Below are 144,179 nucleotides of genomic sequence, written 5' to 3' on the forward strand. Positions count from 1 at the left end.
AATTTCGGAATGCCCAACCGAATTGTCGAATTTCCGAAGTGCTTTGGATTTCTAAAAATTGACAAAACAGGAGAGGGTTGGGGTAGGGTTAGGGTTAGTGGTAGGGGTAGGTTTGAGGTAAGGTAAGGGTTAGTGGTTGGGTTAGAGTTATGGGTAGGGTTAGTGGTTGGAGTAGGGTTAGGGGTAGGGTAACCTTAACCTTACATCTAACCCTACTCCTAACGCAACCCTACCTCTACCCTTAACCCTACCCCTAACTTAACTCTAACCCTACACTTACCCGAAGTCCCGAATTTCGGAATGCCGAACCCAATATTTTTCCCATGCAAATCCCTAGTATCAGTCTTGTTATATGAGGTATTCTGATTACCACAAATATGAAAGAATCGCTCTCCCCCCCCACTCCTAGTCTTATTGTTTGGTAATTGCTGGTACTTTAGCAATAAGAGCATATAAGTAGTTGTATTCTGCAATATTACAGCCTTAACCAGTCACCCTTCACACCTTGACATGTCAAGTATTGAATCTATTTATGACGTTGTTTAAGGCCAATCTCATCCCCAGTCTTTGCCAAATCGTATCTTGTGGCAAAAGCAGCCACTTTTAAACTATGTTTTCTTAAATGTGTGTGTACCGCTTTAAGAACCAAGCGTATGTATGTGTAATGTGTTTCAGGTGAACAATAGCGTTCGTATGCTGGTGGCATGAAAACCGCCAGCATTCATGCAATAGTTTCACGAACAGTGAATTTAAACACTGTTCGTGAAACAAACAAACTACCAAAGGGAGACCACACACAGGAGGTTGTGTGGCTCCCATTAAGGATTGCAACATTGTTGCAATCGATAATTAGAAGGATTCAGGGTGGCCGTCGTTCAGCTACCGACCACGTGGCGGTCGGCAATCTTGGATCCTTTGTTAGCCCAGCAGTATTTGGTCGTCGAGCGCCTGGAACTAAAATCGGCTACTCAACGGCACGAATACCACTGAACTTCCAAGCCGGTCGGGAGCCCCGGTCCTTCGGTAATGTGTTTCCCTAAGGTCAATTGGTAGTTTGAATGTAACGTAGAAATAATGTGTGTTTCGTGCGGCTTATTATATGTGTGTTTTCGTTTGGTTATTTAGGCTGGGATCTGAGCGGTACTTTCACGAAATGTGCGCTCAGACCCCAGCTATCTACCGAACGTCCATTCGTTTAAATCTAACGAATATTATAAAAGTTATGTATTTTCATCTAAAATATTGGTTCTGCTGTACGGAGGGATAATCCACTTAACTGTATATTCTAGTGGGAGTATCCCTCTCGTACAGCAGTGCATGATGGGAGAAATGTCCAGGTTGTTCAGTTCCCCATGTAGTCCCCTACTGTACAACCCCTGTAATGTCAGTAGGGAAACCCCTTGCATGGGGAATCCCATAAATACTGTGACCTGTGATTAACAGCTCAGTTGACTCCCAGCCTATGTGTCGTCTAGTTCTTGGGAAGGAAGGATTTTTACAACGCTACCGGGATTATTGTATGCTGTATTTATTTGCCTGGATTATTTTATGCTCTTCCTGTTACCCAGCCGAGATACTTTGGATTATACTACCTCTCCGCTTCATATCTCTAGTTACGTCTTGTCCCATTATATTTCTTTGGCTTGCAGCATTCCTTCCCCCATGAAGGCCATCCTCTAGAAAGTACCATCTATTAGAAACTGATTCTGGTTAAAACGCAAGACATGCTCCAACAATCTTACTAAACCATGCTCTACAAAGCTAGTATTTTAGTTGTAACCCTTCTTCCATAGTCAAGTTTTAAAATCAAACTCCAGCTAACAGTTTCATCCATCCCGTTCTCGGTGTCCAGTCAAAGTCCACCTACCGGCTGCTCTATCCTTGAATGGAAACTTTTTGGAAAAGCAGGTTCGTGAGCAAAACTCCAGAGGACAGTTTAAAGCTTGAAGAACTGATTTCTTGTGGAACATCATACATTATATTTTAAGAAACATGTAGAAGTGACCTTTCAATAAAACATTCAGTGATTAAGGAAAAACCAAGAAGGAGTATGTTGAGTCAATGGATAGAAAGACTGATATATGGAAAGAAAGTGTGTTAATTCCACTACATAACACATTATCTCAGGAAAAGACTTCTCAAAGCAGCCGGTAACAAGCATTTAACACATATCTAGTTTTTTTTTCCTTCTGCTTTATCTTAAAAAAGCCTCCCTTTGCGGCAGGCTATATTAATCAATATTTTACAGAGTTGGAGTATGAGTCCGGTTCATTAGCTCCATCATTTCGTATAATCTATGACAGGTGCTGTCCGTGATGTTGAGCTACTGCCTGTTCATCTACAATAGATGGGGCCAAATGTCACACAGCAGAAATCTCAGCAAGTATCAAACAAACTTAAATGTGATTCACTGACGCTGCTCGCTGTGAATGTACGTGCAACTCTACAGATGTACCTCATCAATATTGCACAGATAAAGACATGTGAGATAGATTGAGAATGTTTAAAGAGACACTCTAGACAGCGGAGAGGTATACATACTCCTAAACATCATTCTCATTTTATGTTATGTTCTCAGAAACGTATATTTATCAGACACTGTAAAAAACACTTTCATCATCGCACAGCACTCCTCGTCTTGCCTTTTGTAGATCAGAAACTACTTTCACATTTTCTAGATTAGGAAATGTACAAATACTTGTCTGTTTTCCTCTGCTTCACATATCCAAAGGCTTAAGGATATAAAGCAGGACATGCATCCTGACTGCTAACTGCAGTGTTTTATATTCATATTTCTTTTGGAATGAGAATCAGGGGAATATGGGATATTGCAGAACTAGTAGAAGGACCAGGGTTGACTGAGAGGTAGTAGCCATTTCCTGGTCCCTGAGCCAATTCCTGCTCTTTGGACAGATTGCTGCAGATGCTGAAAGTCCTGTAGCTTTGCTGCAAACAGAGTTTCATAACACATTCATCATTGGCATTTCTGTAAGAATTCTTTTTGATGTAATATTTAAAGCATTATCTTGATTAATAGCTGCTCCAGGCAAGTGAAGTTAAAAGCAGTCTTTTATTCAAAATTCCAATGACATTGCAAATGTAATTATGTAAGTTAATACATGCTTCAGTATAGAATATATGAAAAAAAATCACATCGATGACATTTGGCACTTCACCCGTCTTTTAAGTTTTATATCTGCCAAGAGTACTTTTTCATAACTTAATTAATGAGAAATATGAATAACTGATGTGAGGAATTGCAGATTTTATATCATAATAGTAAAGCTCAGAAAAAAATAATAATATTCAGCTTTGTCCTAATATCACAAGGACACACCAATAGAAAATATATATATTTTAACAGTTTAGTAAATATACCCCCATAAAACCAAGCATGCAATTAATTGGGCTCTTAAAACAGCTTGCAAAACCTACAGATCTCTTGTCTCTCTTGTCTGCAGCCTTTGTAAGCCATCCCCTTCTAATTCTGCCCTATCCAATCACAGACTGCCCAATGCAGGTCAATGAGAAGTCTTTGTAAGCCCTCCCCTTCTATCCCCGCCCAGACTTTATCTGTCTGTCCTATCACAGACTTCCCAATCAGCTCAATGACATGTATTTGCAAGGCAGGTGCTCTGGACAATTGCTGCCTCCTCGGTTTATCTCCAATGAGCTGAACAAACCAGGAAGTAACAGGACTGGTGTCTGATTGACAGCCAGGCGGTGTGTAACAATTTATTGCAGAGTAAATTTCTAGTGAACTTTGCACTTTAAAAAAAAAAGAAAAAAGTGGACACATTCTTCACCAGTACTTTTGGTGTTTCGGCTTGTTCCTTAACAAATTCTTTAACATTCTTCGTTTAGTGAATAACTAAAAAATGCGCCCCATGTTGTTAATAAACAAAGCTATTGTGCTGCTTATTGTAAAACCTCTGCCAAACTGTGACTGTGTTCTCCAGGATCCTATTAGATTTTATTAAACGTGTTGATAAACCGGTGCAGATGGAGCTAAGGGCGTTCCTTGGCATTTCCCCTTTTATATATCCAAATACCACTAATATACCTGCCATAAGCTACACAAATCTATATTGTGTACACTACCTTATTGTCTGCAACCTGATCCAATCACCATAACACAAAGAGTAAAATGATTAAATAAACTACCTGTCTGTTTTTGTAAGGTACCTGGTGGCATTTCCGGTAATGCAACTTGTAACATTGAAATCTGTTTTCATTTATTGATTAGTTTACTGCTTATTACAATTAATGATGAATATTATTACAGACAGGAGATGTATAGAGACAGACAGATATGTAATTAGACATTCTGGTATGGAATGATTAGAGGCTCCTGTCAATGGGGTTTAGTTTTAACCAAAACGCTAAGTAAAACAGCCCATGAGGTTACAATCTAAAGGGAAAATAAGCCAAACGAGACAAAATTTGACACAGGAGACAAATAATACAAAGGTATGAATTTTTTTTTTATATGTGGCCAATTAAAAGCTTGTGAAATCATTAACTGATAAATATGTATTTATCTATAAAATATATTACCAGGATGGATACATTGAGATTTCTCTTGTTTTCAAGTATGTCCTGATTCCACGAAACATTGCATTGTTACAATACGGTACAATATTAAAAATAATTATTAATACACAACAGATGCATTATGTAACATAGACCAGGTAAGAAATATAGAATCAACCATGACACGTGCATTCTGTTTTGAGATATGTAGAGAGGGATCTCTTAAAGGATTTTAGGCTTGGGGAAGATTTGAAGGTGTGCGGGAGGTCGTTCCATAATTGCGATGCTCTGTAGGAGAAGGAGGATCGGGCTGCTTTCTTTTTGTATTGAGGTAGACTAAATAAAGTGCTGGTACTGGTTCAGAGGTTATAGGAAGTGGGAACAGCCGAGGAGAGCATTGTGTTCAGGTAGGGCAGGAGCTTCCCAGAAAAGCTCTTAAACACAAGGATGGAAAGATGAAGGGTGCGTCTGGGTTCCAGCGACAGCCAGTTTAGTTCTTTTAGCGTTTCACAATGGTGGGTCCTGTAATTACATTGTAGCACAAATCGGCAGAATGTGTTATACAATGTATTGAGTTTATTAAGGTGGGTAATCAATGATTGGCATCAGCATTTGTTGCACAATCTGTTTCCTTACTGTGGGACCTAGGCAGGATTTGTTTCTGTACGGGGCACCTAGTTTTGGATAAAGCTTTGATTAGAGTTTTTCAATGTAAAGTCCAAAAGATTGGGGTCTAGAACATACCTAGATATTTGAAAGAGTGGACCGCGGTCAGTGTGCTATTTGATTTTGTTCTGATACATAGTTAGGAATTTTGTAATTTGTGTAATTTAGGCACCTTTCCAACTACAGGAGTTTAAGCATGTGTGGGATAGGCATAAGGTTATCCTAACTATAGAATAAGGCCAGGGACTAATGAAAGTATTTAGAAAATCGGGCAGACTAGATGGGCCGAATGGTTCTTATCTGCTGTCACATTCTATGTTTCTATGTTAAATACCATTGTGACAGTTTTGTCAGTGTTTAGGAATAGTTTGTTTTTTGTGATAATTTGATGACTTCAGGGCTGCCAGAAGAACACTCAGGGCTTCCAATGCACACCAGCAGACACAAATGAGCATGCACAAATATGCACATCCAAACATATGTGCACATATACATAGTGCACATACACATATACACAAAGCCACACAATCCCACATATACAAATGCACATGAATATACCCACTACCACACACATACACGCTGACACAGACATACATGCATACGCAGAGACACACAAAGATAAACAATGCCATACAAAGATATGCAATGCTACACACATACAGGCTGACAAGACATACACATACAGATACACACAAAGATAAATAATGACATACAAAGATATGCAATGCTACACACATAAACGCTGACACAGACATACACAAAGATAAATAATGCCATGCAAAGACATGCAATGCTACCCACATATATACTGTAGTGGAGTTCAGCCGGAGTAACTCCGCTAGGTATCCTCCCCTGTGCCACCAGATACCCAGAGTGCTCGTAGACACTTCACCCAAACACCAGCCGAGACGAGATGAAAGGTGAGCAAAAAATGGTTTATTGTCACATCATGCACACATTTATACTGTTGACAATGTATATTCACTCTCGGGTGGTGATTATCACTACAAATACTTCCCTCCCTGGTACCATTAAATCTTGGACAGATATCATCAGCCTCCTGCTGAGATATAGCCAGTTAGGGCACCAGGGAAACACAGCCATAAAAATCCCTTTACCAACCATGTACCCCCACAGCCAATATATCACTGGATGGCACATCCCTGCAGCTACCCACAGTCCAAATAGCACTATGACAGATTGTATGGAATTTGAACGACACGGCCATGGTTCTAATCCAGGAAACAGTTCCATGCAGCTAGCCTTGTTTCTTCATGGTTCCACCATGTCTTAAAAATGCTGTTTGGAAAAGTGGGTGGCTCTGGCAGTTGGCACTCGGGTACACTGTGCCTGATAAGTGAAGTTGGAAGCCCGGGTAAGGCTACACAATACTTTTATTTGTGGAAAATGTAGTTTTTGTCACATATACTGACACAAACTGCCATATGCACATAAAGCTTAGCGCACAAACACATAGATCAGGCTCTGTATTGATCAACATTCTTTTTCCCTGTCTTGGTCCTGGAGGAGGTAGGCTTCCTTGGGGTCCGATGTGGCTGCAAGCACCACTGCTGTTTCCATGCCCTCTCGCCCGGCTTCCTCTTCACACTGGGAGGAAGTGCCTGATACCTGATGAGTAATCGGGGGCTGTCAATACAGTTTTTGAAGGAACCCATTCCACATTAAATCCAGATTGCAGTCGGGCTAGGGAACAATAGTATATCTCTCCAGCCAGAGAGCATGCACTAGTGGGCCCCATACTGGGGTACTAGCTGGGATCCCTGATGATAGCCCTTGGTGACTTCATACAAGAGACATGCTCTATATGACACCACAGAGGATGGCAGATAGAATTTGTGCAGGATAAAACTGTCATGAAGGACACAGGTAAAAAAAACATTGTGAAGACAAAGGGCAGTATTGCACATAAAGAAAGGCAACTCCTTTTATAAATGACCCTATTGTTGCACCTGAGACCATAAAGAGACAGCAGCTAGAAACACTAATAGACAAATTGCCGTTTTATCATGGGGTGTCAACACACAAGGGAAGTAAGAGGATTGTACAATGTTACAACTGTTTTAGTTAACTGAAGGTATTAAACATTATCAGGCATGTTAGTTATCAATGCATAGAAAGTGTCACATAAACATGCATAGCAGAATAATGCATAATATTATACGGGTGTTTCATCATAGCTGTGAAGTTGCAGCTTTTCAGCCCTGGATAAAAGTCTTGGGTATGTCTGTGTGTGACCCACCACAATTCACTGTTTAGTGAATAAATCCTCTGGGTATTTTTGTCAACATAATTAACTAAGTAACTAATTAAACAGGTGTATTTAAACAACACTTGGAGTAGTAAGACTTTAATTCTTCCACGTAGCCGAGGCAGTGAACTAAACTAGGTTTCTGTTCATTTTGGCACAAATCAATGGCATTTTGTTCAACTATTATGAGTCAAACACCATCTGTTCCTACTGGTACTTAGAAGGTTGAAACCCAAATTAATCTATGACATTGCACAACATTATGAATATATTAAAAATACATAAAATTAGGGATAGATAAAGAGGATGCTTCTATAAAAAAGTGTGATTTCCATTAGCCAAATTCCCAATATCTTTTACACTAATTTCTCCTCCAAAAAAAATGAGTTGTAATGTTAATGTTCCTTCAGTGTAAAATATAATGTGGTTTTGGTTATGCCCCTCCAGTGTGTTCTCTGAGTATTCTACAGACAGCAGTCATTTTGTACCTGTTTATTTCAGTGACAGCGGTGTGATCAGCATGGCCACGGACCCTCGCTCATTGACAATACAGATACTGAAGAAACGAAAGATTGTCTAATATCTCTTTAAACCAGTGGTAGCCAGGAGACTGATGGATCTTTGCCAAAGGCCCAGAATTCTCAGGTTTCCGTTCTCTCTCCAAAATGTTTTTGTTTCTTGTGCCATGATTTGGAGGATACCCAGGTGAGGCACTAGATTTCTCATTCCTTTCATTCCACCAATAAAAAAAACAATGGAAACACAATAAATGCAAAACAAACAGGTATAGGATGACACATCGAAGACATAAAAAATTGATTATTCTAGCTATTTGCAGGTCATACATGGAAATACCCAGGACCTCCATGAAAACGAGAGACATCACAATGTCCTTCCTGGCCAAATCTGTAACAAACAAATAAATACTGTAAGCTAAAGAACAATACTGAACAGAAATCTGCAGACTATCAAATATTAATATACACTACAATATCTCCCAAAGTACGTTTTCATGATGTTCCCCTCTAGATATTCTGACAACAGCTTTTGGTATTGTTAAAGTGACACCATAGCCACTTCATCTAATAGAAGTAGTTATGGTGATTGTGTACTCTCCCTGACAGTCCTGACTCCAGTCTTCAATCGTTTCCACAATACAGGTTTGAAAGCAGGATTAATGCAGAGAAAATGTAAAATGTACATCAGGCTATGATTTTACAGAGGAAATTAGTTGCTCAGAAGCTATTACACTGAATTCAGAGAGTTGAATGGAACTAATCCATTAAAAATAATGTTTCCCAAGCCCCATTTCCACTCAAACGTCAGTTTATTTATAGAATGCGGAACACTGGAACCTTAAATGAACCTGTAGCATTATTTAGGCTGTAATGGATGGTCTTATGTAGCTAAATCAGAAATCTCTCTCTATATCTAAAACCAAAAGTTTTGTAGAAAATATAAAATAAAGTAGATTTTGGAGAAAAAATAAAATAAAGTACAGTTAATAAAGTTACAAATTCTTCAGCTGTAGTCACAACTCAATTATTTCAAGCTAAGAAATATTTCAATCTGATTTACAACACATACGCTATTCAGGAAATATCATGCTTTTCACAATCACAGTTATTCATTAAACTTTGTGTTTTACAAATTAGGAACTTACACAGGGTTATTCATTTACGGAAGGCTTCCCCAAACTCCGGCCCTCCAGATGTTGCTGAACTACAACTCCCGTGATTCTATGAATGAAATAGATAGGCGAAGAATCATGGAAGTTGTAGTTCAGCAATATTTGGAGGGACGGCATTTTGGGAAGCCTGACATATGGGGTTGATCATTAAATGACTAAATTCTGACCTATGGTAATTCTCTTATTTACTAAAGCCAAACACGGTCAGAATTCTGTTTTCATGTAGCTATCACTCAGATACATTCAGTGTCCAGGTTGAAATTGGTGCGTGTACATTCAAATCCGTATAGGATTCAGAGGATTTAGAAAGCACAGATTTTAAACTGAATAGGGATGCAAGAGGACAATATATTAAAGTTCTGTTTGCAAGCTATTGCTGCTTAGTCAGTAGAAAAGGACCATCCCATCTAAGGATGGGATCTAATAAATAAGGGGTGGGACATAGTCCCCCTGTGTCCCGACATATGGACACTGGGTAGGGGACTTTTAAATAAGTAATAGAGGAGGAGAATACAGTCCAGCCACCTGTGAGAAAATTAAAAGACGGGGACCCTTATGTCTCCTCCACATGCACCTATGATCAGCAGGTGGGTGCTAATATAATAATCGGGGAGAGAGCCTAGGGTCCTCCTGGCCAACACCCATTGTGGGGTTTTGGGGGCCCTAATAACAATAATCAGGGCTGAGTACCTAGTGTCGCCTCCCTGGCCACAACCCATTGGTGGTGAGTGGGGGTCCTACTACTTATAATAATCAAGAGAGAGGACCTATTGGCCTATCTAGCACCTCTTGAAGGGACTGACACAGGGCCCTCGGGCTATGGGAGACCAAGGGCCCCTTTCTGGTGCATAGTTTTTTCCCCTGTGTTTGCTGGTGACATCACACGCAGCATCCCCCACGTTTGTTTTCAATAATGCAAGTCCATACAAGTAGCCTCAAAATATGTGTTTGTAGGCGATTTGTGGGGTTCAGTGTGTGGGATACTACTTGTGATGTGTTCCTGTATATTAACACGTTGTTAGCATTGATGGGAGAAATGGTTGCGGAGGTGGGTGGAGGGGGGCATGTGGCCCAGGTGGGTGCATGGGTGCTAGGGGAGATGGGTGCTGAGGTGAAGCGGGACATGGGGCTGAGGTGGGCATATGAGATAAAGTGGGTGCTAGGGGAGATGGCGGCTGAGGTGAGTGAAGGTGCTGAGGGAGATGGGGGCTGAGGTGAAGTGGGGCATGGGAGATGAAGTAGGTGCTGGGGTGAGTGAAGAGGGAGATGGGTGCTGAGGTGGGTGGAAAGGGGCATGAGGCTAAGGTGGGTGCAAAAGGTGGAAGAAGGCATGGGAGATGAAGTGGGCGCTGGAGAGATGGGTGCTGAGGTGTGTGCTGAGGTAGAGGGGGGCATTGGACTGAGGTGTGTGCTGAGGTGGAGGGAGCATGGGGCTGAGGTGTGCGCTGAGGTGGAGGGGGCATGGGGATGAGGGAGATGGGTGCTGAGGTGGAGGGGGTATTGGGCTGAGGGAGATGGGTGCTGAGGTGGAGGGGGCATGGGGCTGAGGAAGATAGGTGCTGAGGTGGAGGGGGCATTGGGCTGAGGAAGATGGGTGCTGTGGTGGATGGGGCATTGGGCTGAGGAAGATGGGTGCTGAGGTGGAGGGGGCATTGGGCTGAGGGAGATAGGTGCTGAGGTGGAGGGGGCATGGGGCTGAGGAAGATGGGTGCTGAGGTGAAGGGGGCATTGGGCTGAGGAAGATGGGTGCTGAGGTGGAGGGGGCATTGGGCTGAGGGAGATGGGTGTTGTGGTGGAGGGGGCATTGGGCTGAGGAAGATGGATGCTGAGGTGGAGGAAGCATGGGGCTGAGGGAGATGGGTGCTGAGGTGGAGGGGGCATTGGGCTGAGGAAGATGGGTGCTGAGGTGGAGGAGGCATGGGGCTGTGGGAGATGGATGCTGAGGTGGAGGGGACATTGGGCTGAGGAAGATGGGTGTTGAGGTGGAGGGGGCATTGGGCTGAGGAAGATGGATGCTGAGGTGGAGGGGGCTTTGGGCTGAGGAAGATGGATGCTTGAGGTGGAGCGGACATTGGGCTGAGGAAGATGGATGCTGAGGTGGAGGGGGCATTGGGCTGAGGAAGATGGGTGCTGAGGTGGAGGGGGCATTGGGATGAGGATGGTGGATGCTGAGGTGGAGGGGGCATTGGGCTGAGGATAGATGGGTGCTGAGGTGGAGGGAGCATGGGGTTGAGGGAGATGGATGCTGAGGTGGAGGGGGCATGGGGCTGAGGAAGATATATGCTGAGGTGCAGGGGGCATTGGGCTGAGGAAGATGGGTTCTGAGGTGAATGGGGCATTGGGCTGAGGGAGGTGGGTGCTGAGGTGGAGGGGCATTGGGCTGAGGGAGATGGGTGCTGAGGTGGAGGGGGCATTGGGCTGAGGAAGAGGGATGCTGAGGTGGAGGGGGCATTGGGCTGAGGGAGATGGGAGCTGAGATGGAGGGGGCATTGGGCTGAGGAAGATGGGTGCTGAGGTGGAGGGGGAATTAGGCTGAGGAAGATGGATGCTGAGGTGAAGGGGGCATTTGGCTGAGGAAGATGGATGCTGAGGTGGAGGGGGCATTGGGCTGAGGAAGATGGGTGCTGAGGTGGAGTGGGCATTGGGCTGAGGGAGATGGGTGCTGAGGTGGAGGGGGCATGGGGCTGATGACGATGGGAGCTGAGGTGGAGGGGGCATTGGGCTGAGGAAGATGGATGCTGAGGTGGAGGGGGCATTGGGCTGAGGAAGACGGGTGCTGAGGTGGAGGGGGCATTGGGCTGAGGAAGATGGGTGCTGAGGTGGAGGGGGCATTGGGCTGAGGAAGATGGATGCTGAGGTGGAGGTGGCATTGGGCTGAGGAAGATGGGTGCTGAGGTGGAGGGGGCATTGGGCTGAGGAAGATGGATGCTGAGGTGGAGGGGGCATTGGGCTGAGGAAGATGGGTGCTGAGGTGGAGGGGGCATTGGGCTGAGGAAGATGGGTGCTCAGGTGGAGGGTGCATTGGGCTGAGGGAGGTGGGTGCTGAGGTGGAGGGGCATTGGGCTGAGGAAGATGGGTGCTAAGGTTGAGGGGGCATGGGCTGAGGAAGATGGATGCTGAGGTGGAGGGGGCATGGGGCTGAAGAAAATGGATGCTGAGGTGGAGGGGGCATTGGGCTGAGGAAGATGGATGCTGAGGTGGAGGGAGCATTGGGCTGAGGAAGATAGATGCTGAGGTGGAGGGGGCATTGGGCTGAGGAAGATGGATGCTGAGGTGGAGGGGGAATGGGGCTGAGGAAGATGGATGCTGAGGTGGAGGGGGCATTGGGCTGAGGAAGATGGATGCTGAGGTGGAGGGGGCATGGGGCTGAGGAAGATGGATGCTGAGGTGGAGGGGGCATTGGACTGAGGAAGATGGCTGCTGAGGTAGAGGGGGCATTGGACTGATGAAGATGGGTGCTGAGGTGGATGGGGCTTTGGGCTGAGGAAGATGGGTGCTGAGGTGGAGCGGACATTGGGCTGAGGAAGATGGGTGCTGAGGTGGAGGTGACATTGGGCTGAGGAAGATGGATGCTGAGGTGGAGGGGGCATTTGGCTGAGGAATATGGGTGCTGAGGTGGAGGGGGCATTGGGCTGAGGAAGATGGGTGCTGAGGTGGAGGGGGCATTGGGCTGAGGAAGATGGATGCTGAGGTGGAGGGGGCATTGGACTGATGAAGATGGGTGCTGAGGTGGATGGGGCATTGGGCTGAGGAAGATGGGTGCTGAGGTGGAGGGGGCATTGGGCTGAGGAAGATGGGTGCTGAGGTGGAGCGGGCTTTGGGCTGAGGAAGATGGGTGCTGAGGTGGAGGTGGCATTGGGCTGAGGAAGATGGATGCTGAGGTGGAGGGGGCATTTGGCTGAGGAAGATGGGTGCTGAGGTGGAGGGGGCATTGGGCTGAGGAAGATGGATGCTGAGGTGGATGGGGCATTGGGCTGAGGAAGATGGGTGCTGAGGTGGAGGGGGCATTGGGCTGAGGAAGATGGGTGCTGAGGTGGAGGGGGCATTGGGCTGAGGAAGATGGATGCTGAGGTGGAGGGGGCATTGGGCTGAGGGAGATGGGTGCTGAGGTGGAGGGGGCATTGGGCTGAGGAAGATGGATGCTGAGGTGGAGGGGGCATTGGGCTGAGGAAGATGGATGCTGAGGTGGACGGGGCATTGGGCTGAGGAAGATGGATGCTGAGGTGGAGGGGGCATTGGGCTTAGGAAGATGGATGCTGAGGTGGAGAAATTGCATGGTTTATTTACATACCTGTTGACTCTGCCAGGCAGCTCACTGTGTAGATTCTGCAGCAGGAGAGGGGAGAATGGGCAGGAAGTGATGTCACTTCCCCTGCCCTGGGCCACGCCTCCTCCCCTCACACTGAGCTCCGCGCAGAGAGGATAGAGAAGAGCTGGCAAGACCAGGATTGCTGCCAGGTCTCAGAAGGTGAGGGGACACATATCATGTTAAATAGTGCCTATTGGTGACTAAGTGGCTACTAAGAAAGACTGAACATACCCCACTTGCAATACCTTGGGTTGTCTACTTTTGCAAATGGTATGCCATCATGGGGGTAATTCTCATTCCTGGGCTACCATACGGTCTCAAAGGTAACATTACTAATCTGGCAAATTTCAATGTGAAAAAAAACCGGAAAAATTGAATGTGCTATATCTGACCCTGTAACTTTCCAAAACACAGTAAAATCTGTTCATGGGGGTTGCTGTGGTACTCGTGAGACATCGCTGAATACAAATATGTGCTTTATTGCAGTAAAAGCAAACAGTACTATGACATTTACAGCTAAAATGTCAGGTGGAACCACACATGTCTCAAAAAATCTTACTTTCTCACAGTTTTTTTATTTTATTCATAATAAATTATGTTTCATATATGAATAGTTCATGAGAAATTAAAGCCATCTTTTGTTTTGATCAGAACGTGTACTACTGACTTTGTCCTGAAGGGGTTAATAAATAACACTAGCACATTCTTTGTTTGGACATTCAGTAGTTTACATCATGAATAGTTAGGCAGATCAATGTAATGATTTTAGAACATACTATCATTTCCTGCTGTATCCATCAGCCCACACATTTACTGGATGTCAAAGTAGACAAATTCAATGTTTTCTCATAAAAATTAAAAAAATGTGATAATGGCATGATGAAGCCCAGAGATTAATAAACCTTCCCATAAAGACTAGCTCCATACAAAGCATGTAATGATTCCTATTATATATTAATGGTTTAATAAGACTCTAACTTATTATTTATGAAGGAGTGAAATTAAAATGGCCTTTCTATTTGTCTTACATCAGTATCGCCTCTCTGTCTGTGTATGTAAGCTCTCTGTCTGTATATGTAAGCTCTCTGTCTATATATGTAAGCTCTCTGTCTGTGTATGTAAGCTCTCTGTCTGTATATGTAAGCTCTCTGTCTATATATGTAAGCTCTCTGTCTGTGTATGTAAGCTCTCTGTCTGTATATGTAAGCTCTCTGTCTGTGCATGTAAGCTCTCTGTCTGTATATGTAAGCTCTGTGTCTATTTATGTAAGCTCTCTGTCTGTGTATGTAAGCTCTCTGTCTATATATGTAAGCTCTCTGTCTGTGTATGTAAGCTCTCTGTCTGTATATGTAAGCTCTCTGTCTGTGTATGTAAGCTCTCTGTCTGTGTATATAAGCTCTCTGTCTATATATGTTAGCTCTCTGTCTGTGTATGTAAGCACTCTGTCTATATATGTAAGCTCTATGTCTGTATATGTAAGCTCTCTGTCTGTATATGTAAGCTCTCTGTCTGTGTATGTAAGCTCTCTGTCTGTATATGTAAGCTCTATGTCTGTATATGTAAGCTCTCTGTCTGTATATGTAAGCTCTCTGTCTGTGTATGTAAGCACTCTGTCTATATATGTAAGCTCTCTGTCTGTGTATGTCAGATCTCTTTCTTTATATGTAAGCACTCTGTCTGTGTATGTAAGCTCTCTGTCTATATAGGGAAGCTCTCTGTCTGTGTATGTAAGCTCTCTGTCTTTGTATGAAAGCTCTCTGTCTATATATGTTAGCTCTCTGTCTGTGTATGTAAGCTCTCTGTCTGTGTATGTAAGCTCTCTGTCTGTATATGTAAGCTCTCTGTCTATGTATGTAAGCTCTCTGTCTATATATGTAAGCTCTCTGTCTGTGCATGTAAGATCTCTGTCTATATATGTAAGCTCTCTGTCTGTGTATGTAAGCTCTCTGTCTGTGTATGTAAGCTCTCTGTCTATATATGTAAGATCTCTGTCTATATATGTGAGCTCTCTGTCTGTATATGTAAGCTCTGTGTCTATTTATGTAAGCTCTCTGTCTGTGTATGTAGGCTCTCTGTCTATATATGTAAGCTCTCTGTCTGTGTATGTAAGCTCTCTGTCTGTATATGTAAGCTCTCTGTCTGTGCATGTAAGCTCTCTGTCTGTATATGTAAGCTCTGTGTCTATTTATGTAAGCTCTCTGTCTATATATGTAAGCTCTCTGTCTGTGTATGTAAGCACTCTGTCTATATATGTAAGCTCTATGTCTGTATATGTAAGCTCTCTGTCTGTATATGTAAGCTCTCTGTCTGTGTATGTAAGCTCTCTGTCTATATATGTAAGCTCTATGTCTGTATATGTAAGCTCTCTGTCTGTATATGTAAGCTCTCTGTCTGTATAGTATGTATGCTCTCTGTCTGTGTATGTAAGCACTCTGTCTATATATGTAAGCTCTCTGTCTGTGTATGTCAGATCTCTTTCTTTATATGTAAGCACTCTGTCTGTGTATGTATGCTCTCTGTCTATATAGGGAAGCTCTCTGTCTGTGTATGTAAGTTCTCTGTCTGTGTAAGCAAGCTCTCTGTCTATATATGTAAGCTCTCTGTCTGTGCATGTAAGCTCTCTGTCTATATATGTAAGATCTCTGTCTATATATGTGAGCTCTCTGTCTGTATATGTAAGCTCTCTGTCTATATATGTAAGCTCTCTGTCTGTGCATGTAAGATCTCTGTCTATATATGTAAGCTCTATGCCTATATATGTAAGTTCTCTGTCTGTGTATGTAAGCTCTCTGTCTGTGTATGTGAGCTCTCTGTCTATATATGTAAGCTCCCTGTCTGTGTATGTAAGCTCTCTGTCTATATATGTAAGCTCTCTGTCTGTGTATGCAAGCTCTCTGTCTATATTTGTAAGCTCTCTGTCTATATATGTAAGCTCTCTGTCTGTGTAAGCAAGCTCTCTGTCTATATATGTAAGCTCTCTGTCTGTGTATGTAAGCTCTCTGTCTATATATGTAAGCTCTTTTTCTGTGTATGTAAGCTCTCTGTCTATATATGTAAGCTCTCTGTCTGTGTATGTAAGCTCTCTGTCTATATATGTAAGCTATCTGTCTGTGTATGTAAGCTCTCTGTCTGTATATGTAAGCTCTCTGTCTGTGTATGTAAGCACTCTGTCTATATATGTAAGCTCTATGTCTGTATATGTAAGCTCTCTGTCTGTATATGTAAGCTCTCTGTCTGTGTATGTAAACTCTCTGTCTGTGTCTGAAAGCTCTCTGTCTGTGTATGTAAGCTCTCTGTCTTTGTATGTAAGCTCTTTGTCTGTGTATGTAAGCTCTCTGTGTGTTTTTTTGCCATCTGTAGTTTTATCTGCCTGCTGCCTGTGTAAATGTTTGCCATCTCTCTACCTACATGTCTGCATTCTCATCTGTCTGTGGCTTCATGTATCTGTCTTTAGTGACATCTGTCATCACTATCCACTATTCTCAAACAGTTGGGCAAAAAACATCAGTTCTTATGAAACACATAGGAAGAAAAATATAAGCTATGACTGTGCCACACAATTTCAGCCATGTTTGCAATGCCAATTCTGAATTGCCAAAATGAAATTATTGTATGTCTGGTGTTACAAATTGCTATTTGTAACTGGCCCTTTAAATGAGAAATTGCCCTGCTTCCCTGGATTGTGGAGAAGCCTGTTTGCCAGCCTCCTTCCTCATGACTATGGCCCTGGGAGATTGGGCCCTTTAAAAACAGTATTCGGCCCTAACAGAGTGCATGTCACTCATTCTGGCCCTTTAAATACAGTGGGGTCATTTGGTACTTGCCCTGTGTGAGCGGTGATACCCCAGATAGCTATGCCTATTCATATAATGAAAGACTATGGGAAAGACTTTAGCTCCATGGCAATTGAACTGTGTGAATAGGATCTGCGCGCTATTCGGTAGTTTTGTGCGCTCAGATCCCAGCTATCTGGGGATATGTGAAATGTCTGTGTGTTATGTGAAAAGGTGACTTTATGTATATTAAAGTGTTTTACTGTCTTTGTGTCCCCATGTGCTCAATGGAGTCTGTCTCTGTCCTGGGAGGTAATTAGATTACTTATCCATTGTCTCCAGGAGAGAGGGCTCTGTAAAATCGGTCTGAGCAGGAAAACCATGCTGGCAGGGGTTTTAAAAGATACTTTACTAACTTTTGAACCACTGGTCTGATTCATGCCATTTTTTAAAATGTTGTTCCCCTGAATGGATTGATTGTGGATATGTATTTTTATGTGAATGTGATGTATGGTTTTAGAGTTATGAAAGTTGGGTAGAAAGTATGTTTTAACTGTATGTATAATTGAGTTTCCTCTCAGGATAAGGGGAGGGAATATGTGGGATGTAACTGATGTGTGAGTGGTTGTTTTATACCTCCCTCTAGGCGGACCTGTATTTGTAACAACTGCAATAAAAACCAGGCTGGGTGTGCCAGCACCTCAGACCTCTTCTTGACCCTCAATACGTAGCCTTGTCTCGTTATTGGAGGGAACTGCTATATCACACTGGGGATTGCTATGTTCTACATACTCCCCTGAGCGTTAATCACTTAGTTCTTTTAAGAGCTTGTTACGGATACGCTCTCCTGGAGGAGAGATCTTCCCCACATGGTCCTGGAGGACAATAGCCGATCCAGGGTGGAAAGAAGACGGTGAGGCTCCAGTTAAGCTTCGGCGGTTGTGGAGTCTGCGGTGGCTGTGGTATCCGGTGCGGTGCTTGTGGTCCTCGGCGCAAGCTAGGAAGCGTCCATCAACAGAGGGTACTCGGTCGGAGTACACGGAGCTCCGTTACATCTGGATTAAAAAAAATAGGAAGTGAGAGAACTTTGGAATGACAGATTCATTGTTTTCATTTTTACATCAAAGTATGAAAGCAAAAAGTCAGTGGGGGCGATTGACCACCCACTTCCCCCTAAGGAGAACAAAGCTTTCCACAGTCTGTATAATCAGTTAATGTCCTTCAAAACAAAAACTACACCCTAGTAGCATCAGGAATCATTTATTGGAAAAAAAATCCAAAAGATTAGAGGATGGGACTGGGAAGTGGGTGATCAGTTACCTACTGACTTTTCCAGCCCTGCCTTGCTGAGTTTGTGGTTTCTATTACATCTTCAGATGAAGTTGGTAGAAGATGATGATAGTGCCCTGTTTTTTCCCTCACACTATAAGACGCTCAATAACGCTACAGACTGGATGTGGAAATGTTTCTTTGTGGGTGGTAGGGGAGAGTGGGTTGTCAATTGCCCATACCCTCTAATTTTTTTTCATGAGAAAATGAAGTGACCGTCCTTTATTGAGGAAAAAGGCACCCCACGACTCAGTCAGGCAGTGCAAAACCCCAGTGAAAAAAGAGGAAGCAGCAGCAGGAGTAATTTAATTTTTTATTTATTTATTTTTATAAAGTTGGTGAATATGGGGGTGATTACCATTTTCACATTGTACGATACTATTATTTTCTAAAAAAAGTTAAAGATCTGCCACACTCCATTAAGAAGGGTTTCGCGTATGCAGTAAACTGCAGCTACACACTGTATATTACTGAGGGAGGAAACTTACAATTTCCAAAGTGCAAGCAGTGGCACAGAACGAGACTGCAAATCAAATAATTCATCTCTTACTAGAAGTAAAAAAAAAAAATTCTATTTTTTATTTTTTAACTCCCCACATGATGAGGAGTGTGACTGTTCATATGCAACCTGTTTCTGTCGAATACTGGCACTATCCTCACCATCGCCCCTGTTCTACCTCCGGATGGTGGTGGCAGTAGGAAAGGAGGTATTACTGGCAGTACATTGTGTTTCTTCCCTCAGTAATACAGACTCGGGCATTAGGGAGATGACCCTTTATTCACTCCCGGCTCACTTTCTTGCCACACAACTTGCACTTTGCACTTTTTGTTGGTACAATACAGTACCTCATTGAAGATGCAGGTTGATTTGCATTGATGAATGACCAAAATGCCTGACAAGTGCAATATTCTATTTGCCACTCAAAGTGTTCTCTCTTGCCCCTGGCAGTAGTATCTGCTAGACAAGCATCAAGCTATATCAAGCTATCACCCAGCTATATCTCTCCTCCCCGGACCTCTCCCCTGCCGTCCTGCAACGTGTCACTGCTTGCCTTTCTTCCATCTCTGACTGGATGTCATCCCGCTTTCTGAAACTCAATCTCTCAAAAACTGAGCTCCTTGTCTTTCCTCCTCCTAATACTGATCCTCCTCTTTCGCTCTCCCTCCAAGTTTGTGGTACCAACATCAGTCCATCCTTGCAAGCGCGCTGTCTTGGCGTCATACTTGACTCTGGTCTCACCTTTGAGCCTCACATCCAGCATGTTGCCAAATCCTGTAGATTCCATCTTAAAAACATAGCCCGCATCCGCCCCTTTCTTGCACCAGATACTACCAAGGAGCTTGTCCATGCTCTAGTAATTTCCCGCATGGATTATTGTAACCCTCTCCTGATTGGTCTTCCCAAAAGCCGTACTGCACCCCTACAGTCCGTAATGAACGCTGCTGCTAGACTGATTTTCCTCTCTAGTCGTTTCTCTCACACCTCACCCCTCTGCCAGTCCTTACATTGGCTTCCTGTATGCTATAGGAGTCAATTCAAGGTACTAACTCACACCTATAAAGCACTGAACAACTCTAGCCCCTCTTATATCTCCTCACAGATCCATAGGTATGTCCCTTCTCGGTCTCTCCGTTCTGCCCATGACCACCTCCTGTCCGTTGTCCGCACTCGTACGGCCAACTCGCGCTTGCAGGACTTCTCACGGGTGGCTCCCTTCCTATGGAATAGCCTGCCTACCGCCATCAGACTCTCCCCTAGTCTTGCATCTTTTAAGAAGTGCCTTAAAACCCATCTCTTTAGGAAAGCTTATGGCCTCCAAGACTAACCCTTACCTCACATACCTGTCTCTTGCCCTCTCCTAAGGGCAGCCCACCTTATTTGATTGCAAATTCCTGTCCTAATGTGTTTTACACCCCACCTCCTATAGAATGTAAGCTCGATCGAGCAGGGTCCTCTTCAACCTATTGTTCCTGTAAGTTTATTTGTAATTGTCCTATTTATAGTTAAATCCCCCTCTCATAATATTGTAAAGCGCTACGAAATCTGTTGGCGCTATATAAATGGCAATAATAAATAAATAAAGTAAGCTGAAGCTAGTCTCACACTAGAATCAATGGCCCTTACAGTGTTGTGCAGGGGAACATAGGTTTTACTTACCTGAAGCTGTCACTCACATCTGCCACCACGACCATCTGGTAAATTATCTTCAGCTTCTATCTTAATCTGCCTGGAGCCCACACCAGTGCTGTACAATGATGTTTATGGAGGCTCCTGAAAGAGCAATGCCTTTTTTCTCACAGCCATCACTAGTGATGGATGAAACAAATGGCAAAACTTGACTGTGGTAACTCTGCCTTTTTGTCAAGTTTTGTCACGTATAGGAAAAATACATAGAACAATATGGTTCCTCTTTTGTCTTCTGATATGTTATGATGAACTGGACACTCATTCAGAACGGCAGAGTAGGCACCTGCTTACTCTACATCGCAGGTGCCTAATTTGCCATTATACAACAGACTGGGGACGATGAGGCAGGCGGCTAGGGAGCACTGATGCGTTTCCACTTCCTCTTTGCTCCCTTGCGTGCCCTCTGTATTGATGCTGGGAGTTGGATTATGACATCACTCCTCCCCCGGCATCACTACAGAGGGCACAAGAGGGCCCAGAGAGAAATTGAGAGATCCATTCCCCACTGTGTGTATCTGTGTGTGACTCTGTGTGTCTGTGTAAAAAGAATGATCTTGCCACAACACTAAATTAATCAAATTAAGATGTATTCTTATTTTTATATAATGTGGACCCAACAACATTTCAACACCTACAGTTTCTTTGTAAAGCTGAGGATCCAACTAACACCACAATGTTAATTATCCTCTTAATTACATCAATTAATGCACAAGGGATCACCATTCTTGGGGCAGGTAAACAAGTAGAGAAATGTAACAGTTTAGATGACATAATAGAAAGAAATATTGTTTGCTAGAGAAAATGTGATTGAAACATATATTGCCTTATGTTCAAAATGAGGTATTCAAAAAGAATCATTATACAAAAAATAGTATTAGCCCCAACCTTTCTGATGAGGAGCGTCTGGCACCCCAGGTTTTGGAGTCGAACAAGTAATTTACCATCAAAACCAGGGCTATTGAGATTCTGAATACTAAGGATTATGTTTCAGAGATTTTGAAACAGCTTGATGACACGGTAACATGTTCTATGGTGTCGATATGTTTAACCCCTTAAGGACCAAACTTCTGGAATAAAAGGGAATCATGACATGTCACACATGTCATGTGTCCTTAAGGGGTTAAATCTTGCAACATATTGCCAACATTGTGTCTTATGATGGCTCATGGCTCATGATGAAGGTTTCATAGAGTCTAACCTTGCTTCTTTTTTTGGTCAATAAAAATCCTGTTGTACCTACTATGAACACATTTCCCAAAATCCATAAATCCCTCACAAATCCTGCTGACAGACCCATCTGTAATGAACTCACTATTAACATATTTTATTTTTCCAGTTAACTGAACAAAATACTTTTCCCATTGGTTTGACCGAACCCTGACCACCCCCCTGGCTCGTTAACCTCAAAAGAAACACTTAACCTCTTAAGGACACAGTTTCAGAAATAAAAGGGAATCATGATAGAATATTTCCATCATGTGTCCTTAAGGGGTTACCTCCATTGCTTTCTCTGGATGGCCACCATTTGTATAACCAAAAACAAGTGCTTCAGGAAATGGCGGCCATTTTGTTTGATGAACGCAGGCAGCAGTACTTTCTCATAGAGTAAGAGGAACTCTAGTTCGGATACTTGACCTTGCCAACCCCGGCGAAAATCATAGCGCTGTCTACTCTACTCCCAGACAAGCCAGGAGAGTGCTATTCCGTGAACAGACACTCCCAAATGAAGAGAACATTTGCTCACTATGAGCCAGAGGGAACCTTCTTTTGTTTTCGTATGGGAACTCCTGAAAAGTCGGTCAAAACTTTACACCGGTGGCGATTGGGCTGGAATACATGCATCTGAGCACTATTTGGACAACTTGGGCACTCAGATCCAGGCTATCCAAAAAAATAATACCTGTAGGGTTTCCTATTGAAATTATATGTATTTTGAGGTGTTTTGTGTCGTATTTTGTACCTCCAGTGCCTGGGAGATAATTAGTTTAAGCAAAAGCAAACTCTCTTATCTCCAAGATACAGAGACGCCTGGGCAGGCTTATTGTTGTAATGAATGAAGACAACATGCTGGGGGTCTGTCTATATAAACTGGCAACTTGGCTGTAATACAACTGTTCATCAAGTCTCAACTGATGTTTGGGTATGCAAGAGTTATAATCACTGCATCACTACGGGACTTGAGAGAATCTACAGCGGAGGTACACCATCTTTGCGGGGGCTGTTTCTGTTTTCTCCCCCTTGTCAATTTTTCTTGATAAAGTATTTTTCTTCATGCCTTCTTAGGGTTAGGTCTTATTTTAAAAACACTAGTGATTATTTGATGAAAGTCACCGATATGAATATTGACAACAATGATATCTTGGTCAGTTTTGACATCTGCAGTATATATACCTCGATTCCAAACACAGAAGGTACACAGGCAATGTCCAATGCTTTCGATTCTATGTCCCTTGACAGTGCTCAAAAGGAATTCCTTTTGGAACTCTTACGTATAGTGTTGGAGAGGAATTACTTTTGTTTTGATAAAAAAATTTAATTTATCAAACCGGGGGAATGCGATTGGCTCAAGCGTGGTACTCACTTTAACAATATTTACATTGACTTTTTGCCCTTAAACAGATTATGAAAGATAGTGATATCTGCAACCAGCGATTTACTAATATGAGTAATATATTTTGAAGAGAGGTTACTCAAAGACTACTTGATTTTTACTTTTTTCTTTTATTTGTTCTATCCTATGGAATTATAATGCATTGTTTTATCTATTATTTTTTTCATGTAAGGAGTTAATTTTCTCTACTCATTTACCTACCCCAAGTTGTGTGGTTCCTTGTGCATTAATTAATGTAATTAAGGGGATATTTAAGTATTGAGGTGTTAGTTGGAATCTTAGCTTAACAAAGACACTGTATGTGTTGAAACGTTGCTTCGTCCACTTTTGGGTGGAAAAAAATCTTCATTTGATTAATTTAGTGTTGCGGTTCCATCATTCTTTTTACTTTGTGAAGGTGATTTGGGGATTAATCTAGAAAATAAAGATTATAGGTCGCGCCAAAAAATACTGAAAAGATATAATACAACCAAAAATAGATAGCTGAGATAAAATAATGGTGAAAATAACACCGCAATGTGCTATAAACTAGTAGGGACACAGTATGTACTTACATATATCAATAAAGATAAGATAGAAATAAGTCCTAATAACAAATGAGCATGTAGAGGGCCAGGTTCACTTGTAGGGACTTGAGTGTAGTGGTGATCTATGCAGATTGAAGAGCTGAAAAGTGGTCAGGTTTTCTTGTTCCAGATGGAGATATGTAGATAAAAAGGGAAATTCCAATAGTTCAGACTGCGAGTTAAAATTACGTAAAAATAAAAACTTCACAGCAGAAAGGTATTGGACTCACCTATTGGAGAGCTGGAACTAGCTCAGGTATAACTCGCATTCAGTGTCGTCAATCCCCCACTGGTAGGATATAGGTGTTGGTGAACAGAAGAGGTCCTCAGTGTGGAAAGAAAGCTAAAACAAATACAGTGCTCACTGTATTTATATTACAGCAGATAAAAATAAAAACGTGGAATACTCACATTTAAGTGAGCAGAATGTGCTGCTCACTTTAATAGCGTAGGGGGTATAATCCCCACCTGGGATTCTTGAGCGAGTGAGTGATTCGATGTAATAAATGACCAGGTTCAAATAAATAAAAATATAGAAAAATATAGAATAAAATAAAATAAAATGAAACTTTAAAAAGTAGGGATAAAAATAAAAGGTAACAAAATGTATCCCTGCCCTTGTTGGTGGGTCCAACTGATGGAACTCATCAACACTGGCAGAGATTCACCTAGTTTGGACACTCCAGAGGTGTCCTGGGGCTTAACCCCTAAATAGAGAATAGTGAAAGAATTTACTTAGACCATCTGGATACCAAATCCGGAGGTCTATAGTAAGTACTGGAGTAGGAAAGATGGGATTACCAAATCAATTAATGATAGGACCGTAAAGAGTCTTTAGCAAAATAGGTGGTCAAATACCCGAATTGGGTAAAAAATCTCGCCACAATGGCTCATCTCAAACTATCTTGGTCAATGGGGTACTTTATAGATTTGTCTTAAGAAAGCTACAGATATTAGACTTTAATCATGGAAGGTCAATGCTGATAGCTACAGACAGCAGATAAGCTTAGCTCCAAGTTGCTAAGTAAAGTATTGACTAGAAACACTGGTCTTAAGGCTGGGAGCAGACTTAGTTGTAACGCTCTATAGGCCACAGCTAGCGTCTGTGGAATTATCTAAATAGAGCCAACAGGATTAAAAAGTAGTCTTGCAAATAATCAACAGTTCAAAACTGCAAACATACCCACACATATGAGGGCTAGATAACTGGAATGAGACCTACTTGTAATGTCTAAGGCTCTCAGTATATCTTACCCATATTATGTGAGAAAAACCGGGGGGGAAATTGAAACAGCTTGCAGGACTGTAGTACTAAGTCTAAGAGAATATAGTTAACTGCTCCCAGGCAACATGTCCAGTGTGATGAGGTGAAAAATAAAGAAAGTGAAAATTAGAGTGATCTAATGTGTAGAACCATACTTAGATTGTTGGTTACCTACACATAGTGACAGTGCCCTAGTGAAAAAATAAGTGAAAGGAAAGAGAAACTCGACGCGCGTTTCGGTGCTTTCTGTAATGCACCTTCGTCAGGGGCTGGAGGGAGACTGACCTCAAGTCTCCTTTTAAATGTGTGCTAGTAGCTGCTAATACCTGTTGGACCAATCAGAATCAGGCATGTGACTACATTTGGGCGCCAAAACAAAACAAACAAACAAAAAAATAAATAAATAAAAAATCGGCCAATCAGAGAGCTTGCCGTCTGACATCAGCGGCTGAGTGGTTTTAACTGTTGTGGTGCCGAAATTTATCCTTAGTAAATGGATAGCTTCTGGCTTTTGGGGCTACTACTGTGATATTTAGCAGCATACATTAAAGTGAAATAATGCCATGATCTTCCTGGGAGACCATAAGCATATATGGTCTTTGAAGTGGTATTGTGATTTCTGAGGCATTTCTAGTATTCATGCCTGTACTGGTGAAGTTAGTGATTTGCATGCTGCTTAGTGATGCTATGAATTCCTCACATTGTTGCAGCTATAGTTTGTGTAACTTAGTTTTGGGATAGGGTTACATTTTATTGATACTGTAGCAATATACCATTTCTGCGGCAAGAAAACCTTGCCGGCGAAATCAAGAATGCTGATTTGTGGTCAAATACAGTTTGCACATAATTAAATCAAACCCGTATCAATTATTTAAACTGACTTATTATATGAATAGACAATGTCAATTGACTCAGTCATAATGTCAGGTTTAGAGCTGGATGAATTTCGGCAGTAATGAACTAAGTCACAGACTTCCGTCCATAGACACATATCAGGAATCAGACGATACCGTTCTAACAGAATACCAGGCAAAGGGGTCTTTGCGATACTTACTAGAAAACGGTGTTAGCTGTGTCTTTGATTATTAGAATAGTTATATGCTGGAAAGCATGTGACTATTAACTAAGCTCTGAAGTCGGGAAAGCAGTGTGTAGTTGATAGATTATCGCATTGCAGCTAATAAATTGTAATTGCCTAAAAGACACAGATATCTATCCCTATTATAAGAGGAAAGATCAAGGACATTAAGTGTATTATGTACCGCTAAGTGACATACCGTCACTTCTTAAAGGACCAGACTTCCATATTAATGGCTGTGTGTCCAGGCAGTTTTTACAATGATTGTGTTGCAATTACTATTTTTAAACTTAGCTCTGAACGTAATGTTTATTAAAGTCTGATTACTGGGACAATCTGACTTCATAATCATAACATCTAAGAACTGATGTGTGTAGTCTGATTATTAAATGTAATAGGTTAGAGGGACAGATACAGCAGTTACTAACTATGACACAACTTAATTTAATTTTGCTGAAGACTATTTACATATAAAGGATTACATTTCCATTAAGGTTCTAATGAGCATACACGCCATTCTCATTATTGTATATATGTAAATATGTAAATAGTCTTCAGCAAAATTAAATTAAGTCTGGTCCTTTAAGAAGTGATGGTATGTCAGACTTAAATTAACGCATCCTGCGTTCCACCACCGGTTCCGTGCGCGTCACTTCCGGTTCCTGTTTTCGGGTTGTACCAATGGCCATCCCCCGTCTGCTTATGCGCGTCACTTCCGGTTTTTGATCCTGGGACACACTTATGACGTCACTGGAACGCATAGTATCGGATCTATGCGTTCCACTACAGACAGATCCGTTTTGAGTACTGTGCCAAGGCTAAACACATATCTATCTGTTTTGTATAATTAAAAAATAGGTATATCACCACAATGAACAATTTATATATCCAACAAATAAAAAGTACATGAATATGCACACTTCATAAAACAGTCTTAAAGAGAAGTGTATATTAAACACAATTGGTAAATATAAAAACAATCAAATAACACCCACATATAGTGTTTATATTTAAAGTGCCAACTCCTTTAGTAGATAAAATTATAGATACATTGTAGATAAAATAGATAAAATAGATACAATTATGGGTGAAGGCACATAATTATCCAAATATAAAAGTGAAAAACAGAACATAAAAGAGGAACTAAAACCCAAGCATAAGAATTAGATAAAATGACAAATCTCAAAGTCTGAATTGAGACCATGGGGAATTAAGGTATTAAAATTAAAAATACATTTCATTTCTTCAGAACCTATTTTTTTATTATAATCTCCACCTCTCCAATCCTTTTTTTACTATTTTTAATGGCCAAAAGAAGAGGTGTTCTGGATTAAGATTATGATGGCTTTTGAAATGATTAGAAACGCTATGGGTTTCCAAACCTTTTTTGATGTTTCGGACATGCTCAGATATGCGGACGTTTACATTTCTAATAGTCCTGCCTATATACAATAAATCACAGGGACATTTCAATAAATAGATGACTCCTTTCGAAAAACAAGTTAGTTGGTCTTTTAAAATAAAATCAATCTTCGTATGTTCGTTAAGGTTCTTTATGTGGCTTTTAGGATTTTTTGTTGTTCTACATGCTAAACATCCCAAAGAAACCTTTGCTTTGGTTTAAAAAATGTGATGTGTTTTTGGATAGGCCCTCACTACTGTGAACTAGAGATCTTTTTAAGTTAGCTGCACCTCTATAAATAATTTTTGGTCTCGTTGGTAACAAGTTTTTTAGAATGGGACATTTTTGTAGCATATACCAATGTTTATTAATGACTCTATTAATTTTTTTATTGTTCCCGTTAAAGTTGCATATGAAATGGGCTTAATTATTGTTTAGATTTTTCTGGTGTTGTTTATAGATTAATAATTGTTCTCTAGGGGTCTCTTGAATTTCTTTCATGGCTTTCATTAGTTTAATCTCTTCATAGCCCTTTTCTAGAAGTTTAATCCTGTTCGTTCGTGCAATTTCATCAAATTCGTAGGAACTGACCCCTTGGGGCATTCTCTAGCCAAGGTTTGTGGTGACAACTCTTTTTATCTATATATCCGTTAGCGTCTACTGGCTTGAAAAAAAATTTTGTTTTAATTCGCTGGTCTTCAATAAAAATTTGAAGATTTAAAAAATTAATACTAGAAGAGCTGTGTATAGTGGTAAGAACAATTCCCCATTCATTAGATGACAAAGAGGCTAAAAACATATCTAAAAGATCGCATGAACCATTCCAAATAAAAAAATTATCATCTATATATCGTCGATAGGACACCAAATTCGGCACCCAGGGATGCTCTGAAAAAACATACATCTCCTCCCAGTACGCCATAAACAGATTGGCATAACTGGGTGTGAAATTGGTGCCCATCGCTGTACCCCTAATCTGGAGATAACAGTACCTTGGAACCAAAATAAATTATTGGTTAGAATTAGGTAGATGCCTTCTAATATGAAATCTCTTTGTTCAATATCAAAATGGGCTTTAGTTAAAAAATGTTTCACTGCTTCAAGACCTATTTCATGCGGAATTATGCTGTACAGTGATGTAACATCACTTGTCACTAATAAGTGGTTATCTTTCCATTCAGTAGTACTCAGGAGTTGTAGTATATGCATAGTGTCTTTCAAGTACGCTGGATTTTTCAATACTATCGGTTGTAGCAGTAGATCAATGTACTCGGAGACTCTACAAGAGATGGAATCTATCCCAGATGTGATTGGGCGTCCTGGGGGATTTTTTTGATCTTTATGGACTTTGGGGAGATAGTAAAACACTGGAATTTTGGGATGGGGGGTTGATAAGTATTCTCCTTCTTTTTTTGTTAATATTCCTTTGTCTATACCTTTTTGTATGTATTTTTCAAATATATCTTTCACTTTGCAAGTTGGGTCAGATTTGAGTTTTTTTATAGGTTCTATCGTCAGAGAGAATTCTCTCAGATTCTTTTTGGTATTGTATTTTAGAGAGGATTACTATCCCCCCTCCCTTGTCCGCTGGTTTGATAACTAAGTCTTCGTTTTTTTTAATTTTTTTTTAAGTATTTCGTTCTTTCACTGACATGCTATCCTGATATTTATTTAATTTTTTTATTTTATTTATTCCCGCCATAACTGTGGTTTCAAAAGCTCTCATTTCATTTGAAATCATATTCTTGGGAACAAATGTGGACCTTTCTTTTAAATCTGTATGTATAAAATTAGATTCATTTTCCTGATCTTGTCCTATTTGCATCCTATTTTCTCCATTATGGAAGAACTTTTTTAAGCATAGTTTCCTTAAAAATTTGTTTATGTCGATAAATAGCTCAAATTTGTTTAATTCCTGTGTGGGTGCGAATTTTAAACCTTTTTTAGTATTTTTAATTCCTCTTTTGTTAAAATGTGATCTGTGAGGTTAAAAATCCCATCTGAATTTATTTCTTCCCCCTTTTTTCTTTGTTTCTTATCTCTTCCTCTTCTGTTTCGTAATCTATTGATCTCTGGCGTTTGCCTGGGGATTCCCATGATGGGGGTTTCGCTTGCCATTTTCTTTTATATTCTGAATTTTAATTGGGAAGATTTATTTCCATTTACAATAAAGTCTCCTTATTGGATCAACATATTGGAGTATTGCTATTTCCTACTGGTGCCTGCCTATCATTCAAGGAGGAATACCAAGAAGGATGGGGACATCCTATTAAGAGTCCCACCGCGCTGCACATAACAGCCATATGTCATATTGGCTCTAGGCTTGTGAGTAGTATTGCTCTGCTGCTGTTTATTGCATCTTATTTTTACATTTTACACTATGATGCTTTGTTTTCTCTTTTAGAACCTACAGATGTGTGCTCCACCTATTGTATGTATTATTAGTGTCAGTTCCTTGACTCTGGTGATCGGTTTGCTGTTTCCTGTTCTCCAGTTTGCTCTTGACTCCGGCTTGTGTTTTCGTTTATTCTGACTTCTGGCTTCCTCTGACCCTTGGCTTCCCACGACTATTCTCCTGGTTTATCCACTCCTGTACTGTGGAATTATCCTGCACAGCCCCCGTGCACCAACTCACAGGCCAGGTGAATTCTTGCCTGACCACCTTGGCCTGTGTTTTCTTGTAAGGGTGAGCATACATCTCTGCCTGCTGGACTCCCAACCCATGTAAGCCCTGACAGGAGGGAGGGGGAAAAAATCAATTGAAAATAATAAAAATAAAAAAATGAAATAAAAAATGGGAATGAAAATAAAAATAAAAAATAAGTGAAAAACATGGATAAAAATGTGAAATTCATAAAAAAATAATAATAATAGTAAATATAAAAATAAAGAAATAAGTAAAAAAAAAGTGAAATGTGAAATTTATGTGGCGCATCATAGATAGATAAAAGAAAATATAAGATTAATAAAAATGTAAAAATACAATATAAGGCATAAAATGTAGAAAAAATATATATATGCAATATAAAAATATAAAAAAGGGAAATATGAAATACATATAAGGACTTGCTGAGGGTAGAGAGCCAGTATGAAAAACGATTATTATAAAAAATAAAGTCTTATAAAAAAATTTAAAAGATTAAATTTGAGATTGAGGCCATCTGGAGAAAGGGTTTTAAGTTTGAACACCCACTCCATTTCCCTCTTTCCCGGGATTTTTCTCACATCTCCACCTCTCCAGGGAGTGTTGCATTGTTCTATTCCCATACATTTGAGTAGCCTAGGATCTTTATTGTGTTTGATGAAAGGTTTTGATACAGAGTGGTTCTCATACCCCTTAATAATATTCCGACAATGTTCCGCTAATCTTATTTTTAAACATATTTTAGTCATACCTACATATTGTAGGCTACAAGGGCACTCCAACATGTAAATAATATTTTTTGAGTTACATCCAATAAAATCTTTAATTGAATATGACTTGCCAGTATTGGTCGAGAAGAATTGAGTGGTCTTAGATTTGATTGACAGATCTGTGGTTCTGCACACGATACACTTGTTACATTTGAAAAAACCTTTTGGCTTAGATAGAAAACTTGTGTTTTTTATGTATTTTTTTCTAGTAGAATTTCTCGTGAGGATGCTTTTAAAGCTAGGAGCTCCTCTAAATATAATATTGGGTCTATCTGGGATATGGTCTTTCAGAAGATCATCTTGCTCGAGAATGTGCTAATGCTTATTTTTTTTTTAATATAATTTTGTTTTTATTATTAAAGTCCAAAATAATAGGTAGTATGGGGGGGGGTCTTTTTTATTTGCACTTCCTTTATGTTCTAATAGAGCTTTTCTCTCTTTATTTTTGACTATATCTAAAGTGGCGTCTAATTTTGTTGCAGGATAGTTATTTTCAATGAATTTGTTTTTAAGTGAGGTAGATTGGGTTATAAAATCACTAGTTTGGGAACAATTGCGGTGGAGGTGGAGAAATTGGCTTTTGGAATGCCCTTTAACCACGGTCTGTAGTGACAGCTGGTTTGATCAATTATTGTATTTGTGCACACTTTTTTAAAAAATGTTTTGTTCTGAATGGACCCATTTTGGATAAAAATATTGAGATCTAAAAAATTAATTGATGTCTTGCTAAATTCTGAAGTCAAAATAATACCTTTATTGTTATTTTTAGGATAATTTAAAAACTGTTTAAGACTTGATTCCGAACCCTGCCAGATAAAAAAACAGATCATCTATATAGCAGAAGTAGGAAACCAGGTTTGCCCGCCAACCATGATCCCCCCAAGTGGCCGAAGATTCCAACTCGGCCATAAAGAGGTTAGCATAGCTGGGGGCACACCTAGTTCCCATAGCTGTCCCCTTTCTTTGAATAAAAATATAATCTAAAAAACAGAAGTAATTATTGGTTAAAATTATCTTAATCCCCTCTATAATAAAATTAATTTGACACTCTGAAATTATATTCTCTTCTTTTAAAATTTTCTCAACTGCTTCACACCCCAAATCGTGGGGTGTGATAGTATAAAGAGATTGCACGTCGCATGTGACCAAGACATAGTCTTGACACCAGATAAAATAATTTAAAATTCTTAACAGGGACATATAATCTTTTAGATAGGACCTCATTCGTTTTAGTGAAGGTTGTAATAAAATGTCCAAATACTCTGAAAGATTTGCTAAAACTGAGTCAATGTCAGCTACTATAGGCCTGCCTGGGGGAATCTTGTCGTTTTTGTGCAATTTTGGTAGAAAATATTGGACTGGAATTTTAGGATAAGGGGTATTCAAATAATAAAATTCTTGTTTATTCAGGATCCCAGAATCTAAATCTTTTGTGAGAAATTCCAACAAAACATTTTTTATCTTTAAGGTAGGATCATGGGATAATTTCTCATACACTTCTGGGTCTTCGAGTTGCCGATTTGCCTCCTTAATGTACATGTCTTTCAGGAGAATAACTTGACCACCGCCTTTTTTGGCAGGTTTTATTATGATATCCTCATCTTTCTGTAGTTCTTTTAAAGCTTTCCAGTCATTTTGTGAAAGGTTTTGGTGGTCATATTTGTTGTGTTTTATGTTTTCAAAATCTTTGAGGACAAGTTTTTCGAAGACCTCAATAGGGCCTGATTTAAAATAGGAAGGATAAAATTTGGAAGAGGTTTTTAATTGCGTGTGTGTAATGAAGGTATTGGGAGTATTCTCTAAATTAGGATGTAGCTTTTTTGATTCAGAATCTGTAGAGATTGTTTTATTGTGCATATAGAACCTTTTAATGGTAGCATTCCTAACAAACTTATTAATATCTAAAAATGCTTGAAAAGGTTTAAAAGGGTTGGTAGGAGCAAATTTGAGTCCTTTACTTAAAACCGAGATTTGAGCAGAGGTTAAAGCTTTTTTTGTGACAAATTAAAAATACCCAATTCCAAGGGCTTTTCATCCTTGTTAGTTGTTATCTCTCTAATCTTTCCCTTTCGTAGTCTTCTACCACTTCTCCTTTCTCTATACTCAGACTTCTTTTTCTTATTCTGGGTAGGTATGGAGTTTGTATATGAGAGGAGTTTTGTGTGCGGATGTCTAAAAAATGATCCTCGTTCTCAATTTCTGAGTCAATAGATAGTATTTGGTACCGATTCCCATGAGTATAATTAGTTGGAGACTTGGGGGGGTCTTGATGTCTTTGTCCAAAACAATGTCTTTGTGGTTTGGGAGTGATGTTTCTGGATATTCGGGTTTTAAGTGCAGGTAAATTATAAGTGGGTTTTAAAGTGACATTATAGAGGGAAAAGTTTTGATAGTCAGGGGATTGTATGTGATGTTTTCTTATTGAGTCCGAAGGTTTTCTGTAGTTGTGAGGTGATTTATACCTTTTGGGTGATGGGTGGTGCCTTCTATAGTTGTTGTGGTGTGTTGATGATTTTTGATATCTGTGTTGTGGATAGTAGTTGGCCTGTCGGTGGTGATCTGAAGGGGATGAAGGGTGATAATGACGGTTAAATGTATTCTGATGGTGAGAGTTGGTGTGGTGCCTAATGTTGGTGTGTTCATAATCTGAGTGCTTCTGTCTGTATGTAGGGATTTCGGATGTGTATTTTTTCTGTAGGTGATATCTTTTGACTTGATTATTGTTGTAATCTTGTTTGTCTCTTATATATTTTTTAATTTTGATATGTCTGGTATCTGTTTCCACTTTTTCTATTTTACTCTGAATGAGAATTGAGTTTTGTTTATAGACCTGAGTTTCAGTAAAGGGTAAGAGTTTGACCTTAAGTTAGTTTATTTCTTTATTTCAATTATTTTTAACATCTAAAAGCGAAAGCTTTTTACTCTTTTTTTATAATTAGGGTTCCATGAGTCCTAAAGTGTGCAATTCTAGTTTACTGAACCATTCGTTCATGAATTCCTCATCGTCCTGATCTGAGGTGATTGGGGATTAGCCTTTACTATAGGATATACTATACAGGAAGGGTGCTGATTCTTAGACATGTGCAAACTGTTTCGTTCCGAATGTAAATTCAGATGAATTTTGGCAATGCAGATATTCGGATGCTTCTGAATGCCGAAGTGCCAAATTTTCGAACTGCAAAACTGAATTGCCGAATTGCTGAACCGAACCGAACCAAATTGCTGAACAGCCGAATTTCGGAAGTGCCGAAGTGCTTCGGATTTCTGAAAAGTGGCAAAACAGGAGAAGGAGGGAAAATTATGGGAATAATGACAGGAATCTAACCCTATCAATAACCCCCCCTGACCCTACCCCAACCGCTAACCCAAACCCTACCCCTAACTCTAACCCTAGATGTGTAAGTGGTTGTGGTGGTTAGGGTAAGGGGTTTGGTGTATGGCTAGGGTTAGGGGTAGCGGTTAGGGGATAGGGGTAAGGTTAGGGGTATGGGTAGGGTTAGGGGAAGGGTTAGAGTTAGGGATCGGGTTAGGGTTAGGTGTAGGGTTAGGGTTAGGAGTAGGGGTAGGGTTAGGGGTAGGGTTAGGTGGGAGGGTTAGGGATAGGGTTATGGTGAGGGTTAGGGGTAGGGGTAGGGTTAGGGTTAGTGTTAGGAGTAGGGTTATTGGTAGGGTTAGGGTTAGGGATTTGATGAAGTCCCAAAATGCCAAAGTCTCGAATTGCCGAAATCCAGAATTGCAAACTTTCAGAAGTGCCGATTTGCCGAAGTGCCACATTTCAGAGGTGTGTGTTTCTGTGTATGAGTGTGTCTGTCAGTGTGTGTGTATGCAAGTGAGTGTGTCTTTCTGTCAGTGAGTGTGTCTGTCAGTGTTTAAAATCAGTGAGATTGTGTGTCTGTCATTGAGAGTGTGTGTCAGTGTTTCTATTAGTGAGAGTTTCTGTCAGTGAGTGTGTCTGTCAGTGTGTATGTTTTGACCGAGTGATATTGTGTGCTTGTCATTTTTTATTATTATTATTATTATTATTATTATTATTAATATTGGTATTTATATAGCTTATTCTGCAGGTGCTTTAAAATAGGAAATTTAACAATAAATGAGACAATTGCAAAATGTTGCAGGATCAATAGGTAGACAACAGGGTCAGGACTACTGCACGCTCAGGGGGTTCATCGGTGGCCCTAAGTGCAGGGTATTACTGCTTTATTACTGAACACAGGCCCAGTCACAGTGGTAGTATCGGCCGGGTTAGGAGGAAGCGACAGCCTGTCACTCCCTCCAAGTTTAGTGAAGAAAGTGCAGTGCAAGAGGGAGAGAAGTGCAGTGCGAGAGGGAGAGAAGGTAGCCTCACACGCAGATTCAGCATGAGGGGAGAGGAGAACAATAGTGAGCTGCTTCATACCCCTCACTCACACCAGCCAACAGCAGGACCAGGAACCCAACCAAGACACCCCCCAGGACACAAAAGGTAGGCTAACAGGAAGGTGGTTGCATATATAAAAAGAAATTACATGTATGTGTTTATGTGTATGTCAGATTGGGTGTGTGTAGGTGTTTGTATGTGTCAGTGTGTGTATCTGTAAACGAAAAAAGAGAGGACCACAGGCACTCCAAAATGAAGCCGTATGCAGATTTATTAGGACAAAATGCAACGCCAATCAATGTTTCGACCAACAAAGGTCTTTTTCAAGCTTGAAAAAGACCTTTGTTGGTCGAAACGTTGCTTGGCGTTGCATTTTGTCCTAATAAATCTGCATACGGCTACAATTTGGAGTGCCTGTGGTCCTCTCTTTTTTCGTATATTATCCTGGGATTGCTGGTCCTGATCCGGAGCACCCTTAGCCGTTGGGATTGAGTGCGGTTCTCACTATCTACTCTGCGCAATAGTGTGTGTATCTGTGTCAACATCTGTGTGTCAAGGTGTGCATCTGTGTGTGTGTGTGTGTGTATATATATATATATATATATATATGTCATTGTGTGTATCTGTGTGTCTGTGTCTTTGCACCTTTGTGACAGGATGTGCCCTCTATATGAGTGTGCTTCTGTGTGCATTTGTGTTTGTGTGTGTTTATGTCAATGCATCTCTGTGTGTGCATGTGTCAGCATTTATTTGTGTCAGGGTGCATGTATTTGTTTGTATATGTTGGTTTATGCATGTGTCAGTATGTGTGTGTATGTGTCAGTGTGTATATGAATTTGTGTGTATGTGTCAGAGTGTATATTTTTGTGTGTATGTGCCAGTGTGTATATATATATATATATATATATATATATATATATATATATATATATATATATAAAACATATCATTTCATTAGTGTAGTTTTAAATTAATTACATAAATAACAATAATATATACATTTTATATATATATATATATATATATATATATATATATATATTTATATATATATATATTTGTGTTTGGATATATATATATATATAGGAAACATATATAATACAATAAAAATGAAATAAATACAAAAATAATTAATAAATATATGAAATTGGCATATAGGTAATTTCAATCTAACTGTATTTTGATATTAATATTGATATATTGGTATTGGTACCGAAATTCACTTACAATGAAATTATATATATATAAAATGGCATAAAAGTGGGTTGCACTCACAGTCTGTCAAAAATCCATGCTTTATTAGAAATGTAGTTAAAACGAGATTACCACTTTTATGCTATTTTATATCTACAATCTATATATATATATATATATATATATATATATATATATATAAATCTTTTAAAATGATATATATAGGCATTAGGCTGCTAGAGTAGGACCTTCCAAGAATGGGGTACATTGACATTGTGGCAGGCTTTTGCAATGTATGATCATATAATGTAACTAAACCCCCATTATTGTTTGCCTAGGTGAGATGTTTGCTGAATCACGTATCTTGTCCATATAATTTTATTTAGAAGCCCTATATTTAACCCTGTAACTTTAAAGCTGTACATGAGGGTACTGTTGCCCTTCTGGAGACTTTGCTGAACACAAACATTAGTATTTTAAAACAGTGAAACTTATCACAACAATATTATCAGTGAAAGTCCAATTTTGGGTGGAAAAAGCAAAAAACTAATATGTACGCTAACTGTGGCTACTAACTGTAACGGACCCTTACAAGTTCCTGGTGTCTGTTAGAATAATCAAGGGAATTGCAGTTTATATCCTCTGTTCGTTCCATTTCCTCCGTTCGTATGGGTTTGCACGAATCTACTGTGTAAAGTATAGGTGGCCGTCATTTCGGGACTTTGCACGTGTTCGCGGCCATCTTGCGCACGAACAGCGGTGTTTGCCAGCCATCGTCTGGAATTAAAATCGGCTACACAAACAGGCGAACACCGCTGAGACCTCCATAGCACCGGGGATTCGTGCCAAAGCCCTGCTGTTCGGTAGAAAGACTTAACAAACTATGGGGATTCTAGCGACCACCGAGATTCGACTGGATGGCACGAATTTCATATCTTTTCACCATACGAACGGAGACCGACCGCAAGGCCAAAACTTATGGAACTATTTTCGGCTAGTTGGTCTGTGCGGTCGGTCAAAACTTTGGAACCTTATAACTCCCGAACCATTTGTCCGAATAGACTGATTTTTGGATATGTTGGTCCCCTGGACGAGGGCTATCTGATACCGGACTTAAGGCTGTACCCCCTGTTTTGGGGTTACATCCAGAACTTAGATAAATTACTGTACATTGTTGGGGAAAATATTATATATATATATATATATATATATATATATATATATATATATATCAGTTTAATATGTGCTTGATTAAGTCTGTGTGTATGGGAGGTCAGGAATTGTCTTCAAAGGAGTCTCTATCTAGGAAATCACACCTTAGGTTAGAGGAAAAGGGATGGCTGGGAAAGTTAACACTTAAATAAAATAACAGGATAGATAACACTTTGGGCCTTGGGAAAGTAAATCACATTTTACATATCAATTGAGCTGAGGAGTTTGCTATTTACAACATGGGAACCAATTCCTTTAAAAATAGAAGATACTGACATCACATTAGATTAGGTTTGGTAAGACACACATGCTGCACACAACATCTCACAGCACATACACAATGTAGCCGATATTATTAGATAGATGGAATGTGTGAGTGTTATGAATGTATTGTAACTCGGTAATACTATAACTCTGTAACATTCTTCTTCTTTAATATTTAACTGGGCAGATTCTAAGTAAAGATTTCTCTCTGGTAAGAACTATGGTGTTGGCTGTTTATTTGTAATATCGGATAGAATACCTTAGTAGTGCTAGTCATATATTTATCTGGACAAGGGGATAAAGATATATGTTAGTTCTTGGAAGAGGTGACACGGATATTACATTCACTATTAATACACAACGCAGAGTGGATTTCTCTCAAATGGATACCAATTGGAAGTATTGGTGGTGAGAGAAGGATTATACAACATACATGTTAATTATGTTAAATGGTTATCTGAGGGGAGGGGACGTGGGGGTTGTACCATGTATATGATTGGTGATTTTATGCCTCCCCCTCGGTGTGTTCTTTTTGCATGTAACTGTAATATAAAGCAGGCTGGGTGTTCCAGTCCTCAGTTCTTCTTGACCCTTCAAAACGTAGCCTTGTCTCGTTCTTGGAAGGGGATTATTTGGGAATATTACTCTGCTCTTTTTACAGCTGAACCTGACTCTCCCTCTGGATATCGTGAATGGGATTATACCAGCTTTACTTTTATGCAGCAGCTTGCCAGGGAAAAGGACGTCTCCAACGGCTGATACCCTTTCACTACCTGGGTAGCCGTTACACTAACAAAGATTGGACATACCACTTTTTGAATACCCTGGGTTAACTACTTTTTTCAAATGTTCTGTTATGATGGGGGTAATTCTCATTCCTGGGTTGCCATATGATCTCAAAGGCAACATTATCTGCCAAGTTTCAATGTGCAAAAGCAGAAATGGGCAAGTCTTATATTTGACTGTAACTTTCCAAAACATCATGATACCTGGACATGGGGGGTACTGTTGTACTCATAAGACATTAACAAACACAAATATGAGTATTTTAGAGCAGTAAAATTTATAATGCTGCTGATATCATCAGTGAAAGGACAGTTTATTTTTCTGAAAAATGCTAAAAAAAAAAGCAAATATAATCGCTAACTTGGGCCAGGGTTTGTGACTCAGTGGCTACTACTAAAAAAGACTGGACATTTTGAATTAGCTGGGTTGTCTACTTTTTCAAATGGTGTGCCATTATGATGGTAATGATACTTTTCCTTCCTCGGCTGACATACAGTCTCAAAGGCAATATAGGCCCAGCAAACTAATCTGGCAAATGTCAATCTGTACAAACTGAAAACGTTAACCCTGTAACTTTCCAAAACCCCATAAAACCTGTACATCGTGGATACTGTTGTACTTGTGAAACATTGTTGAACACAAATATGTGTGTTTTGTTGCAGTAAAAGCCAACAGTATTATAACATTCACAGTTACAATGTCACGCAGAACTGAAAAATAACAAAATTTCTTAATTTCTCAAAATGTTTTTAAAAAGATTTTATTCATATTAAATTTTGTTTCATATATGAATATTTTATGTGAATGCTGTATTTCTCCTGAACAAATTGATATATAATAAGTGTAGGTGCACTTAATATGAAAGAGGTAAATTATGGTGGAACAGACATATAGCGCAAATTCCAGTTCTTGTTTTTTATTAGGGTGGTCCCCATTCGGGAGACTAACGAGTTCCTTCATATGAGCTCCCCAAAACAGGGAGCAGGCAATATACATGAATAGTCACACATACATGGGGAAATACGGCAATAACATAAAGACACCTTATGGATAGGTAGAGGTCCCGCCACACTGCTCCCCCCTTCACCGCTAGCTGGCATCCCCGATCTGATCCCAACAGATTGGCTAGGGGATGTTGGGGAAGTGGGTCACTTGTCCAAGACTGTCTGTTTGGACAGCCTGTTGACATTCGCGTTCTGCTTACCTGGTCTATAATGGATAGTGTAATCATAATGTTGCAGGGCCAGGCTCTACCGTAACAGCCAGGCATTGTCCCCAGAGACCCGGTTAAGCCACACCAACGGTTGTGATCTGTGAGCAGGGTGAATTGTTGTCCGTAGAGATTAGGTTGTAGTTTCTTGAGTGCCCACACCACCACCAGGCACTCCTTCTCAATGGCGGCGTAACTTACCTCCCTGGGCAACAACTTCCTGCTGAGGTAAACCACGGGTGTTCTCCGCCATTATCCCCGACCGGATTCAACACAACTCCTAACCCAAACATGGAGGCATCTGTGTGGACGAGAAAGCATTTTTTGGGACTAGGAGCAGCTAGGACAGGGGCATTTACTAAGGCATCCTTCAGGGTTTAGAATGCCTGCACACATTCTAAGGTCCAGGTTACCTACCTGGGCAAGGTCTTTTTGGTCAGGACAGTGAGGGGCTTAGCTAGGGCACTGTAGTTGGGGACAGTCATACCAAGAAAGGCCAACACCTGGGTCTCAGTGGAGGGGGGGGGGGGGCAACTAGCTACTGCTTCAACCTTGTCAGACTCAGGCTTTTGTGACGCACACACCACCCGTTGTCCTAGGTATTGTACCTCCACCATCCCCAGGTGGCACTTGCTGGGCTTTAGAGTCAACCCTGCCACCCTATCCGTACCAGATGCTTTTCCCAAGTGTCGCTGTATATGGAGATACAACCCCTACCTGTACCAGATGCTTTTCCCAAGTGTCGCTGTATATGGAGATGTCGTCCAGGTATGCATAAGCATAGGCCTGGAGGCCATCCAGCAGCCGGTCCACCATCCTCTGGAAGATGGCTGGGGCATTTTTTTATCCCAAACGGCATTACCCTAAACATTACCCCCAAAGGTACGAAGGTGGACTTGGGGACAGCATCTGCTGCCAAGGGGAACTGCCAGTACCCCTTACACAGGTCAATGGTAGTGAGGTACTGGCACCGGGCCATCCTATTCAGAAGCTCGTCTATACATACATGGGGTACGCAATGGAGACCGTCTTATCATGGAGCTCCTGTAGTCCACACATAACTGGGTAGTCCCATCTCGCTTCAGGACCAGGACAACCGGGGAGGCCCAAGGACTCGTGGATGATTTGATGACCCCTAGCCGGAGCATGTCCTGGATCTCCTGCTGCAGAAAATCCCCCCGCACAGCCTCTGCTACCCGGTATTTGACTTGCCGCAAAGGTTGTTGGTCGGGGGTCTCCACTCTGTGGAGAATATTGCTACCCTTTCACACAGCATCTGCTGTGCCTGTCTGCGTTCCCTCTCAGTCTCGGTCCCCTAAGTGGATCTCCTCAATAGACCCTACCTGAGCTCCCTCCTCCAGGAGGTCCTGCAGGGGAAGATTATCATAATCTTCCAAGGCTGAGCACATATAGTGGCTACATCTTCTGTCAAGTTTGTGGTAGGGTTTAAGCTTGTTAACATGCAACAGGTGCCGGATGTAACGAAAATATACCCCAACACGCAGGATTGAGCTAAACAGAAGACAACACAGAGGGGCGATACGTCTACCAGACCTTAGAGTGGCTGGACTTGACGTATATAGGAGAAGTACAGAGTCAGGAACGATCCAAGATCAAGGGCACAAAGAGACAGCGTAAACTAGGACTAGCCGGGGTCTGGTACACAGAAAACAGCAAGCCGGCAAACAGAACAGATAAGGATAAAGAGATAACGTAGTCAGAAAACAAAGCCAAGGTCAAGTACGAAGGAACACAACTGAACACAACAAGCGCTAAAGGGAACTGAAACAGAAACCACGATAGGGCAAGGAACTAAGGGAAAAAGGTGAGTATAAATAACTAAACACCTATTTTGATTAGCCCCTGTCATATCCACGCCCCCAAAAGCTAAGTGTATGGGGAGTGTGGTATGACAGGGACCAATGGGAGGCCTTTTCCAATTTAGGCTCCCACTGTCCCTTTAAGAGCGTGCCCGAGACCCGCGGTATGCTCTTAGAGTCAGGCGGGACACGTGACCGCTTCTCCAGCCGTTGGATGAGTCGCGCGCGGCTCGTGCAGCAGCAGGACCGCGCGCGTCTCGAACAGAGGACCCCGGCCAGCCCCTGGAAAGGGTAAGTACCGCTACACCAGATTCCAGTATCCGAGCACGGGCCGATCACATAGGTAGTGTCACATTTCTGCTCTAGCACCTGATATGGGCCCTGCCAGGCCGCCTGCAGCCTGTCATGTCGGACAGGCTTCAGCGACAAAACTTTCTGCCCGACTTGAAAGTTACGGCTCCTGGCTCCCCAATCATATCATGTGCGCTGGCACCTCTGGGCCGCCTGAAGGTTCTCCCGCACTAGATGGGTAAGCTCCTCCCTAAACTCCAGCACATAAGGGATGATGGGGGTCCCTTCCTCTTCTCAAGCCCCCTCCCAGTGCTCCCAGACTAGGTATAGGGGCCCCCTTACTCTTCGCCCGAATATCAGCTTGAACGGGAAAACCCAGTAGATTCCTGGGGTACCTCCCGATTAGTGAACAGGAGGTGCGGCAGGAATCTTTCTCAATCTTTGCAAATCACTGCAGTACGGAGCATTTGCTTCAACGTACCATTGAAGAGCTCCCATCCGGGAGAACACTCACATCAGGGCTTCAGCCACAGTCTCCCTGAATATTGCTCAGGGTACCAAGTCACGTAGTCCACTATGGCCAGAATATATTTCTTCCCAGAGGGGCTAAGCTTAGTGAGGGGGCCTTCAATATCTTCAATATCCGGTAGGGAATAGAGCGGGGCCTTGTGCCGATCGCCCCGCTTCTACACTCTCTGCCAGACATCACAGGTATGGCAATACTGCCTCAGATCCTTAGAGATGTCTGCCACAAAAAAGCTTTGAGTGAGCCGATGCGCTGTATACCTCCTTCCCAAAAGCCCTGCTATGGGATATCATGACCTTTCTTGGTGGTAGTAGGAGCTGTACCTGGCTTCCTTTTCTCTGCCATGCGGTATAACAATGCCCGCTGCCAGAGGAACCGCTCCCCCCTACCTCCCTAATGGCTGTCCTGTTCCTATAGGTCTGGAGGGTAGGGTCAGATACTACTTTACTCTCGAATTTAGCCAGGGTGTCCCAGGGCATGGGGGTCGGAGCAGGTGTAGGATCCCGGAGATAAGGGGGCATGTAACTAGTATGGGTGGCCTGATTATAGGGATGGTTATGGGGCTTAGAGGAAGGGGTGCTCTCCTACGGGGCCATCTACAGGACCGTGGAGGACGGGGAGGGGCATGTGTGCCTACCTGAGCCTCAGAGTGTGAACCATCCAGGGTGGTGCGGGCTTACTGCCGGGTTGTCACAGGGTATTATTATTATTATTATTGCCATTTATATAGCGCCAACAGATTCCATAGCGCTTTACAATATTATGAGTGGGGGATTTAACAATAAATAGGACAATTACAAATAAAGTTACGGGAACAATAGGTTGAAGAGGACCCTGCTCAATCGAGCTTACATTCCATAGGAGGTGGGGTGTAAAACACATTAGGACAGGAATTTGCAGTCAAATAAGGTGGGCTGCCCTTTAGGAGAGAGCAAGAGACAGGTATATGAGGTAGCGGTTACTCTAGGAGGCCATAAGCTTTCCTAAAGAGATGGGTTTTAAGGCACTTCTTAAAAGATGCAATACTAGGGGAGAGTCTGATGGAGGTAGGCAGGCTATTCCATAGGAAGGGACCCACCTGCGAGAAGTCCTGCAAGCGTGAGTTGGCTGTACGGGTGCGGACAATGGACATGAGGTGGTCACGGGCAGAGCAGAGAGACCGAGAAGGGACATACCTATGGATCTGTGAGGGGATATAAGAGGGGCTAGAGTTGTTCAATGCTTTATAGGTGTGAATTAGTACCTTGAATTGACTCCTATAGCATACAAGAAGCCAATGTAAGGACTGGCAGAGGGGTGAGGTGTGAGAGAAACGACTAGAGAGGAAAATCAGTCTGGCAGTAGTGTTCATTACGGACTGTAGTGGTGCAGTACGGCTTTTGGGAATCAGGTGTCTTCTGGGGGGTTCAGGTAGTCAGCTTGGTAGTAGTGAGCCGCTACTCTTGGGGACTGAGCGACGATAGGGCGAACCCACTAAGGTCTGATTTGAGGACAGTCCTTTTTGTAGTGGTCGGGTTGATGGCAGTAGTAGCAGTTGGAGCCAGCCTGTGGGGGTACCCCCGGGTGGGTCCCCGCCGGTGGTGAGTTTCTTGGTGGGGCATAGGTCGGCACTGTAGGGCCCAGGGGAAGTTGGTAGGTGACAGGGGCAGCAGGGTGCTGGGTCTTTGGCTGTCTGTCTCTCACCCACTCCTGCACTTCGGTAGGGAGCCCATTTAAAAATGCTCACACATGAAGAGCTGTAGGATTTCTTCAGGGGACTTGGCCTGCTGGGAATCCATCCAGCTCTAGGTGGCTCTGATGATGCAAGAGGCCCACTCGGCATGGGAGTCCTTCTTGCCCTTTTTGGTTTTCCTGAACTTTCGGTGGTATGTCTCGGGGGTGATGGCATACCTGGCCAGGAGGATCCTTTTCACGAATGGGTACTTCCAGAGCTGGTCTTGGGGTACTGCCCAGTAGAGCTTCTGCCACCTTCCCTTCCCCATCAGCCTTCTGGCCAAGATGGTGGTCCAGTTGGTAGGGGCAATGTTCTGCAGGTGGCATTGGCGTTCAAAGTCCTGCAGGAAGTCGTCATTGCCTTCTTCTGCTTCCTGGAATTCCTTAAAAGCATCGTAGGGTAGTTTGGGTCAGTCGACCTCTCTTCCGCCCTCGGTGCGTGGGGGTCGCCCCATTCCTGTGTGCCAAGACAAAAACTTGTGCCTCTGAGAAAATTCTGTTTAGTGTCTCTTCTGAAGAGGGGTCTTTGTAGAGTTCCAGGCGCCAAGCCACATCCTTGCAGAGAGACTCACTTTCACTCTCTGTCTGCAGGACAGCCGCCTCAATGCGTAGCTGGTCATCATCCATGAGGGTGGCAATCAGCTCAGCCTTATTGTGGTTGCCGGCCTTTTCTCCCCTGGCTGTCACCAGTTCACAAAAGGTTTGCCTCTTCAGGGCCATATAGTCCCTGGTCCAGCTGCTGCCACAGGTCCGATTTAGATGCTGCTATCAGTTGTAGCAGTCTGGGGGTAACCTGAATGGTAATCTTCAGTAAGTCACTTCAGTCACTTAATAGAATCCCATTCCTCCCCCCCCCAGTAACTGGACGACACACAGTTCCAGGGGTACAACAACAATTTTATTGGCCACACTCGGCTTTATACTTTTTCCTCATGCAAGGGGTGGACACCACAGAAGGACATTGTCTACTCCCAGGATCCTCCCCTTCCCAGGGGTCCCAGCGTGGGACAGGAACTCTGGTCCCTTTGTCCCTTGTTCCCACCACCCAAACACAGGTCTTCCCACTTCCGGTGACAAGGGGTCGACAAAGTGTGGGAAAGGGAGGGGTCTCCCTTCCTCTCTTTGTCTCCCAGGCACAGAATTCCCACCTTTCAAGGTCTTCTTCCGAAGAGCCTCTCTACCTGGGAGTCCCACTGCTGGAAAGACTCCCACCTCCTGGGCTCCGAGTCACAGAAAGCCCGTCAAAACCTGCCATTGTCCCCAAAGGATGTCCACACCAACCTCAGGGACCTCCGCAACAGTACCTGTTGTGAACAGTCCCCGTTCACAGGGTACCTGTGTGAACGCAGGCAAGGTAACCTACTCATTTCAGGATACAAAGGTTCCCTTGTGGTTTTGGCAGCAGGTTGAAGTGTGAACGTTCTAAATCAACATTCTAAATGAGGTATTAGGGTGGTCCCCATTTGGAAGACAAACGTGTTCCGTTCATATGAGCTCCCCAAACAGAGTGCAGGCAAAACACACGAATAGTCACAAATACATAGGGAAATAACATAAAGACAATTCACGGACAGGTAGCAGTCTCTCCACCATACCTCATTCCTCGACCCTCTGTCTTCCTGTATCCTGTATCAGAAAGATTGAGTAACCAAAAATAGGAGACATCAAAGAGATAGGCAAGCAGTGACATGTTGTAGGAAAGTGGGGGAGAGCAGGACCGTCTTTCCGCATGGGCACCCTGGGCAGTTGCTGGGGCCCCACAGGCATGGGGGGGCCCACAGCATTGCCCATGTGCCCAGGCCAACAGGGGAGATCCTTTTGATCTCCCCTGCCAGCCCATGGAGAGCCAGCCCTGTTTTCTTGCAGTGAGTCAGCACAGGCCGGTGAGGAGATCAAAGATCTCCCTCAACGGCCCAATGGCCCTTTGATCAGGGAAAGAGAGGGAGAGAGGACCTGTGAGGCAGATCGCTCCTCCCGCAAATGGGCTGTGTGGCGTGTTCTCATGTGTGGAGCATCACCATGGCAATGCTCAACACAGCATTCTGCGCGCAGGAGGACATTAGACAGCCTGCAGCCAGACGAGCTGCAAGCTATTTAGAACTCACCACCACTAGACCACCGGACCACCAGGTGCCAGATTATGCTATTGCACATAGTTAATTGTAGGGGCTTTGGGTATTAGTTAGGGTCACCTAATAGGTGTCACCTAATAGGTATTTTCCTGTAGAGAAGTGGAGCACAAAAGGTAGACCTCCAGATGATTTAAAACTATAACTTCCATGATACTTTGTTATTCTAAAAGCATTCTAAAGGCATGCAAAGCATCATGGGAGTTGTTGTTTTACAACATCTGGGGATCTACCATTTGGGCACCCCTGCTGTAGAGGATCTTGAGTAACCTTTTGTTGTGTTGTGAATGGATTAATTCCAGGATGAGAATTATTTAGGAAAGATAAGGAACAGCAATTGTTTGAACTTGTTTAGCAGAAATTGGTAATATTGTTCCAGCAGGAAAATGAACAGTTATAGTCTTAGAGGCTGTTTAAGAATTAGCAGTTCAGATAACTTATCTTGAGACTGCAGGCTGTAGAGTAGTTAACAGTCAGGTCCAAATCAGGGTTGGAGAAATCAGCAGTCAGGTAGGAATAGCAGAGGTTTGGTACACTTAATTTCCAAGGAGGGAGCTCAGACGGCAACTTTGTTTTGCTTCGTAATAAATCAACTGAGTTATTAGGGCTTCCCTATAATGTGGCTGCGTCTGACATCAGATGCATGGACGGAGTAAATCGGCTAAACCCGAAGTGTATCTGAGGGAGTTTGCCGATCGTTAAGTATGACACCTTTATTACTTTTCTCAGATGGTTCTTTCTCCCTTTTTTATTTTTGCTCCTTGGCTTTCTAACTGATCCTTGCTCATAGTCTCCTTTACCCTTTTTTGTCCCTTTTATTAAGTGCTACTGTAGGAAATTGGCATTCCGTGAAATCTTTGTTTGTCACATATCAGTTTTCTTAACAATCGAATCAAGTATCTTGCAGTTTAACTTATGTTTATTCAAACATAACAATTATCATCCATCTGGTAATAACATGTCATTAACAGTCTTTGTCCAATACAGAGCAATGTTCCAGTTGTTATCCATTTTTGATGTTAAAGGTATTGGCCACGAATTCTAAACTACAATTAGTTTTATGGGTTTAAAATTCAGTTACAGGGGGGCGGGGCTTAACCGCGGGTCGGAGCGGACGCCATTACTTGCGGCTCCCGAGAAAAACGGCGCAATCCACTTAAAATCGGGGGCAGATCCGACCATCCGACCGGCAGACTGGCACCAGCACGACCTAAAGAGCCGGTACATGCCGTTTTTCCTGCAACCCGGGCTGCAACGGCGGAAAAAAAGGCTTGCGGCCTACCACCTACCCCAGGGCCTCAACCTCGAGGAGTGGCAGCACCCGTTCCAGTTCCTGGACGCTCAGACAAAGTCAGCCACAACCATCACGCCGGGGTACTTGCCTGAAATGGGAAGGAGATCACAAAGACCCCCACAGGGGACGCCAGGAGACTCCAGGGACATCGGCTCCATGCTTCAGAAGCAGGCCCAAAGTAAGATGGCGACGCCAGAAGCAGGTACAGCCACCAACACTCCCCAAAGTCCCACACAGGAGGAAACACAGCCTCAACTTGAACAACAGAGCTGTGCACAATTAGCTCCACCTTACCCTGACCTCTCCAACTTAGCCACCAAGGAAGACATTAGGGCACTACTAGCGGACTTCAGACAGACCTGGACAGCAGATATAGCTGTGCTACAGACAGATCTGCAGATGGTGACAGACAGAGTCCGCGCCACAGAAGACAACATCATAGACGTAAAACAAACGGTGTCCACTATGAGCGAATCGCTCCAAGAAGTGCAGAAAGCCCAACAAACACTTTCCCTACAACTTACTATGCTAGATGACCGCTCCAGACAAAACAACCTGAAGATCAGGGGGGTGCCCGAGACCATCTCAAAGGAGGAATTGCCCCACTATCTGAGGCGCCTGGTGACTTCACTAGTAACACCAACACAAGCCAAAAAAGTAACAATCGACAATATATTCCGCCTACCCAAATCATCCAGGGCCCCATCGCAGGCTGTCAGCGACATCCTTATCCACTGCACATCCGCCCAAGACAAGCGGACACTCCTAGCGGCACTACGAGACCGCACGCCCTACCAGTTCGAGGGCTCAGACCTGTCATTTTATCAAGATTTATCACGACACACCCTACATGGAGGCGCACAATGACCCCAGTGACAAGCCGACTTAGAAATGCCGGAATAATGTACCAATGGGCGTCACCAAGACTACTCAGAGTGCTCCACAACGGGAACACACACACCTTATCTTCGACAGAAGAAGCCCCAGCTCTCTTCAGGACACTGGGACTAGCCGCACCGCCTGACGACCCAGCAAACACCCACACTTGGGACCCGGCGACGGTAGTCCCCTTCACCCCGAGACGCAGACAGGAACCACGGAATGGGACCTGAAAGACTGCCAGACAAGGCCCACACAAACAACCAAAGGCCGCACCCGCACTACCTTAGCCCCAACACTTCTGTTAAGAGTTAATACTTCTGTTCGAACTGCCTACCTAGGCCAGCCCCATACCAGGGTGGTCATGTTTTACCCCTCCCCCCCGCCTCCCCCATGGTTAGGGGAACAACACAAGCCTACCTACTCGCACTCAGCCACATAGGCCCCCAACGAGCCATGCACCTGATCTCCAGCCACCACAGTCTTACAATGCTGGTACATTTTTGTTTCATAAACTATACCAAGCCCATAGGCAGTGCTGTACTCTACTCTACGGTACCATACACTGTGCCACTAAACTACCCTTAAGTATGGCTCACTACACACAAACCACACTCCTGTAACCTTAAGAGCGACCAGCTCTTGTTATAGTTCGCTCAACAAGTAATGCCACACACATAACGCCCACACGACCGATAGCCCCTTACAGTATAACAAAAGGATGGGCTGATAAGCTACGATCCGGCCACACTTATATAAAAATAAAAAAAAAACGTGCATTGCTTCTCATGTTACTAAAAAGCTATAACCCACTTGAAGATCCACTTGTGATTAACTACTGTTCTGTTAGTATGCTAAACCTGTTAATAAAATTGTAGACAGTTAAAAAAAATATAAAAGGAGGCAGACACTCATAGGAGAGGTTGTGTTATGTTAGCATGCTCCCAAACTGTATGAAAAATGTACATCCCCTTCATTCTATTCTGTATCCCATTTAACATGTGCCTCAATAAAAGAAAGATTGACAAAAAAAAATTCAGTTACAGAGGGGAGTATACATAAGATTGCCTTACTTTAAAATAAGTGGCTATCTTAGAAAAAGGGGAGTTACTTAGCATCATTTGAAATCTATGATTAAAGTCATACGTTATATTTGGCGGCAAGATATGTAAGACAAAGAACTTCTATATACATGATGTAATGAATAATTGCCTGTAGAAATGTGAGTCTTCAAAGGAATTTAGGATTTCAAGGCTAGGTCAAAGGTTACTATAAACAAGCCCTTCAACATCACTCTTAAAGTGAACCAGATGTGGTCTCCATTCCTATACAATGAAAGTCTGTAATACTCTATAGGCCTAGGTATGGCTTCTCAATTTTAGTGTTCTGGAAGCAATCTGAATAAAACTTATAATATTTATATCAACACGTTAAATACATTTAAAGTACATAAAAAATATTTTTCAGCTACTATGGTGGCTGGGCTCTCTCCCACTCTGTTGCCCCTGTGGTCTAACAATGACAGGGACCATAATGTCACAGAGAAGTGATCACATAATTTACTGGACATGGTCTTGAGTTCAACCATGAGAGTCCTTCTCCTCTCTACCAATGCTGAGGAAGTTTTTGACCTGGTGGACTGGCAGTTTATGTTACCAATGTTGCAAATCATGGGTTTTGGCTGGCACTCTTGGGTGTCCACCTTGAATACAGTCCCGAACTTACAGATCAACCCTGTCGCCCTCTTTCCACATCTGAAATGGCACGCAGCAGGGATATTCCCTGTCCTTATTCATATGTGCCCTCTCTCGGGAACCTTTTCTGGAGGCAGTGATGGGGTACTAAAGGGTTTGAGTGCGTAGGTGTCTGGCATATGCAGATAACTTGCTCTTTTTGCAGACAGACTTCTGATCTCCTTGGTAGCATTCTCGACATACAGAAAATGTTCCAATTTGAAGCTCAATATGGATAAGTCAGAGGTCCACCCAGCCACCCTTGAGTCCACTGAAAACTAACATTTACGTTCCCACTTTGCTTATATGGTGTGTGTGAGTCAGCTTAAATAATTATTTATTACAGTTGGACATGTTGAGATGGGATAGCTTTTGTGTGGTTCGGCAGAATCAATGTTGGTAAGATGAATTTGCTCTCTCGACTGCTATTCCTTTTTCAAATTATCTATAATACCGAAGGACTTTGTTCAGTCAATAGAGGCTATATTAGTGAGATTTGTCTGGAAGTCAGGGATGCCCAGAATTAAGCAGACTCAGTTGTCCCTGCCAAAAAGGTTGGGTGGGATCAGGCTCCTGTCATTTCAGATGTATAATCGAGCCTCTGGTCTCCTCTGGTTGGTGGGCTGGCGCACACACACACACACATATTGTGGATCAATCTTGCATGGACACAGTTAGGAAGCCATTTTCCCTCTTTGGTGTGGTTTACAGACCTCCTAAAGGATAAACAGGTTCAGGAGCATCCTTTTGATAGTGCTACAGTGCTCGTTGAGGCTGAAATATCCGCTCACATTGATACCATCGCTAACCCCCATTACCCACACTTTGGCTGTGGCAGGAGGGCCTACACCTACAGGCATATGTGGCTTTATTGGATTGGATTGGTGCTCAATGATGCTCAGTCAGTGCCCTAAAATCACTGCAGGAATTAATCCTGCGTAGGGTTGTGACTGGCCTGGAATGATTTAGGTATTATCAGGTCCAAATTTACTATACGTTCCTTCAAGCTAAGCATCTTGTGCACAAGAAACTAACTCCATTTGAAGAACTATGCACATTCAGAAAGCACATGCTCTGTGTGATCTTGATTCTCCAGTCTATGTTGGTCACAATAATACTGAGAGCACTGGCGAGGTATATAGCAACTTGAGGAGAGAGCGTGGGTGTCACACTTACTGATAGACAATGGTAGAAGATTCAGACTTTAGCTCATGCGGATGCACTCAGTACAAAACTTCAAGAACTAAATTATAAACTGATCACGTGCTGGTACAACATGCCAGCAAGGCTTAATCGCATGTGCTGGAAGTTTAGAATTGAGGATGATGTGGATCTGCACATTTAGTGGTCTTGTACCAAGTTAACCCCATTCTGGAAACGGGTTCATAACACAATCTCTAAAATTATTGATACTGATCTACCAATGCAGCCTTTCCCAATGCTTCTGCATCATATGAAACTACCACTGTTTACTAGTGATGTCGCACACATAAACTTTTCGGTTCGCGAACGGCGAAAGCGAACTTCCTCAAACGTTCGCGAACCGGCGATCCGGGCGAACCGCCATAGACTTCAATGGGCAGGCGAATTTTAAAACTTTCTGGCCACAATAGTGATGGAAAAGTTGTTTCAAGGGGACTAACACCTGGACTGTGGCATGCCGGAGGGGGATCCATGGCAAACTCCCATGGAAAATTACACAGTTGTTGCAGAGTCTGGTTTTAATCCATAAAGGGCATAAATCACCTAACATTCCTAAATCACAATGGATATGGATTGACACCTGACATATGACAAATTGACACCTTGACATATGGATTGACACCTGTCCTCAGAGACCCTGATACACACTGACACAGAACAGAATAGGGACTGTTCCCCCTACATAGGGTCACTTGGCAGTTATGGATTGACACCTGTCCTAAGGATCCCTGATACAAACTGACACAGAGCAGAATAGGGACTGTTCCCCCTACATAGGGTCACTTGGCAGATATGGATTGACACCTGTCCTCAGGGACCCTGATACACACTGACAGAGCAGAATAGGGACTGTTCCCCCTACATAGGGTCACTTGGCAGATATGTATTGACACCTGTCCTCAGGGACCCTGATACACACTGACACAGAGCAGAATAGGGACTTTTCCCCCTACATAGGGTCAGTGGGCAGATATGGATTGACACCTGTCCTCAGAGACCCTGATACACACTGACACAAAGCAGAATAGGGACTGTTCCCCCTACATAGGGTCACTTGGCAGATATGTATTGACACCTGTCCTCAGGGACCCTGATACACACTGACACAGAGCAGAATAGGGACTGTTCCCCCTGCATAGGGTCACATGGCAGATATGGATTGACACCTGTCCTCAAGGACACTGATACACACTGACACAGAGCAGAATAGGGACTGTTCCCCCTACATAGGGTCACTTGGCAGATATGTATTGACACCTGTCCTCAGGGACCCTGATACACACTGACATAGAGCAGAATAGGGACTGTTCCTCCTACATAGGGTCACCATTTTTAGCCCAAGGCAGCTCATCTCATCAGGCCTTTTTTAGTCTAATGTCAGTCCCACTGTCAGTCCCTTCGGGATCCATCCCTCATTCATCTTAATAAAGGTGAGGTAATCTAGACTTTTTTGACCTAGGCGACTTCTCTTCTCAGTGACAATACCTCCTGCTGCACTGAAGGTCCTTTCTGACAGGACACTTGAAGCGGGGCAGGCCAGAAGTTCTATCGCAAATTGGGATAGCTCAGGCCACAGGTCAAGCCTGCACACCCAGACACTGAATATAGTAGCCTAGCTATACATTTCCCTATCAAATGAGCAGCAGCTACACTTTCCCTCCTCTATCTAAGAATGCAGCTTCAGAATGAATCTAAAATGGATGCTGTACAGGAGGTGGGAGGGTCTGGAAGGGAGGGTCTGCTGCTGATTGGCTGGAATGTGTCTCCTGACTGTGAGGCACAGGGTCAAAGTTTAGTCAATGATGACGAATAGGGGGCGGATCGAACCGCGCATGTGTTCGCCCGCCGTGGCGAACGCGAACACGCTATGTTCGCCGTGAACTATTCACCAGCGAACAGTTCGGTGCATCACTACTGTTTACATACAAGAAATTCTTGATTAGACGTGTAGAAAGAGGCTAATTTGCTGATTCCAACCAGATTGTGAAGCACAGTTGTGCATTCAATACATCAATGGATGGATTTGGTGGATAAAATATATGACATGGAGTCCCTAAGTGCATCACTATGTGGGACATCCGAGGAATGCAGGCAGCTATGGACACCTTGGCGGGATTATATGTCATGTCAGATCTCTGGACCAGGTAGTTAGTGGGTTGTATACCATTTGGTGTTACCTCGGATGGATTTTCTTACTTTGACCTGGGTTGTGACAGGGTCCAAGAGGTGTGGCACAATTTTTCCCCCCTTTTTTTTCTCCCCTTATATTCAATCCTCTTTCTCACTCTTTTTCTCTTCCTATCCTCTTTTTCATACATGGGGAGGTGGGTTTCACAATGTTTAGGAGTTGGTATGGCTGAGGCTGGTACAGCCAAGCACATATGACTGAGCGAGAGGGGTACTTCACGGGATTATGAGATTTCTCCACAACTAGTAGACTGGTTAATATTCCTTCCCTCTGGTTACTGTTATAACTACATTGATGTATCTCTCGATGTACTGATGTATTTCTTTACATCGGACCTGATAGTTATTGTTGGCTATGTGCATGTTGTGTAGTCTACATGTCAGAGATTGTTTACTTTCTATATTGTGTTATAACAAAAAACTAATTACAAAATCAAATTGACATAAAAGATCTCAAACACAGCATATATCTGGAAAGCCTAGGCATGTTAATTAGGATAACGGTAACCCCTGTCTATACATCCCACGGACAATACTTTATTTCAGACTATTTCACTGTCTCGTCTTTCCTCTGCCTATATCTCCTCTAACTTTCCATTGATACATGCCTCTCATGACTTAATCTTAGAATCAGATAAACATGAAATTGAAAACTGCTCTTTACACGTTGTGATGCCTGACTACAGATAGATGTTTTTCTATTACTTTATATTTTATTGACACATTTATAAGATATCCAGGTAAATAGATTTGAATATGACATTTTGTCCATGAGATGTTTTTCTTTGTATTACAGACATATTTAGACACTTGTAGCTCTAAGTGTCATTAATAGAACACTCCAGACCCATAAAGTACTCCAGCTTGGTGAAGTGCTTTTTACATGAAAAGTGTCTTCTCTTTTTTCATTTTACAAAAAGCGCAAATTTCAAAATATAGTAAATTGGTAATTTTATATAGTAAGCTTGTTAGGTCGAGCAGAGATAATAGTGGGAGAAATATATGTTCAAAGGGTTTCTCCAAAAACAAAAAAAAAAACAGGTTTTGGTTTTAGTAATCACTTCTGTGCTGGTTGACCACCACAAAAGCTCATTTTTTTTTTATTTTTTTTTATTTTTTTTAAAGGCTTAATCTTACCACCCTTCTATCACAAAAGCCAAGTTTTCCCTCAGTCTAAACCTCTGTGGCTGATATCACCCCCCCTAGCCAGAGGGGAGGGCTGTCATGGAGGACAGGAAGAGGGGAGGGGCATCACAGATGGGGTGGGCCATGCCACCTTCGGCTATCGAAAGACAAACATGTGTCAGCCGTGAACTTTGTCCTGGAGGTGTAGCAACTAAGGTGTTAATCTCTGTATGTGCAGCGTTTCAAAGTAAAATGTTGTACAGACAGACTCAAGGCACCATGATCACTTCAAATTACTAACATAATATATAGTATTATTAATTACATCAACTAAAGAACTTATCACAGAAACTCCTGCAGGATAGAGATTCACAAAATATAAATGAATCCCGGTCCCTACTGGGCCAATATATGACACACTCGCCTGCATAATTGTTGATTTTCTTGACTGATACCTGAATACCTGCTTACATTTGAGGTCCTAGTGGTTTATATTTGTCTCAACGCACTTCTAGTTCTATGACTCACCATGTTTCCCTATCTTACTGTACCTTAGCCATTTCATGTTATATACTATTGCTGTGTCTGCCTAATGCAAAATATCTATGTATTCTTATGCAATGCACTAAAAAAAAAAAAAAATCAAAAAAGACATACCACAAGCTGGTTAGGAAACCAATCAGTCCTATGGAGCAGTTTCTTGAGAAAATAATCTGCTACAAATGATGAGGCTGGTATTTTCATTTTGAATTTCAACAGTTTTGTTCTTTGCTTTCTCTTTGTTAACATGCATCCCACGCTCCTTCTTTTATGAAAATCTCCTGCAGTTTCCTGGGATAAAATGATGCTTCAGTGAGCATATCAACTGTTTATTTTCATGAAGTACAGCAAACCTATCACACAAACAGCAAACCTATCACACAAACAGCAACCCTATCACACAAATAGCAAACACCACACAAACAACAAACTTAGCACAAAAACAGCAAACCTATCACACAATCAGCAAACCTATCACACAAACAGCAAACCTATCACACAAATAGCAAACACCACACAAACAGCAAACTTAGCACAAAAACAGCAAACCTATCACACAAACAGCAAAACTATCACACAAACAGCAAACTTAACATACAAACAGCAAACCTATCACACATGACAGGTGTATAGTCACCATTTGGGCAGTCGGAATCCAGGACAATCACCCATATACCTAACCCAATAACGCACAAACACTAGGGAATATGGGAAAATGTGTCCACAGCTTTATTAACCAATCTTAAGTAATAAACATTTTAATAATGATAATAACAATAATAATAATAACTTAACAAATAAACATGGGTCATTGCCCCCCATACTCCGCCCTTGCATCCAAATCCTTCTGTTAACATATAAAAGGTAATGACCCCCAGCTTCTAATCTTCTGTTCATCGCCGCAGATTACATCCTAGGCACTCACATACCGTAAGTTGACCTACCCGTTCCGCCTGGCAACAGTCCCACGGCGTCGGTAACGGGCCAGGTCCACACTATTTAAAGTCACATTCCCGGTCCGTGCATACTAATCACTGGTAAATAAATAAATGTTTTCTGCACCCCTACGGACCGGGCTCACATTAGGCATACTCGGTTCAAACAAAAACTAAGGGTATGTTAGGATACAACACACTGTTCCTTGCGGTTTACACAGTACACACGGAATCTAGGTGTCCCATGGGTATGCACGTACAAGCTACCCTCGTTCATACAAAACTCCTGTTGCCCGACGGGCAGTAGCAGACACCCTTACAACTAGTCATCAACTTCGCACATATTCACTAAATACAAATAAACTAAAGGTCACATAACTGTTAGAATTTCCCCCATACCTTTTGGAGCAGGCATACCAAACACCATCACACACTCTTAGCGGCTGAAACAATTTCCACGCCGGAAACTACATTCCCCATAATTCCTCCATAAAAACGCCCAATCACATTCCCCCTTTCATTTTCATTTAAATTTCACGCCGGCAAGCGCAATTATGTGCACCAACTACTGTACCACATGGGGCTTAGCGCCAATCACGCCGGTCACGTGATTCCATTTTTCCAACTACATAAACCTCAATTTAGTTAGGTATACATACCACAGTTTCATATTGGCCACTCAATTAACTTAATCCAATTATGTCATGTTACAATTTCCTCACACGTGATCTAAATCACTGATCAAAATCACTACCACACTTTTTCATCACTTTACTAAATACTTTTCTGTACAAACCTACTGTGCCACCTACAGGTCATTCTACATAACAGCATAAGGGTTGTCATACATACATAATCCCTACAGGTCATATAAATAATTCAAATATCACTCATATTTTATCATATGCAAATCCTGACAATAAACTCATACTTTACATACGTCAGGGAAACATTCTCTTAAAAAACACTCCAGACGGGCTACATGGCACGACAAATCATTTTAGTCATTATTTAATTAGGTCATACAGGCTTATTCCAACTACACCATGAATGTTACATCACATGCCAGGAATTTGGGAAACATTGATTATTGGGTTAAATGGAATATGATTGTCTATGCGTATAAAGTAGAACATGATCAAATCACTTTCCTGAACATATGGCATACATGCAACAGCATATTACAGGTCTCTACAACAATGACCCTAAAACAATTATCATGATAAAGTTACGAACATATATAGGAAATAAATAGCCAATCATTACATAAAATACCACCTAACATAACGATATTTGAACTCTCGGATATCCTACAAACATCACCCCCACGGATCTCTCCGGGGAAAACAGATAAACATTAATAAGAATGATTATGCATTGTATTTATTTTCATACGGTTTCCATCTATTTAGTTGCAGGTATCTACTGCCACCTAAACGGATTGTCTAGAAATCTTTAATTATACTTCCAGGTACGTACACCTGCTCACAGTATATCCAAATATGATCCCAAAAAAAACGGTACGTGGCCTCTGAAAACTGGGCATTATTCTAGGGCCAAAGGGAATCACAGCACCACGACCACGATGGCCCCTGCAGGGTGGCCTTCCTCTGCCTGTCATTTTTTTTTGGATTAGTGGTACTATGCGTGCAAGCTAATTCGAGACCAGATATGAGTGGCACTGTGCAGTAGCAGAGGATGGCAGAGTACACGCTGTAGGCCTGACACACCCGCATGAAGACAACTAACTGCTATTCAATCAGTGAAAAAAGTTTTTTTCTTTGTAAAGGCACGCTATAGAGACACCAGATATGAGTGGCAAAGTACACTTGCAGAGGTTGGCAGAGCACACGCTGAAGGCCTGACACTCAGACGCTTGCAGAAAACTAACTGAAATTAGCTTACAGTGAAAAACTTTTTTTCTTTGTAAAGGCACGCTATAAATACACCAGATATGAGTGGCAAAGTGCACTTGCTGAGGTTGGCAGAGTGCACGCTGAAGGCCTGACACCCAGACGCTTGCAGACAACTAACTGCTATTTAGCTTACAGTGAAAAACTTGTTTTGTTTTTAAAGGCACACTATAGTCACACCAGATATGAGTGGCAAATGCACTTGCTCAGGTTGGCAGAGTACACGCTGAAGGCCTGACACCCAGACGCTTGCAGACAACTATCTGCTAACACTATAGTCACACCAGATATGAGTCGCAAATGCACTTGCTGAGGTTGGCAGAGTACACGCTGAAGGTCTGACACCCAGACACTTGCAGACAACTATCTGCTATTTGCTTACAGTGAAAAACTTTTTTTTTGTTTTTAAAGGCACGCTATAGTCACACCAGATATTAATGGTGGCACTGGGCAAGTGGGCAAAGTATCCACTGTGAGCCTGACAAAGAAGCTGGCAGACTACTAACTGATATTAACTTACAGTGAAAAACTTTTTTTGTTTTTAAGGGCACGCTATAGTCACACCAGATATGAGTGGCAAAGTGCACTTGCTGAGGTTGTCAGAGTACACGCGGAAGGCCTGACACCCAGACGCTTGCAGACAACTAACTGCTATTAGCTAACAGTGAAAAACTTTTTTTGTTGTTAAAGGCACACTATAGTCACACCAGATATTAGTGGTGGCACTGGGCAAGTGGGCAAAGTATCCACTGTGAGCCTGACAAAGAAGCTGGCAGACTACTAACTGATATTAGCTTACAGTGAAAAACTTTTTTTGTTTTAAAAGGCACACTATAGTCACACCAGATATGAGTGGCAAATGCACTTGCTGAGGTTGGCAGAGTACACGCTGAAGGCCTGACACAAAGACGCTTGCAGACAACTAACTGCTATTAGCTTACAGTGAAAAACTTTTTTTGTTGTTAAAGGCACACTATAGTCACACCAGATATGAGTGGCAAATGTACTAGCTGAGGTTGGCAGAGTACACGCTGAAGGCCTGACACCCAGACGCTTGCAGACAACTAACTGCTATTAGCTTACAGTGAAAAACTTTTTTTGTTTTTAAAGGCACGCTATAGTCCCACCAGATATTAGTGGTGGCACTGGGCAAGTGGGCAAAGTATCCACTGTGAGCCTGACAAAGAAGCTGGCAGACTACTAACTGATATTAGCTTACAGTGAAAAACTTTTTTTGTTTTTAAGGGCACGCTATAGTCACACCAGATATGAGTGGCAAAGTGCACTTGCTGAGGTTGTCAGAGTACACGCGGAAGGCCTGACACCCAGACGCTTGCAGACAACTAACTGCTATTAGCTTACAGTGAAAAACTTTTTTTGTTTTTAAAGGCACGCTATAGTCACACCAGATATTAGTGGTGGCACTGGGCAAGTGGGCAAAGTATCCACTGTGAGCCTGACAAAGAAGCTGGCAGACTACTAACTGATATTAGCTTACAGTGAAAAACTGTTTTTGTTTTTAAAGGCACACTATAGTCACACCAGATATGAGTGGCAAATGCACTTGCTGAGGTTGGCAGAGTACACGCTGAAGGCCTGACACCCAGACGCTTGCAGACAACTAACTGCTATTAGCTAACAGTGAAAAACTTTTTTTGTTGTTAAAGGCACACTATAGTCACACCAGATATTAGTGGTGGCACTGGGCAAGTGGGCAAAGTATCCACTGTGAGCCTGACAAAGAAGCTGGCAGACTACTAACTGATATTAGCTTACAGTGAAAAACTTTTTTTGTTTTAAAAGGCACACTATAGTCACACCAGATATGAGTGGCAAATGCACTTGCTGAGGTTGGCAGAGTACACGCTGAAGGCCTGACACCCAGACGCTTGCAGACAACTAACTGCTATTAGCTTACAGTGAAAAACTTTTTTTGTTTTAAAAGGCACACTATAGTCACACCAGATATGAGTGACAAATGCACTTGCTGAGGTTGGCAGAGTACACGCTGAAGGCCTGACACCCAGACGCTTGCAGACAACTAACTGCTATTAGCTAACAGTGAAAAACTTTTTTTGTTGTTAAAGGCACACTATAGTCACACCAGATATTAGTGGTGGCACTGGGCAAGTGGGCAAAGTATCCACTGTGAGCCTGACAAAGAAGCTGGCAGACTACTAACTGATATTAGCTTACAGTGAAAAACTTTTTTTGTTTTAAAAGGCACACTATAGTCACACCAGATATGAGTGGCAAATGCACTTGCTGAGGTTGGCAGAGTACACGCTGAAGGCCTGACACCCAGACGCTTGCAGACAACTAACTGCTATTAGCTTACAGTGAAAAACTTTTTTTGTTGTTAAAGGCACACTATAGTCACACCAGATATGAGTGGCAAATGCACTTGCTGAGGTTGGCAGAGTACACGCTGAAGGCCTGACACCCAGACGCTTGCAGACAACTAACTGCTATTAGCTTACAGTGAAAAACTTTTTTTGTTTTTAAAGGCACGCTATAGTCCCACCAGATATTAGTGGTGGCACTGGGCAAGTGGGCAAAGTATCCACTGTGAGCCTGACAAAGAAGCTGGCAGACTACTAACTGATATTAGCTTACAGTGAAAAACTTTTTTTGTTTTTAAGGGCACGCTATAGTCACACCAGATATGAGTGGCAAAGTGCACTTGCTGAGGTTGTCAAAGTACACGCGGAAGGCCTGACACCCAGACGCTTGCAGACAACTAACTGCTATTAGCTTACAGTGAAAAACTTTTTTTGTTTTTAAAGGCACGCTATAGTCACACCAGATATTAGTGGTGGCACTGGGCAAGTGGGCAAAGTATCCACTGTGAGCCTGACAAAGAAGCTGGCAGACTACTAACTGATATTAGCTTACAGTGAAAAACTGTTTTTGTTTTTAAAGGCACACTATAGTCACACCAGATATGAGTGGCAAATGCACTTGCTGAGGTTGGCAGAGTACACGCTGAAGGCCTGACACCCAGACGCTTGCAGACAACTAACTGCTATTAGCTAACAGTGAAAAACTTTTTTTGTTGTTAAAGGCACACTATAGTCACACCAGATATTAGTGGTGGCACTGGGCAAGTGGGCAAAGTATCCACTGTGAGCCTGACAAAGAAGCTGGCAGACTACTAACTGATATTAGCTTACAGTGAAAAACTTTTTTTGTTTTTAAAGGCACACTATAGTCACACCAGATATGAGTGGCAAATGCACTTGCTGAGGTTGGCAGAGTACACGCTGAAGGCCTAACACCCAGACGCTTGCAGACAACTAACTGCTATTAGCTTACAGTGAAAAACTTTTTTTGTTGTTAAAGGCACACTATAGTCACACCAGATATGAGTGGCAAATGCACTTGCTGAGGTTGGCAGAGTACACGCTGAAGGCCTGACACCCAGACGCTTGCAGACAACTAACTGCTATTAGCTTACAGTGAAAAACGTTTTTTGTTTTTAAAGGCACGCTATAGTCACACCAGATATTAGTGGTGGCACTGGGCAAGTGGGCAAAGTATCCACTGTGAGCCTGACAAAGAAGCTGGCAGACTACTAACTGATATTAGCTTACAGTGAAAAACTTTTTTGTTTTTAAGGGCACGCTATAGTCACACCAGATATGAGTGGCAAAGTGCACTTGCTGAGGTTGTCAGAGTACACGCGGAAGGCCTGACACCCAGACGCTTGCAGACAACTAACTGCTATTAGCTTACAGTGAAAAACTTTTTTTGTTTTTAAAGGCACACTATAGTCACACCAGATATTAGTGGTGGCACTGGGCAAGTGGGCAAAGTATCCACTGTGAGCCTGACAAAGAAGCTGGCAGACTACTAACTGATATTAGCTTACAGTGAAAAACTTTTTTTGTTGTTAAAGGCACACTATAGTCACACCAGATATGAGTGGCAAATGCACTTGCTGAGGTTGGCAGAGTACACGCTGAAGGCCTGACACCCAGACGCTTGCAGACAACTAACTGCTATTAGCTTACAGTGAAAAACTTTTTTTGTTTTAAAAGGCACACTATAGTCACACCAGATATGAGTGACAAATGCACTTGCTGAGGTTGGCAGAGTACACGCTGAAGGCCTGACACCCAGACGCTTGCCGACAACTAACTGCTATTAGTTTACAGTGAAAAACGTTTTTGTTTTTAAAGGCACACTATAGTCACACCAGATATGAGTGGCAAATGCACTTGCTGAGGTTGGCAGAGTACACGCTGAAGGCCTGACACCCAGACGCTTGCAGACAACTAACTGCTATTCAATCTACAACAGTGAAAAAAGGTTTTTGTTTTTAAATGTCAAGCTTAAGCTATTGTGACACCAGATATGAGTGGTGGCACAGGGCAAGTGGGCACAGTATCCACTGTGAGCCTGACACAGAAGCTGGCAGTCAGGCAACTGCAATTTCATTACACAGAAAAAAAAAAGAAAAAAAAAAGCAGACTGATGTTCTAGCCCTAAAAAGGGCTTTTTGGGGTGCTGTTCTTACAGCAGAGATAAGATGAGTCCTTCGGGACTGTAGTGGACACTGAATACCCTAGCCTAGCTATCAATTTCCCTATCGAATGAGCAGCAGCTACACTTCCCCTCCTCTATCTAAGAATGCAGCTTCAGAATGAATCTAAAATGGATGCTGTACAGGAGGTGGGAGGGTCTGGAAGGGAGGGTCTGCTGCTAATTTGCTGGAATGTGTCTGCTGACCGTGAGGCACAGGGTCAAAGTTTGCTCAATGACGATGAATACGGGGTGGATCGAACCGCGCATGTGTTCGCCTGCCGTGGCGAACGCGAACACGCTATGTTCGCCAGGAACTATTCTCCAGCGAACAGTTCGGTACATCACTAATACTATATGTTGCAATTATATCCCTATATATACCTCCTTTGGCTGGCATGAAATTCTAGTATCCCTTGTATATACTTTATTTGATAGGGGTCTCTAATAGTATTTATTATTTTGCCATTTAGACTCTACAGATATATATATTTCCAGGTTATGCAGCTAGTCTCAATCATATACTGAGACTGTTTGCATATTTCACTGTTTTTGTCATTTGTTTACTTTGAGTTAAGCCCCTTCTGATATATCTGGAGTCTCATATCGGTACATAAGTCCCTGTGTGGCACCTGTTACTACCCCTTTTGTCAGCTTTGGGTTAGCCTGTACAGGTGAATACACAGAGACATAGAACCGTGTGTTCTTTGCTTTTTTCCATATCTAAAGTACTCAAATGTACAGAGGGAAGAGCAGTCCTGTGGAATAATAATAATAATAATAATAATAATAATAATATCCCTTAATAAAACCCACTTGCATTTGGCAGAGCAGACCATCTTGCTCTGGAGTGTTGATCTCCTATTTGTGTGATTGTTCTTTCCCAGTGTAACGGCTCCCCTGAGTATCAAAGGGGTGTATGCCGTTAGGGACGTCCTTTTCCTTTGGAAGGAGCTGTGCTGCAGTATTTTCCATATGTCCTCTCAGCCGATCAGGTATTCAAATTACATGATTAGTTGTGAAGCAGGTTCCCTACAAGCACGAGACAAGGCTATGTGTTGTGGATTAAGCACTGGCCTTTTATGAAACATTTCCCAACAAGGGTGACACCCAGATGGACCTTGTTGGGCACAGGGACATACGGTGAACAACAAACATAGAGTCAGACAATGAGACACTTCCATACATTACACACATTCCCTCCCCTCTGCTTGGGAGATAATTTAGTTAATTACTGTATCAACTCAATTATCTCCAAATAAAAAAGAAGGTAAATTTTATGCATTTATAGAAACACCCCAAAATTACACCAGAACCCCATAAAACATACATTGCCTGACAGCCCTTATCTGGACGAGCAACATATTTAAAAATCATCCAAATCGGTTCAGGGGTTCAGAAGTTGGTGGAAGTCCTATTTCTACCCGGACACACACAAGGCTCCTGCCCAGAATAGGTCCACGAATTCAGCTGGTACGGCCGGCCTCTTTCGTACAGTAGAAAATGTCGAACAATAGTTCAAATAAACGTTCGTGCGTACGATGGCCGTGTGCCGCTTCATTCGTAAATATGTTTAAATACCGTATTTATCGGCGTATAACACGCACCCGCGTATAACACGCACCTCATTTTCAGAAGGCATTCCAGGAAATTTCCCTGCCTCCCATAGTATTCCCCCCCTCATCCCATAGTGTTCCCCCCCTTTCCATAGTATTCTCCATACCCCTCCCATAATATTCTCCCCCCTCCCATAGTGTTCCCCCCTTTCCATAGTATTCTCCCCCCCTTTCCATAGTATTCTTCCCCCCCATAGTATTCGCCACCCCCTCCCATAGTGTTCCCCCCCTCATCCCATAGTGTTCCCCCCCTCATCCCATAGTGTCCCCCCCTTTCCATAGTATTCTCCCCCCCCCCCTCCCATAATGTCCCCTAGTGCACTTTCCCTCTTGTCCCATAATTACTTACCTGTCTTGAAGCGTGGGCCGGCTTCACAGCGCGCACCGCGGTACTGGAACTTCAATTTCAGGTTCCGGTTTCCGGCGGGACTGAAAGGAAGTGGGCACACAATAGCACACAATAACACCGGCCCACGCTTCAAGACAGGTAAGTAAATATGGGATATCGGCGTATAACACGCACCCATCATTTTCCCCCTATTTTCAGGGAGAAAAAGTGCGTGTTATACGCCGATAAATACGGTATGTTGTTTTTACAGAATGCCACCTCCTTCAGATAAATTAAGACGAATCTTAGTGGCCCTGGAAGTCTCAGCAGTGTTCAGGTCATTAAGTGTCCGAAAATAGTTCCAGACACTCAACGACCAAACTCCGCTTGAAGCGTTCGACAAAGCAAGATGGCCGCCGCCACTTGTTCATGCATACGAATCAACGGCCACCCAGTGAACCACTTAGAACGATAGAGTTGCGGTTTGGAAAAGTGTCAAATAGGTCAATTGACAGCACACGACTGTCTTGGGTGGTCGAAACGTTCTGTAAAACGGTCGGTAAACGAGCTAGATGAGTGAAGTTTGTTCGTTTTAATTTGTATACCGTTTTAAGTGAATGGCAGTGTAAGTAAAAGAATAGCAACAAAATTATACAACTTATACATCCAACGAACAGGGCATCTGTTACACCCAGTATTGGTTATTTTATGAGATAATCATATTGGTTCTGCTTCATTGTTGATATAAAATTGTGAGACAAACCTACATTGGGAAATGTAGTAAAGAACCTTAACGATATGTTTGCTTTGTTTCTTTTGGGTGCCTGGGAGAAAACAGATGAATAGGCCTCTTCTGAATGCTACGCATTTTATATGAATATGTATATAGTTTGTTATTTTGTTCAATTTGTTTTGGAATATAGCACAAGTTATGCTATAATTAAGACTCCGATAATATTGTTTGTTTGAAGAGGTACCATCCTCTATCATATTTGGCTGATCAATGAGTTTTTTTATGTATAAGAACACTAATACAAGCTCTTGTGCGATAACTATGCTTGTATTGATGGCCAAAGATGACTGGTAAAGCTAATTACATCTAATGATGAAAGGTTGTGAAGTAATAGAAAAATTTAAAATGTTTTGATGAAGAGAATGGAGAATAGCATTCAGATGTCAGGTGTATGGCAACTTGCTTTATAGCTAAAAAAAAGACAATCATTAATGCTAATTACACGTTGCTGAGGGATATCCATTCTGTCGTGACCACATGATATTGAGAGGAGAATCTTCCTGAGATCTTTTGAAGTGTGAAGCTCAGACTGGGCAGACGGGATGGGATCCCACACTTCAGAACTAGGAAAATGATAAAAAGTCATGTTATCAAGGCATAGGGCAGGTGTTAGTGTATCTGAGTCTGTGGCAGGGCTGGACTGGGTATGAAAACCAGCCCTGGAAAAAAATACATACCAGCCCCATAGCATTGCGGAGTCATCAGAATTCAGCTTAACAGCCCATTAAAATGCGGATGCATATAACGCCGTAACAGCGTTAAAGGGACACTATAGTCACCCAGACCATTTCAGCTCAATTAAGTGGCCTGGGTGCAATGTCCCTCAGGTTTTAACCCTTCACATGTAAACATAGCAGTTTCAGAGAAACTGCTACATTTACATTTGCGGTTAATCCAGCCTCTAGTGGCTGTCTTCCTGGAAAGACACTAGAGGCGCATCTGCGACGCTGGAGGCACATTTCACCTCCATGACGCAGAGTGTCCATAGGAAAGCATTGAGAAATGCTTTCCTATGGACACTTTGAATGCGAGCGCGGCCATGCGCATTCAGCTCCAGCGACGTCGGACGGGGGAGCTGACATCAGACAGGGAGGAGAGGTCACCAGCGCCGAGGGAGCCTGGCGCTGGATTAAGGTAAGTAACTGAAGGGATTTTAACCCCTTCAGCGCCACGGGAGGGGGACCCTGAGGGTGTGGGCACCCTCAGAGCACTAAAGTGTCAGGGAAACCGCTTTGTTTTCCTGACACTATAGTGATCCTTTAAGAGTTTAAGGGGTTATTTTGGCCTGGGGAAGCCCAATGGTTATACACCTATGCTCTAAACCAGGAATTGACATTCTTTTCCACTCCAGATGTTGTTGACTACACCTCCCATGATGCTTTGCAAGCCTTAATGGATATGTAGTCAAAAAACAAAGGGAGTGTTGAAGGTTACCTACCCCTGCACTAAACCAAAAATATATAATACAGTTCCTACCCCATAACTATAATATTTAATGCTATAATATTTAATGCTCTCATCCAACCCCCTTCCCTCCACAGTTCCTAATAAATATATTACAAATATAATTCCCTCACCCCTGTAGCCCCCTCTATTTACATTTCCTTCTACACACACACATATATATATATATATATATATATATATATATATATATATATATATATACACACATACATACACACATACATACATACATACATACATACATATATATATAAATAAAATATTAATTGGGCCACGAATATAAATTTGAAAAATCTAATTATTGCCTCATCTCAAATTCCCAAGTCAGATCTTTCCCGTCCCCCTCTCCCCATCTAATACACTGCTGACCCCCTCCCCCTAATATACTGCTGTCACCCCCTTCCTCTAATATACTGCTGTCACCCCCCTCCTCTAATATACTGCTGACCCCTCCCTCCCCTAATACACAGTTGACCCCCTCCCCCAATACACAGTTGGCCCCCCTCCCCCAATACATTACTGCCCCCCTCCCCCCTCTCCAATACATTACTGCCCCCCTCCCCCTCTCCAATACATTACTGCCCCCCTCCCCCCCTCTCCAATACATTACTGCCCCCCCTCTCCAATACATTACTGCCCCCCTCCCCCCTCTCCAATACATTACTGCCCCCCTCCCCCCTCTCCAATACATTACTGCCCCCCTCCCCCCTCTCCAATACATTACTGCCCTCCCCTCCCCATTACATTACTGCCCCCCTTCTTCCCCTCCCCAATACATTACTGCCCTCCCCTTCCCCAATACATTACTGCCCTCCCCTTCCCCAATACATTACTGCCCTCCCCTTCCCCAATACATTACTGCCCCCCTCCCCTAAATACATTACTGCCCCCCTCCCCTAAATACATTACTGCCCCCCCTCCCCTAAATACATTACTCCCCTCCCCAATACATTACTGTCCCCCCTCCCCAATACATTACTGCCCCCTCTCCCCTCCCCAATACATTACTGCCCCCTCCCCAATACATTACTGCCCCCCTCCCCAATACATTTCTGCCCTCCCCTTCCCCAATACATTACTGCCCCCTCCCCTAAATACATTACTGCCCCCCTCCCCAATACATTACTGTCCCCCCCTCCCCTCCCCAATACATTACTGCCCCCTCTCCCCTCCCCAATACATTACTGCCCCCCTCCCCAATACATTACTGACCCCTCTCCCCTCCCCAATACATTACTGCCCCCCTCCCCAATACATTAATGACCCCCCTCCCCCATACATCAATGACCCCCCTCCCCTCCCCCATACATTAATGATCCCCCCTCCTCTCCCCCATACATTAATGACCCCCCTCCCCTCCCCCATACATTAATGATCCCCCTCCTCTCCCCCATACATTAATGACCCCCCTCCTCTCCCCCATACATTAATGACCCCCCTCCTCTCCCCCATACATTAATGACCCCCTCCCCTCCCGCATACATTAATGACCCCCTCCCCTCCCCCATACATTAATGATCCCCCCTCCCCATACATTAATGATCCCCCCTCCCCATACATTAATGACCCCCCTCCCCTCCCCAATACATTAATGACCACCCCCCTCCCTAATACATTAATGACCACCCCCATCCCCTCCCCAATACATGAATGACCCCCCAATACATTAATGACCCCTTCCTCTCCCCCATACATTACTGACCCCCCTTCCCCTCCCCAATACATTAATGACAACCCCCCCACCCCTCCCCAATATATTAATGACAACCCCCCCTCCCCTCCCCAATATATTAATGACCACCCCACCCTCCCCTCCTCAATATATTAATGACCACCCCCCCAATACATTAATGACCATCCCACCCTCCCCTCCTCAATATATTAATGACCACCCCCCCTCCCCAATACATTAATGACCACCCCCCCTCCCCAATACATTAATGACAACCCCCCCTCCCCTCCCCAATATATTAATGACCACCCCCTCCCCTCTCCAATACATTAATTAATTAATTAATTAGGTCCCCCAAACCCCTTTATTCTTACCTTTACAAGTTCCAACAGCTCAGGGAAAAAAGGCCGCGATGCAGTTTCAGTAGAGCCGCCGCCGCGCAGCCGCCGGATGTGACGTCATGCCGTCATTTGCCGCTCACATCCGGCGGCTGACAGGAAGCAGCAGCGGCCGGCTCAGGTGTGGCTGCGGCCGCGCGGCCGCATAGGGTAACAGAAATCTTAAAGCGGCCCAGGGCAGCCCAATGTTAAAGCGGCCCCAGGGCAGCCCAATGTTAAAGCGGCCCCAGGGCAGCCCAATGTTAAAGCGGCCCCAGGGCAGCCCAATGTTAAAGCGGCCCCAGGGCAGCCCAATGTTAAAGCTGCCCCAGGGCTGGCAGCCTACCGGGAAATTTCCCGGTATCCCGGTAGGCCAGTCCGGCCCTGGTCTGTGGTCCTGTACATCTTAACAATTCCTTCAAATTCTGTGAATTTCAGTAGCTCTTCCTCGTAGGATACCTGATAAGTCTTTGTTGGCACACCTCAATCACTTTTTTTCTCCTATGGCTGCAATCCTGTGGAGCTTATACTTCAAGGGATTTTCAATTTGTGATAATATCTAAAATCAAAATAACTTAAGTGTGTAACATGTGGAATACATTTTTATGAGAACGGGCCTTAGACATTTTTTACGTTTTGAATAATTAACTGGAAATTCAATTCTTCCTGTGTCTCTGGTTTTGTACTTTGTATTGGAATTTGTGAATTTGCGACATACTTCACATTGGCTTTATTTTATTTGTTACTATTATCGGTAAGTTGTTTGCTATATTGTAACCTGTATATCTCTTTAACATTTCCTGAACAATTAGCCTCAATATAAAGATTTTCAATCATGATATATGACCTTTCTTGGAAATGTATTTGATTATTGTTTTCTTACAGCTGAAATATGAAATAAACTAATATTAATATTTGACATGTTTTGACAAATGTGAGAAAAATTGTAGGTAGATGTGTATTTAATTTTACAAATTAGTTTTCATTCCTACTAATAATTTCATGTCAAGCTAAATATGGAAATCATTGAATTTACTTACTGGCAGAAGACCAAGGTAACGCCAGATGCAGCTAAGGTGCTTGTCCATGCCACTGTCCTCTCTCTCATTGACTGCTGCAATCCGCTTCTCAGTGGTCTTACGTGCTCCCAACTTGCCCCAGTCTATAATGAATGCGGCAGCGAGGCTCATCTTCCTGTCTGCCTACACGTCCCACGCCTCACCCCTCTGTCAGCCCCTGCATTGGCTTCCTGTAAGATATAGGGCTCAATATACAATTCTGGTTCTTGCTTTCAATTCTCTACATAATGCTACTCTCACCTATCTATCCTACCTTATACACAAGTATGTCCCGTCTAGGCCCCCACACTCTGCCGAAGACCTATAACCATACTCCCACCTCTGACGCTCGCATTCAAGACTTCTCTAGGGCTGCACAGTTCCTGTGGAACTCCCTTCCCTTTTCCGTCAGATGCTCACCCAGTCTCCACTCCTTCAAGAAAATCATTGAACACTCACATTTTCACAAAAGCATATCAATTAAACTGTTAATGGCTCCTGACTGATTCATCTCATGCAACTGTTATTAACCACCCCCCCCACCAAAAAAAAAAACAACCAACAACACACTAAGTCTTCATTGAATACTATTCTACTAATCTACTTCCCTAATACTTCCCTTACCTTTTGTGTCACTTCACCCTACTCCCTCTAGCATGTAAGCTCATTGAGCAGGGCCCTCAACTCCTCTGTTCATGTGCAACTTGTCTGGTCACAATTACGTTTGTTATTCCACCCATTGTAAAATGCCATGGAATTTGTTGGTGCTGTATAAAAATAATAATAATGGAGGGTCCAACACAATGAGAAGTCAATGTATTGTTCCTACGATTTGGAGATTTGATTTGTTCCTAATTGCAATTCTGAGATTTTCTTTTTTATTATTTTTGTTTAAAAAAAAAAAAAAAAAACATTATGTCGCCCCACACTTCTTACCTTTGGTCAGGGACTGGCTGTAGGCTGACCCTCTTGTCCTCTTGCAAGCTGAGCGCTCAGTCACAGCGTTACCATAATAATGCGTGACAACACTCCACACTGCCTGCTCGCAGGAGAAACTCACAGTCTCGCAGGTCCCTCTCTCCCCTAACGAAGTGCCCAAGGGCTGGTGAAGGGAGTGAGAACTTTAATCTTCCCACCGACCTGAGAAGGCAGACAGCAAGACTGGCTCTGCATGGGCCGGCAGGGGAGATGAAAGGATCTCCCCTGTTGGCCTGCTCCCATGCGCAATGTGGTGGGGCCCCTATGTTTGTGGCGCTCAAGCAAATGCTTGCCCATGGTACAAGCAATACTAAAGACAACATGCCAGTCTTTTGAAGTGTGGACATTGCAGTCAGAGCACATTTTCATTTTTTTTGCATGTTTACATTGTAAAAAAACATTATGTTCGCATGATACAACGTATTAAATCCAATTATATTTATAGACATGCTCTGCTTATAGAAAGAACAGATGTCTTATTCAACACCCATCAGGCACCTGTCACAACAATCTATAATAAAATACAAAAAGATCTTGCTAAGCATTGCAGATAAAAATAAATAATATACTGTGTGCATCCTGCTTAATTACCTGCACACATTTATAAAGGCTGTTCAGTGAATCAAAAAAAGAGAAATGATAAGTGGTTTGCAAATCTCTCAGGTGTTCTGAAGTTTATTGGAACCCAAACTGCAAATCCTCAGCCAAAATTCTCCAATTCAGCAATATGGTTATTTTACAGTAAATTTTGCAATCCATTTTACATGTCAATATAATTGATTGTGAGTAAATAACCCTCTCAGGATCAAACCATCGAGCTGTGACTATGACACAGGTAGAGAATTTTTCCTAATCAGTCATTTTATTAAACTATTTTTGCAATAAAGAGGACACAGGCACTAAGCACTATATATATATGGTGGCTGTGATGAAGTGCCCTTCGCCACTTTGTCCTGGAGAGGCCTGCTTACCTGCCTCCTCCCCTGCGACTATGGCCCCATGGAGATTGTACCCTCTTAAACCAGTATTTGGGCTTATGGACTTTTATTGGACTGTGTATGGTCCTTTAAGAACCGTCTGCTGGCACATTGTGACTTTGGTGAACAATGACCCTTTAAGACTATGGCCCCTGAAAGATATTGCCTGTTAAAGACTATTTTAGCAGATTGAATTTAAAAAGACTCTTGCTGCCCCTTTAAATTGTATTGAAGCAGTTCTGCAGCTTTAAATTGGCACTTCGGATGCAGCCGAAGTGCCGAAGTAACCGCCATTCGACAAACGAACACGTGGCGGTGGCCATCTTTGTTCATTCGAACGAGGTCAGCGGTATGTGTAGCCAAATCCATGGAACTGAAATCGGCTACACATTTCAAAGACCGCTGACCCTTACCTTCTCCTACACTCCGTTTTCAGCTGCAAGTCCTGTTCGTCAGTTTGAACTCACTGCTATACTAAGCTAAATGCACGAACGGCCCCGTTGGTGCATTCGAATCGGACTTTTTCATTTTTCATTTTTCTGTAAAATAGACCGACCGCACAGCCCAAATCTATGGAACTGTTTTGGGCAGGAAAATGTGCTTGCGGTTGGTCATAAAGGACTCCCAGCTGACTTTTTATCTACTGGATAGATTTGTCTGATTTGTGAGAGTGTTTATGTTTAAAGTGTGCGGATTCTGAAAATGTAATGTTTATTACATATTGGACGTATATTTTTAAAGTTATAGTACATGTATAAAAACTGTATCTTTCCTGCTTGTGATAATTATGTTAACCCATTGTGTACGATAATTATATCACAGGCAGAGGGGAGGATTTTGTGTATAATTGCTGGGAGTGTTCTGTAATGTACGTGTGTTATTGATTGTTCTGTAAAACCCTGTGGGTGGTCCTATGTAGGGAAAACCTGCATAAAAGAAGGCCCTTTGGTGCCAAGTGAAACAGATCCTGTTTGACCCTCAATACGTAGCCATGTCTCGTTATTGGAGGGAGCTGCTATAATCACACTGGGGATTGCTATGCTCTGCATACTCCCCTGAACTTGAATCACTTAGCTCTTTTAAGAGCTTGTTCCTGATACGCTCTCCTGGAGGAGAGGTCTTCCCCACAAGGTCCTGGAGGACAGAAGCTGATCCAGGGTGGACGGAAGACAGCGAGGCTCCAGTTAAGCTACGGCGGTTGTGGAGTCTGCAGTGGTTGTGGTGTCCAGTGCGGTGCTTGTGGTCCTCGGAGCAAGCTAGGAAGCATCCATTAACGGAAGGTTTCATTACAGTGGCAATAGAGGGTTAAAAGGTCAGTTAAAATATAGGTAAAGTTGTGTGTAAGTTCATGACCGCTGATCAGTTGTTGGGCAGAGTGGGGACAGTAGCTGGGCAGATTAAGTGACACAGCTGTTGCTGGGGACAAGAGCTGGCTGTGGATTTTTTGCTGGCAGTGAGCCAGAAAAAGAGCAGGAAGCCAGGTAAGAATAAATTGTGACAGCACAAGGCAAACCCTGGCAGACACATACAGGCAGACACACACACACACATACAGACAGACACACATACACACACAGACAGGCACACACACATACATACATACATACAAAGACATACATACAAACACACATACAGACCCACGTACATACATACAGACACACATACATACAAACACACACACACACAAAATGTTTAAGTCACCCTCCTGTTTCTTACCTTTTAGGTGCAGGAGGGTGACTGGGGTCCAGTGGTGGCTCAGGTGGATGGTAGTAAGAGTTCCCACTCTGACTCCCTCTGCTTCCTCCCGCGTGGGCTCTCAGTAATAGCTGGGAGGAGTGACATGCAGTCACTTCCTCCCAGCTTGTGATGTAATCACAGGGGGCCCGGTCAGCGCTGGGTGCTTTAACAGCGCGACTGGGCCCCCTTACAATCCACATCCATCGGGTGGCCCTGACAGCATCGGCCACCCGATGGACCCCTTGGATGGGGGCCCCGGCGGTTTGCCGCGCGGGCCGGGGGCTGCAGAAGATGATGGTGGCGGATACCCGGTCACAGGGGTCCACAGGGCGGCCGGGCAACCTAGAGTGGCCGCGGTATGTACGCCGCTGGTTGTATATAAAAGTTGGTGACAGTGAAAAACTTTTTCCAAGTGAAGTTAAAAGTTTTGAAGTTAAGTGAAAAGTTTATGTGAAGATGTTACCGTTTTCAAGTTATGGTGGTATGCCCCATGTTCAAGCTTTAATAAACACCACGGCCAAGCCCATTGACAATAAAATGAACGGTGTCTGTGTTATTTATGCAAATTATTGCCTACCAGACATATATTTTTTCCATTATCTATAATTCACCATTTAGCGAATAAACCTATGTTGGTCTCTGTAGCGGATTGGTACCGGGCTGTCCCACGACATGTATGAGAATAAGTGTATTTGGTCATATGGCTGGTTTAATGTGTATGTACATGTATAGAAAGCATGGTATCCGGGTATAATGACAGTTAAATGTATGTAAAGAATTGTATTCCTCTAGTTGTTCGGTAGAATCATTCAAATAAAACAAGGGAATGAAACTACCGAACAACCAGACCACCCAGGAATGAGTGTGCCTCCAATTACCGTTTGCAACAATGTTGCAAACAGGTAATTGGCAATCAGTGCAGTGTGGTCTTTGTCCTCTGGGTGGCCGCCATTCGGGAAACAAACACGTGGCGGCGGCCATCTTAAACTACCGAACAGCGGTGTTTTGCCGTCGAGTGTCTGGAACTAAAATCGGACACTTGACTAGGCAAACACCGCTGAGACCTCCATATTTCCAGAAATTCGTATGGAAACTACCGAATGACCCGCCGTTCGGTAGAAAGAGCCCCAAAAACAAGGGAATTCATTCAAACCCTCTCCAGGCTCTATAACACAGGCAATTCGCCTGTTTTCATTCCCTTGTTTGTGACCGACCGCAGGGCCAAAATGCATGGAACTGTTTTCGGATACTTTACCCATGCGGTCGGTCAAATCTTTGGAACCCCATATCTCACGAACCATTCATCCGAATGGGCTAATTTTTAAGTATGTTGGTCCCCCAGAATAGAGCTATCTGGGGATGTTGGATTTGTGGATGTACCCCAAGTATTTAGGGTACATCCAAAACTCGGGGAAAACTGTGTACACAATAAGGGGATTATGATGCTAGAGGAGGGGAGGAGATCTGTGGGAGGTTACTACTTAGAGATTGGATAATGTCTTAAGTGTTAGAACCTCCTCCCTTGCATGGGAGAGGGCTTTATAAGGAACTGTGGAATAAAGCTTGTCAGTCTACTCCTGAAACTGTGTGTCGTCCAGTTATTGGGATTGCGATGGGGATACTGCTGTATTACTTTACCTGCTGGAAACCTTGCCTATGGACTTAACATCACCTTGTTCCTGAGCCTCACTGGAATCTCTAGTGGAGAATAGCTGTGCAAGATCGGCTCTCCGCTACATTGGTTGGCAGCGCTGGGATCCAAACTCACAGAGGAACAAGCGTAAATGGAGTACGGATGGAGATTGATTTTTCTGCGCTAAAACGCTCCACGCTAAAGGACCTCCTAGAGGCAAGGGGTATACAAGCCAGCAATAAGAAGAAAGCAGTACTTGTTACAGAACTCATGGCAGAGTACAGAATGGAGGGCGATTCAGTTCCGGCACAGAGGGAGCCGGGAGGAACACCACAAGGATCGGAATTCCAGAGGCAGGTTCAGTTCAGGCTATCCTTTTATGGGGAAAACCCCCCAACAGAAATTGTTACCAGGACAATGGCCGAGGTACAAGAATTCATCCTAAGGACACAGGCACCAGAACAAAGCTCTGCAATTAATGTGCCACAGGAAGGTAAGCCTAAAATACCATACCAGGCTTTTAAAACATATGTGGAGGCAGAGGAAGATATAGACGCTTTCCTGCAAGACTTTGAAAGACTGTGTGCACTGCATAAAATTAACGCAGAGGACTGGGTACCTATTTTGGCCGGAAGGTTAACCGGGAGGGCAGCAGAGGCATATCGGACTGTACCTAATGACGAAATAAGGAATTACAGTAAAGTGAAAGAAATTATACTCGCCAGGTATGCTATAACACCCGAGGCATACCGGCGGAGGTTCCGGGATCTAAAGAAAACAGAGAAGGACTCGCACGCAGAGTGGGCATGCCGATTACAGGGGGCAGCGCTCGGGTGGGTGCAAGCTAGCAAGGCACGTTCTATGGAGGATGTAATACAAATGTTGCTGATGGAGCAGTTCTATGAGGGAGTAACCAATGAGGTCCAGGAATGGGTAAGGGACAGAAACCCTACTTCCCTTACCGAGGCGGCTAGGAAAGCGGATGACTACCTGGATGCACGCAGGTCACAAAAACCTGCAGCTCCAAAAGCAACCTTTAAAACATTCGGGGGAAACAACTACACCCCAGCTCCACCGAGACCGCTACCACCACCTCCACCACCCGCTGCACAGCCCCGGTTCCGACAACCCACCGCTGGCCCCTGTCATCACTGCCAGAAGTGGGGACATTATAAAAGGGAATGCCCACAGCTACGGGACCGTTCCACCTGGATTCGTCCAGGCCCACCTCCACCCAGGGCGGCCGCAGCCCACCACTACCAGGACCTAGTCACCACCCCATATGGTTCCGCAGTCCCCATTACTACTGTGGAACAATGGGAGGTACTGCACGAGGCAGATCCGGTCCAGGCCAATGTGGATAATCTACGGCACCATCGACAGACGGTATATCTGAATGGTACAGCAGTCCGGGGATTACGAGATTCGGGAGCCACCATCACTTTGGTACAGAGCCACCTGATTTCAGATCAGGCAAAACTGAACAAAACTGTTGCCGTCCGGGTAGCTGGGGGAGCAGTGTACCGGCTACCTACAGCAAGGGTACATTTACATTGGGGAGCGGGGGCAGGGGAAGTGGAGGTGGGGTTGATGCCACATTTACCGGCGGAGGTTTTATTGGGGAACGATCTGGGGAGGCTCACTTCTGCTTTTGAGCCCCAGTCACCCACCACAGGAGAGGTCAACCCTGTAGTCACCCGACAACAGGCCCGCACCCAGGACCACAACACACTGCCGGAGGTCCAGGTAAGCAACCCTACCCCCCCTCTAGAATGTGTCCCCTGGGCTCCACCTAATGAATTTGTAGCTGAAGTCGCAACAGACCCCACGCTTCAGGTGTATAGGGACAAGGTTGGCACGGGTTCCCCCGGGGCGGAGGGAGAGAAGTTTATCTGGGATAAACAACTTTTATACAGGGAAACAACCAAACAGATTACGGGGTTAGACCCGATAGCGAGGAGACAATTAGTGGTACCACAGCGGTACCGGGCTGAATTACTCCGGATAGCGCATGATATTCCGCTATCCGGACATCTAGGGGTTAGTCGCACCAGGTACAGACTAACCCAGAGTTTCTTCTGGCCAGGGATTAGCCAGGAAGTACGCAGATATTGCACGACTTGCGATACCTGCCAGAGAGTGGGAAAAAGGGGGGATCGCAGGAAGGCTAAACTTCACCCCTTACCCATAATAGAGGAACCTTTTAGCCGAATAGCGGTGGATCTGATAGGCCCCCTCAATAAAGTTAGCCCGTCAGGAAAACGGTATATTTTAACGGTCGTAGATTATGCCACCAGGTATCCAGAAGCAGTGGCTCTGACCAACATCCACGCTGAGACGGTCGCGGATGCCCTCATGCGGATATTCTCCCGGATGGGATTACCCAGGGAGATTATCTCGGATCAGGGTACCCAGTTTACCGCAGAATTCACCCAACACCTCTGGAGGATCTGTGGCATTAAGCCTATTATCAGCGCCCCTTACCACCCCCAGACGAACGGGCTCTGCGAACGATTCAATGGTACCTTGAAGCAGATGCTCCGAACCTTCGCAGAGACCCACAAGGACTGGGAACGATTCCTGCCGCACCTCCCATTTGCATACCGGGAGGTGCCGCAGGAATCCACAGGGTTCTCCCCGTTTGAATTATTGTTTGGAAGGAGGGTCCGAGGCCCATTGGATCTTATTAGAGAGCATTGGGAGGGAGACCGGAGCACAGATGGCACTCCCATCCTACCATATGTGTTGGCCTTTCGGGACCGCCTAGAAGCGTTGACCAAGACGGTACGGGAAAACCTTCAGGAGGCCCAGACCCGCCAGCGTACATGGTATGATCGGGGAGCCAGGGACCGTAGCTTTCAGGTCGGGCAGAAGGTACTAATTTTAAAACCTGTCCGACATGATAAGTTACAGGCCGCCTGGCAGGGCCCATATAAGGTGGTGGAGCAAAGATGCGATACCACCTATATTATTGGCCCCTGCACAGGGACTGGGGGGCGACGCATGCTCCATGTGAACATGCTGAAGCCCTACCACGAGCGTACTGAGGAGGTAACCGCCATCTGTGCCCCTAACACGGAAGAGTTTGACAGCTTACCCCTCCCCGATTTGCTGGGGGATGGGCAGCTGTCCGGAGATTTAGGGGAGGTTACGCTGGGAGATCGGCTGAGCCCACAGGAGCGGATCGAGGTACAGCAACTATTGGAAGAGAAACGCGACACGTTCTCTAATGTACCTGGATACACGCCTCTGGCAACTCACCGGGTCGAGACCCCAGGGCAACTACCCATGCGCCAGACGCCATACCGCATTCCAGAAGCGGTACGGGCAAACATGCGTAAGGAGATCGACGAAATGCTCCAACTGGGGGTGATTGAACCCTCAGACAGTCCTTGGGCATCTCCTGTAGTCCTCGTACCAAAGCGAGACGGTACGACCCGCTTCTGCGTGGACTATAGGAGATTGAACGAGAAGACTGTATCTGACGCCTATCCGATGCCCCGGATAGACGAGTTACTGGACAGAATGGCCAGGGGCCAATACCTCACCACTATTGACTTGTGTAAAGGGTATTGGCAAATCCCCCTGGCCCCAGACGCCATCCCGAAGTCGGCCTTTGTCACCCCATTTGGCTTGTACCAGTTTAAGGTCATGCCATTTGGGATGAAAAACGCCCCAGCCACCTTCCAAAGGATGGTGGATCGACTCCTAGATGGATTCCAGGACTATACATGTGCCTACCTGGACGATATTGCTATTTTTAGCAATACGTGGCAGGAACACTTAGCTCACATCGGAGCTGTACTAGATAGGATAAGGGAAGCAGGTCTGACCTTGAAGCCGGCCAAGTGTAGTATCGGCATGGCTGAGGTACAATACCTGGGACATAGAGTAGGGTGCGGTAAACAAAAACCCGAACCCGCCAAAGTAGAGGCTGTAGCCCAGTGGCCCACCCCTAGGACTAAGACCCAGGTTTTAGCGTTTCTAGGGACAGCAGGGTATTACCGGAAGTTTGTTCCCAATTATAGCGCCCTGGCCAAACCCCTCACTGACCTGACCCGTAAGAACCTTCCCCGCCAAGTAAACTGGACCCCGGAGTGTGAGCAGGCATTCCAACAATTGAAAAATGCACTGATAAATGCCCCTGTCTTGGCAGCTCCCAATCCAACTAAACGTTTTCTTGTTCACACAGACGCTTCTATGTTTGAATTGGGGGCAGTACTGAGTCAAGTCGGGGCCGATGGCGGGGAACATCCAGTGGCTTACATCAGTCGCAAACTGTTACCTCGAGAAGTAAGCTACGCCGCCATCGAAAAGGAATGCCTGGCTGTGGTGTGGGCCCTAAAGAAGCTACAACCCTATTTATATGGACAGCCCTTTTCCTTGCTCACGGATCACAACCCGTTAGTCTGGCTGAACCGGGTGGCTGGAGACAACGCCAGGCTGCTGCGCTGGAGTTTGGCGCTACAGCCTTTTGACTTTAATATCCAGTACCGGCCGGGTAAGCAGAATGGAAATGCTGACGGGTTGTCAAGACAAACTGACTTAGAGAAATGATCCGTGAGCCCCCGGACATCCCCAAGCCGATCCGTGTTGGATCAGACTGTGTATGCCGGCTTGTGGGCAAGGGGGAGCAGTGTAGCGGATTGGTACCGGGCTGTCCCACGACATGTATGAGAATAAGTGTATTTGGTCATATGGCTGGTTTAATGTGTATGTACATGTATAGAAAGCATGGTATCCGGGTATAATGACAGTTAAATGTATGTAAAGAATTGTATTCCTCTAGTTGTTCGGTAGAATCATTCAAATAAAACAAGGGAATGAAACTACCGAACAACCAGACCACCCAGGAATGAGTGTGCCTCCAATTACCGTTTGCAACAATGTTGCAAACAGGTAATTGGCAATCAGTGCAGTGTGGTCTTTGTCCTCTGGGTGGCCGCCATTCGGGAAACAAACACGTGGCGGCGGCCATCTTAAACTACCGAACAGCGGTGTTTTGCCGTCGAGTGTCTGGAACTAAAATCGGACACTTGACTAGGCAAACACCGCTGAGACCTCCATATTTCCAGAAATTCGTATGGAAACTACCGAATGACCCGCCGTTCGGTAGAAAGAGCCCCATAAACAAGGGAATTCATTCAAACCCTCTCCAGGCTCTATAACACAGGCAATTCGCCTGTTTTCATTCCCTTGTTTGTGACCGACCGCAGGGCCAAAATGCATGGAACTGTTTTCGGATACTTTACCCATGCGGTCGGTCAAATCTTTGGAACCCCATATCTCACGAACCATTCATCCGAATGGGCTAATTTTTAAGTATGTTGGTCCCCCAGAATAGAGCTATCTGGGGATGTTGGATTTGTGGATGTACCCCAAGTATTTAGGGTACATCCAAAACTCGGGGAAAACTGTGTACACAATAAGGGGATTATGATGCTAGAGGAGGGGAGGAGATCTGTGGGAGGTTACTACTTAGAGATTGGATAATGTCTTAAGTGTTAGAACCTCCTCCCTTGCATGGGAGAGGGCTTTATAAGGAACTGTGGAATAAAGCTTGTCAGTCTACTCCTGAAACTGTGTGTCGTCCAGTTATTGGGATTGCGATGGGGATACTGCTGTATTACTTTACCTGCTGGAAACCTTGCCTATGGACTTAACATCACCTTGTTCCTGAGCCTCACTGGAATCTCTAGTGGAGAATAGCTGTGCAAGATCGGCTCTCCGCTACAGTCTCCAACCAACATTTTTTTTTTCCTAGGACAACTGGAGGCCTCTGATATGCTGGAATATTTTATTGATAGTTAGCTAGTGGGAAGATAGCAGATGGCATAACGTGCATGTTTTCATGCAGTGTCAGCAATAATACAAAAGATTCTCTATATGTAAACCTTTATATGACATTTTCTGCATAGAGGTCATTCCATCAAATTCTATACATGTCTTTTGAAAAGAAAAAGGTCAGAATGTTACGATCTTCATTGCAACAAAACAGATTAGAGTTGTTTACGAAATACAGAATAGACCGAACTGCCTTAGTTATGTTTTTTTGGATAACAGTTTGCTATAGTTCATAGCTCAGTGCATAAACCCTGTTGTTATTTAACCCCTTCAATCCCTTCAGGACTGTTTTGGCCATGTTGTACGTTAAGGCCCCGGGCTGTTTTAACACTTTTGTGGTGTTTGTGTTTAGCTGTTTTCCTCTCTCTCATTTACTGTTCCCATACAAATTATATATATTTTTTCAGAACAAGAAGGGCTTTATTTACATACCATTATTTGTATCATGTCATATAATTTACTTAAAAACATAATAAAATATGGTGAAAAGTTGCCAAGTTTTTGCACTTTTACTTGAAAAATATTTTACTTAACCAGAAAAGCTAATGATAAAAACTGCTAAAACGATTCAAACTTTTGTCCTGAGTTTAAAAACACCAGGGTTTACATGCTTTTTTTGCTTTTTTTTTTTTTGCAAGTTAAAGGGATATAAGTACAAGTAGGATATTGCTGTTTCAAAATATATAATTTTACAATTTATCAATAGTGACATTGTAACACTATTATCTGTCATAAATCTCTGCATCACACCTCACATGTATATATATTTTTACAAGCAGATACTCCCTCCAGACACCCTGTGTTACTGCAGATACTCCCTCCAGACACCCTGTGTTACTGCAGATACTCCCTCCAGACACCCTGTGTTACTGCAGATACTCCCTCCAGACACTCTGTGTTACTGCAGATACTCCCTCCAGACACTCTGTATTACTGCAGATACCCCCCCCAGACACTCTGTGTTACTGCAGATACTCCCTCCAGACACTCTGTATTACTGCAGATACTCCCCCCAGACACTCTGTGTTACTGCAGATACTCCCCCCAGACACTCTGTATTACTGCAGATACCCCCTCCAGACACTCTGTATTACTGCAGATACCCCCTCCAGACACCCTGTGTTACTGCAGATACTCCCTCCAGACACCCTGTATTACTGCAGATACTCCCTCCAGCCACCCTGTGTTACTGCAGATACTCCCTCCAGACACCCCCTGTTACTGCAGATACTCCCTCCAGACACCCTGTGTTACTGCAGATACTCCCTCCAGACACCCTGTGTTACTGCAAATACTCCCTCCAGACACCCTGTGTTACTGCAGATACTCCCTCCAGACACCCTGTGTTACTGCAGATACTCCCTCCAGACACCCTGTGTTACTGCAGATACTCCCTCCAGACACTCTGTGTTACTGCAGATACTCCCTCCAGACACCCTGTGTTACTGCATATACTCCCTCCAGACACTCTGTGTTACTGCAGATACTCCCTCCAGACACTCTGTGTTACTGCAGATACTCCCTCCAGACACCCTGTGTTACTGCAGATACTCCCTCCAGACACCCTGTGTTACTGCAGATACTCCCTCCAGACACCCTGTGTTACTGCAGATACTCCCTCCAGACACCCTGTGTTACTGCAGATACTCCCTCCAGACACTATGTGTTACTGCAGATACTCCCTCCAGACACCCTGTGTTACTGCATATACTCCCTCCAGACACTCTGTGTTACTGCAGATACTCCCTCCAGACACTCTGTGTTACTGCAGATACTCCCTCCAGACACCATGTATTGCTGCAGATACTACCCCCAGACACTCTGTGTTACTGCAGATACTCCCCCCAGACACTCTGTGTTACTGCAGATACTCCCTCCAGACACCCCCTGTTACTGCAGATATTCCCTCCAGACACTCTGTATTACTGCAGATACTCCCTGCAGACACTCTGTGTTACTGCAGATACTCCCCCCAGACACTCTGTATTACTGCAGATACTCCCTCCAGACACTCTGTGTTACTGCAGGTACTCCCCCCAGACACCCTGTGTTACTGCAGATACTCCCCCCAGACACCCTGTGTTACTGCAGATACTCCCTCCAGACACTCTGTATTACTGCAGATACTCCCCCCAGACACTCTGTGTTACTGCAGATACTCCCTCCAGACACTCTGTATTACTGCAGATACTCCCCCCAGACACTCTGTGTTACTGCAGATACTCCCCCCAGACACTCTGTATTACTGCAGATACCCCCTCCAGACACTCTGTATTACTGCAGATACCCCCTCCAGACACCCTGTGTTACTGCAGATACTCCCTCCAGACACCCTGTATTACTGCAGATACTCCCTCCAGCCACCCTGTGTTACTGCAGATACTCCCTCCAGACACCCCCTGTTACTGCAGATACTCCCTCCAGACACCCTGTGTTACTGCAGATACTCCCTCCAGAAACCCTGTGTTACTGCAGATACTCCCTCCAGACACCCTGTGTTACTGCAGATACTCCCTCCAGACACCCTGTGTTACTGCAGATACTCCCTCCAGACACCCTGTGTTACTGCAGATACTCCCTCCAGACACTCTGTGTTACTGCAGATACTCCCTCCAGACACCCTGTGTTACTGCATATACTCCCTCCAGACACTCTGTGTTACTGCAGATACTCCCTCCAGACACTCTGTGTTACTGCAGATACTCCCTCCAGACACCCTGTGTTACTGCAGATACTCCCTCCAGACACCCTGTGTTACTGCAGATACTCCCTCCAGACACCCTGTGTTACTGCAGATACTCCCTCCAGACACCCTGTGTTACTGCAGATACTCCCTCCAGACACTATGTGTTACTGCAGATACTCCCTCCAGACACCCTGTGTTACTGCATATACTCCCTCCAGACACTCTGTGTTACTGCAGATACTCCCTCCAGACACTCTGTGTTACTGCAGATACTCCCTCCAGACACCATGTATTGCTGCAGATACTCCCCCCAGACACTCTGTGTTACTGCAGATACTCCCCCCAGACACTCTGTGTTACTGCAGATACTCCCTCCAGACACCCCCTGTTACTGCAGATATTCCCTCCAGACACTCTGTATTACTGCAGATACTCCCTCCAGACACTCTGTGTTACTGCAGATACTCCCCCCAGACACTCTGTGTTACTGCAGATACTCCCTCCAGACACTCTGTGTTACTGCAGGTACTCCCCCCAGACACCCTGTGTTACTGCAGATACTCCCTCCAGACACGCTGTGTTACTGCAGATACTCCCTCCAGACACCCTGTGTTACTGCAGATACTCCCCCCAGACACTCTGTGTTACTGCAGATACTCCCTCCAGACACTCTGTGTTACTGCAGATACTCCCTCCAGACACTCTGTGTTACTGCAGATACTCCCCCCAGACACTCTGTATTACTGCAGATACTCCCTCCAGACACTCTGTGTTACTGCAGGTACTCCCCCCAGACACCCTGTGTTACTGCAGATACTCCCTCCAGACACGCTGTGTTACTGCAGATACTCCCTCCAGACACCCTGTGTTACTGCAGATACTCCCCCCAGACACGCTGTGTTACTGCAGATACTCCCTCCAGACACTCTGTGTTACTGCAGATACTCCCCCAGACACTCTGTGTTACTGCAGATACTCCCTCCAGACACTCTGTGTTACTGCAGATACTCCCTCCAGACACCCTGTGTTACTGCAGATACTCCCTCCAGACACTCTGTGTTACTGCAGATACTCCCTCCAGACACCCTGTGTTACTGCAGATACTCCCTCCAGACACTCTGTGTTACTGCAGATACTCCCTCCAGACACCCTGTGTTACTGCAGATACTCCCTCCAGACACTCCGTGTTACTGCAGATACTCCCTCCAGACACCCTGTGTTACTGCAGATACTCCCTCCAGACACCCTGTGTTACTGCAGATACTCCCTCCAGACACCCTGTGTTACTGCAGATACTCCCTCCAGACACTCTGTGTTACTGCAGATACTCCCTCCAGACACCCTGTGTTACTGCAGATACTCCCTCCAGACACTCTGTGTTACTGCAGATACTCCCTCCAGACACCCTGTGTTACTGCAGATACTCCCTCCAGACACTCCGTGTTACTGCAGATACTCCCTCCAGACACCCTGTGTTACTGCAGATACTCCCTCCAGACACTCTGTATTACTGCAGATACTCCCCCCAGACACTGACACAGAGCAGAATAGGAACTGTTCCCCCTACATAGGGTCACTTGGCAGATATGGATTGACACCTGTCCTCAGAGACCCTGATACACACTGACACAGAGCAGAATAGGGACTGTTACCCCTACATAGGGTAACTTGGCAGATATGGATTGACACCTATCCTAAGGATCCCTGATACACACTGACACTGAGCAGAATAGGGACTGTTCCCCCTACATAGGGTAACTTGGCAGATATGGATTGACACCTATCCTAATGATCCCTGATACACACTGACACAGAGCAGAATAGGGACTGTTCCCCCTACATAGGGTTGGATTGACACCTATCCTAAGGATCCTAAAATGAAAAAAATAGGGCACACTCTTCACACATAAAGCTTTTCTGTAAGCTAAAGCGGTCTAATGTCTGGAGTGTCTCTTGAAATCAGCTTCTAAAATATTGCATAGATCATGCATCACAGAAATACATAATGTATTCAACATTCCAGCAGCCATCTTCTGAGCTATGTGGGTGTTACTCTTCAATCATCCAAACCTCCTCCAGTCTCACTGTCAGACACTTTATTTCTTTACTCCCTAGCCAGCATTACTAGGGGATTTCCACAGTCAAAGTGTCAGAATAGAGTCTATGCCGAAGACTTGAGTGGTGGCAAAAAGATCTATTTATAAATAGTTTTTTCTCCCAGTCTCTTGATTACCTAGGAAATCTGCTAGCACAAATGTGATTTGATGATCTTTCTAAAGAGCATTTGTAGTTTAGGGCATCACAGAATTTTAAATTGAGCCCTATATCTTACAGGAAGCCAATGTAGGGACTGACAGAAGGGTGTGGCGTGAGAGGTGCGGGCGGACACAAAGAGGAGCCTCGTCGCCGCATTCATTATGGACTGTAACGGCGCAAGTTGGGAGCACATAAGACCACTGAGAAGCGGATTACAGTAGTCAAGGTGAAAAAGGACAGTGGAATAGCTGCGTATGGCGTTAAGTAGGGTCAAATGCGCGCAATGATTTTGAGATGGAAGTGACAGGATTTGTCGATAGACTGAACATGAGGCGTGAAGGAGAGGTTGGAGTCAGAGAGAACACCTAGGCACCTAGGCCTGCGTGGTGGAGCTGCTGGTAGCACCGTTGACTTGGAGGGAAACAGACACAGGAGTAGCAACACTTGTGGCAGGAAAGACCAGAATTTCAGTTTTGGTCAAGTTGAGTTTAAGGAAGTGGGCAGCTATCCAGTTAGAAAAAGCAGAGAGGCAGTCAGAGACACTAGTCAAGAGGGACGGGGAGAGATCAGGAGAGGACAAATAGATTTGCGTGTCATCCGCATTGAAATGATATTGGAAGCCAAAGGAGCTAAGAAGTTTACCAAGGGAGGCAGTATAGATGGAGAACAGTAGGGGACCAAGGACTGAACCTTGGGAGACACCAACAGAGAGGAGTTGGGGAGAAGAAGCAGAGTCAGAGAAAGAAACACTGAAAGAGCGCTGGGTGAGGTAGGAGGAGTACCAAGAGAGAGCAATATCTTGTAGACCGATATTGCGGAGGATGAGAAGAAGCTGTTGATGATGGACAGTGTCAAAAGCCACAGAAAGGTCAAGGAGAATTAGGATAGAGCAGTGACCATGAGGTTTTGCAGCAATTAGATAATTGGATACTTTGGTCAGTGCCGTTTCCACAGAGTGCTTAGCGCGGAAACCAGACTGAAGTGGGTCTAGCAGAGAGTTGGACTTGAGGAATCTCGCATACACAACTCTTTCAAGGATCTTGGATGCAAAAGGCAGTAGTGAGATAGGACGATGGTTGGATGTGGAGTTAGGGTCAAGGTTGGACTTTAGAATTGGGGTTATAGTTGCATGTTTGAAGGGCGATGGAAATATGCCAGAGGAGATGGAGAGATTGAGAATTTTAGTGAGAGGAGAGAAGGATGCCTACGCCGCCTCCTTTACAGTTGAGTCTGGGTGTGTGAGAGAATTGTAGCCCACCAAAACATAAAGAGGCAGGAGTAGCGCTATCAGAGGGGGGCAGCCAGGTCTCTGAAAGGGCAAGCAGTGTGAGTGAGTTTGAGATGAAAAAGTTGTGTACGGTTGTTGATTTTAAATTACTGCAGATGGAGCGGGCATTCCAGAGTGCACACTGAATGTTGGTAAGTGAGGGTAAAGGGCAGGGTATTGTGATGAGGTTTGTGGGGTTTTTGGTTGTCTTAGTGTGTGTCGAGAAGGTGAAGGGCCCTGAATTGGGAGAGATATCACCAGCTGCTAGAAGCAGAAGGAGAGAAAGTGACAGGAGGTGTGAATGGGTTTTGTATGCATGGGGTCTAGGAGGAGATCAATTGTGGGTAGGAGTGAGAGAGTCGAAAAATGAGTGCAAGGCATGAGATGAGAGAATAGGGTAGTGTAGCAGAGAGGGGCATATGTAAATATGGATGGGTTGAGTGAAGTGGGTATAAGGAGATAAATAAAGGAGAGGGAGAAGGAGGAAATAAAGAGGAGGAGAAGACAGATCATTGCTAAACTGGGAAAAAGTACATTGGAAATAATTGGAATATCAAGAGCAGGTGAAGGCAGGGTGAATATTACGTTTTATGGGTTAAGGAAGTGCAGGAGTGTTCTAATAAGAGGCAGTGTGTACACCCGTTATTTTTACTTATCTAAAATTTGGGTGTGACAGACAATCTATAAATGTAATAATTAGCATGGGGTATCATACTTTCTTACAGCAGTATCGGGGCTTGATAGTTCTGAAATCAGGCTGCTGAATAAAGATATGTGCGATAGGCTTGCAATAAAGCTGAGGGATGGGGATGTGTATCTAGGCACAGAGATGAAGGGATGGTTATTCAAATAAAAACAAACATATCAATAAAAGCAGGGAGGGGTCAGATGTCAGTCAGAAACCAGAGGGGAAATAGAGGAATGCATATAGGTGAATAAAACAATTACATACAGGGCTAGCAAAACTACACTTAAGCATAACAGACACGATGTAAAGGCAAGAAAATACAATACACACAGGATATATAAATTAAAATAAATGTACAGGGTGGTTAAGTTAAAAATAAATGAAGGTGTGTAGGATAGGGTCGTAGTGTGGTCTTCCAGAAGGCTGCCTTTGCTTAGTGCAGACAATCAGCTGATGGAGCATTGACTTTCTTAAAGTGTGATATATCAAACAAAAACACTAACTCATTTGTTCAACATAAGTAAGCATGTTGTAGAGTAGAACAACAATAAACAAGTGAAAAAAAGGCGCTTATAATAGTGATTGTGACCTTATTGCATAAAGCAGCACCTATAAGTGTATCAGCTCATAACACCAACAATAAAATCCAATAAAAGAAATAAGTGCGCTAAATATTTATAAAGTGCAAATTGAACTCACTGAATTAATAAAGTGAGGTAGTGCAGACAATTTCTACCACTTTCTCATAAAGTGCAAAATGCAAGGGCTACATCCAAACACTTATACCACTCTTTCTAAGTGCAATATGAAAAAATCCTTACTGCCAAAATTATAAAATGATCTCGTGCCTTAAAAGACCAAATCTGATGCACTTACTAGAATCCTATGCTGGAAGTAAGTTACATAAAAAAGAAGAAATCCAATACAAAGCGTATATTTAGTGAAGTATTGCTTTTAATAAATAATACCGAGTGTATGGAAAAGTTTCACTCACAAGCAGAGAGCAGATGAGCCTGCTCTACTTTTGACAGCTCCACATGCAGAAAGATGCAGTGCGCCTCCCGGGAGTATCCTGTGGGCTTTGCCGATCGTGAGGGTGCACGGACTGAGTGGGATAAGTGTTTGGATGCTGCACTTGCATTTTGCATTTTATGAGAAAGTGGTAGAAATTGTCTCACGACCTCACTTTATTGATGTTGTAGAGTAGGTCAACAATTTAGAAAATGACATGTAGTTTTCTTCTTTTTCCCCCAGAGACTAAGGGGGTAGTATATGAAATTATTGCCCATTACAATCAGATTGTGCCCAAACGTATTACAACATGTAAAGCTATGCTCAATATACAAACGTAATAGTAGATGTTTATGATGTTATCACATAACATAATAGCCCTGCATTCAACACAGAGAAATGTTGAACATTTAAAAATCTTAATTTAAAAGGCCATTACCGTGCAGATTAGATCAGTGTTTAAACTATTGATTGTAGAGTTATAAATTAAAACAGTGATTGATGCAAAGGCATTAACGTCAAGTATGTCAGTACACTAGATTTTCTCTCCATGGGTGATGTTACTGATTGTATCTTCATTGCAAAATGGCATGCATGAGTCCAACTTACTAAACAAACTGTCCCCATTAGAGGAGGGATTGTCCTGTTGGAAGGAGGGAAGAGCCATTTCTGTATTTCAGAATTTCACAAGATCAATATGCTTACGCAAAATTTTACTAGCAAAGTGCGTAGATGTAACATGAGTTACTTTAATTTACGGGACAATTGTTGAATACATTAAAACGGCAAAGCACTGACTGATCCATTCGGTACCAGTATTTCTGCTGTTCAGAAGATAGATATATGTATCATTCCAGAAAACAGATGTTTGTGCCCATTAACCTATCCACCAGTATTGCGACACAATGATAAATATCACTATTTACATTTTTAGGAGAACGTGCCTGGCGTATTAAGAAAATAAAAGCTTTACGTTTGTGTCATTATCAATCTATATAATGGGTTTCTTGTCTGCTATCACACGCGCTTGCTTCGTAAATACAGTGAGAATATATGACCTAGATTAATTCTTCTTCCCGATTCTGCCTCAGCCTTCACAGTGATATATTATTCTCATTACCCTTAGCCAAAATTCAGCTGATTCTATCTAGTCCTTAATAAATACACATATGCTTCATCGCAATCTACCGACAGATGTTTTTCTTATTAACTAAGCTATGGAAAATTAAGTAAAAACATATATCACAGAAAAAAACTGATTTTTTTTTCTTTTAAGGAGAACAGATTAAATGTTGAGAATTCCTTAGTGGTTTTGTCTCCCTGTTCTTTGCAACCAAGACTCAATGTCCTATCCAGTGCCCAGAGACATAGAAATAAGATAGAAGGCAGATATTTCAGCCGTTTCATCAATCATGTATTTTGAATTATGCTTAAATCAGATAGTTAAAGGAATACAAACAGTATTTTGTTAATTTAAACAATGAGGATATCTCTGAAGCAATGAGAGTTATGTGCCACGATTATGTGTTTTTAATTTAAATATTTCATACTAAAATATTTTTTCCATCTGATTTACAGCAGGACATTACAGTGTTGGAATAAATCGGGTTGCTTTCACGGCTAAGAGTAACTAGGTTATTGGAAGTGCCAGTTTAGAATTTAGATAAACATTTTGGGGATATCTGGAAGCGACTTTGTGAATTTTTTGGCTTGTTTTTCGGATAACAGGCACCTGTTAACCAGTAACATCAAAGGAAAAGAAGTCACAATGTCATAGGAAACTGGTCTCCTGCTCATTTATTGCCTCAGCTCCCCTCAATACACTGTATATCAGGCCCGGACTGGCCATCGGGCGTACCGGGCAAATGCCCGGTGGGCCGTGATGGCCATGGGCCGAGGCCAACAGGGGAAATCATAGTGTAACGGCTACCCAGATAGAGAGAGGGTTTCTGCCGTTGGAGACGTCCTTTTTCCCTACAAGCTGCTGTGGAGAAGTAGGCTGATGTAATCCCATCCACGATATCCAGAGCGAGAATCAGGTTCAGCTGCAACAGGAACAGAATAACCTTCCCAAACAATCCCCTTTCAAGAACGAGACGAGGCTACGTTATGAAGGGTCAAGATGAACTGAGGACTGGGACACCCAGCCTGCTTTTTATTAGAAAAGGGTACACACAGGACACTCCCAGGGGGAGGATAAAAACAACCAATTATGCACAGGGTAACACCCCCACGTCTCCTCCCCTCAGATAACCACATAACACAATTAGAACATACAATATTTTACCCCAGTTCTGGATGTACCCCAAAAACAGGGGGTACACCTTTAAATCCGGCACCGCTTGAGAGATCTTCGTTAGGGGAACACTCTGTCCAAAAATCAGCCCGATTGGATGAACGGTTCGGGAGTTACAGAGTTTCAAAGTTTTGACCGACCGCACAGACCAACTAGCCGAAAATAGTTCCATGAGTTTTGGCCTTGCGGTCGGTCTCTGTTCGCACAGTAAAACGGTATGAAAATCTTGTCATCCATCCGAATCGCGGGGTTCGCTGAAATCCCCATAGATGACTGAGTGTAACTACCGAATGGTGGAGTGTTCGGTAGTTTCTGTGCGAACTTATGGAGGTCTGGAGGACTCAGCGGTGTTCGCCTGTTTGCGTATCCGTTTTTAGTTCCATGCGGTTACAGGCAAACACCGCTGTTCGTACACAAGATGGCCGCGAACACGTGTAAAGTCCCGAAATGGCGGCCACCTATATTTCACATACGGACTTCGCACGAAATCAGGCGAACAGAGGCATGAACCGAACAAAAGACTAAGTTGGAAGGATCTGTTACACTGCTCCCCTTTTGTGGAACACTCCGGCAGACCCGGATTGATCCTTTTCGGGTCAACTTGGGGCTGTCCGGTCCCTTGTTAGGGTAATAGTTCTGTTTGTCTGGACAGACCATCGGCATTCCCGTTAAACCTGCCCGGGCGGTATTGAATGGAGAAGTTGTAGGGTTGCAGTGCTAGGCTCCATCTCAACAAGCGTCCATTATCTCCAGCTACTCTGTTTAACCACACCAGGGGGTTATGGTCGGTGATTAGTGTAAATTCCTGTCCGTACAAATATGGGGTGAGTTTCTTTAATGCCCAGACCAGGGCTAAGCATTCCTTTTCCACTGCCGCGTAGCTCACTTCTCTAGGTAACAGTTTCCTACTGAGATACGCGACAGGGTGCTCGCCTCCATCTTCTCCGACCTGGCTTAGAACTGCCCCCAGTCCATACATGGATGCATCTGTATGAACGACAAATCTTTTGTTAGGGACGGGGGCAGACAGGACAGGTGCATGAATCAGAGCATTCTTTAGGGCCTGAAAGGCTGTTTCACAGGCGGGAGACCACAGGACTATCCTAGGCAAGTTCTTTTTGGTTAGGTCTGTTAATGGTTTTGCGATGGTACTATAGTCAGGGACAAACCTCCTATAATATCCTGCGGTCCCCAAAAATGCTAATACTTGAGTTTTGGTGTGGGGTGTGGGCCAGTTAGCTACAGCTTCAATTTTAGCGGGTTCTGGGCGCTGCTTCCCACATCCCACTCGATGTCCCAGGTACTGGACTTCTGCCATGCCGAAGTTACACTTTTCTGGTTTCAGAGTCAAGCCTGCGGCCCGAATCTGATCCAGTACGGCCTCTACATGCCTTAAGTGCTCTCCCCAGGTTTCGCTATAAATCGCAATGTCATCCAGGTACGCGCAGGCGAAATCCTGGAAGCCATCAAGGAGGCGGTCCACTAAGCGCTGAAATGTAGCCGGGGCGTTTTTCATCCCAAATGGCATGACCTTAAATTGGTACAAGCCAAATGGGGTGACAAAGGCCGACTTAGGGATAGCCTCCTTGGCCAGGGGAATCTGCCAATACCCTTTACACAAATCGATGGTGGTCAGATAACGTCCCCTGGCAATACGATCTAATAGCTCGTCTACTCGGGGCATGGGATATGCGTCTGTCAGGGTTTTGTCATTGAGACGTCGATAATCGACACAGAACCGGGTAGTCCCATCCTTTTTGGGGACTAGGACCACCGGTGAGGCCCACGGGCTGTCAGATGGCTCTATCACTCCTAGTCTTAGCATCTCCTGGATTTCCTTCCTCATCTCATCTTTTACTGCCTCAGGGATCCTATAGGGAGTTTGCCGGAGAGGAGTTTGACCTGGGGTCTCTACATAGTGAGTTGCTAAGGGGGTGTATCCGGGCTCTTGGGAAAACGTCAACCTCTTTTCAGTCAGCAGTTGTCGGATCTGTCCCTTTTCAGCGGGGGTTAACCGCTCCCCTAGCTGTATGGTATTGAGCAGGGTCTTAGGTTCCGAGTTAGCTAAAAGGTCGGGTATGGGTAAGCTGTCAGGGTCTTCAGTGGCTGGTATACATATGGCTGCTATATCCTCGGGCCTTTCTTGATATTCTTTTAATAAATTTACGTGAAAGGACTTCTGAATCCTTTCATCTTTGCTGCTGGCAATTACATAGGTGGTGTCACATACCTGTGCTACCACTTTGTAAGGGCCCTGCCAGGAGGTCTGGAGCTTATTCCCTTTGACAGGTCTAAGCACCAGCACCTTCTGGCCTACTTGGAACGTTCGCTGGCGGGCGCCCTGATCGTACCAACGTTTCTGCCGTCCCTGGGCCGCATGGAGATGGTCCCGTGCCATCCGGGCTAACTGTTCCATACGGTCCCGCATTTCTAGCACATATGGCACGATGGGGACACCCTCATGTTCTGTCTCTCCCTCCCAGTGCTCTCGGATGAGGTCGAGAGGGCCTCGTACTCTCCGGCCATAGAGCAGTTCAAAGGGAGAGAACCCTGTGGATTCCTGTGGCACCTCCCGATAAGCGAACAGGAGGTGCGGCAAGAATCGTTCCCAATCTTTGTATTCCGCTGTAAAGGTCCGTAGCAATTGCTTTAGGGTACCGTTAAAACGTTCACAGAGACCGTTAGTCTGAGGGTGGTACGGGGAACTAAGTAGGGGTTTAATACTACAAACCTTCCATAGCTGCTGGGTTAGGTCTGCGGTAAACTGGGTCCCTCTATCGGACAAGATTTCCTGAGGAAATCCCACTCGGGTGAATATCCCGACTAGAGCACTGGCGACAGTGTCAGCCTGGATATTCGTCAGAGCGACAGCTTCCGGGTAGCGAGTAGCATAGTCCACTACGGTAAGGATGTATTTCTTACCAGAGGGACTGGGGTTAGGTAGGGGTCCCACTAGGTCGACTGCCACCCTGCTAAATGGTTCCTTGATCACAGGCATAGGTAACAGTCGAGCTTTAGGGTGATCTCCTCTCTTCCCTACCCGTTGGCATACGTCACAAGTGCTGCAGTAACGTCGTACATCCTTTGAGATCCCCGGCCAAAAGAAGGTCTGGGTGATCCGGAAGGTGGTACGGTTACCCCCTAGATGCCCTGCCAACGGAATGTCGTGGCCGATTCGGAGAAGCTCCAACCGGTACTTTCTGGGTACCACTAGTTGGCGCTTCTGCGAAGGGGGACAGCCTCTCTTTTTCCCTTCCGTCAGTCTGTACAACCTGTCCCCATCCCATAGAAAACGTTCCTGTTTGCCCTCCCTACTGTCTGCTAATTCTCGATACTTTTGGAGGGTGGGGTCCTCTCTAGTTTCCCTCCCAAACTCCTCTGGGGTGTCCCAAGCTATGGGCCTGCTTGTTGTAGTGGGGTTACATGTGGGTGCTTGGCTTACCTGGGTCTCCCGGCCTGTATTAGGGTCATCTGTGACACGGGCCTGTGAGCGGGTGGTTACGGGACAAGCGGCAGCAGGTGTGGGCAAATATGCTGAGGTCAAGGGGCCAATGTCATTTCCCAAGACGACCTCGGCAGGCAAGTTGTCCATAATGCCAACTGTGGTTTTTCCCGATCCGACTCCCCAGTCTAAGTGTACTCGGGCAGTGGGCAAGCGAAAAACAGCGCCCCCTGCGACCCGAACAGCAACAGTGCGGGTAGACACATTCTCTGGCTTTACTAGGTGTTTTTGGATCAACGTGATGGTAGCCCCGGTGTCTCTTAGGCCTTGTGCTGTTTGTCCATTCACCCGAACTTCCTGCCGATGATGCTGTCGGTTATCTGGCGAAGCAGCTTGTATGGGATCTGCTTCATACAAAATCCCCAGGCATTCCTCAGGGCCCATTTCAGCTTCCACACAGTGAGCCGCAGAGGGTCGTGATGCAGGGGCCTCTGTGTTGGGAGTTGTGCGTCTCCAATTGTTGCTATTGGATCTTAGGGGACAATATCGAGCAATATGTCCGAGGTTGCCGCAGTGATGGCACGTCACTTTCGACAAATCTCGGGGGTAGTTGGTAGGTCCCTGAGGACGGGGTGGTCCTGGTGGGACTGGAGCTCGAAACTCTGGGCGTGAGACAGCGGCTGGGGTACGTGGCTCTATCTTATGAGCTGGTCGTGGAGTACCCTGGCTTACTCTCCTTGTCTCGGCGTATTCATCGGCCAGCCGAGCCGCCTCATTTAAATTAGCGGGGCGCCGGTCTCGTACCCAGTCTTGTAGGTCCGCAGCCAAATTTTGGAAGAAATGTTCCATTAAGAACAATTGCAATATCTCCTCTCCGGTGTTGGCCTTACACCCTTGGACCCAATGTGATGCCACTCTTTGTAGTCGGTTGGCCCATTCCATGTGGGAGTCCACAGCTTTCTTTTTGGACTCCCAGAAGCGGCGACGGTAGGCTTCTGGGGTTACCGCATACCTGGTGAGCAGTGCCTCTTTTACTGTTTGGTACTGCGTGATCTCCTCTGTAGTGAGCGCTCGAAAAGCCTCACTAGCTTTTCCTGATAGTTTTCCCGCCAGGATAGTGACCCATTGCCCTGGCGGTATTTGATGTAGCGAGCACTGTCTTTCAAAGTCTGCCAAATACCCATCAATTTCCTCTTCATTTTCCACAAAGGTTTTAAATGCATTGAAGGGAATTTTCTTTACTGTAGTAGTGGGTAGCGGGGTAGGAACTGTCTGTGTAGTGAGCTGTCTGGCTCTTACCAGTTCCATTTCTTGATCCCTCTTGGTTTGGATCTCTTCCCTTGTTTCCCGGAGCAGTTGGGTTATTAGCTCTGTAGACGTGACTGGATACAACGCTAATCTCCGCTGCACAATTGCCGTAATCACATCGTCCTCACTGATGGGTGCCATGGGTTCCGTTACCTCCATGGACCTATCCATCTCGTCCAGCTCCAGCAGGTCAGCTATCAGCTCCCTCCGTGGTCTGTTGCTGGCACTCCTACCACGATTCTCCAATAAATCCTTTAGTGTGGGTCTTTTCAGCTTGGCATACTGAGACTCCATTCAGCACTTGCTCCTTGGATAAAAGGACCATCCCACCGCTTGCCACCAATGTAACGGCTACCCAGATAGAGAGAGGGTTTCTGCCGTTGGAGACGTCCTTTTTCCCTGCAAGCTGCTGTGGAGAAGTAGGCTGATGTAATCCCATCCACGATATCCAGAGCGAGAATCAGGTTCAGCTGCAACAGGAACAGAATAACCTTCCCAAACAATCCCCTTTCAAGAACGAGACGAGGCTACGTTATGAAGGGTCAAGATGAACTGAGGACTGGGACACCCAGCCTGCTTTTTATTAGAAAAGGGTACACACAGGACACTCCCAGGGGGAGGATAAAAACAACCAATTATGCACAGGGTAACACCCCCACGTCTCCTCCCCTCAGATAACCACATAACACAATTAGAACATACAATATTTTACCCCAGTTCTGGATGTACCCCAAAAACAGGGGGTACACCTTTAAATCCGGCACCGCTTGAGAGATCTTCGTTAGGGGAACACTCTGTCCAAAAATCAGCCCGATTGGATGAACGGTTCGGGAGTTACAGAGTTTCAAAGTTTTGACCGACCGCACAGACCAACTAGCCGAAAATAGTTCCATGAGTTTTGGCCTTGCGGTCGGTCTCTGTTCGCACGGTAAAACGGTATGAAAATCTTGTCATCCATCCGAATCGCGGGGTTCGCTGAAATCCCCATAGATGACTGAGTGTAACTACCGAATGGTGGAGTGTTCGGTAGTTTCTGTGCGAACTTATGGAGGTCTGGAGGACTCAGCGGTGTTCGCCTGTTTGCGTATCCGTTTTTAGTTCCATGCGGTTACAGGCAAACACCGCTGTTCGTACACAAGATGGCCGCGAACACGTGTAAAGTCCCGAAATGGCGGCCACCTATATTTCACATACGGACTTCGCACGAAATCAGGCGAACAGAGGCATGAACCGAACAAAAGACTAAGTTGGAAGGATCTGTTACACATAGGATCTCCCCTGTCGACCCATGCAGAGCCGGCGCTATCTGAGCACCAGCCCTGCTGTGTGCCTTCATGGGGAAAGATCTCCTTCACTGGCCTACAGTCACTGATATGCGACTGGAGGGAGGCAGGAGAGGACTGGGGGAGCTCTAGCCAGCAGCTCCACTGGGTTGCCTTGCTAGAGTTCACTCTCACCACTAAGACCACGAGGGATAGCAGCACGGTCCTCCCTCCAGGGCAGCAACGCCGCACCCTCCCCCCCCCTTTCCCAGGCTACACATAGCACCTTCACTCACACAGCATCCTCATATATTTATATGTATATATATATATATATATATATATATAATATCCAAAAATAATGAAAAAGATTGGTTTGGTCGGCCGAAACGTTGATCTTTTATATGTGATCGTGAATATAATATATACATATTTTTTCATTTCACAAAACCATTGCGTGCTCTCATTATTTTTGGATATATTAATTGCGCTGGGGAGCACCCTGGTATTTCAAAATATATGTGGAAGAGGGAAGAGAGACAGAAAACTACTAGTTATATATAATACATAAAATAACCCTCAGTGAGTTAACAGACAAAGAAAATTGGAAACATAGAATGTGACGGCAGATAAGAACACCCTCACACACATAGCACCCCTCTTACACACACACACCGCACCCTTCACACACATGCTGCGTCCATGGGCGTCCGCAGGAATTTTTCCATAATTATAATGACATCCATGTTTGGCCCCTTGTCATAGTCATTATCACATAAAGCCAGGGTAAATAGCGTTTTCACAACTATGGTGTCAGGAATACATGTATGCATTCCTGACACTACAGTGTTCCTTCAAATTAAAGGAACATTCTGGTCACCATAACAACTTTGTCTAAATGAAAATTATATGATGCCAGGAGGCCCCTGGGTGCTCTCTTTCCTATAAGGGGTTAAACCTCTCTCAAATGGTTTAACCCCAAAGACTTCCTCCAGCTCCAGATCTCCAGGTCACTCAGTGGTATTCGGCTTCTGAATGGGGAGCTACGGATTGGCTTCCTGACACATTAACACTAAGATTTTTTTTTACCTGGGGAGATGAGAAGGTCCAAAGTTTCCCTGCCAAGCCCAGATTCCAAAGCCTTATGATGTGGTGTCCAGAATAAAGTCTTGCTCCAATCTTCTTTTCTTCTTCTTCATTTGACACAATCTTCTTATTCTTCTGACACTGTCTTCTCTCCTCCTTGGCTTCTTCTGCTTCTTTACCTTTATGTTACTTTCTGCTTCTTTTGCGCCCTTCTGCTCCTTTCTCTTTCTGATCCCTTTGGGCTCCATGCAGACACATTCTGCTCCTTCTCCTAGTTTATCTTTTTGCTCCTTCTGTCCCTTCCAGCTCCCTTGCTGCCCTTTCTGTTCCTTGCTGTTCCTTTGTGCTCCTTCTCCTACTTTACCTTTGTGCTCCTTCTGATTTTGTCTGCTCCTTTACCTTCCTGCTCCTTCTGTCCCTTTCTGCTCATTTGTATTCCTTTCTGCTCCTTTTCCTACTTTACCTTTGCACTCCTTCTTCCCCTTCCAGCTCCTTTCTACTCCTTGCTGCCCTTTCCAGCTCCTTGCTGGTCCTTTCTGCTCCTTCTTCTACTTTACCTGTGTGCTCCTCCTGTCCCTTCCTGCTCCTTGCCGCCCCTTCCTGCTTCTTGCTGCCCCTTCCTGCTCCTTGCAGACCCTTCCGGCTCCTTGCAGACCCTTCCGGATCCTTGCTGACTCTTCGTGATCCTTGCTGACTCTTTGTAGCGGAGAGCCGATCTTTCACAGCTATTCTCCACTAGAGATCCCAGTGAGGCTCAGGAACAAGGTGATGATAAGTCCACAGGCAAGGTTTCTAGCAGGTAGAGTAATACAGCAATATCCCCATCGCAATCCCAATAACTGGACGACACACAGTTTCAGGAGTAGAACTGACAAGCTTTATTCCACAGTTCCTTATAAAGCCCTCTCCCATGCAAGGGAGGAGGTTCTATCACTTAAGACATTATCCAATCTGTGAACAGTAACCTCCCACACATCTCCTCCCCTCCTCTAATCCCCTTATCATGTACATAGTTTTACCCAAGTTTTGGATGTACCATAAATACTTGGGGTACATCCACAAATCCAATATCTCCAGATAGCCCTAGTCTGGAGGAACAACATATTTTAAAATCAGCCCATTCGAATAAACGGTTCGTGAGATATGGGGTTCCAAAGATTTGACCGACCGCATGGGTAAAGTATCCGAAAACAGTTCCATGCATTTTGGCCCTGCGGTCGGTCACAGAAAAGGGAATGAAACAGACGAATTGCCTGGGTTATAGAGACTAAGGGGAATTCGCATGAATCCCCTAGTTCGTGAGTTTCTTTCTACCGAACGGCGGGTCATTCGGTAGTTTCTATACGAATTTCTGGAAGTATGGAGGTCTCAGCGGTGTTTGCCTAGTCAAGTGTCCGATTTTAGTTCCAGACACTCGACGGCAAAACACCGCTGTTCGGTAGTTTAAGATGGCCGCCGCCACGTGTTCGTATCCCGAATGGCGGCCACCCAGAGGACAAAGACCACACTTCACGAATAGGTAATTACCCGTTTGCAACATTGTTGCAAACGGTAATTGAAGGCACACTTTACACAGGGTGGTCTGGTTGTTCGGTAGTTTCATTCCCTTGTTTCATTCGAATGATTCTACCGAACAACCAGAGGAATACAGTACTTTATACACATTCAACTGCCAATATACCCGGATACAATGATTTCTATGCATGTTCACACACATTAAACTAGCAATATGACCAAATACAATTATTCCCATACATGTTGTAGGACAGCCCGGTACCAATCCGCTACACTCTTCCTGTTCATTTCTATTCCTTTCTGCTCCTTCACCTACTTTACCTTTGTGCTCCTTCTGCCCCTCCCAGCTCCTTGGTGCCCCTTTCTACTCCATGCTGCACTTTCCAGATCCTTGCTGCCCCTTTCTACTCCATGCTGCCCTTTCCAGCTCCTTGCTGGCCCTTTCTGCTCTTTCTTCTACTTCACCTTGTGCTCCTTCTGATTCCTTCTGCTTCTTTACCTGTGTGCTCCTTCTGTCCTGTCCTGCTCCTTGCAGACTCTTACTGCTCCTTGCTGCCCCTTAATGCTCCTTGCTGACTCTTTCTGCTCTTTACAGACCCTTCCTTCTCCTTGCAGACCCTTCCTTCTCCTTGCAGATCCTTCCTGCTCCTTGCTGACCCTTCCTGCTCCTTGCTGACCCTTCCTGCTCAATTCTGCTCCTTTCTGCTCCTTCACCCACTTTACCTTTGTGCTCCTTCTGCCCCTTCCAGCTCCTTGCTGACCCTTTCTGTTCCTTGATGTCGCTGCCTGCTCAATTCTGTTCCTTCTTCTCCTACTTTACCTTCCTGCTCCTCACTGACCCTGACTGTAAGCTGCCCCCCATCCTTCACTTACCTGATCTGTGTGACTGTGTCTGTGTGTGTGACTGCCCCCGCTTGCCTCACTTACCTAATCTGTAGGCTGCCCACCCATGCCTCCCTTACCTGATCTGTAGGCCGCTCCCTATGCCTCACTTACATGATCTGTATGCTGCCCCCCATGCGTCACTTACAGGGGCAGGCTGGGCCGGGGGGCAGGGAGGCAATTGCCCCCCAGGCCGCCCTAAATTCTTTTAAGACTGGCCGCAGCGGGCCGGTCCTAATGCTGCAGCCGCCTGAGCGCTCTGTAAAGAGCGCTCAGACGGCTGCCGTTGCTTCTCCCCTCCCCTCCCCTGTAGCGTGGCCAAGCTGCTCTCCGGTCCGCGGTTCCCGGCCGTACTGATAGGAAGGTGCACACACAGTGTGCACTTCCTGTTAGTCCGGCCGGTTACAGGAAACAGAAACTCCTGTTCCGCACAGAGTTTCTGTTTCCTGTAACCACCTGGACTGACAGGAAGTGCACACTTAGTGTGCACCTTCCCATCACTCCGGACGGGAACCGCGGACCGGAGAGGAGCTCAGCCACGCTACAGGGGAGGGGGTAAGAAGAAGGGGGCGGAAGTAAGAAGAGGGGGGAGTAAGAAGAGGGATGGGGGAGTAAGAAGAGGGGAGGAGGGGAATAAGAAGAGGGGAGGGGGAACAAGAAGAGGGGGGAGTAAGAAGAGGGGAGGGGGGAAAGTAAGAAAAGGGGAGGGGGGAGTAAGAGGGGAGGGGGGAGTAAGAAGAGGGGGAGAGAGTAAAAAGGATGGGAGATAAGAAAAAGAGGGGGGAAGAAGAGGGGGAGGGGGAATAAGAAGAGGGGGAGGGGGAGTAAGAAGTGGGAGAGGGGGAATAAGAAGAGGGAGAGGGGGGAGTAAGAAGGAGGGGAGATAAGAAAAATAAGGGGTATGAAGGGGTGAGTTAGAAAAAGAGGGGGGAGTAAGAAACAGAGGGGGGAGTAAGAAGAAGAGGAGGGAGTAAGAAGAGGGGGGAGTAAGTAGAAGGGGGAGTAAGAAGGAGGGGAGATAAGAAAAATATGGGGATAAGAAGAAGAAGGGGGAGTAAGAAGGAGGGGAGATAAGAAAGAGAGGGGAGTAAGAAGAAGAAGGGGGAGTAAGAAAAAGAGTGGATAGTAAGAAGAAGAAGAGTGGGGAGTAAGAAGAAGAAGGGGGTAAAAAGAAGAGGGGTAAGAAGAAGAGGGGGGTAAGAAGAAGGAGAGGGGGAAGTAAGAAGAAGAGGGGGAAGTAAGAAGAAGAGGGGGGAGTAAGAAGAAGAAGGGGGAGTAAGAAGAAGGGGGAGTAAGAAGAAGGGGGGTGTAAGAAGAAGAAGGGGTAAGAAGAAGAAGGGGGTAAGAAGAAGAAGGTGGAGTAAGAAGAAGTAGGAGGGTTAAGAAGAAGGGGGGAGTAAGAAGAAGAGGGGGTAAGAAGAATGCAGGAGAAAGAAGAAGGAGGAGAGCAATAAGAAGAAGGGGTAAGAAGAAGGGGGGAGTAATAAGAAGAACAAGGGGGAGTAAGAAGAACAAGGGGGGAAGTAAGAAGAACACAGGGAGGAGGGGGTAAGAAGAACACAGGGGGGGGGTGAGGAGAACAAATAGAGGGAGGAGTGAGAAGAACACAGGGAGGGTGGAGGGGGGTATGAGAAGAGCACAGGAGGGTGGGTGAGTGTGAGAAGAGACTGCTAAGGGAGGGTAGGGGAGAGGAGAGACCACTAAGGGGCAGGGGAAAGCTCTAAGGGACAGAAGGGACAGCTCTATAGGACAGGGGGCAAGACAGGGAGCTCTTTCACACTACGCGTACACACACACACACACACAATGCATCCCTATACATACACAGAAACACACAATGCATCCCTATACATACACAGAAACACACAATGCATCCCTATACATACACAGAAACACACAATGCATCCCTATACATACACAGAAACACACAATGCATCCCTATACATACACAGAAACACACAATGCATCCCTACACATACACAGAAACACACAATGCATCCCTATACATACACAGAAACACAACATGCTTCCCTTACACACACAGAAACACACAATGCATCCCTATACATACACAGAAACACACAATTCATCCCTATACATACACAGAAAAACACAATGCATCCCTATACATACACAGAAACACACAATTCATCCCTATACATACACAGAAACACACAATGCATCCATTACACACACACACTGCAACCCTTACACACAAAGACAATGCATCCTTTGCACACATACACAGAAACATACAATGCAAACCCTTACACACACATGCAAACACACACACTGCTTTTCTTACATACACACACTCTTTTTTTTTTAAATTCTTTATTTTTGTCGTGCACGTATCAACAACAATTACACAGAGCCAGACACGCGTCTGTGTGCATCTTACAGTAATCGAGAACGTAATAGGTTAATACAGAACATTTTTAAGGCATAAGAGTAAAAAGGAAAATCATAACACACAATTCTATTTGGGAACAGTGAGTTGGATGACATGCAGCACTCCATACATAAGCAAAATCTGATTCCGTGATAATGGGTAATGGCAGCCCAGCTACTTGCGTAGTATGTTAATATAAAAAGAGGCACTACCGCTATGATGTAAACCCAGGATAGATCAGGGAAATAATGGAAACAATACATTCATTGCGCCTGACCACAATGTATATTGGTACATTGACATCACATGCCATTCCCTGATATGTGTCCAAGGTGTCCGCTGTCTAAAGTTTGGTATTGCAGTGTGCTACTTGTATGGCAGCTAGACCGCGATCCCAATCCACGTGAGTGCCCAACCTGCTCACAGACTACATTGTTCATCCAACTGCATCTTCGCATCTGAAGGAGGTGGAAAAGAGTGGAAAAAAAACCTCCACTCATGGAGAGACCAGAGGGAGGGGAGAAAGATAATGAAGAAACAAGAAAAGGGTGAGACTGGAAAAAGTGAAAAGCCAGAGCAAAGAGAGAGGAAAAAGGCGAGGATGCCGGAGCATAGAGAGCAGGGTAGGGTCGAGGAGAGAAGGAAAGAGAGAGGGAGAGGGGGGCTCCGCAAACAAAAAGCAGCGCCGTCAAGCACCGCTCGAACCCAGCAGGCTATTGTCCCACAGTTCCCATGTCTTTTGAAACAACGCCATCATCCCCCGCACTCTAGCAGTTAAGTCATCCATTATTCTACATTCCCTAATCCTAGATATCACTCCGGGGAAGTTCGGGCCCTCCGGGGAAAGCCACGCAATCGCTATAGCACGGCGCACGCTTAGGGTTATTTTATGTACCAATTTTTGTTCCCTCCTGGTCCAACCATCGAGAGATCTATTGAGTAGATATACCCAAGGATCCATACGAAGGGGTCTGTTGAACGTCTGCCTTAAGAGGTCTTCTACTGACCTCCAGAAGCCGGTGAGTTTCGGACATTCCCACCACATGTGGATATACGTGCCCCGGGAGCCACAGCCCCGCCAGCAATCATCATTATCTAATTTGTGCATGCAAAAAAGTTTCACAGGCATGGTATACCACCTAAGCATAGTTTTCCATGCTTGCTCTTGGAGAGTGACACAAATCGAAACAGCGGTATTCGCTTCCCATATTTCCCTCCACTCCAATCCCTCTAAGACTTCACCGAGGTCCGTTTACCATTGATCCGTGTAATTCAGATTTCCCCATTCTCCGGTTTCAGCGCTTAGGTGAGCGTACAGAAGTGTAATCATGCCCTTGGGGGCGATCCCGTCGGAGCAAAGCCGTTCATAAAAGGTCATCTGACCCAGAGCAGCTGTCTTAATGTGAGGTTTGCTAGCGAAGTCGCAAATCTGAATATAGCGGAAAAAGTCTGCGGGGGTTAAATGGGCCCCCTGTTGTAGTTCCGCAAATTGAACTATCGAGCCATTGCGATACAGCTGATATACGTTGCATCCCTGTTCGTTCAATGTTACGAAAATCTCTGGGAGCCAAGCTGGGGGAAAGTCTCCATTTCTAAGGATTGGAGTCATTGGGGAGGGGGATGGCGCCAATTTGTATTTGAGATGGCAAGCATCCCAAATCCGGATAGAATTGAGTATGGACGAGCACATACTCCGTATCAGGGGCCTATGACCCCTTGAGACCCACATCGCGAACTGGGGGGGGGGGTCCATCCCTACCATCATAGCTTCTATGTCAGCCCATCTCCTCTCCTCCAGTGGGGAGTGCCACATAGCCACCTGAGTAAGCTGGGCTGCGAGATAATAGAAATACAAATTCGGGAGGCCCAGGCCCCCCCTATCTTTTCGCCTATACAGCACTTGCCTAGAAATTCTGTGCCTCTTATTCTGCCAAATGAAGTCCCCCATTGATCGTTGCAGAGGGGCCAGTTGAGTTTTCGTGACTCGGATGGGAAGAGCCTGAAACAAAAACAATATGCGTGGCAGGATGTTCATCTTGACTGAATGTATGCGACCTATCCAGGATATGGGTTTATCGGTCCACTTCTCGAGGTCGCCCATCAAGGCTCTAAGCATCGGAGCGTAGTTGGCGAGGTATAAGCGATCAGGGTCGGCACTCAGATGAATCCCCAGGTATTTAACGGAATGTGTTTCTATCCTGAGTTGATACGTTTCCTTTAGGCGAATTATCGCTGCTTCTGTGAAGCAGACCGGGAGAGCACTAGATTTCTGGATATTTGCTTTATAACCTGATAACGCACCGTATTCTGCCATGACCCCCTGTAGTGCCAACATAGAGTCCATAGGATTTGTAATAGTCAGGAGGATGTTGTCCGCATAGGCCGACACTTTATAGTCATCGATTCCAACCTTAACTCCTCTAATATTGGGGTTTCGGCGAATGGCTTGCGGTTCTAAGGCCAACACGAATAGGAGGGGAGAGAGAGGGCAACCCTGTCGGGTTCCATTGTACAGCTTAAACAGAGTTTTGTGGGCGCCCGTTATCTGGACCTGTGCTCGTACGTCATGATACATCGCTCTCGTTACCGTCACATATTCTTCCGGAAAGCCCATCTCCCTCAATACCAGGAAAAGAAATTGCCATCTTACCCTATCAAAGGCCTTTTTGGCATCTATGGACACTACCAGAGAGGGGGTCCCCGTGATATTTTGTTTCCATATTAAGTCGATATTCCTTCTGGTATTTTCGAACAGTTGCCTACCTTGAATAAAACCGACCTGATTGGCGTGAACTAGGGTGGTCAACAGGGGATTCAGACGGTCTGCTTGAATCTTTGCTAAGATCTTCAGATCGTGGTTAATCAAGGATATGGGCCTATAGTTCTCCGGGAGTAGTGGGTCCTTTCCCGGTTTGGGCAACAATATGATGGTAGCCAAAGACATATCGGGATCCAACCGTCCTCCTTGACGTAGGTGTTCGAAGAGTCGGGCCAACTGGGGTACGAGCTTGTCTCTAAAGGTTTTGTAATATGAGCCATCAAAGCCATCCGGCCCCGGAGTTTTATTACCTTTCAGGTGAGAGATAGCTTTGTCAACCTCCTCCTCCGTGATCTCAGCAGTTTGGTTGCCCAAACTGCCTCTCCGCTCAGTTTGGGCAACCCCAGTCTACCCAGGTATTGTAGAATCTGTTCCTCTTCCCTCTCCCCATGAGGACTACCGTCAGGTGTGTGGTTGTACAACGTCTTGTAAAAGTCCTCAAAGACCTTGGCGATCCCAGCAGGCGTCGATGTCGTCGTACCGTCGGGGTGTCTGATAGCCGTAATATGGGCCCTGTCCTGCCTAGGCCGTAGGGTTCTGGCCAGAAGGGTGTCCATTTTATTGGCACTTTCATAATACGTCCGCTTGGACCACACCATGGACCTGGCCGCGTCATCCAGTAACAGTGTACGAATGTCTCTCCGAACCGCATCCAGTTGTCCGTACGTTCTTTCATCCGGCGCTGTCTGATGTTTCTGTTCGAGGGCTCTCTCAATGCATCTCTTACACTCAATGCACACACATACAGACACACACCTTGCAACCCTTATGCATACAAACACAGATTCACACAATGCATCCCTTACACACAACCAGAAACACATAATACATCCCTTATACACAAATACACACTGCTTCCACTACACACAAACACACTGCATCACCTGCACAAACTGGTATCCCTATACACTACATACCATAAGCACACATATTAGATCCTCTACAATAACACATAACACATCCCCTACACACTCCACTCCCTGTGAGCGAACTCATGGGTGGGTGGAACATATCAGTGGACTAGTCCAAAGGCAGCAGGCGGGCGACCAGGCTCCTCCAATGCAATGTGGCGAGATTGGTCTCGTCACAATTGCTAAATTGTGAAAAAAAAACTGGAGATAATTGGAATGTCAAGAGCAGGTGAAGGTAGGTAAATGTGTTTTATGGTTTAAAAAAGTGCAGGAGTGTACTAATAAGAGGCAGGTTTTTTATTTTATTTATTTATTTATTTATGTAGGTGTGACAGATAATCTATAAATGTAATAATGAGCATGGGGTGGGTGGGCATCAGGCTTGCTCACTGAAGGAATGGGCTTGCAAAGTTGGGGAATCAGGCTGTTGAATAAAGAGATTTGAGGGTCAGATATATATAATCCAATTCCTTGCACACAGGCTCCAGAAAGTTAAAGTGCCGAGTGCTGCTCCAAAAGGTTATGAATACAAGTATTGGAGGATTGGGGATTGTTAGCGCTCACGGTCTTATGAAAAAAGTATTTATTGTAACATGAAAAGAAAATCAATGTTCAGTCCTCTACTGCAACTTTTATAACTGATAATTCTGGTAACCTGATCCTGATAGAAGTCCCAGGAGGCAACTGTTAGGGCCGGCCACAGGGTGCCATGGGAGCAGGGGGTGCCATGCAGCCAACACACTATGGATAAACACCAATAGTGTGTGTAGATACCAGGAGCTGGCCTAGAATTTGCTTAAAGAAGAATGAATCTCTAGATATGAGAGTAAGTGAATATGCAATAGTACTGTGCCTTTAAGAAAGAACTAGTGTTCATAGAGAATAAGTAAATATAAAAAAGCAGAATAAATATATATATTTAAAAGGCATAAATAAAATATATCTGGATAAGAGATGGATGTCTTGTGTTACATAAAATGAATAAATGGAAGAATAAATCAAAGAAAAAAAGATGAATCTGTGTCCGAGAGCCAAAACTGTGCAGGTGCCTCTAATGCTGCTATAAAACAGAATAGCTGGTACTTGTACCAAATAGTATACTCTGTATTTTTAAAAGATACAGATGAAAAAAGTATGAGATAGTAATATTGTAGCAATACAGTATGTGGAACTGTATGCTAAATATGTTACAATGTAACAGCAGTAGTACAAAGCAATGATTCTGAAACTGGATAATAATAAAAAACAGTTTATTAGACAACGAATAAAATATATGAAAAAATAAGTATTGTTAAAAAATAGGCATCAGGAAAAATTCATACAGATGTTACCAGTCAATATTGAAGTCAGAATTAATCAGAGACCTTCGGATTATACTCGGATGGATAGGGATTGAATCTCTTGCCGCTTGTGATGATACCGCCAGTGAGGACAGCGTGTTCGTTCAGCCTGCATCCCTGCGGAAGCCTCACTCTGGCGGAGCGTGTGCTGTAGGCGGCTCTGATGCAGCAGAGAAGAAACCAACAGGTCCTGTGGGAGTACTGACTTCAAATGATGTACGGATGCTGGGTCTGTGTCCTGATGTCAGCATCCGTACATCATTTGAAGTCAGTACTCCCACAGGACCTGTTGGTATATACATATATATTGCGGTGGGGGCGGGGCTTACAGTGTGGGGCAGGGCTAAACTGACAGCAGGGGCTGAGCTAAAAGTGCCGGGTAACTGCTGTAGGAGAAGCTTCCCCAACAACCAGTCTCCAGGAGCTGCACTGCCTCCACTTCTTCATAATGAACAGAGGTTAATATGTGTGATTGTCTGCCTGTGTGTGTGTCTGTGTGTGACTGTCTGCCTGTGTGTGTCTATGTGTCAGTCTGCCTGTGTGTGTGACTGTCTGCCTGTGTGTGTGTGTCTGTGACTGTCTGCCTGTGTGTGTGTGTGTCTGTGTCTGTGTGTGTGTGTGACTGTGTGTGTGTGTGTGTGTGACTGCCTGCCTGTGTGTGTTTGTGTGGCTGTCTGCCTGTGTGTGTGCATGTGTGTATGGCTGTCTACATCTGTGTGTGTGTGTGTGTGGCTATCTGCCTGTTTGTGTGTGTGTGTGTGTGTGTGTCTGCCTGTGTGAATGTGTGTGGCTTTCTGCCTGTGTGTGTGTGTGTGTGTGTGGCTGTCTACCTCTGTGTGTGTGTGTGTCTGTCTGCCTGTTTGTGTGTGTGTGTGTGTGTGTGTGTGCCTGTTATTGTGTGTGAGTGTGTTTAGCTGCCTATAACTGTGTATGTGTGTTACTGTCTGTACATGTGTGTTTCTGCCTGATCCTGTGTATGTGACTGTCTACCTGTGACTGTGTGCATGTGGTGAATTTGACAGTGTATATGTATAACTGTGTGCATCTGACTGTGGGACTGTGTGCACATAACTCTGCAAAAATATACACCTTCATTCACACATAGGGTCAAACGCATATTTTTTTATCTGAATTAAATACCCATCACACAGCCAATAAACCCAGCACAAATATCACATACAACCAATACACACATATCGCACACTGTTAATGCACCCATTACAAATATCACACACAGCCAACACATAGCATACATATCACACACAGTCATCACACCTATTACATACACAGACAACACAAACATTACATCATATTATAGTGATATGTATTATAGTGGAGCCCTGGTATATAAAATGCACCTTACTCTGTGTTTTATAGTTAGGGAGCTCGGTGATACACTAATAGGCACATTACTTAGAGTTGGATTGTGGTATAGTGTATGATCTTGTCACAGATCTCCACATTACTGGGAGTTTTATTGTTGTGGAGCTCTGTGATAAATGGAGAAGTAGCGCATTACTACAATATTGTATTTCCAAAGTGGTCAAAGTAAGTAAGTATAATAGAGAACTCCAAAGCAAAGCCACCCACAGTGTTATGTGACATTCTTAGTCTGCTCCTCTGTAATGTAGGGGAGGCAGTCTGGCACTTCTGTTGGCTGCAGACCATAAGCAGCTGTCTTTCTAGCTCGGGATAATCCGAGCGCTGCCGCATAGTACCGCAGGACACTGCAAGTCCCTGAGCTTGCGAGACAGTTACCCAAGGTCTGTACCCAGTGGAGGGGCAGACCAGATTCAGATCAGCATGCCCCTCTCCCAACTAGGTAACAATGGGAGAGTAGGAATGAATATTTGTTTCTAAATCATTATTAATTTAATAAATCCCCTATACAATCACTTCACTCATATACACACACACTGTACATGGATGATGGGGGGGGCACCATGAAAATGTTTCGCACAGGGCGCCTAAAGCTGGCACTGGCAACTGCAACATCATTGCAATAAAGACTTGGACATATTTCATAAGAGCAAAGAAGAAAAATGTGCAGGACCTGAGTGCAGGGTATTCTCTTTTTGTGGGACATATTTCATAAGACCGCGAGTGCTACCAATCTTTCAATACATACAGTGAGGGGAAAAAAGTATTTTATCCCCTGCTGATTTTGAACATTTGCCCACTGACAAAGACATTTTCAGTCTATAATTTTAATGGTAGGTGTATTTTTAACAGTGAATGACAGAATAACAAAAAAAAATATCCAGAAAAACGCATGTGTGGCAAAAGCAGCCACTTTAAACTGTATTTTCTTGAATGTGTGTATACCGCTTTAAGAACCAAGTGTATGTATGTATAATGTATTTTATGCGAACAATAGCGTTCGTATGCTGGCAGCATGAAAGCCACCAGCATTCATACAATAGTTTCACGAACAGTGAATTTCAACACTGTTCGTGAAACGAACAAACTACCGAAGGGAGACCACACACACAACATTGTTGCAATCGGTAATTAGAAGGATTGAAGATTTTTCCCTCAGAGTTCTTCGGATGTGCGACTGAGCTGCACGGCGGCTTTGTTTTTATGCTTGCCCCTTGTTGGTGGAGTGCCAAGTTTCCATTATTTTTTATATATATATTTTAATTTCAAAGTCTCAAAGTACACTTATACTGTAATGACATTCTATATATATATACATATATATATACATATTTGTGTACGGGATTATGGAAGGGGCGCACATTAACGTGTGTGTCGTTTTATATAAATAAGAGTCGGTTGAGGTGTGCCGAAACCGACGCGAGGTTAGGCCTGCAAAAGAGGGCCCACCCAGATATAATGATATATAAAGAGGGTTTGGTGGGAGGGAATTTCCGAAATCGTCGAAGACAGGTAAGTAAGGGGTTTGCTGAGTTTAAATAGGCTTAAAATCCCTCCTACAACTTCAGGCATACGCCTTCTATTTGTGTACGGGATTATGGAAGGGGCGCACATTAACGTGTGTGTAGTTTTATATAAATAAGAGTCGGTTGAGGTGTGCCGAAACCGACGCGAGGTTAGGCCTGCAAAAGAGGGCCAAAAAGTATGTAAAATTTATTTATCATAACAACATCATTTAGACATATTACAGAAAGAGAGACTGATTTCCTTCTCTGGATTTGGAATGTACCGGTTGCATGCCTAGGATTTCCAGTGTCCCATCCTCTCCATAACATGAGTTGGAACATGACAACTTGAGGCTGCAGTGGCGGCCCCCAATACGGAATGAATATCCTGAGAAGGAAATTGGATTGAGGCCAAGACTACTTAACAAGGAGCGAATGTATAGCATGAATAGTTTGAGAGATGTGGCAAAAATTGTACAAGCAACCATTTACATTGGAACGCACATATAATCATGAATCATATACAATACTTACCCGTATCGTAATCTGTAGAGTACGTTTGCATAGTATTAGTAGACAAATCTTACCTGCGGAAACCTCATACTTAAGGCATGATTTAAACCTTTATTGACCTGTAGAGGATTTCTGGACTGCGTGTTCTTTTAGCTTAACCGTTACGTGTAAGCAAGGTCCGACTTCAGGACTCCGGAAGTGGCTAAGGCGGGGGTACTGCAGGAGACTTGAGATGACAGGGTTAGTGTTAAATAAAGATAGTACGTTACCTGGAGCAATTTCTTGTAGCACGCTGTGAGGAGGGAGGAAACGTAATATGTTTTAATTATGCAAACTCATATGCCCATTGAATATCTCGTGTGGTAGAGCTGCTAGCCAACGGGAACTAAGAGGCGAAGATAAGGACTATCCCATAAGAGTTGAGGCCGTGCCATCAGCCCTGTGTTTGAGAGAGGCCCTACCTATGAATTGGGCCGTGTGGACTTGTACTAACTACGCGCAGCAGGGTGATAACCTCTTGTGGATGAGCGTTAACCCTACACTTGTGACTAACTGCCATGAACCACAGCGAAAAAGGACTGTAACAGGCACCGAATGAAATTGTTGTGATGCGGACCGAATAATAGAATGCAAAGCCGTGAGTCACCATAGGGAAATGTGGGCCCAAGAGAGGAACCTGAAAAGGAGCTTTGATCGGAGTTCGAATTTAAAGATGATATGTGATCGAATAATAAGTACCCTATAATAATTACTTGGTAGGCTTGGGATCGTAAATGCTTGTACATGATACTAATGGTGTTACTTCTTAAACCGAAACATGTAGCATGACCGAAATTAAGTCCTGGTGGACTTCTTGAACTTAAACAAAGGGAAACGAGTGCAACGTTAAATGCATGATGAATGAATTGAATGCGCATGGAGGACCCTGTGAATGTCAAGCATGTAGACAAGTCCCTATTAGTTGTTTAAGGATTTGGATGGAATTCGTACGGTCGTAATGAAGGCAGAGTGATGCCACGATGTTCGATATGAAACCAGTGGGAACTCTGTTTACACGGACATATTAGATTGCTAATGCTTATCCTGCACTGCCTGTATGACTGACGTCGACGTGATAATAAGTGATAGTATGAGTCAACATATGGTAATTTAGAACTCCACATACTAAACGTCCCCCAATGGGTGGCAATGTAATAAATAGTATATCTGTAATGCATGAATCCGGTAGCAGTCACGGTATGTACGTAAGTGTCTCGCGGACCTGACGATGGTCCAATACAAGGCCTAACCTGTACAACACGAAACGGAAAGGAAACGTGAGCCCCAACATACGTATTAAACCGAATATGTGTAGGACAAAATGCCTGAAACAAATTGTGGGAGGAACCGCAGGCCTCGGCTACTACTAGCTTGACCAGGGTATGTAGTGTATGTGGTATGATAGGATCACCAGCGAGTGACAAGTTGGGGTAATATATATATATATACATATTTGTGTATCTTGTACTGCTATATCTAAGTACCAAGCAGACCCTTAGCCCGTAAGTGACGACGTATTGAAAGCTTAGGATTAGCCTCGTATGATAGGTCTGCCATGCTGTTCGTATAACTGTAAGAGTATTTAACTCACGAACGAAACTAAAGTGGGAAATAAAAGCGCTAGGATACCTGATTTGGTTATTGGAACTAAAACATAGTGATTATGTGTGACGGGTCTGTAGTATGCCGCCCCTCCCCCAGCTTACTAGGAGTGCTAGAGTGAGTGTGTGTGTGCGTGCTGGCTGACTAGCTAGTGCCGCAATGCGGCGAAACGATTACTCTAGGTTGGTGACAGGTGAGGCCCTGCTATTTGCCAAGCGGCTTGAGAGGCTCTATCTATGCGTTGGCGCGAGGGGGTAGCGTGGCCACTGAACGTTGTCGCGGGGTGTCGGCCTCTCGGTGACAGTTAAACATAAGATAGAATGGGAGTGACGGATTAGGCCCCTGTCTATGCCACAATGCGAGGCGGCTAGCTATGATTTGGCCCAAGGGGCGTGGTACCTCCAAGTATGAGGATGGGTGTTGGCCTCGCGGGACCACTAACCTAAGGCAAAGAAGCCAGGGGAATAATAACTAGTGGACACCTAGGAACCTGACAGCCAGCCGTTGCTAACTAAGAGGGAAGGTCAGTCAGTGAAAGAGGACATGCCACGGAACGAGACGTGGGTGGTAATGAGTTAGGATCATGCAGCTTGACCGAAACTGGAGCGCCCTGTGAGCATGTCGGTGTCCAGATGGTCGGGACGTATGAACTAGAATGTGTGTATGAATCGTATGCATGGCCCTCGGGGCCCGTGGTGCCATATCGTGGCCCTGTTTTGTAATGTAAACAAGTTTAATTTTTTTTTTCTTTTTATGCGAATAGTAATGACCTGAAGTTTCCGTGATACGGCTTAGGGAGAGGAAAACGCACAACTAATATAAAACGCCGTACTTTCGGATGAAGCGAAACATTGTTATAACGAGAGAGAGAGAGAGAAACGGATACACGTATCGAGTGAAATCCTCGGCCAAGCAGCCATTCGTATTTATTATGCAATATACCTATATACAAGCAGTTTTTTTTTGTTTTTTTTTTGGACGGAAACAACGCAAACAGCATATAATGAAATAGACTGAACATTAACTGGTTAATTAAGCTTTAAGAACTAATAAAAAAAAAAAAGTGTACTTGACAAATAACCATGCACGATTGCTAGTTGTACCTATCATGTAATGCATAACATCAGGTACTTGAACCGCGGCAATGAATGAGACCTAGCCTGAAATCTATACTCACGTCCTTTTTAGAAAGGAATCTACTAACCAGACTGAAACGGGAACACTACGCAATTGTAGCAACGTGTGTCGAGGACCATCAATTCCTCATGTCTGACAATAAAAAAAAAACAAAATAGACTAACACTAAATAGTTATGTAGCTATAAGAAAAACAACGACCGTACACTTGACGAATTCCTCTGCCATCATGAAAAGGGGAAAAGAAAATTGTAAAGTATAACCATGTGGAACAAAAGAAACGCCCTTCAGGATATAAGATGTGAGCAATGAGCAGAATTTAAATCAAACAGTCTTGATTTCCATGGTCTGCGTGACACATTGTTTTATTACGGAAGAGAACAAAAGCCACTTTGTTATAGCAAACTGTAGCAGTGCTGGATCATTGAGTGATTTCGTTTGGATGCAGTCATTCCGGTGTGAATGAGATGAGATAGCCACGCTCAAAGTCCACACTGTTACAACACTGTGCGCAAAGAACAGCAAGGAAAACTGAAATTGAAACAAAATAAATAAAAGTACGGTATGTCCTTCCCATCAGAAAACGTTTACTGCTCTAAACAGCTGCTTCACAACAGAGGTCAATAGCACAATGCGAACATGGCCTGCAGGAGTAATTATAAGTCACACAAAAAGTATTGAAGTGAAAAGAAGCACTTAGAATAATCAAGCTAATGCTTTACTAAAGAATTCAACGACCCCAACTGACAGCTGTGAAAGGATTCCGAGACTTTGGGGGACTGGAACTGGCTCGGAGAAAACGAACAATAGGAAAGAGATGAGGACGGAGACTGCAAAATGCATTAAAAACCAAACCAGCCTGCGGGCTTCGTAACAATGCATGAAAAATTCTTCAATTGATTCCACAAATACAAAAAAAAAACTGAGTACTGATAGGCTAAAGGCTTTGCCGCGGAAACACAGAGGATCCGAAATCAATGTAAATGTCTCTTTACCTTGAGGGTGTGCCGCGTGGGTTTGTACGTGATAACAGCTATGAAGGGGAGAACAAAGTCTCGGTGATACCTTAACTTTAGCTTAAACCATAAATGTGTGATGTAAAAGGAATGTAAATGGGTAAGATACAATAAATGGCACCAATTTCCCCCCGTAGTAGTATGCACCAGGTTACAGCTTTAACATAGATACGCCCCTGGACACACTCACGTATACGACTTTTGGTTAAACTCATGAGAGGAACTTTTCTAAAACACTTTCCCCGAGGCGTGGAAGTAAACGTGTCTATGCGAAATCCGAACTGCGTTTGCCGAAAGTACTCAAGATTGGAAATTGCTAAACGCTGACAAACGTGTACTCGTGTCGAGGCGGAAATGACGTCAGAGGTCTACGCTACCCGGAAGAGGAATTTCCGAAATCGTCGAAGACAGGTAAGTAAGGGGTTTGCTGAGTTTAAATAGGCATAAAATCCCTCCCACAACTTCAGGCATACGCCTTCTATATATATATATATGCATAATCTATGTATAATATATTAATAAATGCTTCAATAATTCTATAATGGAATAGCCTGCCTACCGCCATCAGACTCTCCCCTAGTCTCCAATCGTTTAAGAAGTGCCTTAAACCCCATCTCTTTAGGAAAGCTTATGGCCTCCCAGACTAACCACTACCTCACATACCTGTCTCTTGCTCTCTCATAAAGGGCAGCACTCTACTCTCTCCTCCAGCTCTGCCTCACTCCCACCTAATTTGACTGCTATTTCCTGTTCTATTGTCTTTTCCACCCCACCTCCTATAGACTGTAAGCTCGTTTGAGCATCTTCAACCTATCGTTCCTGTAAGTTGTCTTGTAATTGTCCTATTTATAGTTAAATCCCCCCCCCCCCTCTCATAATATTGTAAAGCGCTACGGAATCTGTTGGCACTATATAAATGGCAATAATAATAATAATAAAAATATTAATTGTGCTTTTCACGTTCCTTAGGTTAGAATATGACAGATAGAATAATCTCCACTGTTTGTGTTACATTCACTGGGAATAACATTTTATTTATTCAGAATTCTAAGCAGAAGATCTGGAAATCTTAGTTCTTACAATAGGTCTCTCTCCCAGGCTGGAATCCTGCAATGGTCAAACAATCGTCTGTTCTTTATCAGAGATTCATAACAAAACATAAAAACCACTCTCACTGCGTTCAACTGGATGATTTTTGTCTATTGATTTATGGATATACTGTATAGATCCATGCACATATACCTAGCACAATATTACTGCAAACTCAGTTCAATGGGTGTCCGTTTGCATCTTGCATTTCAAAATATTCCAGTTTTAGTCATCTTTCTGCTTTTCTATATGAAATGCCCTAATTTGTGAGCACTATAGTCTTCATGTGACTATTGGAGACCATAGATATTCTGTATTTTTCTTTTAAGGTTATCTGTTACTATTGGCTACTCCATATGGGATTTTTCATTGACATCCCACTTACAAAGGCAGGTTTGACATTTAGATCCTTCACTTTCAGTGTTTGTCCTGCTGCTACACTAAGGATTACCCTTATAGTTCTCCAAATGTCTGAATTCCTTTTAGCAACTGGTCTTACTTTGTACTCATCAACATGTCCTTCTGCATCATATTTGACCTTGAAAGTTCATTTGTTGCCTAAGGCTATGCATCCACGTAGCAGCTCTATATGATGTGATGTCATCGTATGCAGCTGCCAAATTCCGTCTGCTGGCTTCTCATTTAGGTCATTTTGCATTATCCCCCAAGGATGATGCTTCGAGTATAATATATCTATTCATGGTGATGTCCATTTTGGTGCCAAGTTGCTCTGTCTGGACTTGCTGTTTTTCTTTCAGTGGTTTCTTTTGAGATAATATTTAAATCACAAACTAACTCACCGCAAACGATTTCTAAAGTTCATAGCAGAAACTGCATAAGCAGTCAACTTTAAACAATAAGCTGTATCTGCTAAGGAAATTGCATGGCTAAGAAAAGGGCTATAAACAAATAAAACATTCTGGAAGACTTCATGCTGTTGCAGAACAAAAATAAAGGATATGTGTGGCAACGTTCATGTTCATATATTTATATATTGCCTTAGTTAAAGGGACACTATAGACACCAGAACAACTGCAGCTTAATGTATAATCATTCCCTGCATGCATTTTAATGCAAACACTGCCTTTTCAGGGGTTGTGACTGGAGAAAGAAACATTCAGAGGGGCTGTATGAGGAGAAAGAGAAACACAAAGAGGCTATGGGCGGAAAAAGAGACATAGAGGGGCTTTGGGGAGAGACACACAGAGGGGCTGTATGAGGAGAAAGAGAAACACAAAGAGGCTATGGGCGGAAAAAGAGACATAGAGGGGCTTTGGGGAGAGACACACAGAGGGGCTGTGGGGGGTGAAAGAGAAGCAGAGGGGCTTGAGGGGAGTAACACACAGAGGGGCTGTGGGGGGGAGAAAGAGATACAGAGGGGCTGTTGGGAGATAAAGCAGCAGTGAGGGGAGAAAGAGATGGGTTATGGGTTATCACTGCAACCCTCTGCTCCTTCCACAGCATGCTAACTCTGCGTGCTACACCACTGGATTACCAGGAAACTGATTCCCCCTGGACATCACCATGAATAGATATATTATACTTGAAGCATCATCCTTGGGGGATAATGCAAAATGACCTTCATTTACCCATGGTTATGCAGGGGGAATAAATGCAGAGGTATTATTATTTTTCTTTTATTTTTTTAATTTATACTATTCCCCAAGTCCCCCTCACATATACTCTGCTGTCCCATGTCCCCCTGATGCCCTATGTCCCCCTCACATCCCCTGATGCCCTATTCCCCCTCACACACACTATGCTGCCCATGTCCCCCTCACACACATTCTGTTGTCACGTGTCCCTATGATGCCCTATGTCCCCCTCACACACCCTACTGCGACTTTGTAATAAAGACAATAAAAAATGTTCAAATTGATCTAAAAAAAAAAAGATATTTTTCACAGTGTTCCTGTAAGGATAACCAATTAGAAAGCTCTCTACTAACCTGTTGAAAGTTGAAAATTAAGAAAAGCCCTTTTCTTAACCTTTTGTTGTCCAATGTTGAATTATCCCTGGAAAGCCCTTCGCCACAGGGGACTACTTGCCAGTCTTTTACCCTGCAATTATGTCCCCTTTAATTTATTATGGTTGAGAGACCCTATTTGTGGCTATTGGGACTTTTAACAATGGTTCTTCGAACTCCCAAACAGTCAAAGTAGTCCCCATTCGACATTCGAACACATGGTGGCGGCCATCTTGTTCACATGGACCAAAACTGCGAATAGACTTCAGGGGGACTTAGCCGTGAATGCCCTGGATCTATTTTCGGTAGGAAAACCTTGCGGTTCCTGGTCGGTCCTCCAGCGGCACTTAGCCACAATTCGATGGAACTGTTTTGGGCATGATATTCTGCGTGTGCCTGGGCAAAACTATGACTTCCATAGAATTTCTGAACCCCTGATCTGATCTGGGTGACCAGATGTAAGTTTTGTGGGGATATGTTGTGTTTTGGGGTACTTATGGGACTTTATAAAATTGTATGTTTTTCTGTGCTTGGAGATAATTTGGTTAGATTAATACAGTTCCTGATTCAATTATCTCCCAAGCACAGAGGAGGGATTCTATTATTTATGTATAGGAGTGTCCCAATGTATAACGCTGTTTTTATTAGTTTGTTAACTTGTGTCCCTGTGCCCAACGTGGGTGTCACCCTTGTTGGGAAACTTGCAAATTGAGTCCTGGATGTCAGTGGCTGGTCCAGGGTGGGAGGAAGATGGCGAGATTCCAGTTAAGCTACGGCGGTTTTGGAGTCTGTGATGCTTGTGGTGTCCAGTGCGGTGATTATGGTCCTCGGCGCCAGCTAGGAAGCATCTGTTGGCGACGGTGCCCAGTCGGGGTGTGAGGTGATCTGTCACACACTGATCCTCCATGCTTGGTGCCATGACTGTGCGCTACGTACACAGGCTGGGAGATCCTGGCAAAGGGAGCCATCGCGCACCTACGCAGCACCCGGCTCGGAGGATCAGCGGTACTCTCAAGGGAAAATCAAAGGACCACAAGAGGTAAAATATTTTGTCAGATATATTCTGACATATGACCACAAAGGGTTAATTTTCTTCTTCCAACAGTAAGGCAGAAAACTCCCTAATTTTATATTTTTGCAAAGTTTTGTCTTCTTTATATTGCCAAAGAGGGAGCTATCTAAAAACAACATTTTCAAACTCAACGTTAAGAAAGAGCCTTTTCTTAAATTTGCCCTTTTAGGTGTTTAGTCAAACACTCTGTAACTTGCTACCCGTAACAAAACATGTTGATCTGTTCATTTTCATTACATTTTTGGTCTCCATCGATTCGGGAACTTGTGTGCTTTCACATTTTTGAATTGGCTAAAGTTTACCAGATATTTGATTGAAAACTGAAAGAATTGCAGATTTCTAATAAGACAACATACAAGGAATGAAAAGGGGAAGGGAACGTAACGGGATGTACTCTTATCAGGGACAGAATAAGGTAAGCTCATCCCTCCAACATATATTATAAATAGCAGATATATTTATATGCAGAACTCCCCCCCACCAACATATTTAATCTCTATAGTCCCTCTCTGCCCCGCACAATATTTATATCCAGGTATATTACACTATGCAATAAATGTTTCCACTGCCAAGCAGTCATTAGATGCTGTTTGATCTTGTAGGAATTAAAGTTGTTTTTTTTTATTACTGGAGCTGAAATTGGAAGAAAATGTTAATTGCTTGGAAACAATGAGTTCTGATTTGCATTGATTTAGAGACAGTTATTGGATCAATACAGTTATTGTGACTGAAAGAAAAAAAATTGGTTATCTATCAAAAATACAAAAGAGAATAAACAATGTCACAGAATTCCCATCATCCAACACCTGGGACATTTAGTTCTGGGTGCTAGGCAGGCAGGTTTTTTTTTAGCACTGCTGCAGGAAGACCTCTTCACAAAACTACAAGAGGGAGCATGTGGTCTGGACCTCCAGATGCTGTGGACTGCTGTAAGCTCTCCAACATGATCTCAGTGCTCAGTAATGACTCATTACTGAGCAGCGGGAATGGAAGGAGTGATTACTGTGGTCTGCACCTGCCATAAGTGCAGACTACACACTCACCCATTGGACCAACAGGTCTGGACTGCCATGGACTACCCACCATGCAAAAAGGTAAGTAGAGTCAGCATATACTTTTTGGTTTGGACTAACCCAGTTTCATCAGTGTTAAGTTTCAGTCATGTTGAATTTCTTTGATAATTTTAGGAAAAGCAATTTGGATGCTCCAAAATGCAAAACTACTAAAATGGCTATGCAACATCAGGCATTTTTGTAATGCCAATTGTGAGTTGTCATTAGTATTAAAAAAAATATCAAAGAATTACTAAGACATCCAGACCACTTGATCTCAATGACATGGTCCAAATCTCTGAAACTCTTCAAATTCAGGTAAAATTCTGATGCATGATAATCTCCACATCGTATATTTTATATAATATTTGAAAATGTTGTGCTGATGTTTGCTGACAATGACTTGCTCTGAATTATTTTGCACATTCCAGCACATCCATGAATTGCCTCTAACAATTTGAATTCCAAGTTGGATGTGATTCCTGAATGTTACACTGCAGAGACACCTTTGGGTCCGGTAAACATTCCTGGGTGTATATTAGCTTTTTTAAATGCATATCTGAAAAGGCAGAACATCACAGTTGATTCTGTGCTTTCAATGTTGATACAATATTACACCTGTAGAGGGCACCAAATCCTTTATCATTGCCCTGTGAAGTGATGCTCTTGCACCTGCAATCAGTGATGAAGCATACATGCCACTCATAAACATATCTGTTCTGTAAGTGGCTGTGGTATGGAAGCCTTAGGAGGAGTTCCAGTCTATCAATGAATATGAAAAATCATGTTTTTATCCCACTTGCATCTAAACCACCTCACATTCTCTTGAATGCTGCAGCATGACAGAGGAGAGAAACTAATCGAAACCTGAAGCTGAGATGAGAATGGGGAGAATTATAAAGGACTTCTTGGCAGAAGTGCTGGATATTACGTCTTTAAGGGACACCCCTATTCTTGTCAAGAAAAATGTCTCTACCAATGAAGTTTACCGATCAACCTAAACTTCCAACAAAAGCAGTTTCCTTTGTATTGTTTTGTTTCTAAACTGTTTGAATTTCTTTTATTGAAATGACAGATTTTTAAGACAACACTGTAGACGTTTCTTATTTAAGTGCAACAGTCCTGATCCTTTGCTGTCTCTGATTCGGGGCTACAGAAACCTGTTTCTGCAATGAATACATCAAGTTACATCTTCTCTGTACAGTCTGTCCTGCTCAATGGGACCTTGGACATCAATGAGAACCGTTCTCTGGTAAACCTCAGCTCGATTGGGTTCTGCGAACAGATCTTCATAAAGTCTGAGGTTTTTCTCACCCTGGGGATTATCAGTTTGTTGGAAAATATCCTTGTTATCCTTGCCATACTTAAGAACAAGAATCTCCATTCCCCCATGTACTTTTTCCTTTGTAGCCTCGCTGTGGCTGATATGCTGGTCAGTGTCTCCAATGCTTTGGAAACCATCGTAATAACATTTCAAAGTAAATATGTGTTCATAGGAGAGCAACTTCTACGTCAGTTGGACAATATCTTTGACTCTCTGATCTGTATTTCATTGGTAGCGTCTATATGCAACCTCTTGGTTATTGCCATAGACAGGTATATAACGATCTTCTACGCCCTCCGGTACCATAGCATCATGACGGTGAAGAAAGCCATATCCTTGATTGTAGTGATTTGGATATCTTGTATCATTTGTGGCATTGTGTTCATTGTCTACTCTGAGAGCACGACTGTCATTGTGTGTCTCATTACCATGTTTTTTACCATGCTCGTACTCATGGCTACCATGTATGTGCACATGTTCCTGTTTGCTCGTCTGCACGTGAAACGGATTGCCGCTCTTCCGGTGGATGGCGTGGTCCAGCACAGGACATGTATGAAAGGCGCCATCACCATCACAATTTTACTTGGAGTGTTTGTTGTGTGTTGGGCTCCTTTTTTTCTGCACCTCATTCTCATCATATCTTGCCCATCTAATTCCTTCTGTGTTTGCTACACTGCTTATTTCAACACGTATTTAATCCTCATTATGTGTAATTCAGTCATAGACCCTCTGATTTACGCTTTCCGCAGCATGGAAATGCGCAAAACCTTCAAAGAAATCATATGTTGCTATGGTATGAATTTTGCCAAGTGTGGCTAATTGCTGCTATGGTTTGGCAAATGATGACCAAAGTTCATACCCATTAAAATGTTGATTTGAATTTTCACTGTTTTGAGGAGGGGATTAGAATTTATTCACTAAATACCTACTTGAGATTTGTGCGCACTGTTGGCTACGATAGCAGTGTCATATTGTCCTCTGATCATGATGTTTCCTTTATGTTTTTTATAGCTATTTCTTAAGCCATCACCACTCATTATTGACTAATAAACCCAGAATTAAGATACGTAGGGTAGCTATGAACTAACTAAAGGTTTCTGATGCCAAATAAACCGAGCATTAGTTATTAAAAAAAATATGTATTTTTCAAGAAAGCAGATTCCCTATGATACTAGTTATTTTTTTATATTTTTTTATAAAAGTTAAAAAATTATGGTAAAAACATTAATCACAGCTTTTGGCTCTGGTTTGCACTCATTTCTTCATCCAGAGATATCAAAATGTAGACCCATAGTGGATGCTTTGCCAGAATCAGGGCTGGTCAGATGTCCTGGGAGTTGTAGTTCTGTAGTTCTACATTTTGAATTCCTCTTTCTTTGCCAATACCTTTACAGAGCAGTTACAATACAGAATATATTTTTTAAGGTTATATTATTATTATTATTATTATTATTATTATTATTAATAAGAATTTTGTGTATATATTTGCAAAAACACATGCAGGGTTAATTATTGCCATGTGGGTATTTTTGTGTGCTGATAATTAAGTTCCTAGATCAGTGATCTGCTCGCGTACATTTAAATATTCTTATCACTGCATGAAGTTCAAGTGTTAAAATGTCCATCGCCCATCATGCTTTAGAGAGGTTTCAAGAAACTGTACAATAAGGCAATGTAGTGTCTATTTACTAAACAGTGAGTTATAGACTGAATTGCAAAATTGAGACAAAAGTAACCAATTTGGACAAAAACCCTTAACTCCTACGAGTCAGAGTTTTTATTTTCATTCAGATATTTTGCATCTAAATTTTTGATAGTCATTCACCAGACATCACTGTTCATTCAGTGAATACGCATCAGCAAATATATGTTATTGTGGTTTCTTATTTTGGGAGTGATTATTCTTATTTATTTTAAATAATATCCAAATATTTTTATTTGCAAGATGATATATTGTGATACATGTATACACACACATCACACTGAGATTTAAAGGGTTAAACTTGAAATATCGCTGCAAGTGGGTTAAACCATTATATTCACAGCCACACCAATACTTAAATGTGTTAAAATTTATTGTAAAGTATTAAAATGAAGTGGAAAAACAAAATTGCAGCATCAATCATAGAGACGTGTCTGCACAGCAGACAGCAAATGCACTCCTGTCCGCATTTTAATATACTGTCTACAGCGTGTGGCTAGTAAATCCATATGTGAACATTGTGAAGAATGCTGCATCAATTAAAAATTCACAAGGAAGCTGAAAAAACGATATTTACTATGTTCGACTGCTAAAAGCTAATCACCAATGCAAAGTGCCTATTTTATCTGGAGGGACTGATCTTTTGAAAATGAATGTAAGATCTTACATCAAGAGAGAGGAATTCTTACTGACGTATTTAGAGAGAGACATACAGTAGATTTATCAATGTATGGTTTGGAATGGCACTGAGATCAAGAGAGAACTTCTCAAGACATTTTTGCAGAGACAAGCTAACAAAAATGCTTGGCAATTTCCAGTGAATGTGATGATAACAAATCTTGCCTTTTGTGTAATAATCTCTGACACCTTACAGTGCACAGCATTGTTTTGGAGACAGAAATCTGTAGAGTTGATATGTTTTTAATCTCAAAACACTGAGCAGAGCTGATACCAATTCATACTGAGAGTAAGGTGTGAATCTAATATTCTAGACTAGACTGTGAAATATCAAATCACAAAAAGGTGTAACACGGTTCTCCAGAACAAAAACAAAAAATACTTCAAATATCTTGTATTTAAAGATAACACTGTTTCTGGAAAACATGTTTCTTATTAACATCTACTATCGCTAATTGATAAAATATTAAAGAAACTTAAGACATCGACCTCTATGAACAGCACCTACAATTACGTCAGACTCCAATAAGGAAATAGCAACATCACAAAGTGCTGTCACAGCTAAACTATTCTGTATCCCTACTACTGGAAGGATTTCTTGATCTCTAAGTCTGATTACTGGGATTGAAGGATTTTGACAAAATGGCGGCCATTTTAAACGTCGAGAAGTATTGCCGACTTTTCTTATTTCGAAATGAAACCATATACACATGAAACATTTCGTAAAAAGCTACTTTTTTTAAATGGACATGCCTCTACTTCAGAGAGTGTTATAATAGTCAGTGTTAGTTTAAGATGCCTCAGTTACAGTAAATTTGCTACTGGAGTTATAAGGCAACAGCAATTTTGTTTACTCCTTCGATTAGGTAAAGCCTAGCAAATCTTTAGTAGACTTTTCATAAAATTTCGTTAAAATTGTCCAAAATTGTATTTATTTTTTAACCTCCAAAAGGTTGTCCCAGCATTACTTTCCTTGTGGACATCTCTCCAGTACCACCTGTTTTCTCCAAAATGTTAAAAAAATTCTCAATATGATTCAATCAAATTTGTAACAGATTGGGAGCATGTGCGAAATGCCCTAACCAGCGTTAGTTGTGAAACAATGAACAGAGTCGTTTACCTTTATTTTTGGAATGTACAAAAAGAAGTGATGTCAACTGTGCTAAAATATGATTTACGATTGTGCATTAGACAATTAGTTTTTATATCCCTGTAAATTCTGACCTGTCAGCTCTATGTTTTGCTATGTTGTATTTTACTAGAGTCTTCATATCTTTATTTGTTTAGAGTTAAAGGACCACTATAGTGCCAGGAAAACAAACTCATTTTCCTGACACTATAGTGCCCTGAGGGTGCCTCCACCCTCAGGGTCCCCCTCCCACCGGGTTGAAGTTGGAGGAAGGAGTTAAACACTTACCTTGTTCCAGCCCTGGGGACTCTCCTCCTCCTTTGGACGTCATCGGCTGAATGGGCATGCGCGGCAAGAGCAGCGCGCGCATTTAGTCAGTCTATAGGAAAGCATTCTCAATGCTTTCCTATGGACGCTGGCGTCTTCTCACTGTGATTTCCACAGTGAGAAGCGCGGAAGCGCCTCTAGCGGCTGCCAATGAGACAGCCACTAGAGCCTGGATTAACACATAGGTAAACATAGCAGTTTCTTTGAAACTGCTATGTTTACAGCAGGCAGGGTTAACCCTAGAGGGACCTGGCACCCAGACCACTTAATTGAGCTGAAGTGATCTGGATGCCTATAGTGATCCTTTAATTTCACGTAGTAGTATAGGCCAACACGTCTCAGTAAGAATGTTCTTCTAATTGAGCCAAAAGCAGTGTTTAGACCGAGAGTTGGCCTTTGGCAATGGTTCGGTACAAACAATACATTTATATAATGCATAGTGTATATGTGACAAAATCAGTAAGTCAGTTGCAATAGCAATCTATCCTAAAACATACATATAGCATTGTGATATATTTATTTATAATATATTTTACAAGGATGGATACATTGAGATTTCTCTTGTTTTCAAGTATGGCCTGTGTCTACAAACATTGCATTGCTACAATAGGATACAATATTACAAAATTACAAGATACAAACTGCATATAGAATCAGAGATTATTCTCTCTCTCTCTATATATATATAGATATATATAAATGTAATACATAGCAGGTAATACATATATTCAACCATGACAGGTGCAGTCTGTGCTGAGGTATATTGCAATAGATTTTAGATTGAATGAAGATTTGACTGTGTCCCTGAGATTATTCCATAATTGCGGTGCTCTGTAGGAAAAGGAGGATCGAGCCACTTTATTTTTGTATTGCCCTATGCTAAATATCGTGCTAGCACTGGATCAGAGGTTATAGGAGGTGGGAACTGCCGGGGAGAGCATTCTACTCAGGCAGGGTGGGAGTTTCCCAGAAATGCTCTTAAACACAAGGCTGGAAAGATGAAGAGTGCGTCGGGATTCCAGTTTGTATTGCAGTATCCTAAATATCGTGCTAGTACTGGATCAGAGGTTATAGGAGGTGGGAACTGCCGGGGAGAGCATTCTACTCAGGCAAGGTGGGAGCTTCCCAGAAATGCTCTTAAACACAAGACTGGAAAGATGAAGAGTGCGTTGGGATTCCAGCGATAGCCAGGTTAGCTCTTTTAACATGTCACAGTGGTGGGTAAAGTAATTACATTCTAATACAAAGCGGCAGAACAAGTTATACAATGTATTACGTTTATTAAAGGACCACTCTAGTGCCAGGAAAACATACTCGTTTTCCTGGCACTAGAGTGCCCTGAGGGTGCCCCCACCCTCAGGGACCCCCTCCCGCCTGGCTCTGGAAAGGGGAAAGGGGTAAAAACTTACCTTTTTCCAGCGCTGGGCGGGGAGCTCTCCTCCTCCTCTCCGCCTCCGTTCCTCCCTGTCGGCTGAATGCGCACGCGCGGCAAGAGCTGCGCGCGCATTCAGCCGGTCACATAGGAAAGCATTCATAATGCTTTCCTATGGACGCTTGCGTGCTCTCACTGTGATTTTCACAGTGAGAATCACGCAAGCGCCTCTAGCGGCTGTCAGTGAGACAGCCACTAGAGGATTTGGGGGAAGGCTTAACTAATTGATAAACATAGCAGTTTCTCTGAAACTGCTATGTTTATAAAAAAATTAGTTAACCCTAGAAAGACCTGGCACCCAGACCACTTCATTAAGCTGAAGTGGTCTGGGTGCCTAGAGTGGTCCTTTAAGGTGTTTTATATATGAGTTTATATATGAGTACAGCAGCTATAAACTAACTAAACTGCAACAGTCAGCATCGATCGTGTAAAAAAAGAATGATAAACTATGGAAACCACAGTGATCATGTAACAATATGAGTAAATAATTTAAATGGCATCACAGTTCTACAACGCTATCCGAATAATGTAGTGAGTAATTTGTTTCATATTATAAATGCTGTTAAATATCTTAAGGATAAACTGTACTGTCATTCAATGACCGTAATAAAGCAGTAGCTCTGCCCTCTGTCAAGCAGTGACAGGCATAGGAAAAATACTGAGCCAAAGTAGTCCTTTCTTTGTCTCTTTATATCTCTTTACTGGGTTGGTATTTCAGTGACGTTCCAACACAGTTAATATGAGTATCTCATAAACATTTTATCTGTAATAAACATTAAATGAATATTATACATTACTGGGATAGGCATAAGGCTATCCTAACTATAATATAAGGCCAGGGACTAATGAAAGTATTTAGAAAATTGGGCAGACTAGATGGGCCGAATGGTTCTTATCTGCCATCACATCCTATGTTTCTATGTTTCTATGTTACTGACATTACTGCTGGGGGTCGGGTGGTCGGGGGGCAAGGAAAGGTGAGTTCTACTTACCTGAGCCTGTCCCTTGCAGGTGCGGCCATCCTCCTCTGGTGGGACCTTTTCAGCTCATGGCAATTTAACAGCCAGAAGCCAAAGCATGCGCAAGAGTACAGCAGAGACGTCTATGGAGAATCCCGCAACATAAATCTTTTGACGGGTTCTCAGAATATCTTTTAACTGGGTTGGAATTCTAGTGCAATTCAAACACTGCCAATATGAGTATTCGACAAGGATTCTATCTTCAGGAAATGCCCATTTTTCAGGGGGGAAAGAAAGGGGGTGGGGGTGGGGGGATTGGGGAGGGGGGGTGGGGGGGGGGGGGGAGGGAATGGGTAACAATGTAATTTTATTACCTAGACAATATACAGGGAGTTTTTATTATTAAAATGATGTTTATTTTCTATAAACTATCAATACATTAAGTAAAAAATGTTGAAGAATGGCTGAAGTTGTGCATACATTTCCTTAGAAAGTGATTGTTTAGCCATTCTACAACTGTAAATATAAATCTGTTATGTCAAACTGTACATTTACCATGGCTAACTTGATAACTCAGATGTTTCTGTATGATATTTCCCAAAATGCTCCACCTCTCTTAAAACTGGTTGAGTGTGATGAAAAATGTAGCCTACCAATATTTAGAATAGCTTCTTTGTCATGGTGTTTTATTGTGTAATGCTTTTATATTCAAGTTTATTTCTTTGTTTCATTGCCATGGTAACTTCATTTCCGTTTCATTGATTGGCCCTCCTTCATAATGTATCATTCATTACCACTCTCTGCAATGTGTTACTGCAATGCTAAACAGGCTGGTCCAAAACTTCCCCTGTATCAAAAAGTTGATCATCTTTTGTTTCTTTTGTAATTAAAGGAACATATTTTTCATAACTGTGAGTCAGCTTTACAGCTTATGCATTTTTGATGCTCGGTGTATTCTTGTGAGATATGTAACTACAAGTTCAACACTTATTGCTTGTTTCTCGTTAGTTCCTTACGTTACCTCCATTGGTGTAAATGTAATGGTTTATGGATATTGAACTATTCTGGAGAAGAGTTTTAAAAGGGGAGCAATCAGCAGGAACATTCTATGGATTTCCAAGACAATTGTCCTACTTTTAGAACTTGGCTGTGGAATTGGTCTTTCTGTATAAATCACTTACGTCCTCATAAAATTACATTTTGGATTTTGTATTTTCATATCACTAAAAATGTCAAGCTGTGATGTCTTTTAAAATGCCGACAATTCAGAGTGGCCTTTACTTCCATTCGGAAAAAATGTGTCTAACAATTGATGTAACGTTTGGTTTTACCTGCCTTTAAATATACATGTGTATACCTGACTCCAAGAAACTGTACTTTTGCCAACTTATTTTCTATTTATTTTATTAAACTGAGTAAAAAGATGTCTTGTTCCATGATTCTAGAAATAGAATGTTCTCATATAATGAAGCCTATTTTAGATGATAATACTAGGAAGTTTGAGATGATATAAAATGTTTACTATAAGCCGACATACAGAACATGATAAATATATGTTGTGAGATAAAAGCGTATTACCGGGCCTTAGAGTGGCCAGACATAAAATAGAGCCGTACAACACAAGCCAAGGTTAGAAAGACAAAGAGTAGAGTAAACAAGAGAACAAGGCAAAGTTCAGAGATAATGGCCAAGAACAAGCCAAGTTCAGAAAAGCCAAAAGACATTACAAGGAAAACAGAATCTCAGAATAACCATAATATGGAAACCATGACGAGGCACAATACAAAACCAAAAAAAGGGTTTATATAGCTTTAAGAAGGCAGTCATTGGTCACTTTGACCCATGTGATGCCAGAACGTGAGAACATGCCTTGGCAGCGTGATGATGCACATACGTTTGGAGGTCTGAGGATATGGAGCCAGCATGAAGTGGGCAACATCGGAAAGAACAACAGAAGGAGGAGCGGGTGCATTGAAAAGGGATGTGGGTGGTGCTTGCGGTTAGTATAGAGACACTCCTAATGGATCCCTGCTGGGCGGGTACTGTGACATAAGAATATAGTTACAATTCAATCTGGAACTGCATCTATAACCAATCTCCATAATTTATTCCCTAACTGAACTCAGAACTACATCCTTTTGTCATGGTCTGGTTGGGAAGGGGTGCTGACCACATCTGCAACCAATATAGCTTGGAACCCATAAGGCAAGAAAACCCGAATACACACAAATTACAGAAAAAAAACAAGTGTATTATATGAAAGAAACACAAAACAATATATTTGTTAAGATATTAGCAAGGTATGACCTCCTTGGAACAGTCGGATCTCTTTGGTCTGGGTGCAGCAGCCTACAACAGCACCACAGAAAGGTAGTGGCAGTGTGAGGTACTGCACCAGACCAATGAGAGAAATCAGTATCCTGACATCTGTCAGAAACCAACTACCTATACTTCTATCATTACTTTCTGTAACTCTCATATTCCCGCATTTCCTATAATTAATCCTTATGTCTTCTTTATATATGCGCAGCATTAGTCACTCTAATTTCTATTTCTCCCTCTAATGACTCCTATAACGTTTCCCTATAATTACTCCCTAAAACCACTACAACTATCACACCCTACATCTCCTCCATATGATCTCGAAAACTCCTGCACTAAATTTTATATATATCTTCTTTGGCTCATCTTATACTCACTCTCAATAACTCCGTCCATACTAATTCCCTAAATCCCCTTTCCAACTGCTCCTATGGCCCTGGAAGGTATTGCCCTTTGAGACTTGTATTTGGGCACAATGGATGTTTGTATGCTGTTCCTGGCCCTTTAAATACTTGGGAGCAGTGTTCCAACCTTTAAACTGGCACTTTGAATGCAGTCGAAGTACCGAAGCCGTCGAAGTGGCCACCATTACAGTCGAACACGTGGCGGCGGCCATTTTAATCCAGTCGAACACGGTGAGCTATACCTTCCCCTACCCTTCGACACTGTGGCTGGAGACTAAGTCCCGTTCGAAGATTCGAACACACGTTTGAACGGGACTTTGTCATTTCTGGGTGTAAAACAGACCTCTGGTAGACAATATAACACCACGGAAACAACCCCGGTTTCACTTCGACACTTCGACAAAAGTCGAAGTGAGTTCGACGATTCGAACACCGCCTTTGGATGGGACTTTGTAACTTTTCAGGGCAGAAATAGACCGACCGCACAGCCTGAATCTGTGGAACTGTTTTGGGCATGAAAATGTGCTTGCGGTCGGTCATAAAGGACTTCCAGCTAACTCTTTAACCCCTGGATGGAATTAGCTGAATTTTGGATATGTTTGTAAGTAAAGTATGCTGATTGTTTTATGAAGATTGAATGCATAGTTTTGGAGTTATAGAAAAGTATGAAAATGTATGTTTAAATTGTATGTTATAATTGGGTTACCTCTCAGGCTAAGGGGAGGGAATCTGTGGGAGGTAACCATTGTGTGATTGGTTAATGCCTAATTGCCTGTGGGCGTCTCCCTTGCAGGGGAGCACTGCATAAAAGCAGAGCCCCTGTCATTAAACTTTAGAGTTCTTTTTGACCCTTCAAAATGTAGCCTCGTCCCGTTCTTGGAAGGGGATTTTTACTGCATTATTACTTCACTTTTTAACAGCTGAACCTGACTCTCCTCTTGGATCTTGTGGATGGGAATAACCAACTTTATTACTATACAGAAACTTGCCGGGAAAAAGGACGTCTCCAACGGCTGATACCCTCACACAACCTGGGTAGCCGTTACACTCCTCCACCAACTGCTCCTATACCTACTCCCTATAACTCCTCCACCAACTGCTCCTATACCCACTTACTAAAACTCCTCCTCTAACTGCTCTTACACACACTCTCTATAACTCCTCCACCAACTGCTCCTATACCTACTTCCTATAACTCCTCCTCTAACTGCTCCTATACCTACTCCCTATAACTCCTCCACCAACTGCTCCTATACCCACTCACTAAAACTCCTCCTTTAATTGCTCCTATACCTACTCCCTGTAACTCCTCCTCTAACTGCTCCTATACCACTACCTATAACCCCTCCTCTAACTGCTCCTATAACCACTTCCTATAACTCCTCTTCTAACTGCTCCAATACCCACTACCTATAACCCCTTCTCTAATTGCTACAATACACACTCCCATAACTCCTCCTCTAACTGCTCCTATACCTACTCCCTATTACTCCTCCTCTAATTGCTCCTATACCCACTCCCTATAACGCCTCCTCTAACTACTCCTATACCCACTACCTATAAGTATTCCTCTAACTGCTCCTATAATGAATGAAAAGTGAAAGATGAAGGCTGGTAAAGAGAAAGAAGATAAGTCTGAGTGTTTGTGTCAGAGTGAGGTGGAGGGAAAAGAGGGTGAGTGAATTCAAGGAAATAGAAGAGAAGGATTCAGGAGAGAGCTAGCTTTGTGTATTTTTATATTGAAGAGGTACAGGAAGAGTCCAGAGAGAGGGAAGGAAGGTATGGGTACAGAAAGAGTCCAGAGAGAGGGAAGGAAGGTACAGGATGAGACCAGCAAGAATGAAAGGAAGGTATGATTACAGAAAGAGTCAAGAGAGAGGGAAGAAAGGTATGGCTACAGGAAGAGTCCAAAGAGAGGGAAGGAAGGTATGGGTACAGGAAGAGTCCAGAGAGAGGGAAGGAAGGTATGGGTACAGGAAGAGTCAAGAGAGAGGGAAGGAAAGTACGGGTACAGGAAGAAACTAGAGAGAGGGAAGGAAGAGTCAAGAGAGAGGAAAGGAAGGTATAGGAAGAGTCCAGAGAGAGGGAAGGAAGGTGTGACAGACCCATCTGTATAGACTAAGATTGCTGGTACGTCTGTTTGCCCCCTTTTTGTCTATTTGCCTGTCCGTATACCCCTGTTAGTTTGTTCCTGAAAGAACCGATTAAAACTACCAAACGGACGGCCACCCGGGAGAGAAATGTGCTGCTGGTTAACCTCTTGGCCCCAATTAGAACGTTGTGGTTAACCGCAGACACCTCTCCATTCTAACCGTATTCAGGGTGGTCGTCATTCGTATGCCGACCACGAGGAGGCGGCCATTTTACACCATGCGAAAGACCAGCGGTGTTTGGCGCAGATTCTATGGAACTAAAAACGGACACTCTTTCTGACGAAAACCGCTGAAATCACCAACTGCCCTTCTCATTCAACAAGGCATGCGACCACCGGCCGTTCGGGAGTTTGGATTACACGAATGGACTTAACCCAGATAGCCGTCCCATGGAGTCAATCGCATACCAAAAGACTGTAACAGACTTTGACTCCATGGTGATTGAACTGTACGTATGGGGTCTGAGCGCTGTTCGCTAAGAATATGCCCTCAGATCCAGGCTATCTGTGGATAGGTTGCACAAATGTAAAATGTTCGGTAGTTGTAAACTTATTTAATTTTACATGGTTTTTGTGTCTAATTTAAAATGGCGATTTGCCTCTGTCCTGGAGATAATTTAATTACTTCTCGATTATCTCCAGGGCAGAAGGGAAGAAACTGTGATGCATTGTAGGAATATTTTGAGCCTGTATGTCTGAAAGTGCAATATGTCTGTCTGCCATTACAGTCTCCCATTTGGTCCCCTAGGGGAGTGTCCACCAAGCGGGAGACCTGCATAAATACGGGCGGGTAGCCCACAGTAAAGCCAGTTCTTATTTTACCCTCAATGTGGAGCTTGGTCTCGTTATTGGAGGGGAGATTTTCAACACGGTTGATGACTGATTACTGGAAACGTAAGCCGCTTGGATGTTATATTTGATCGACTGTTAGCCGCGATTCGTGGATTTATTATTCGTGAGTTTGGGATACGTACGGGTCCCGGTCAGGAGATTGGTGCATTCCCCTGGTTGCAGTTCGTATGGTTGGAGTATACGAATGGAGTTTGCATTATTGCAAAAGGGGAAGCTCAACTAAATGGCGGTTTTACTCCTTTATGCCAGAGGGGTCTTAACAGAAGGTATGGGTACAGGAAGAGTCCAGAGGGAAGGAAGAGTCCAGAGAGAGTAAAGGAAGGTACAGGAAGAGTCCAGAGAGAGGGAAGGATTGTATGGGTACAGGAAGAGTCCAGAGTGAGAGAAAAAAGTTATAGGTACAAGAAGAGTCCAGAGAGAGGAAATTAATGTATGGGTACAGGAAGAGTCCAGAGAGAGGGAAGGAAGGCAGGTAAAGGAAGAGTACAGAACGTGGGAAGGAATTTATGGGTACTGGGAGAGTCCAAAGAGATTGAAGGAAGGTATGGGTATAGGAAGAGTCTAGAGAGAGGGGAGGAAGGTATGGTTACAAGAAGATTCCAGAGAGAAGGGAAGGAAGGTTTGGGTAAAGGAAGAGTCCAGAGAGAAGGAATGATGGTATAGGTACAGGAAGAGTCCAAAGAGTGGGAAGGAATTTATGGGTACAGGAAGAGTAGATTTATGGAAGGTATGGGTATAGGAAGAGTCCAGAGAGAGGGAAGGAAGGTATCGGTACAAGAAGATTCCAGTGAGAAGGGAAGGAAAGTATGGGTACAGGAAGAGTCCAGAGAGAGGGAAGGAAGGTAAGATGGACATAGTTGGTGTATGACAAAGAAATAAGTTAAATATATTTAGGTCCAGGACACTCCCACACAAAAAAGGATAATCCCCCAATGGGGTGTGGCCGACCACGGAGCTGCATGAACGTGCTTTAAGCCAGCTCCTCTAGGCCCGATTGTGAATCCGCGTGCATCGGAGACTCTAAGCAACAATGGGGAACCCCAAGAAACAGGGAATTACCCAAGAGAAGTCGGGGAAGACCCCTATATTAAAATCGGGTACATTAAACCAGTACTTTAAAGACAACTCGGATACCGATCCCAGCACCGAGATTAACAAAATGGCTGCGTCTGACCTGGGATCAGAGCAAAACCCATCCAGCCCATAGGGCTCTGAACGCTCAGTCAAAACTCTAGATTCGAGGAAAGAAGCAGACCTCAGAGATCTAATTAAAAACCTACCTTCTAAATCTGATCTGGCTTCCATGATGAGCAGACTGGAGGCGAAGATGGAGTCCTTCGAGGCCGCAATGAAGCAGGTGACAAACCGAGTCTCTGACCTGGAAGAAGAGAGAGACGTCACACAGGCCCAAATCTCCAATCTAGCCAGCATATTAGATGCACAAGGTAACACACTAGCTGGCTTCCAAAGATATGTCGACGACCTAGACAACAGGGGTCGTCGCAACAATCTGAGAGTGAGAGGCCTGCCGGAACAGCAGGGGGAAGACGTAGCCATGATGCTCACCAAATAATTCAATCTACTCTTAAACAAACCAAGCGATAACCTTATTCTATTTGACAGGGCACACAGGTCCCTTAGACCCAGAGGACTGGCGCAAGACGCACCTAGAGATATCATATGCAGATTACATTACTTTTCCATTAAAGACAACATCCTTCACTCTCTCAGAGACACCACTCAACCACTCCTATTTCATGGATCGCCAGTTCAATTTTTTCCTGACCTTACCTGGTTCACTCTGCAAGCAAGAAGGTGTTTACGACCAGTCACGGCACTACTACGCCAACGCTCTATCAAGTATCGCTGGGGCTTCCCATTTGCCCTAATTGTGCGGCACAAAGGCACCTTATTGTCACGTTTAAACATTTGTTATGAAGGAACACAACGGCAGATTTCTTATAGTTTGAATATTTATTATAAAAAGTAGAAGATATTGTGACGTTAAGTCCAATTTACAGGTACTGTAGCTTTAAGTAGTAAACGATAACTGAAGTCCACAATTACAGGCACTGTAGCTTTAAGTAGTAAACGATAACTGAAGTCCACAATTACAGGCACTGCAGCTTTAAGTAGTAAACGATAACTGAAGTCCACAATTACAGGCACTGTAGCTTTAAGTAGTAAACGATAACTGAAGTCCACAATTAGAGGCACTGTAGCTTTAAGTAGTAAACGATAACTGAAGTCCACAATTACAGGCACTGTAGCTTTAAGTAGTAAACGATAACTGAAGTCCACAATTACAGGCACTGTAGCTTTAAGTAGTAAACGATAACTGAAGTCCACAATTACAGGCACTGTAGCTTTAAGTAGTAAACGATAACTGAAGTCCACAATTACAGGCACTGTAGCTTTAAGTAGTAAACGATAACTGAAGTCCACAATTACAGGCACTGTAGCTTTAAGTAGTAAACGATAACTGAAGTCCACAATTACAGGCACTGTAGCTTTAAGTAGTAAACGATAACTGAAGTCCACAATTAGAGGCACTGTAGCTTTAAGTAGTAAACGATAACTGAAGTCCACAATTACAGGCACTGTAGCTTTAAGTAGTAAACGATAACTGAAGTCCACAATTACAGGCACTGTAGCTTTAAGTAGTAAACGATAACTGAAGTCCACAATTACAGGCACTGTAGCTTTAAGTAGTAAACGATAACTGAAGTCCACAATTAGAGGCACTGTAGCTTTAAGTAGTAAACGATAACTGAAGTCCACAATTACAGGCACTGTAGCTTTAAATAGTAAACAATAACTGAAGTCCACAATTAGAGGCACTGTAGCTTTAAGTAGTAAACGATAACTGAAGTCCACAATTACAGGCACTGTAGCTTTAAGTAGTAAACGATAACTGAAGTCCACAATTACAGGCACTGTAGCTTTAAGTAGTAAACGATAACTGAAGTCCACAATTACAGGCACTGTAGCTTTAAGTAGTAAACGATAACTGAAGTCCACAATTACAGGCACTGTAGCTTTAAGTAGTAAACGATAACGGAAGTCCACAATTACAGGCACTGTAGCTTTAAGTAGTAAACGATAACTGAAGTCCACAATTACAGGCACTGTAGATTTAAGTAGTAAACGATAACTGAAGTCCACAATTAGAGGCACTGTAGCTTTAAGTAGTAAACGATAACTGAAGTCCACAATTACAGGCACTGTAGCTTTAAGTAGTAAACGATAACTGAAGTCCACAATTACAGGCACTGTAGCTTTAAGTAGTAAACGGTAGTAATTAGCAGACACTGAATCAGAAAGAGTCTCTTAGTAGTATTAACGAATTAGGTGATAAGAAGTTACAATAGCTGTCCCATAGCATTTAACTGAAGCAAGACAGATGCAGCTAACTTGTATAGTGAATGAGTTAAAGATAGCTGTAACTGGGTTGTTTTATCGAAGGACTTTGGAGACAGGAAATAACGGCTTTGAGATGTAACGCTTATCACAGAGGTTTTACTTAGCTTCCGGCACATAGAACACTGGTTCCCGAGATCTCCTCAGAGGCGGTTATCATAAGTGAAGAGAGTTCAGCTTTAGTCGTGGATGAGGAGAGGTGAAGGGAACTTGAAGTGTCTTCCAGTCCGGTCCGGTAACAGAAGGCTTTCACAACGAAGTTGTAGCCGGTTCGTGAGTACGGAACGTAGTTCAATAATCCAGCGTCGATCAGCTGGTGCGGTCGGATTAAATAAGGAGACCGTGTCATAAAGGGGTGTGGCTAGGCTCCGTGGAACCAGGAAGTAAGAGGATACCATAGTTAAGGCATGACACTTATCCTCTATAACATCATATCTAGACGTCAAACCCTTCCTGAGAGCTCTAGACTTACCTGACACGGCGGTAATGGACTGGAATATACCTCCTACACCCGCAGAAGATACCTCCGCTCTGCTGACTCAACGGGGATACACTCCAATGAAGAAACGCCGACCAGATAATCGCCTATTTTCTCCCAACAGACGTCCCCCAGCGGCCCAAAGGGAGAACAGAAAATAACTCGTCATTTCACCTTATTTCTCACCCACTAACTTCCAGACCATAAGAGATTTTTCTCACACTACCCTAAATCAAGCGCAAACCCTAGGCATCTACTGCTACCACTTACCTACACAGATACCGACCTCTGAACTCTGCTCCGTATCTCCTCTTCAATGCTGACACACAAAGACAATGCATAAACGAACTTCACAGAGACTCTTATTTTCTCGCTGTTACATCCATTTCATTTTTAAACTGGAAATAATGCCGGGTCATACCAAGTAAGGTTGTATGTCTTTTAACCATTGAGGCCAGGCAATGTACAGCCTATACTATTTGTTTGTTATGTATAACAATTGAGGTACTCAGCACCCTTATATGCCCTAACCCTCCCTAACTTCACCCCCCCCCTTTAACTTCCCACACCTAGAAGTTGATTCATACGTTAAGCCTTAACAGCTATAGATGTGGGCTGCAATATACGTTTACCTTGATTTACGCAAAACATGGTTGTCATATTCTCTCCTACTAATCTGACAAGCCCCCCCCCCCCCACCTAGCGCATAGTAAATCTAGCTTTGCGCTACGTCACCATTTTGAGGGTTAAATATCTCTAGACTTTAGTTCAAGTATAATTTCCAAGGTGTATTCTGTAAAATGCATATTGTAAAGTATTGTATAATCGCCCCTCAATCCCCTCCCCTTCCCATATCTCCCCTCCGCCTTCTCCCCCTAGCCGTTTCCCACTCTCCCCTCCCCGCCCCGACTACACACCCGTTTGGGGGAGTCAGAGGGCTTACCAGATGATAACAAAAATTAATACAGGTCTTCGAGAAGCCGACTTCCCAAGACATCTGCAACAGGTATACTATGCCCGTCTCTTCATTCATAATGATCCTTAACGTGATTAGTTTGTATTATAAGTATTTCCCCTGACTCCCTTTACATCTCCCATCCTCTCCTTCCCTCCATTTATGCCTGCTCCTCTCCATACCCCTATTAACCAAATGACTCAAGGAACAAAATTTCACCTCGATATGAGATGTTCGATCATAAGATTTACTGGACACCTACAAAGCACAAGCGTTATCCATCTCCTCCGCACTCTATAGTAACTCATCTACCCACCATCACGGGGTCCGTTTAAGCTTCTCATTAGCATTGTCCTGGTTACATGCCGCAGAGATGTCAGAATCCTCCGACTTTGGCAACATGTCATGTATATATTGTATATAACATGCCCTCTTAGCCCTCCTGTCAACAGAAAAGATAACAGACCTAGCTAAATCCTTACAATTTGAATTATATTAATGAACATGCTATAAAAATACCAATTCTATATATAATTTATTTTACACGTTATATTGCATGACGTCTATAAACGAAGATATGCTGCTGCTATCTCTTCCAACCCATTCACACTCCCTCCCTCCGCAGTCTACTAGATATATCGTAATCACGGTTAATACACCGTTCGACCATCATCCCCCCTACCCCTTCAACCCCTCTCCCCCCCAACTCCCTCATTCCCTACTCCATTCCCCTCCCCTACGCTCCTCAAATAGGAAGAAAAGAGGTTTTGTCAACTGGTAATTAGACATGCTTTATGTCTCTTTGATATAAGGTCGGAGGGGCACTTGCGTTATGTGGGTGGGGTACTATTCACTACACTGTGTATTTGACACTTTATATTGATACTCTCCTGCCCTTTAATCCTAGCCCTTCTTATTTTCCCTCTGCCAACCCCCTCTGCTGCCAACTCACGCCACAAGATTATAACCTTCACACTAAATGAACGTATCGATGCTTATACAATCAATTTGTATGTATGGGGCCTTGCATATACTGTATATATTGCATATATATCTCACCCTCTCTCCCTCTTATTCCTCCCCCCTCCTCCCCTCCTACTAAAGGTTTGCGATGCCACAAAAAAAACAAAAAAAAACTGAACAAATTTTTAGGGTATACCGAGACAACCCTTAACACTAATACATATTAGTCTCCTAAACAATTTAAACTTTAAACAGTTGATATCACTTTACAGGGCCACCAATCGACCACCTGCCCAAGAAATTAGCTGTTCCTCTTGTGCACGGAGAGAGAACCAGCACCCCTGTCACCGATTTATAGTGTGACATATAACAAACGGGCATTAGCCAAATTACCATAACCTGTGTGTTCTGGCACGGGCTCGAGGGAGGTCCACCTATCCAGGCACTCCCACGTCCTCCAGGCACCCAACAGATAGGCACTACTTTTTGGCTTCTAGACGTCTGATTATAGTTAGCTTTCTGTTTCTTTTTGTTCCTTTTATTATTCTGTTATTCATTCATTGTTTTTATATCTATTTCAATTCACGACTGCCAAAGCGTTAGTTGATCGCAGACTACTGGGCACTTAAAAAACTCAATTCTATTTTTGCAAGGAATAAGGCAAAGTTACAAAATAGGCCATCGCTAGATTACCCACTCGAGATTACCTGTTTTGGCGGTGACAACTTCACAATTCCTCATCATCCCAAACCTGGGCTGACCGCATAGGTCACACTTTTTTAATCCCATCCCTTGAGGCATATATCACTTTGTACAGACTAGACGAGTTAATGCCCTGGTATCTGATTACTCCAACTGAGACTACTCTCGGATTCTGTAATTTCATTATATAACTAAAGCTCCTCTCCTTCCCTCTCCCCTCACCCCCGTTGAAAGACGCCTAACATGGCATCTATTAAATTACTAACACAAAATGCAAGAGGACTGAATACCCCTGAAAAAAGAACCATAGCTTTAACTGACTTCAAAAGACATAAAGCCGACGTTATATTTGTCCAGGAAACACACTTCCGAGCAGACACGACTCCCAACTTCCGTAATCAAGACTACCCGACGACCTATTATGGCAATTACACAGGCTCAAAATCACGGGGAGTTGCGATTTTAATAGGAAGACTCACTCCATTTACCTACCAAGACCACCTATCTGATGAATCGGGGAGGTTTGTCTTTGTTAAAGGGAAAATAGGAGACACCCAAATAACATTAGCTAATATTTACCTGCCCAATAGGAAACAAAATACATCACTGAAAAAGATACTACATAGACTAACTTCCTTCCAAGAGGCCATTCTCATAGTAGGTGGAGACATAAATGTTTCCCTAGACGGTGACCTTGACTCCACTGCCACGCCACAACCCCACCTGACCCAACTACGAAAGCAAGTCAATAACACACTTTTCAAAGCCCAACTCTATGATGCTTGGAGAGCCATTCACCCTACACGAAAGGACTACTCCTTTTTCTCCCCACCCACGGGGACTTACTCCCAGATTGACACCTTTCTTCTTCAACACAGGTTCCTCCATCTAGTTAACTCAGCCACCTATGGGCCAATTACATGGTCGGACCATGCGCCACTATCGCTGGTGCTGTCGATCCCGTCCATACCTAATCCAACATCTCAATGGAAACTTAATGACCTGATCCTCAACAACCCTGAAATAATCTCGCAACTTCGACACACAGTTACTACCTATTTTTCCGACAACGCACACCCAGACAGCTCACCTGCCCTAATTTGGGAGGCACACAAAGCGGTAGTTAGGGGCGAATTGATTAAAATAGCGGCCCAGCTAAAACGGAAGAGAGAACACACAATCACGCAATTAACTCGGGAACTAAAAACATTGGAGAGTAAACATCACCGCGGCCCCATTAGCTTGGACGAATATAAAAGCATTTTAAAAAAGAGATCTGAACTGACCTTACTCCTGAATCTCCACGCCAAACGTAAACTATCGTTAACAAAACATACATACGGGGAGGGAAGGCAGGAAAACTCCTGGCACAGACTCTCCGACAACCCAAACAGACCACTTTCATAGCTGAAATCAAAAAAGAAGATGGCACTATGTCTCGACACATGCCAGACATCATGAACTCTTTCCATAAATTCTACTCTAACTTATACAACCTTAACAACTCACTCCCTTCCTCTGAGGACATCCAACGCTTCTTGAGACCTAGGATCAAACAAACCCTTCCGTTGAATGACATAGCTTTCCTAGATGAACCAATCACAATAGAAGAATTCACGAGTACTGTTAAATCACTTCCCCTGGGGAAGAGCCCTGGGCCAGATGGATACACAGGAAAATATTATAAAATACTCTCCTCAACACTAGCCCAACACTTTACAGCAGCCTTTAACATACATAACTTAGCGACCACCTTGCCCACTTCAGCATTGGAGGCTAATATATCTCTGATCCCCAAACCAGGCAAAGACACCTCACTCTGTGGAAATTATAGGCCAATTTCTTTAATTAACATTGACCTTAAAATCCTGACTAAAATCCTAGCTACCAGACTAAAACCCTTTCTTCCACTCCTCATACATCAAGATCAAGCGGGATTCATCCCAGGTAGAGAGGCTAAACACAACACAACGAAAACCATAAACCTCATACATTGGGCACAAAAACACAAAGTTAGTAGTGCCCTGCTGGCCATAGACGCTGAAAAAGCGTTTGATAGGGTCAGTTGGGCGCTGCTTACGCACACAATGAAACACTTAGGTTTTGGCCCCCGATGGCAGACTTGGTTGTCTGCCATCTACTCGGTCCCCACGGCTAGAATTCGCATTAATGGCCAACTCTCTCACCCAGTTACAATCACGAACGTTACTAGACAGGGGTGTCCCCTTTCCCCTCTCTTGTTCGTCCTAGTTCTAGAACCCTTTTTACAAGGGATCAGAGACAACAACCACATCCATGGAGTCCAGATTGCGAACCACGAATACAAGGTCACGGCGTTTGCGGATGACCTTTTGTTCACCATTTCTGACCCTCTTACCACTCTACCACACATCCTTACGGAAATGGAGATTTATGGTAAAGTTTCCAACTTCCAAGCCAACTTGTCTAAATGTGAATTAATGCCCATATGCTCCCCTGCCTCCCAGAATAGATTATTACGTGAAAACTTTCATTTCTCTTGGGCTTCTCGCTCACTTAAATACTTAGGAGTATACATACCGTCTAACTTAAATGACATCTTCGAACTGAACTTTCCTCCCCTGCTGAAGTCCATCGCATCAGATCTACACTCCTGGCAGAGGCCGTGTTTTGGATGGTTCTGCAGAACTAATATAATTAAAATGAATACCCTGCCACGATTGTTATACCGACTCCAAACATTGCCTATCGCGATACCGAACAAATTTTTTAAAGCGGTCAAAACCTTGATCAACAACTTCATCTGGGCTAACAAACATGCACGTATAGCCCTCTCTACACTGAGTAACCCTAGGGAGAGAGGGGGAATCAACCTCCCTGATCTTGAAACATACCACAAGGCAACACACCTTGTCCGAATATACGATTGGTCGCTGACCAACCCAAAATTACATTGGGTACAGATTGAAAATGCTTCGTCCACGATACCCTTAAAAGTACGACCTTGGCTATTCACAAACCCAGCCCAACGCCAACTCACAATTGAAAACCATCCCACAATTAGGCCCACTCTTCAGACCTGGCACAAACTTACCAGGACTTCAACGATCGCCCCACACCCCTCCCCCTCTATCCTATCACGCACAACCCAGACTTCCAAAGAGGGCAATCAGGTAATACATATGACCTCTATCATACTGGTAAGGTCCTGCAACTTAAAGACATTTTAGTAAACAACAATAGAATTAAAAACCTAACACAACTGGTTCCCAATAAAACTCCAACTGGTAACCAACAGTTACAATACGCCCAACTGACCCACTTTCTTAAAAAGGCCAATCTCCTACAATTAGAGAACAGATCAATGACAGACTTCGAACAAATTTGCTCTGACCACACAATCACAAAAAACGTATTGTCCACTATGTATAAGCTAATTAGGAAATCTAATGAACTAGCAT

General features: G+C 43.6%; 1 protein-coding gene across 1 annotated transcript; it reads left to right on the top strand.

Moving 5' to 3' along the window:
- The first annotated feature begins 122,042 nt into the window (after positions 1 to 122,042).
- Positions 122,043 to 123,350, top strand: MC3R (melanocortin 3 receptor). Its single transcript, XM_063425691.1, has one exon. The coding sequence runs from the start codon at positions 122,112 to 122,114 to the stop codon at positions 123,081 to 123,083; it is 972 nt and encodes a 323-aa protein (XP_063281761.1). The 5' UTR covers positions 122,043 to 122,111; the 3' UTR covers positions 123,084 to 123,350.
- The last annotated feature ends 20,829 nt before the right edge of the window (positions 123,351 to 144,179 follow it).

This window comes from Pelobates fuscus, chromosome 6 (assembly GCF_036172605.1).
Source record: "Pelobates fuscus isolate aPelFus1 chromosome 6, aPelFus1.pri, whole genome shotgun sequence".
In the NCBI taxonomy this organism is placed as follows: domain Eukaryota; kingdom Metazoa; phylum Chordata; class Amphibia; order Anura; family Pelobatidae; genus Pelobates; species Pelobates fuscus.

Excerpts from the sequence above, each read along its gene's own strand:
- MC3R (XM_063425691.1), top strand. The coding sequence starts at position 122,112 with ATGAATACATCAAGTTACATCTTCTCTGTACAGTCTGTCCTGCTCAAT.